Genomic DNA, 115,008 nt, shown 5'->3' on the forward strand with positions numbered 1-115,008 from the left:
CAGACGAAGTGGACTGTGAAGCTCACTTGGTTCCAGAACACGGTTTGTGGAGAGCTAGAGCAGGACGTCACAGAAGAGCGCCTGATGAGGTACACGAGAGGATACATCATGCAATTGATAGGGGTATCCTCTTCCCAGATGCATCGTCTGCCGATATATCATCATATAGACCTGCGTCTGTCCCTCCCGTATATGACATGGTACCTACAATGGGCGCACACAGAGTTATCCGGTCTGGGTGACCAGCACTTAGTCGCTGCTGGGGTGGTGCCAGAGGACCTGCCCATACATCATCCACTTGCTCCAAACCTGCATCATCCAGACGATGGTCACCTGCCGGAGCTCAGGCCAATTGCTGGAGGAAGGAGAGGTAGGGGCGAGGGAGAGCTAGGGGGAGAGGTAAATGTGGCAGCGGGCGTGGGAGGCAGGGTCTCAACGAGGTTTCTCGCAACAGAGACCCTGTCAGCCCGCCCGCTCACGGTCCCGAGGATGCAGGCCAGACGGTGGGGTCTGTGTCAGGACCCGTTCCTAGTGACTAATTGCCTCTGAGGCCCCCTGGGTCACATCATTCGGATGCTGGGACCAGTCATCAGGGATCAAGGCCAGAGACAAGTGTTCATTTTGACATCGGCACCCAGTTTCAGATACATTTTAGCCCATCAGATCTCAGACCCTAGCCCGACTACCAGCCCATATTGGATATGCAGGACATGATTGATGTCACGTTGATGGTGCCGAACTGGATGACGGGTACCCTGCAGGGAGGTGAGGACGAATTTGGAGATATGTTGACGATGCCACAGCAAATTCAGCCATTCTTACAGATGCACACTACACCACCTCAGTCTACATACTTGCCAGGCCACTTCGATACTGATCATTCTAGTGGGTCGTCCTCCACTGTGGATTATGCGACGATGAGGGATCAGATGAGTACTCCAGCGCCTGGCCCGGTCCCTCCACTTGGTCGTGGTCAGCGAGATGTCAAACCACCTGCGTGTGGTACAGGTGGGTGTCTCAATCCTAGGCCCCACGGACGACATGCTAGCCACAATGTGGGAGGCGAGGGCGGGGTTAGTAGCTTCTAGTTCTTTATGATTATTGTATGGAATTAATGTACAAAAGGTCACTTTGTTATAAACCTTTTATATATAGATTATTTATGATGAAAACAGTAATTATTTATAATATTATATATCACTGCGTTATATATCACGGCGGTACATAACTTTTTTAACGACATATAACATTGTAGTTCATGCACAAAAATAATTTATTTAATGACATATAACATTGTAGTTCATGCATACAATAATTTATTTAAAACAACTACAACTATCGTCGACTAGAAAATGCCCCTCCATCACCAAGAGCAGTGCAAGTACTCAGCATGGGCCTGCTTTGGCGACACGTTCTGCACCGCTTCTCCCCGTTATGCTCAACGTCATCTATGTTGTTATGAATCCTGGAGCTCATGGGGCAACCTCTCTTCACTCTCATCATCCTAGGATTGGGCCGGATTCGGGGACTGTCATACGATGGCTAATCATCCTCGTGCCCTATCGGTCGAAACTCTGATCTGTAAATATTGAAGACCGACTCCATGCGATACACAAGGTGAACAAACCGCTTCCAATCAAGTCTTGCATGAGAGCAAGCTACAAGCACGTGACAACAAGGAATATGAAGAGCCTGAAAATACTCACAATCACACTTGCACTCATCAAGCAGCACCTAATAATTCTGTTGCCTGGATCCAGGAACTACCGCTAACTCTTCAATCGTGATGTTTGTCCTCGATCGATCAAACTGGTAAACATTCATAGTGTTCACATACTTTGAGTTGAATTCTATGGCCTTCATCAATGTCTGTGAGAATTCAGCACCGATTTGAAGTTGGGTCAGTGCCTCGGAACCCTTCCTTTCAAAAAGTTTACCCAAACGAAAATAACTTGACTTAACAAGAGCCGTGATTGGCAAATTGCGGGAACCTTTCATAACAGCATTAATGCACTCGGAAAGATTGGTTGTCATGTGATCAAATCGACAACCCTCATTAGCATACTGTGCCCACTGTGACCGTGGCATTTCTTCAAGCCAGTTTGTAATAGCTACGTTTTCACCCCTCAGACGGCCATAATAATGAGTGAACTCACGATGCGACTTTGAGTACGCTGCATTAATAAGAACCTTCTATAAGTCTTTGTTCTTAAAGGGGGTCATGAAGTTGGCTGCAATGTGTCTTGTACAAAACGCTTGGAAGGCATGAGGTGGTTTCCATAAACTCCCTTCGGCATTCAGTGCTCCATCAATGGACTTGTGTCTGTCTGAAATCACTAACACCCCTGGTTGTGGTGTTACATGCTCCCGTAGGTACGAAAGAAAGAACGACCATGCCTCCTTTGTCTCACCCTCAACAACTGCAAATGCAATGGGCAGAATGTTTACATTGCCGTCTTGCGCTATGGCCATCAACAAAGTTCACCGTATTTACCATATAAGTGGGTGCCATCAATGGAGATAAGTGGCTTGCAATGTTTGAAGGCTTCAACACACGGTGGAAACGTCCAAAAGACCTGATGAAACATCACAGTGTCGGTGGAGGTAGGTCAGGGATGTGTCACTAATTGCACCCAGGTACCTAAATAGACAGTGGGCTTCTTGTACACGACTGAATTATTTAATAGCGAATAATTAAACCTGAAATAAATCTTACCTGGCAAGTACATCTGCATAGCGAATAACAAACGAGGAAGCTCGTTGTATGACTCCTCCCAATCGCCATATATTCTAGCGATGACTCTCTGTTTTGCAAGCTAAACCTTTCTGTAGGACGCCTTGTAACCAAAGTGATTCTCCACACCTCCTTGTAAAACCCTAATGTTGATTATTGGATCGGCATTGACCATCATAAAAATGTGTTGCACAATCACCTTCGAATCCAACCTACGATGATCTTGTCCCATCGAAGTTTGCATGCAAGTATGAGGACCAGTGTATCTCCTAACCTCCCACCTTTCTTGCTTTCGATGATATGATATGAGTATATGCTCCAATTACAACCGGGTCCGAACTTGATACATCGTGCATTGTACCTCAAATAGTCACTCTCTACTATTTTTTACTCCGCAGCCCTTCTGATGCTGTACTGCTTAACTGCTAACATGACTTCTTCCTTGTTTCCAAATTGTTGTCCAACCTCAAACTCGTTGCTTGGGTCTTCCTCAGGACCTCCCTGGGTAAACGACCAATCCGAAGTCATTGCACCGAGATTCAATCTTGTGAAATGATTTAGCCGGTCATATGGTCGAGAAATGGCAGGCTGTGTCAGAGCAATCTGTGTGTCACCGTAGTAATTCATCTCCTCTTCCTTGTCACCATCATTAGGGATTTCGGGTGGTTCTTCGTCAATATTGCCTCCATCATCGGGGTTGATTTCATACTGCTCCATCATCGGATCTCTGATAGCAGAACCATCATGACTTCAAGACCATCATCCATTAAGTCAACGTTACGAACTTCAACATTAGACCCCTCCTGACAACCCTCAGATAGCATATTTAGATCCACCATCTTCCTAAAATTCTGTTTCTTTGATTTTATTAAAAATATAACTATTTAAAACTATTTTACTTAATATTATATACAAATTCTATATTCTATTAGAGAATAGAATCCAGCCAATTCAGAGTATTCCAACGTTTGAATAGTTCGTCTAACAACTCCACTCGTCAGACTATTATCAACAATATCTGTAGATGATCATCGACCACCAAAGTCAACAAAAAACACGTATAATTTCAATAGATGAATATTGGTCCATCGGTTGTGCCATGACCTTATAAGTTGTACGTCCTCGTCGTTGCGCAATCGGTACCTAATTCAAAACAATAGAAATATCGCTCACAACCATGGTCTGATAAATATACTAGTAACAGAGACAAAGACAATACAACTGTAATATATCTTTTATAAAATAAATTGCCATCTATTTCGATCCGATATCTGTAGTAAATTTTTTCACCCTTTTATATTCTTGCTGTCCGACGAAATGCAATATCACATTCTTCAAAGCTATTAAACTTTTAACTTCCGGTGTCATATAGGTAATTATCGGTTGTCCCGATCTAAAAATAATTGAACCTTCTTCATCATACACTATTTTACCATCGTAATGAATGGATAACAGTAGATTTTCTGACATCGTAGCGACAATGTTAATAGTGAGAAAGAAAGTAAACAGAGATATTGTGGCTCCTTGATCTTCTCTCCAATAGGCATGCTTTTATTTCTGAACTCATCATAGAGTTCGTCGAGGGGTAAGACGAACTCTATATAAATTATTGAGTTCGTCGGAGGTGCGGTGAACTTGCTGTTATTCCTAAAAAAAAATCGTATCCTTAAAAATAAAGCTGAAAAATCTTTTCTAAAAAAATAATTAATTATTTTATTTTATTTACGAAAAAATCATTTTTTTAATCATTTTATATTACTGTTTTCATTTTATTATTTAATTTTATATTTTTATTCCTTTTATGATGATGTTGATTTTTTTTAACTTATTGGTACACTGTTAAATAATTTTTAATTGTAATAATTTTTTATATAAAATTTAAAGTAAAAGATAAATAGGCCATTAATCTTTTGTCTCGCAAATATTTTTGTTTTTCAGAATTTAAAAGTACTTTTAAGTCCTTAAATTTTTTCATCAACAACGGATAGATAAGTCCTTCTATCTATTTGCTTCTCTCGAAGAACAAACGGACATGGGTGAAGTGATGCCCACATATTCGTTACTGAGCTATGTGTCTATACAGTGCTGTTGTAGCAAATCCTCCAAAAAAACAAAAGACAAATAAATTCTTGAACTACAAAAACAATAGCATTTTGTGATTTTACGATTTTATAGTCTGAAAGAGAGTGAGCTAGAGAGAGATTCGGTGAGTGGCAGAGATGGATCCATGTTCAAGAGGCTGCGGCAAATTGCCCACAAGAGTTTGTAATTCCTTTACTTAATATATGAGTATATATAATAGATGTTTCCATTAATTTTATTAATTGTCCCCATTATTAAAATTATTTTTATTTTAAATTTTAAAATATAATTTCTATAGATAAAATTGAGTGATTTATTTGTTTTTTAATTAGTTAGTTTAACAAAAAAATACAATGATTAATATTTTTTGGTGTCTTAAAAAAATACAATAATTTTATTCTATTTACGTGTTTTTTTAAGAAAAAATTGCATCTTTGAATTAATGATAATAATAATAAAAAAAAAGATGGGAGTTGAATATATTATGTTTAAATCAAATAAGATACAAAAGATTTAATTGTGCGAAAAATTACCATTATTATAATAAAGAAAGTAAATATTTTAAATATTATACTAAAGAAAGTAAATTCAATATATTATTATTGGTATGGTATAAATATTATTAAAATTATTATTTAATAATTTTATAATGTAAATAGTGAAAAATAATTATAAATTTATTTTTTAATCAAATTAAATTAATTATTATATTTTTATATATTAAATGACAAATCTTAGATTAATATATATAATTATGTTATATTATATTTGTGCCATGCATTTATGTATTTATGTGTAAAATTTTTGTCTCCGTTGATTAAAATTTTGAGATCCGTCGCTGATGAGGGCCAAAGGGAGGGGAAGGAGAAGAAGGCAACAAGTGGTGGTTCTGTGATGGCTAGACATATAATCACCAGAGACAAGACAAATGACTAGCGATGATGTTGATGAAGATGGTGGTTGGAGAGTGAGAAGAGTTGTTCTTTTTTTTCCATTTTCGTGAAAGAAAAGAGAGAGAGTGAGAATGTGAGCTAGAATTGAGAGAGGGGAGAAAGAAGTGGAGGGGGCTGCGATGGTGGCGTGGACTGTTGGTGATGAAACAGCAAGAGGCGACAATGCTGTGGGACGACAAAGAGGAGGGGAAGAGAAAGGACCGCGACGGTCCAATGTGACAGTTTCATCACAAATGGTGGAGGCTACAGTGATTTTGGGACGACGAGGGTGGTGATTTCGGTGATGGAAAAGGAAGATGGTGGTTGTTGGGGTCTGAACGGCAACTATAAAGTGGTGGTGATGGTGATTCGGAGATGATGGTGGTAAGAGGAGGACGACGTGCAAATCAGAAGGAAGGAGAAGGGAAGAAGAGAGTTTGAAAATGAGTTTACAGTTTGAGGGTTTACAGTTTTGGGGTTTTTTTAAATGCGGGGGAGCTCGTCGGCGGTCGTGGCTGGAGGTTGATGAAAATAGAGATGGTGATGGTGAAGGGAGGATGAAGCTGCTTGTGGCGAAAAGCAAGAAGGAACTCTAACGTGATTAGAGTTATCTTTGAAATGACGTTGTTTTGCAGCGGAGGACTTAATTGTCCTGTTTTAAAAAAGTTCCATGTGAACAGAAGAACTCTTTTGTCTAATTTTTAAAGAATTTAAAAATTTAAAAGCATTTTTAAATTTTGAGAAATAAAAATATCTACGAAAAAAAATTAAAAATTTATTAATCCTTTATTCTAAAATTTATAATTATATTACATATATATAAAAATTAATTATTAAATCAATCACTTAAATATTAATATATATATATATATATATTAAAAATAAATTGAATACATATATTTATATATAAAAATATAATAACTGATTTTTTTTATATATATAATATTTTTATTTATTGTTAGATTAAAAATTTATTATTAGTATTACTATTAGCAAAAAAAAGTATATAATTAAATGAGCAAATATTTGAATTTGACTGAATTAATAAATTTCCTCTTTTTAATTTGTTTTTCGATGACTGCCTTTTTTACATTTCTTATCTTTGTAAAACCAATATAATTCAATTGCCTTTTATTTTTAAATAATATAATCCAAATCAACCAAGCAAATTATTAAAATTAAACAAAACGCACACACATACATGATACAACACAATTTTTTATTTTGGAATATTATATATGTATAAAAATTAACTATCAAATAAAAAAATTATTATATATTTATATATAAATATATGTATTTAATATATATTATTTTTGAATATATATTTTAATTTAATTATTAATTTTTCATGTAAACATAACATAAATAAACATCAATGTCCTTTTTCAACCTTGAATATTTAGGAATTTCTTATTTAAATAAATAAAATAAATCTAATAATTACCAAAATAAATAATTTAAAAAATATTTACTGATTTAAATATCTTAGTCTTATCTCATTTATATTGTAAACGAGATGATATTGCATGTATCTCGTTTACAATGTAAACGAGATAAGGCACGTCAACTGCACCGTGGCTATCTCGTTTACACTGTAAACGAGATAAGGTCTGATCGCACCTATAAGTATAAGTCATTTACAACGTGTGTCTGGGCCCCATTTTGACTTTGTCAACCTCTTTCTCCCCTCTTTTAACCCTTTCCTACCATATTTGAGACTGATATGGTGATGGCACGCTAGGCAGAGAACGACAGAGACATCAACAGACTGAACGAGACGTCGCATTACGCCTAGGCGGCCGACTTCAAGGTTAGTTGTGTTCTGTTTGGTTAATCTAAGTATGTGGACATTGTTAGGGTAGTCCCGTAGTGACAAGCACTGAGTAAAATGCTTTAGAAATCGGTCTGTAGGATGAATTTAGAACTGTATTTGCTTGTGTAAGATTGTTATAACTTAATTAGAATTTACTTACTGGCATATGTAATTTAGAGACATGTGTAGACTAGAAACATGGAAGTATGTTCTTTAGTAGAAGTAGCTCTATGTTCTTAAGTAGACTACAAAAATTTATGATTATCTTTTTATAAGTTATTTTTTATTTCGCAGAGGCCTCGCCTTCTACTGCCCCGGCGAGTCAGCCATACCTTTTCTCCATCGGATGCCATTGTCCCGTATCTGGCTGAGGCCGAATTCGGCGACACGGTGCCCCTCAGGGACTTTACTTTTAACAATTCCCTAATTTCGGCACTCGTGGAGCGATGGTTTCCGGAGACGCACACGTTTCATCTCCCGTAGGGTGAGGTCACTATCACCCTGCAGGACGTGGCGTACCACCTAGGCCTATGCGTACACAGGAACCCCATTGGGGGTGCCTTCGTGACTTCGGTAGTACCATACGGAGACGTGGGCCATGGTGGAGCAGCTGCTTGGTGCCAGGCCTCCGGTGGCAGCACAGCAAGCTGCGCAGAGGAAGGAGTCCTTCACGCTGAAGTTGGTGTGGTTGTGTGATCGTGTCTGCCAGATGCCCCCGACCGACAACCTGGAGACCCTCTGACAGTACGTCAGGTGCTATATTATGTTACTGATCGGAGGGTATATGTTGACAGACAAGTCCAACAATCTGGTGCACATACGTTGGCTACCGCTTCTTCGGGACTTCGCGGAGTGTAGGGCGTTATCTTGGGGCTCGATTGTGCTGGCCTGGATGTACCAGTCACTCTGTTTGGCGGCACAGTCGAATACTGTAGTTCTTCACACCCTGAAGCACTGCCTCTCGACTTCTAAACTTGTGGTCGACCCGAAACTCTACACCGCCGTCTAGGTTGTAATCCTCTTCACCCGTGTCAGAAAACGAAATCCTCTCATGCATGGCGTCCAGATCCAAACTGTGATAGTGAGTTGGCACTGCCGATAGCGGCGGAATTGGGTGAGGTGGAGGCAACACATGGCGCACCATAGTCTGGACAGGTGTCTCCGGAACACACTCATCCTCATCCCCACCATCGAACGAGTCGCTGTCCACACTGTCCGCCACGTAATCCTCGTCTGACTCCTCCTCGCCCTCCTCTACCTCATCCACTGGAATGGCGACATGAATGGGCGGTGGTGCGAGAGGTCGGTCGTCCTGTTCATAGGTCGAGTGTACGAAACTCCCACCACCACTGTGTCTCACCTCTGCGAAAAGCTCCATTACCTGCTCCACCATGATCCTCCCATGGATGTCGAACATCAGTCGCACATGCTCGTCCCCTTGAAGTCGGAATAGTCGAAATCGGAAGACTCCGTTACCCATGGGTGCCAGCAACCTATACGCCACCCTTCCGATTTTCCTCGCTTGTGTTCCACCGATCTTGCTCAATATCAAAATCTTCAAATCCGACAACATTTCTACACGCTGAGTGCGAAACAATATCGGATCCTCACACCCAAATGTCACCCCGTTGTCGCCATTTCTCATACGACAATTGGGATAAACAAGCACAAAACTATGTATGGACTATTACTGGCCATTAGGTAGCGTTTGGTGGAGAGACAGAGATGGAAAGACTGAGACTGAGAGACAGAGATTGGGGGCTTAGTGACCTCTTTCTTCACAACCTCAAGAATAGTTGGATTAAGTCTCCTTTGAGGTTGTCGGACCGGTTTTGCTCCTTCTTCAAGAAATATGCGATGCTCACATACTTGGGGGCTTATTCCCACTAGATCCGCCAAAGTCCACCCGATTGCCCTTCTGTTTTTCCTTAATACATTTAGCAATTTGTCTTCTTGTTGAGGGGTTAACTCTTTTGCAATTATCACAGGGAGTTCTTGGGCTTCATCAAGATATGAGTATCTTAAATGGGGTGGTAGTGGCTTCAATTCTATCTTCTTTTCATTCTTTGAAGTTTGAGTTTTCGGATGGTTTGTATGGTGTGTGGTGTTCAATTTGCTTGGATCTTCATTTGCTTCTTCAATCATGTACTTCTCATCTAACTTTGCAAGGTGCACTTCGGCAACCATGTTATCAATTGGGTCACACTGGAATAGAGAGTGATTCTCCGGCGGATGTTTCATTGCTTCCTCTAGACTGAAACTTACGACTCTCCCGTCTATTTCAAATGAATAGCTTCCCGAGTAGGCATCTAGCTTAAATCTAGAAGTTCTCAAGAATGGTCTTCCAAGTAGGATAGACGATGCTCTCTCGGTTTCGCTTGATGGCATTTCAAGGACATAGAAGTCAATTGAAAACACCAACCCTTATTCACCAATACGCTTCCGCAACACCCGTTACGGTTATTATGCTTTTATCCGCTAGGACAAATCTTGCCATCGACCTTTTTAGTGGTGGCAACTTCAATACCCGGTAGACGGAGAGCTGCATGATGTTAACACATGCTCCGAGGTCACACATGCAATCTATAAATTGAACTCCGTTAACGGTGCAAGTGACCATACAAGGGCCCGGATCATCACACTTCTCGGGCAATGCTCCCATTAAAGCGGAAATAGAACTCCCCAATGGGATGGTTTCCAATTCAAGAATTCTATCTGTAACACCCTAATTAGCCTAAGCCTTACCTCGCGTCGTAAAGCCAAGGTTAATCAGAGATTACGATAATTCTAAACTCATACATAATATATATATGGAAAGAATAGCATAATCTAGAAGCCCGATGAAGGATATAGCTCAAAAACAGAATTTTGAAGCACAAACGTACTAACGGAGCTACTAGCTTAAGGCATAAGAAACAGAGAAGATATAACAAAAGATAAGTATATAATATCATAGGGAACTAGTCATGACTCGCGGAGTTTAAGCCGGCTAGCCATATACTGATATACACAACCATACAGTGAAAATAGCTTATACAAGTTTTGTTCTCTCAAATACATGCCTCTAGGCAAAACAAAATACAAAAGGAGAGATGTATAAACAAAATAAACCAAAAAGAACTCCAAAATGATCCAAGATTCTCCGCTCCTGTCACCAACCAAAGCAACTCACCGAGGTGGGTTGCGACCTGCATCTGAAAAACACAACAACAATATGGTATGAGAACCGGAGGTTCTCAGTATGGTAACAGTTCTCAGTGATATAGGATATAAGACCCCGGGACGCCAAAGGCAATCCTAAGCTTCATATCCATCACAAGATTCAACTTAAAGCATTATAAAATATTTAAGTATAACATACCAACTTGACTTAAATAAACCAGGTTATCTATCTTAAGGGATTTCTATTCTAACCAAACACCGCTGTCCCACAGCCTTCACCAACCGATCCTCCATGCGATCCCATCGCCATCGCCTTCCGAACCTCCTCAATCCCAGCAGAAAACACAGATAATGTTCAAAGCAAGTAAAGCACAAGTAGTAACATATATGGCAAATAATTCAGATAGCAAGTAAGCATGTTATTCAATTAGGCAAACCATTACAAGTAGACAAAGCATACAAGCAGATAGGAAATGCATATGATGAATGCCTGCCCTACTGGCTGTGATATCACATTGTCGGTTCAACTGCCAACCCGACACATCTCCATGGAGACGTCGCCCTTCGGATTTCTCATATGGGAACCCCCGAGATATAGTGCCCGGATCACTGTCCAGGTACCGGCGCCTGCTCGCCCTATAGATCCGAAGGGATGCGAGCGGGATATTCTTGCCTCAGACCTCACATCTCAACGTAAGCGGGATTAACCACCGTCCTTACGCCGCCGCCGCTACCTCGACAGGCGGGATTAACCACCGTCCCTGCCAGGCGCATAGCGTGTCAAAATATCATGTAAAAATATTATTTCAGTGGTTTTCAAAAGTATTTTCAGCATACATAAATCCATCACATCAATCCGAGTCCCCGACTCATCTCAACCATTGTCCCTTTTATAACTCAGTTTCCAAATACCAAAAGTCCATCATTTCTCATCTCACATACCAATCATCCTTCACCTAACATCAAACCATTCTCAGCACGCCAGAAACTTAGACCTCCGTTTTCTAATTTACCTTAAGATCATGTACTAGAGCCCTTAATTTATATCCCACGTTCTAATACTCAAAACTAGGTTTTTAACATCAACTTTGAATGATCGTAACTTTCTCTACAAAATTCTAATTTTCACAAACCTTATACTGATTCGAAGAATTTTCAAAGATCTTTAATTCTAAACAATTTTCAATCAATTTTGAAAACCGAGGCAAAAGTTATGATCAAACAAAGTTTACCAAAAACTCAATTTTTCCAAACTTCACAATTACCACACTATCTCACCATACCCATACCAAATCATACCAAACCATCCAAAGCTCCATTTTTCATCAAAATGTACCTGTTATAGCATAATACATCAACCTCACCACATTTTTCTTCTCATTTCATTATTCTCAATTCCAACATCAAATATATAACACTTATGATCAAAATCACCATCAAACCCACCATTTCATAAATCATAACACTACAATCATTATAAGAACCAACTCCCAATCCATACAATCATTCAACATCATCATATCATTATAATTCATCACAATCAACTCAACATTCATCAATTCATCAATATTTAGTATACCAACCATCATTTTAATTCAACCTATCCTATTGGTCACTAGCCTATGTGTCCATGAATATTATATACTACATAGAGGAAACCGAAACCATACCTTGGCCGATTCTCTTTATGCACCCAAAACTCAAAATGAGCACCAACAAGCTTCCAACCACAATCCAAGCTTTCAAATCCACTCCAACAAGCACAAATAAGTTCCAAAAGCTCCCAAAGCCACAATAATCAAACTATATACATATAAATCACCACAAATCAACCTAGGGTTCAACATAAGCATAATCTCACAAGAGTTTAAGAGCTTTTACCTTTCCCAACAGATTTGACAACGCAAATCCAAAGCTAAGCAAGGATTAGAGCAAACCTAAACATCCAAAATCACAAAAACCCATTTAACCCAAAACTCTAATAAAATCCGAAATTTTGAAGAGCAGAACTGGAAGGATTTCGTGATTACCTTGAGGGTTTCTTGGGTGGGTTTTGTAGAGCTCTTCACAAGGAACGCGTAGCCGCAAACGGTGCGGCGATCGGAGCTCCGTAGCTCAAGATATGAGCTTGGGAAGTTTGAAGTGAATAGTAACAATGGTGGAAAGCTCTCACCTCTCTCTTCACTTCAGCTGCTGTTGTGTTTAGGTTATGAGGGTGAAAGTGGCTGAAATGGGTTCATTTAAGTGTATTTATATGTTGGGCTTGGGCCCAACTTGGGCCCGGTCCAACCCGTTAGCGTTTTTAGCCCGTTTGGCCTAACTTCGGGCCAAATCTTTAAAATTAAAGCCCGGTTTTCCATTTCTAATGTTTTTCTAAGGTTTTTGATGGTTTTCACTTTTCTCGTGCGGTACCAGGCAGACTTGAACCGGTTCAACCGGTTCAATTGTCGGTTCGCAATTTTTCACGGTTTTTCGTAGAAAGCACATTTTCTGACTCAGAAAGACCCACTGAGTCCAAAAATCACCTTTAAATCCTCAAATTCTCTCTCTAACCTTTCGGAATCTAATTTGGGCAATTAATTCACTTAATTAACCGGTTGATTCGTTGCGGTTCTTACACGCGCCCATGCTGAGATTTCCAAGGCTTAATTCTCTTGCTCCCTTCCTTTGCCCCATCCTCCTTCTCTCTTCCAGTCCATCCCTGCCCTATATTCTGGAACCACTTAACACACGGGTCACGACATCGAATGGCATCAAGAGAAGATTAGAAATGTATCTATTTTAGTGCAAAATAAGTATGTTTTCATCCATGGGGCAAAACTAGGAAAGGAATGCAAATTCTTGTATTTTCATACAGAAAGTGTGTGGAATCATTGATAAAACCCCTGAAATCAGCACAAGATAAACCCTTAAAATGGGGTTTGTCAGTCGACCCGAAACTCTACACCGCCGTCTAGGTTGTAATCCCCTTCACCCGTGTCAGAAAACGAAATCCTCTCATGCATGGCGTCCAGATCCAAACTGTGATAGTGAGTTGGCACTGCCGATAGTGGCGGAATTGGGGGAGGTGGAGGCAACACATGGCGCACCATAGTCTGGACAGGTGTCTCCGGAACACACTCATCCTCATTCCCACCATTGAACGAGTCGCTGTCCACACTGTCCGCCACGTAATCCTCGTCTGACTCCTCCTCGCCCTCCTCTACCTCATCCACTGGAATGGCGACATGAATGGGCGGTGGTGCGAGAGGTCAGTCGTCCTGTTCATAGGTTGAGTGTACGAAACTCCCACCACCACTGTGTCCCACCTCTGCGAAAAGCTCCATTACCTGCTCCACCATGATCCTCCCATGGATGTCAAACATCAGTTGCACATGCTCGTCCCCTTGAAGTCGGAATAGTCGAAATCGGAAGACTCCGTTATCCATGGGTGCCAGCAACCTATACGCCACCCTTCCGATTTTTCTCGCTTGTGTTCCACCGATCTTGCTCAATATCAAAATCTTCAAATCCGACAACATTTCTACACGCTGAGTGCGAAACAATATCGGATCCTCACACTCAAATGTCACCCCGTTGTCGCCATTTCTCATACGACAATTGGGATAAACAAGCACAAAACTATGTATGGACTATTACTGGCCATTAGGTAGCGTTTGGTGGAGAGACAGAGACGGAAAGACTGAGACTGAGAGACAGAGACTAAGAGACAGAGATTGAAATAAATCTCAGTATTCTGTTTTATGCAAAGTGGAGACAGAAATTGAAACAAGAATGAAACTCTAATTTAATTTGTACAAAGGGTAAATTTGGAATTAATTAATTGAAATGAGGATATTTTAAGTATAAAATATTATTAAAGTTTCAGTCTTCATCTCTAAAAATTTTAGTCTCCTGTGTCCCTACTTTTTGGAGGTACTGAAATACTAAAAATTTTAGGAAAAGATACAGAAATTTTAGTACCAGTCTCTGAACCAACAAACATGATACTGAGTCTCAGTCTCTCAGTCTCAGTTTCAGTATCTCAAAACAAATGCTACCTTAATGCCTTGTATTTGTGAAAAATATGAGACACAAAAAAGATAGAAAAAATTTGTGAGGAATATCAAATGTTACACATCCCTTTATAGCTGCTGCAATTGTCTTTTATATATCTCGTTTACAGTATAAACGAGATAAATATTTCATATATCTCGTTTATACTATAAACGAGATAAATTTCTATTTCATTTAAAAATGTAAAACGATAAATATTTTTTAAATTATTTATTTCGATAATTATTAGATTTATTTTATTTATTTAAATAAAAAATTCGGATATTTAGTTATTCATATTTTGACATTTTATCATGAATTATCAATTATGTACTTAAAAAAGTAGAAAAATAAAATTCCATACAAACTGATATCAGTAAGAAGATAAAAGAATGGGAGGAAACTTCCTGCAATTAATGCGGTGACTTCCTTTTTTTTGTGTGACTTATTAAAAAAACTGAATGACTTATTGACTTATCTTTTCTTTAATAATCTTTATTGAGTGGTTTATCCCATTGGAAATCACAACTATTGAATATACCGATAAAGTTAAATTTTAATATATTGACCGTATAAAGTATATATATGTTTAAGCAAAAAAAAATCACAATATTTGAAAATAATAAAGGTTAGAGTTAATTACCGAAAAAAAAAAAGGTTAGAGCTTTCTTCATTCATTTTTGGATGGTGTTAGAAGAAACGAAGAATCAATGTCTTTCATTTTAGAGACGTTACACATGTTTAATAGAGTATTTGACAAAACTAAAATTAGCTATTGAGATAAAATATATATTAAAATATAAATACACATTAAAAATAAATTAATTTACATATATATTTATAATTTTATATATATATATATTTATAATTAATTTTAATAATTAATTTTAGTATATAAATAATATTTTTATGGACCAAAAAATGACCGATTTCTCTAGCACATTTTTAAATTATGTTTTCAAACATGAAAAATCAAAATTTATTATTTTACCAAAAAAAAAAATCAAAATTTATTATACCCTTCATTGAAAAATCTCTATATTTCTTAGTCACCGTTTGGCGTATAGAACTGGATTTTAGCTCCTCAATTCAAGAGAACTCCACAAAGATGCTCTAATAGAAAGTGTATACCCCCTAGAGTTTTTTTTTTTTTTTTGTGGTTAATTTTTCCTTTTATTGAAAAAAGATGGCTTGAAAAAAAATTGAACTTCCTCAAACTACGGCATAAGATATTTATGTTTCCGAGAATTCTAAATGCATAAACTTAAAAAACTTGAAACTTGTGTATTCTTTAGAGCACTCATTAGACAAACCCATATAATAGCAATGTAGACTAAACAAACCTTAAGAAAACGTAGTTTGCTTTTGCAATAGCTTATGAAAATCAAGAGAAAACAAATAAATAATGCACAAAAGGAAAATCACAAGCAATAGATACTTTTCTAAATCAAGTAACAAGCAGTAACATTTGGATAGCTAGTTCTTCAGTTCTTCACAAAACAAACTCTGATACAATACAAAATGACAATGGAATTGTAGAGCTAAACTTTCCCTACATTTCCCTCTCCTTAGTCATATGGTATTTGGATATATGCTGCATCGCATATAAAGGGGATATCGGCATACATACCGGCGAGAGCACACCTTATGGACTCCAAGACGGTGAAGAGATAAGCGAATGATACGCCGGTCCAGAAATGCATTCCAAGTTTACCCCAGTAGACCGATAGCGGCATCCAGCGACTCACAGTTCCTATAACCTGCAATGCAATCTCCAACAGCATTCCCATCACAACATGGAATCTGAAGAAGTGAGGCCATTCTTTTCTCCTCACGATTCCAAGGTAGGCGACGAAGAAGTATGCCATGAGAAACCAGCTAGGCAGCATGCCAATAGCCTCCAGAAAAGGGTATGTCAGGAACTCAAAGTATTCCAAAAAGGGGTTAAGATTGTATGCTGTCTCGGCGTACATCCATGTCTCGTGGAGAGGCATGAGGTAAGGGAGGCACGCTAATGTTCTCCACCACCATCTTGGTTTCTTGGTCATTTGTGGATAACGCCAACTAGTTGGGACGTCCTTTGATGCTTGAACGGTTGTAGTAGACCTGCATCGTTTCGGTAACACAGGGATTGTGCGAAATAGAGGATTATGACCCCTACTTGAGAGTAGGCTCGATGCAACAGACATGTTCGAGAATGTCATTCCTATCAGAGAAATAAACAATTACAAAAGGAAAATACTTCTCAGCCAGAAACTAATTCCAGAATTAACTGAAAAACTATGATTGGAATACTTTAAAATTTTCAACCACTCAGAATGTGCTACATGTAGCATGTTGACGAGTAGCATTACTAATTAGAAAATAAGATCATCATTATACTTATTGTGCAACAATTAGACACAGTATGGCAATGGATCTATACAACAAATTTAACCCTTGTATCGAATAGAGAATACATCCTACAGATGATAGTTTCAGTTATATACTAACTGTTGGTAAACATATATGCAGGACTATTATCGATTGAATCTGTCACCAACACTAGTTAGTTCTAGACTTGTATCTCTCATCAATGTTCTCATATACACAATCAAAACATGCAGCTATATAACATTAATGTTCATTCAGTGAATTGAATCCCAATCCTCATAATTCCAATCCAATGTAGCATATTCATATCCTCGAGAAGATATCACTCAAACTATCCAATTTATGATATATTACACCAAGGACATTGAAGCTATTTTTTTTTTCCTCCTACCACCACATTAAGTAAAAAATATGTGTAGATTATTTTTAAAAACAATGCAACATTTTCCCTATTACAAAGAAGGGGAAAATCAAACTACAGTGCCAGAAGTAATAATCTTGGAAACTTAAACCGCAATTATTTTCTTCTATTCATGAAAAATTGAACATGTCGACGAATAACTAAAGCAAGGAAAGTACCTCTTTGCAACGAGGATTTACACTCAAAACTATGTCCAAAAGAGGAAGAGCTCTGAATGTTGGAAACAGCAATCTTGGCAGGAAACTGAGAAGTACAGCATAAGAAAGAGCTACAAGGCATGACACCTTTCCATGGCCTCGAATTCAAAGGAACACACACTTGTGGAGATGCAACACAACCATTTCGAATCATGGTTGGCCAACTGACTCAACAACAACAATAACATCAGAACATGTAAAACATTAGCATTGAAGTATCATCAAACTATCAAACTGAATTCATAAAGTAAGCTAGTAAACACCAGAGCCTAGAGTATTGTGCTTTGTTTGTACATCTTAGCTTACAACAATTGGTTCCTTATCTACTATCACTTAGATGAAGATTTTAGTAAACATATGAAACTATAGATACAGAATAAAATTTTATTTAAAAAATTACACAATTTTTTAGCTAAATCAAACCATAAGTTTAATTGAACTCAATTAATAAAATGCAACCATTTTGAATCATGGTTGGCAAACTGGTTCAACAACAACACCACTACTAGAATTACAATTACAACAGTAACAATCAATTCAAATTAAAGATCAACTATTAAAAAATTAAGGACAAAATAAAAAATGCAACAGGATAAGATTAAACGAAGAAAAAAGAAAGAGGGAATGAATGCAACATCGTTATAATGACATCACTGCTTGGTTCTTGGTAGTGATGAACACAAATTAAACAAAATAGATAAGAAATATGAAACCTAAAAATCAGACTTTGACCAACTATTTCCACAAAATAAGAAGCTTCGAAATCTAGAAACCAAAATAAGTTGAGGGAAAAAAATTAAAAGAGAAAGGGTAGAGATAACAAGAGATATGTACCTGTGTCTCTGAGAAATGAGTGAAAAGAAAGGAGAAGATTTGAAAGTTGGGGTGCAATAGTAATACTGATTAGTGGGGTTGAGTGTTCATGTGTCTAGGTTTATCTGAACCTCCATCTTCATTTTACAGAAAATACAAAGAACAGTGACGGACACGAGAGAATAGAGATAGAAGCATTATTGTTATAAAACGATGATGAAATTCATGTCTGAATTGGGCCTTCCGGGTCGGGTTCAAGGCTTGGTTTCAGGATTTGATTTTATTGGGTTATGAAGAAGCATACTCCTTCGGTCGTCCCAGTGATTAAAAAAAATTGCTAGGTAAATATGCAGTTTTTGTAACTAAGTTCAAATAATATTTTTTTTCCTTATGCTTCTTCTTCTTCTCCTCTTTCCTCAACTAAAATTTCTGGTTATCAATCCTTAAATTCTATTGAATCAACTTGGTAAATTTGACTACAAAATGACTTGATCATATAACACCAATGAAAAAAATAATAGTTATAAACTGAAATGGTGGACATTCACATCCAAATCAATAAAATAAAGTACATCAAGTTTAACTGTGCACTATGATTTAAAGGTGGTATACTCTTCAGTTTTCACCTTTTAATTCAAACCTAGATTATACTCTACTATGTATTAATTCTAACTAGCTTTTTCATTCAATGTTTACTTCAGGTGCCCATTACGTAAAAGGAAAATTACAGGTTGACAGGTTCAACTATTCGGTCGTAGAAAAATTAGGATTTTCTTCTGTAAATGTTATACAACCAGAAGATCTTCGGTAAAGCCTGACTAAAATTACGAGATTACCGGATGAAATAAGTGGTCAGATCTACTGATATTTTGTTTGAAACATCAACATCCAAAAATTTATTATACTCCTCATTCATAAGCTCTATCCCCTTTAAGAAACTTCTCATATCAAATCGAATTAGTTCTTAAAAATAAGGATAAGAATTAAATATTGGTGGCTACATCAAGAAATCTGATCTTCGATTGAAAAGGAGAACAAAAGTGAAAATATACCCCAAATGATTACTCGAGCAATAAATATTACAAAATCCCAAGCCAAATCGCCGTACAAAATTATGAAGAAATGCGTCATGAGTTGTGAGATTTTAAGACAACAATGTTCCGCTACTGACAATGGAAGTAATATTTAATTTCCTCTCTAATTTCCCAAATATACAGCCTAATTGTAATGAAGTATATGATACACTAAAAAATAGAACCAGAATCGGCAGGACTAGGTGGCATGGCAACATAACAGTAAAAACAGCTAGTTGTCAAAATGGGAGTCAGAAATGGCAACTACAGAAACGATTCATCACCAGAAAGACAAAATTTCGATTTTCATACCGCCCCAAACAATTTAAATTATGTCGATGGGGTTTCATACTCTTCCTTAGCCTCGGTACCATTAACGAGGACTGCACCATCGGTAGAATCTGCATCCACTACAACTTCCTCTTGGCTTCCTTCCTCTGCATTTTGTTCCTCTGTATATTCCTCTTCGTTTTGTTCGGCCAACTGCAACATAAGCACATAGAATAACGTCAACCTATTTTAATTCCGTAGAAGCAAAATAAAATTGAGAGCATTATGATAAACCTACCTCATGGTAGGATTCCCCATTCTCTAGAGGCTGTTCCTCTTCTTCGATCTGCATGTTTCTGAAAGCTTCAACAAGAGGTATGTGTGATTTATCAGCATGGTTGATGTACTCCTCTGCAGGAGGATAAACGCCCCTGAAAAAGAATAATAAAAGTAGTTCAGGGAAAGAGATTCGTTGGGATATTTAACACACGATATAACTATCAAAGCTGCAGGAAAGTATATATTTCCCACTCCGACCTTTTTTCTGCTGCTTTGGATTCAACAGCAAGTGCAACTTGCCAATCGTCAAACAAATTAGGATACTCTTCAGGATCAGCCAATGATTCCGCAGCTTTTGGACTAACCTATTCATATTAACAAATAAACAACGTAATAAATATGACAGTTCCATTATTGAGAAATAAAAGTACACGATATATCTGAAAAAGAAATTACCTTGTTCAGATCTTTTCGCCAAATTGCCACTATCTCTGACACCTTGCTTGGGAGATAAGATCGAGCCATTAAAGCAGCCTCAGGAATCCGGTTGCTGCAAAAAGCATAACTTTGATCATCAATCCACTCTAATAAACAATGAATAAGAGTAGTGTAGAATATTACCTTTCTATCAACAGTTGAAGGCAATCTTCAAGTTTACCCAGTGTAAATAAGCAAAGGAATGCAACATTGTTCTTCCCTTGCTCTTTAGCAAGAGTTGCAAGTTTTGAAATTCCTTCAGCATCTCCTAAAGAAGAATATAGCAGCAATAACCCACTCAAATCCATTGCATGCTTTAGACACTCCTCAGCCATTTCTAACTGCAAGAATGGATGACATAGTGAGATGTAATGGAAATGGATAACATAGTGAGATGTAATGGAACAGAAGGGTGACGAAGAATGATCAACATCAAAGCCCCTAGATCATTACTGACAGTGACTAACAATAAATATTTAAAATCCTACTATGATCAGCATCTATAAAGAAAAACACCTTTCCAGTAGACATGGCTAATTCTCCCAACTGCTTCCATTTAGACTCACTCTGCACTTCCGTGGCAATGCTCTGATCGGAGAGGAGAAAAAAGGATGAGTAGTTCTCATAATTTAAAGTGTGAAACAAGAAAGTAATCAGTAAGTTACATTATAAAACTTTTATAAGTCAAAGGCTATCTCCTTTTTCAGGCACATGAAAATTTTTTAACTTACCTTTGCAACCTCTAATCTCCCAAGCTGCATGGCTAGATCAAACCTATAGTCAGGGTCAGTAGCTACTTCAAGAGCATCCTCTATCATGCCTCGTGATTCCAGGAATCGAGCCACACTACCATAAAAACAAGTGTATAATTTTAACTAGGACCATATATGACATCTTAGAACCAAGCTTTAGAACTGAACTCCTAATTTAGAAAGTAGAACAATACTCCCTCTATATTAAGAAGAGGGGTAAAACCGCAAAATATGAGACTATACACTTGTATCATGAAAGAACATCAAGCAATAACAATAACAATAATTCAGTGTTAAGAATACCATAACAAAGTGGGCAAGAAGTGATGTGCTATTAATGAGCTAGTACCTGTTGTGATGCTCTTTAGGAATGGATGGTAGAACTTCATTGGCCCTATCAAAGTCACCACGCATCACAAGAGTCTTGTACTCAATCAAGCTCAAAAGTAGTGTGTATCCCATTACACTGAAACCATCAAGAACAGAAATATAATCAAGCACTGCACTACATTATTAGCGTAATATGTGATATCAAATGATACAAACACTGCACTTACTTGAACTCTTTGTCTATCAAGTAAACCTTACTTTGGCTGGCAAGATATCCCAACAAGTACATAGGACGGTCCAAATGAGACATTGTAGTCACCTAAATTCATAATGGTATTTATCAAGAAGCCTTAACTGAGCCAAGTAGTAAAATAAATCCTTTTCTCCGCAACGAATAAACTTATCAAGACGTAGAGGTGATAACAAGGAGTTCAATAAACATGAGAATTAGAAGTTTTTTCAAATTGAACCAACTAGGAGAAATTGGCAATACCTCTCCACCAACACAATAGTTAAGCCTCCAAGAAGAATTGTTGTAGATAAAACAATCCCCAACCCAGATCCCTGTTCTCACACGCTCATTCATTTCATGGAGGAGCTCAAAGGCATCTTCAACACCTTGCTCATCAACGGCCGTTTTACTGTCAAGATATGATGCAACAACATCACGCTGCAAAAGTGGAAGTTAAAATTTTTATTGTGTCTCACTAGCAAATCGCAACCCAATAAAATTTCCCCCCTTTTTTGTGTGTTCAGATAAAATCAACTGTAGATAAAAAGGATAAAGTTAATTAGAACCCTCACGTTGTACTTCAAGATGTAGAATGATGTGTCACTTGCAATCACCACTAGATCACCACTATCAGCCCAATAGAGGTTCTGGCACAAAAAATATTTTAAAAGATTAGCGACGACTTAGATAGCAATGAACAGAAAACTACACATCACCTCATGAAAGCACTTACTTTCACATTAACATCAATCCGACGAATCAACCTGCATTCAGCCCAATCATAAAAGCAAATGAAATCATTTGAGCACATTGCCAGTACAGTGCCACCAAATATTCGTTCAGCTGAAAATGTTGGCCGGATACTCTTCTTTTCCTGAAAGAAAACATAATTCTCACTACAATCAAATTCCCCTGGAGAATAATTATTTCACTTCAAAATATAGTGCCCACGTCAAAGCATTGCAAGCACTTAGCTCCTTGTCAAACAAGGATTTTATTGAGGTAAATTTCCATAGGTAGATAATTTTTAGATTTATTAAAATTATATTTCGGATGGAAACAATGTTGTTTTATAATGCTTAAATTAAATTTTACCCAAAAAAAATATTTCTTAACTTATAAATAATTAGATTTTAATATTAATTTGTCTTTAACTTAACCCATAAATAAAAAATACTAAATTTGGTAATTATCCATGCAAAAGTAAATTTTTTCATTCATACTTTCCAAACTACATATATGATATATAATACCAGTTTCCCGGGTTCAAGCCCAATGAATGTGTCGGTTGTCATTATCATTTTCTCTGTTTCTCATTTTATTATTGTAGGATATAGGTTTTCATCATCACTTTTGTCAATGGAAAGAGTATCAAATGAATATAGAAGTTCAAAATGAATTAGAAACCTGGAAATTCTTGCTGAAAATCTTAATTTTTGATGTACTTTCTCTCACAGCATACTCCCCATCCGAAGACCAGACGAATTCCAATGCCGAGCCAAACGATCTATTTCTCCATGCCAAAGCAGTGTATATAATATACTCACCATCTCCACAAACAACAACAAATCGACCATTTGGATTGTGTTTCAAGCTCTGAATACCAAACATAATCAGAGCACTAGTCAATCACCAGGTGCTAATATGCATGAAGAAACATACAAGTTGTAATAATTGAAAACATAATTCTAGTTACAGTTCCCACTTCCGAACGACCTACTAACTAGTTGCCAATGTTTTTTACTTCAAAAACTAGCATAACACAACATATAAATATTCATCTATACTGGGAAGAGATACAGCATATCCAGGGAAGAAAAGCTAGGGAGATCATGACAACACTAACCCAACGGAGAAATAACAAACTTTTTGCATACAAATACTGAAACAAAGTTCAGCCAGGGATCAAGAGAAATATATGAATATAAGGTATCACCAGAGCAATAACGAAGCAAGATCAGGATGAAGACATTCCAAAAAATCTGATTTCCTAACAACAGTAAGTTGTTTTTTTTTTTCTGCTTTGCAAACCAGAAACTTTAGGGCACTAATTAAGGAACCGAAAAAAAAAAAGAGTGAGAGATAAGATTTTAAGTTTAACATACTTTCCATTATTTTTTCCTTAACCAATATTTTTGGGAAACAAATTAGAAAAACAAAAACAAACACAAACGAACAAAGATTATTTTAAAAAAAATCATAATATAAAATATACCTATTTTCCTAAAATGCATCCAAGGTTGCAAGTGAGACTATAAACAATCTAAATTAGAGAATAATACAAGAATGAAACACCATAATAGGAAGTATGTTAACTCACTTGTGGGTAGAGATCACATGTCCCAAGCTCCTTAACAGCCAAAGGTAACCTTTCCCCATCAGCAATCTAAAATACATAGCACCAGTATGTGTCAATAAAGAAAGACAGAATTCTCTTGGTAAAAAGTTAATAAGGACAGCCAGATTTTCACTGCCTGCTTGCTAACTGTAGAGCCAAAAGCCCAAGTGGGCAAAATTCAGCAAATACCTGTGTGTCTGCTCCTACACTTCTTATATTGACAGTCTGAATTTCATTATGCTTAGCCCAGATAATCTTCCCGCTGTTATCCATGCTGGCCACTGGTTCTTCTCGACCAAGTTTGACCATAATAGTACCTTCATCGTATCCAATCACAACCCTGCAGACAAAGATGTACTGGAAATTTATAAAACAAAGAACAAGCAAAGCAAGACCCTCAAAAGCTTCAACAACAACAAAGAAGCCGTGTTCCATTTGGTAGGGTTGGCCGCATGGCCGCATGGATCAAATGACAATATAGTACCTTTCCATAGAACATATCTGTGTTTAAATCATTTACACGTAAATCTCTCTTGAAGGCAATTCTGACGAAATTAAAGAATACGATGATGCATAAGGAGAAAAAACAGTTTTCTCATCAGTATCTACTCAAATGTGAAGACTTGATTCATTAGAGGCAAGAGATGACAATATTGTCCTATTTAACATTATTCAAGGGGATAAGCAATGAGCCTCAACAAGACTTGGAGAAACTATATCTAATGTAAAAAAAAAAAAAAAAAGAACTCACCGACGTGAACCCTTGAGGTATCCAATTGCCCAAACTCTTTCAAGACCATAATTCAATGTATTCTCAAGTCTGAAAGCAGATTAAACCACCATAAAATTGTTAAATGGCCACAATATATTCATAATCGCAACCATACTTCAAACTAGTTTTAGTAAATCTTCAAGTCTAGAAAGGAAAGCTTAATTGATGGGAAAATAGTTAATACAATTAGAAGAATCAGATGAAATCCATTCCACTCTGGTGAATCTCGAATCCAGGCATCATTGTCATGAAAAAGAACTCTCTATAGAGTATAATCTTTTAACAAAAACAGCATGAGTGGAAAGGTTAAGAAGAAACATGAGACAAAATATCATTCTTTCTAGGGGAGAAAAAAGTGTTATAAGCCCTCATTGCCTAAGATCAAAAGTCAAGGTTAGTGAAATTATTCAAGTTCCACAAGCCATTGATGACAATTGGCCGAAAGGGCATAAGAAACTAACCAAATTGAAGATAAGCTTAGAACTTAGTATTCTATGAATCTCCAATTACCTATACGTTGTGGAATGCCATATTCGTACTGTACCATCCTCAGAACCAGTAATAATTATAGGGAGCTCAGGATGAAAGCATACAGCAGATACATTGTGTGTGTGACCCTCCAAAGTCTGGACACAACTTTTAGTCTGATAATCCCATACCTGTTTCATAGGTTTTATCTATGTAATAATTCCAATCGATATATACATAAAAGGCAAACAAATCTTAGCAAAGTGTAAAGAGAATGAAAAACAGAAAGCAAACCTTTGCAGTGTGATCATCAGATCCAGTTATTAGGTAAGGTTTGTCACCACCTGTAAAGTAATCAACACAATTCACTCCTTTCTGATGAGCATCCAATGTAAAATTAGGGTCTGGAGAGCCAAGATTCCAAATCTGCAAGGAAGATTATGGCATTAATGCCCTATATTGGAAATAAACAAAATTATACAGGAAACAACTCATAAAGAACACATATATACCTTTATGGTGCGATCAAGAGAGGCACTTGCGAAGGTGTTGGTATCTTTAGGGTTAAATGTCACTTGCATGACATAATGAGAATGCCCCTCAAATACCTGGGTACAAACCCAGCCCTTGTCCCAATCCCAAAGCTTTATGAGCATATCATCAGATGATGAAAGCACATAAGGAAGGTTAGGATGTACTGCCACACACCTAATGTAATCTGTGTGTGCCTCAAATATTTTAACCTTATCCATTGTGTTGTAATTATATACACGAATATGCATATCATCTGCTCCGGCAACAACCCACTGTTTACGTGCAATAAACTTAGCCGACCTAACTGCAAAATGATGCAGTATATGAGAGCCATGAAAGATATAAAGAAGAAAATGGCTTACAAACAAAATGCATGAAGTGGCTGATATGTAAACAACAATACAAACAGACCAAAGTTCATGTACCTGGTAATTCAGCTACCTCAAAAGACTTAGCCATGGTCTGAAATAGAACCCAGGAAATTAAAGTTAATTGCACAAACAAAGGCATGTGAAGGATTTAAGTAAAGGAACAGGACATTTAAAGGCAGTCAGAACACATAAAACTACACAGAATGCATCAGAAACCTTTGAAATGACATGAAGAAACCACAATGCAATGGAAAAGAAAAAAAGAAAAAATAAACAAAACATATGCATGCTACTTAATAAAGTAGAACTAGCAAATACAATATGCAGTATGTGCTAAACTATGCACAACAGTAAAATTCATCTCAAGTACAAAATCGATGGCACTAATTCAAGCGTTTAAGGAAACAGATGAAATAAGGTAAACTCCTGATCCGGAACAATGTGGCTTGGAGCTCCACTTGAAATTTCAACAGTTCCTTCCAATCTCTCCCTCAGTTATGGATTATCTGAACAAATCTCTAACCAACTTTCTCCAATTCTACATCCCTTATTTATTGCCAATTTCCTGTAGCCATCCAACTGCCTCTTACCTCTTAACAGACTTGAATCACAGATTTGTTTCATTCAGTATATGATACAACTGGGACCCAAGCATCTAATATAATGTCCAAGACCCATCTTTCCTACACTTTGTAATATAGACCTGCTTGAATACAGGTCTCCTATGAGAAAATGTGTCTCCAACATCTCTATTAACAGTGGTATCACATTAAAATATTGCAAAGGATGGATTTTGACATTTCTGTCAAAAAGAAGTGGATAACTAGCCTTTCTTCGACATTTTGACAGGTTATTTGTCAGTTGCAGCATCCAAATAACATGTTAGTAAAACAAATTGTATTGATATCAGTTTTTCCGTTTTGATTGAGAAGGAGGTCATGAGCTCGTGTGGTGAAGCCAATCATAGGATAGAGCGCAGTCAAGTTCAGCTGGTTGGGATTCAATCTCAGGATCAAAGAGGTATACTTGGTGACAAGTGTGTAAAGGCTCTTTGGTATTTGTTAATCCATATAATGGGGTATATATATTTCACACAACTTATATTTCATTCTTTTTCTAGGTACAAAATGCTGTAGTAAGTTCTAACCATTTTTCAACATGAACATCAATAGAAGAGTCGTAATATTCACTTTTTGTTTCTTTGGAAATGGCATGAGGGCTGAGGCAGACTATATACAGTTTCTACAATATTTTCTTTTGAATTTTGATAAAGAAGAGTATCATTAACACAAAGAGAAGAATAATACAATAAGATAGTAACTACAAATTTGTTTGTAGGCCATAATTATCAGTTTGACTATTCTAATGGATTCATTGGAACTGAATCAACTGATGCATGCAAAAACACTGAAGTTATTCCTTACATAAGAAGTTTACCAGGACTATTTTTAATGAAAGCAAAAGTACATCTTTTGCAAATTAAGATATTTAAAGCACAAACATCCTTGAACAATGTCATCTAGTAGCATAGCCACATACTATTGTAATTTTCAAATTTCCCTAGGAGAGAAAGAATAAGAGGCTGCTTGGAATATGAAGAAAGCAATAACAAACACGCTTCATTCTTGAACTAGCTTCTCGTTATACATAGGCACCATGCAAAATGTCGCTTGTTTAAAGATAAATCAATAAAGACCTGTTTCTGACTCAAGTTCCAAGATATAGGAATTCACTAACAAAATATCTTAACTATAAAAAAATAAAATAAAATAAAATAAAAGCTGCCATACCTGAGATTGGTAGTTCCATATGCAGACAGTGCCACTGTATAAACTTGCCAAAATCCTGCATTATTGATGGCAACATCACAAGATTCAGTAAAACGTAAAGTACGTATAAACTGATCTATCTACTCTCCACGTTCCACAGTAATAATATAATATCAACAGGGTTTCGGTTTAAAATAATATCAGCATTTTCCACAGTTAATAAACAACAGCACTCATAAGAGAAACGTTCACAAGCTATCCTCATAGATGCCACACTAGAGAAATACTGAATAAGTTAGTAGTTACATAAATCCATGATAAGCATTAAATTAGAGGCCCTGTTTTAACTTCAGCATCATATCATAAAACAATCATTTAGTAGATGAGAAGGCCTAATTACCATGGTTCTGTAGGATGTAGATCCACAGATTTCACTCTCTCAGATCTTTGAGCAAGCTTTCGCTGATCAAATATTATGGCAAAACGTGAGTTCAAGCATTAACATAAGCTAAACATCCGCACTATGCCTGGTTGCTTAGAAACCTAATTCACTGAAAACCTCACCGCACAGCTAAACCAGAAAACTTACTAAGCAACCAAACATAAACAAACCTCATAATCCAAAACACAAAAGAACAAATCGTACCTTGATTTCGAGTCTGAGAGGCTGCGAACGCAAGTAGAACAACAAACAAGCAAAAAAAAAGTCAATTCACAATTCAATATTAGATCCAATTAGGAGCTAAAACAGATGAACTAACAGTGAAAAAACAAAGCAAAACCAGGAGCGTCACATTTTTCAGGTTCGCATATACATACATAGATAGACAACAGAAACGATTGAAAATCTCAAAATCAGAGACGCGTAACAGGAATAAGGAAACCAAAATGGAAGCGAGTGTTGGTTCCAGATCTAAGAAGCGTTAGTACGAGGAAACGGATCGAAGAGGAAGAAGAAGCTCACCATTTTGGTTGTGGAGATTGAAGGAAGAAGGTGGAATCGACGTAGAACACTCTCCGAAGATCAGAATCGGAGTTCCTGAAGTGGTAGAGAACGAGATCGAGCTCCGAGAGAAAGAGAGAGAAGGTTTTTTGCGTTGGGTTGGGAAAGAGCAGAGTGTAAAAATGTAGATACGATCGATTGAGGGAGGAAGAAAGAAGAGAAGTGTTGTGCTTTGCAGTTAAGGCAGTATTTACGACTATACCACTGCTAGTAAGGGATGCTGGAAATGGTGTTAACACTTAACAATACCTTCTTTCTTCAACTAAACAAAATTAATTATTTACTTATTATATCGTAAAAGTAATTAATTTTTAAATTTATTTTTAAAATATTAAAAAATATATTTTTATTAAATAACTGTGCAAAATATTTAATAATTATAAGAGAAAGTATAGGGAGCCAATTACCTAAGCGTACAATGTGAACAATGAAAGTTTAGAAAGTATTAGAGATATGATTATTAGTGTTACATTGTCCTATCAGGTTATGCTTTTGGGATGAGTGATTTCAGAACATGGTATTAGAGTTCTAGCTCTGGAAGGTTAAGAGTTCGAACCTTAATGAATCCAAAATTAACTTTTCATAACATGAGATGTTGACCAACCCAAATTAGGTTTTTTTTTAATTATATTTTATGAATAGGCAATAACATGCTCTTTTTTCTTCCTTTTTTTTTGGTTAGCAAAATAACGTATACAACATTTAAAAAAATTTGAAAAATTGATGATGGTGTCTCATGTCTGAATTGGGCTATCCTTTGTGGGTTGGGTTATGCTTAAAATTCAGTAAGTAAGTTTTTGGTCTACGGTAAGAAGTCCACTAAAGTAAAGTCCAGAAATAAAATAAAACCAATTTTCTTTTTAATTGGACTTTGTTTTCAACCCACTAATCAAACTGGAGACTGAAGAGTTCAATGTTGATAAACACTAACCACCAAAAAACTGTTAAAAAGCTATTTGACTCAAAAAAAAAAATTTCGACAATGTTTTCTTTTTAAAAAAATAAGCCGGAGAATAAAAATCTTTTCACCAATCTAGACTTATAATGTTTTTTCATATAGAATTTGTGTATCGCTCACTTTTAATTGGGGGTTTTCATTTCAATAAATGAGATTTCAGTACCAAACTACCAATATAAATATTCTATAATTTAAGGCTATTCTATTAATAAGATTAATAGTATACTTATGCTAGAATTTAACTGTAAGCTAAGGATAATGTAATAAATTTTGGTTTATTGAACCTTAGATGTATTTTTTTTTTTAGGAAATGGATTAATCATGGTTATTTCAGTTCATTTTATATGAATTTCGCTATAGTTTTTATTGAAAATTATGATGCTATAGTTTTTTACTGTGTTTCCAAAATTATTCAAAATAATTAGTGAGAGCTAATTTATATCCATGATCAATTTTTTCCCAAATATCTAATCATATATTTTTTTATTAACAAAATTAACGAATTAAATTTTAACACTTACTACTTCAATGGGCATCCCAAAAACAAACACAAAATAAATAAAATTTATAAATTGCAAACATCATATGTCCATGTGCCAAAAGTAAAGCCACCAATTTATCGACTTAAATTCATTAAAGTCCTTATTATATTTTAGCTATCGTTCATTAAGTAATTTTTGCATTATCATTAAAATATTAAATAATTCCCTTGCTTTATCAATTATTCCCATATTTTTGCATTATCATCAAATAATTTTTATTCAAAGTGCTATCTTAAATTGTGAGAATATGTAAAATGACAAATATATTGCAAACCTTCTTTTACTTTGTATTTCCCTTTTCCATTTTCAATCAAGACGTATATTTGAAAAAATAATTAATTTTAGAATAATTATTTAAATTAGTTCTCAAAAATTTTAAAAATAAATATTTTAGTTTTTATGAAAAATTAATATATAGATCAATTCGAAGATTTTATTCTGGCAGATAAATTAGTCTCAGTTTATTTTTTAACAAAGTAATTACCTAAATCAGTCTCCAATAATTTTAAAAGCGAACATTTTAGTCCCTAAAAAAATTAATATGTATCAATTCTTAACGTTTTTTTTTTGTTAGACATAATAGTCTACTTTTAAAATGAACTGAGGATTGATTTGGGTTATTATTCTGCCAAAAAATAAACTGAAAACTTATTTGTCTACCGAAATAAAATCTTAAAAATATTTTTGTGTATCAATTTTTTTAAAAAACTAAAATATCCATTTTAAAATTATAGGAGACTGATTTGAATAATTACTATAACTTTTATCTACCAATTGGTCAAGGAAAAACAAAAAGAAAAAACATTAAAGAAATGAATTGAGTAAATGATTACAAGTCTTGAAATAAAATTAAGACCTAATGGGATATTCGAAGAATAAACTTGTCCACTTTAACAAAGCTGTCATATGCTTTCACGATGAACCGTTAGAAGAAGAAGTAGGAATGACCCTAGCCACCACTGAAATTAAAGCACCATAGATATTAATTGGTTTCCTAATGAAATAGCTGGTGCTACTACATGCTACTACTTCAATTCCCATCGTGCATTCGCCACTTTTATTTCTGTCTTCCTCAGTGACAACATTGTGGATTCCATTCATGTTTCCTTGTAGCCCTAATAAGCAATAAATGAATATATATATAGTAAATAGCTAAATTAGTCCCTAAAAAATTATTCGATCTCCAAATTGATCCTCGAAAAAATAAATTAATCAAAATTATTCCCAAAAAATTTAAAATTGATAACGTTAATCCTTCCGTCTATTATTTGACTAACGACGTTAGTGTTTACTCACCTGGCCGCTTGTGTGATAGTCAACAAAAGTTTGAATGGCGTCGTTTTCTTTGGTCACCACTTACAACGCTTCATTTTCTATCCCTGTTTCTTTACATTTCTCCAATTTCATCCTTCTTCTGAAAACAAAACATCTCTCTAATCCATTCGTCTTCGGTTCTCACCTCCACAAAGACGAAGCATTGAACGGCGACTATCAGCCTAGACCGACGACGACATTGTGTTAGAGTTGAAGGTGACCGGTTTGTGACAATTTTTGTCAAGTGAAGAGGGCACACCATCGCCTTACCTTTTTTTGTTATTTTCTGTGATTGATTGTGGTTTTATCTGCTGATGAATGTGCTTCTATGATCGTTGCAAATTCATTGTTACTGTTTGTAATGTTAGGGTTTGAAAAATATGTTCAGGCTTAGGGCTTGCGTGGTGACCCATGAATGACTCTGTTTTTTGAGATTTGAGAGCAATGTTTGCACTCTATATAGCTGCATGTGTATGTTTTATTTTCATTTTTGTAGTTGATGATGACTCTACTTTGCTTGTTTTTGAAAAAAATTCCAATAGTTCAATGTGTTGCTGCTTTAGTTACAGATAGAAGGTTCCTGATGAGCGGATAATTTGTACGCTTTTTGGCATTATTTTTAGTATGTTTTTAGTATGATCTAGTTAGTTTTTAGTATATTTTTATTAGTTTTTAGTTAAAATTCACTTTTCTGGACTTTACTATGAGTTTGTGTGTTTTTCTGTGATTTCAGGTATTTTCTGGCTGAAATTGAGGGACTTGAGCAAAAATCTGATTCAGAGACTAAAAAGGACTGCAGATGTTGTTGGATTCTGACCTCCCTGCACTCGAAGTGAATTTTCTGGAGCTACAGAAGCCCAATTGGCACGCTTTTAATGGCGTTGGAAAGTAGACATCCTGGGCTTTCCAGCAATATATAATAGTCCATACTTTGCCCGAGATTTGATGGCCCAAACCGGCGTTCCAAATCAGCTCACAACTGCCCGGCGTTAAACGCCGGAACTGGCACAAGAATGGGAGTTAAACGCCCAAACTGGCACAAAAGCTGGCGTTTAACTCCAAGAGAAGTCTCTACACGAAAATGCTTCAATGCTCAGCCCAAGCACACACCAAGTGGGCCCGGAAGTGGATTTTTATGTCATTTACTCATCTTTGTAAACCTTAGGCTACTAGTTCTCTATAAGTAGGACCTTTTGCTATTGTATTTTCATCTTGGTAGCTATCTTTATTCTTATGCTATCTTAGATCATTGGGAGGCTGGCCATTCGACCATGCCTAGACCTTGTTCTTATGTATTTTCAACGATGGAGTTTCTACACACCATAGATTAAGGTGTGGAGCTCTGCTGTACCTCGAGTATTAATGCAATTACTATTGTTCTTCTATTCAATTCCGCTTGTTCTTGTTCTAAGATATCACTTGTTCTTCAACTTGATGAATGTGATGATCCGTGACACTCATCATCATTCTCACCTATGAACGCGTGCCTGACAACCACCTCCGTTCTACCTTAGATTGGGTGGATATCTCTTGGATTCTTTAACCGAAATCTTCGTGGTATAAGCTAGAATTGATGGCGGCATTCAAGAGAATCCGGAAGGTCTAAACCTTGTCTGTGGTATTTTGAGTAGGATTCAATGATTGAATGACTGTGACGAGCTTCAAACTCCTGAAGGCTGGGCGTTAGTGACAGACGCAAAAGAATCACTGGATTCTATTCCAACCTGATTGAGAACCGACAGATGAATAGCCGTGCCGTGACAGGGTGCGTTGAACATTTTCACTGAGAGGATGGGAGGTAGCCACTAACAATGGTGAAACCCTTGCATACAGCTTGCCATGGAAAGGAGTAAGAAGGATTGGATGAAGACAGTAGGAAAGCAGAGAGACGGAAGGGACAAAGCATCTTCATACGCTTATCTGAAATTCCTACCAATGAATTACATAAGTATCTCTATCTTTATCTCTATGTTTTATTCATCATTCATAACCATTTGAGTTTGCCTGACTAAGATTTACAAGGTGACCATAGCTTGCTTCATACCAACAATCTCTATGGGATCGACCCTTACTCGCATAAGGTTTATTACTTGGACGACCCAGTACACTTGCTGGTTAGTTGTGCGAAGTTGTGTTTACGCCATGGTATTGAACACCAAGTTTTTGGGTTCATCACCGGGGATTAATTGAGTTGTGAAAAGTATTGATCACAATTTCGTGCACCAGTCCCCCTATGACCTTTGTATTTCACCATGGTGGAAAGTTCAAAACAGATGAATCAGGATATCTGTTTTACGAACCAGATAATATTGAAGTATTAATGGGTGTAGAAGCAGACACTCTATATGTATTTTTTGTGAAGAAATATTATAAGGAGTTATGATATATTGAGATGAACAATTGTTTGTGGAAGGTTCCTGGAACATGTCTGGACGATGGCTTGGGGAGGCTAGAAAATAATGCTGATCTGTTGGCATTGGTTAAGGATTGCATGAGGAATCATCACCTCATAAACATCTATTTTGAGCATCTAGTTTCTAAGCCACACGTGGTTGACTGCATGGGCGAGGATGATGATGATGTACTACAGTTGCCAACCATTCCTGAACCCCCAAAGAAATTGAATAAGGACCACAATGTTGTCACCGAGGAAGACAGAAATAAAAGGAACATGAATGGCTGAGAGTTGTTCCTTGTTAACACTGAGGAGATTTTAAAGTCTCAACCAGATTGTAAGATGACAAAAATTCTCCTCAGTAAAAAAAGAACAACTCTCAGCCCACCAAGTTACCCTATCCTCAGCCCACACCTAAGTTCATACCTTAACCCATACCTAAGTCCACACCTAGACCCACACCTAAGCCAACTCTTTAGCCCACACCTCAGTCCACACAGAAGCCCACACAAAAGCCCACTCCTCACCCTACACATAAGCCCATCCATTAGCCCAAGCCTTGGACTAAACCCCAGGCTGTTAAAGTTTTTGCCAAGCCTTCACCAGCCAATAACATCAATCAGAAGGTGAAAGATACAACCAAAACAAGATCTGGAAGGCAAGTTAAGGCAACTCCAGTTGATAATGATAGTGACTTTCATGATTCATATGAGAGTGCTGAAGACAGTTTGTACAAGCCTCCAAAAGTTGTAGGAAATTCTGCATATGGTAGTGACAGTGATAGTGGAGTTGATAGAGGACAGTCTTCTAGGGCTAAGAAAGTGGATCTTAGAGAGAAGCATAGGCCTGCTACTGATAGAGCGAAGGACAAAGCTATTGACACTAATGACTCCAGCTATGAGGATATCGAATCTGATGAATGATCTGATGCATGTATTGTTTATTTAATTATCTCTAAGTTATTGCAATTGCATATGTTATAGATATCTGTGAAGTATTTGCTTGTATTAAAATTTTGTAGTGAATTGATGTAATTTCAGATTCAGATGATGATTTATTGTATGAGGAATCGTCAGAGGGAGATGAATGGAAGTTAGAAGATTCTAATCAAGAGTTAGACTCTGAGGACGAAGGTCCAATTCTGCATCCACAGTATAATGACAAGGCCAAATTTGGTGATATGAAATTTGAGGTAAGCATGGTTTTCAAGTCCAAGAAACATTTTATGGCTGCCACTAGAGATTATACTATTTAATGGGGGTAGGAATATAAGATTCATGAAGAATAACAATGTTAGAGTAAGGGCTGTCTGTAAGAGTGAAGACTGTCCTTGGATAGTATACTGTGCACACAACCCAAGTGATGGTTCATGGCAGATAAAAACATTAGTTGACAATCACACTTGTGCAAGAAAGCGAAAAAATAGGGCTGCAACTCAGGAATGGACTATGAATAAGTTATATCCAAAACTTAGGAAGCACCCGAAGATGAAGCACAGGGAGGTGTATGAGTGGTTTGTTAGGAAGTGCAATGTGAAGCTGAATAGTTCATGCATTACCAGAGCTCTTAAGAAAGTTAGGAAGATAGTTGAGGGGGATGAAGCTGCACAATATGGGTTGATATGGAATTATTCACATGAATTACTCACTACCAATCCAGGTTCCACTATCCAAGTGGGAGTCATTCCCATTACTGATAATCCACCTCAATTCGAGAGATTTTATGTCTGTTTTGATGCTTGTAAGAAGGGTTTCAAGGCAGGGTGTAGGCCATTAATAGGGTTAGATGGAGCATTCTTGAAAATCTTACATGGAGGACAGCTTCTCACTGCATGTGGACAAGATGCAAACAATCACATTTTTGTGATTGCATATGCTATTGTGGATATGGAGAATAAAGACAATTGGAAATGGTTTCTAGAGCTGCTCCTCTCAGACCTGGGAGACTACGAAGCAAAGAACTTGTGTTTCATCTCAGATATGAATGGTTGACAATGGAGGCGTACAGAAGAACATACCAATACAATGTGAATACCGTCAAGGGGCAAGAACTATGGAAGAAAACTGGTTCTCCTGCACCAGTTCCACCACCAATAAAACCTAAATTAGGAAGACCGACAACAAAGAGAAGAAAAAACAAGGCTGAAGGACCAACTGGCACAAAGACAAAGATGAAAAGGAAGTATAATCCAATTCGTTGCATGTACTGTGGAGAGGTGGGCCACAACAAAAGAACTTGCAGCAAGAAAAAGCAAGATAATGCTTAAGAGAAGGCAAGGCTAATGCAATTGCAGTTTGCAGTTGTGCCACCACTACAAAGTTCTCCACCACAAGGTGCTCCTGATCCGGAAGCAAACGACGTAGCTGACACTCAGCCCATTTAGACACTCCCTGCAGTCCCACCAGCTGCTCCAAATGAATAGACTGAAATTTCTATTAGTCAAAATGCTCATCTTCTACTAACACAACAATCACATACCTCATCCGACGCTACTCAGGTTATCTTGTATTTAGTTTCAAATTGAATATTAGTCACTTGCATCTGTTGAATATCACCCTTTGTAGTTGACTAAGAATCTGTTTTGTTTGAGACAATAATGAAAATTGTTTGCTGCGACTAAGGTTATAGGAAGGCCTCAAAAACTCCATGTCATCAAGGCCAGGACAAAGAAAAATGCCTCTCCAAAGCCTATTGCTCCAGGATTAGTTGTTGTATCTGTTGAAACCACCATCAAGGAAGCTTGCTAGTTTCATGACATTTGTTCTAACTCCGAGTTTCAAACTTCCCAAAAAAAAAAGACATGGAATGACTTGAAGAGTTGATGACATATCATATAGGGCAGTTAGTATTTGCTATTTTGTTAGGGCCAAAAATTGCCATTTGTAAACAATGTGTTAGTTGTGGTATATTGGATAACTCTGTTTTGTATAGCCCTTTAGGTAAGAATAGCCTTAGTACAAACTGATATTAGGCTTTTTGAGCTTACCCTTTTGACTATCTACACTACTTTTGTTATTATCATCTTAAAACAATGTTATTTGAATTTGAAACAATGGTAACTGGTAGACCATTGGTTATATTATGCTTATTCTAGTTTACTTCATTTTAATTATGTTTCTTCTGATTTGCTAAAATTATGTTATGATAAACAAAAATAGTGCATGTAAAGACTTTTGTAATAGTAAAAAAAGATGAACATGGCATATCAAAAGGTTTATTCAAAAGTTTGTTCATATATAATAACAGCAAACTAAGAAGGTGCACAACATCCACAATTTCACAATAATTGCTTCACTTGGCACTAAAGTACGTACACATAATCTTAACCACCACAATCACAACTATTAATCCAAAACACAGGTACATCCTAAGTGCTCTAACTTTAACTTCTAAGCTCATCATTCTCTATGATAGGTTATGGTTCAAGACAATAAGATCACTCTCCATTTCTACATTAGTTTTAACATCTCCCTTTGCACCATCTAATCCTTCATACTCATCATCCTCAGCCCACCTAAAGTAATTGCAGTGGTTGTCCTTCTGCAAAATATTAGGTTGCAAAAATCTCAAAATCCCACACAAATAACCAAGAGTTTGAAGAAGACTATATTCATAACTCACCCGGTTTTTGGACAAGCATGGAACAATCTATCTGGATTCTTTATTGTCCCAGATTTCTTGATCACTGTCTTCAACCCATAAAAGCACACTTGGTCTATGTTCTTCCTCCGCTAGCGCAGGGAAGAGCTCAAAGCATTGCTTCCGTGTGATTGCAATAATGGCTGACTGCGACCCCCACTTACGCTATCCATGATGCAGTTCAACAATAATTTTGACCTCTGTAGAATCAATTTATTGCTGCAGCAACAATGGCGTTTAACAAGAAGACGAGATTAAAATTTATTCTCTCTAGAACTAGTTTGACACAAATATCTAAACATATCTTATCATCAGTCATCCTGCACCAACCTGTCATGCTGATATGACACACTAACGGCCACATAAGCAAGATTTAACGGCATTACTAACAGAATGAACAGAAAAGAGACGAAAGGACTAACGTTACCAATTTTAAAATTTTTGGGATAATTTTGATTAATTTATTCTTTCGGGGATCAATTTGGAGATCGAGTAATTTTTCTGGGACTAATTTAGCTATTTACTATATATATATATATATATATATATATATATATATATATATATATATATATATATATATATATATGATGAAGAGTTTAATTTTCATTTTTTATTTTTGTGATTAGGCTTCCAATAGTATTTTCAAATAATGTGGATAGTTTATGTTTTTTTATGTGAAGAGCCTCAAATTTGTGACTTTCAATTTTTTTTAAATACTCAAATTTATGTTTTTTATTTTATATTTTTTTAAATATACAAATCTGATTTTCAGATTTATATTTTAATATTAAAAAAATTATAAATGTTTAAATTGGACCTTCCAATTTGTTTCACGGTAAAAAAAAATTATTTTAACACAAATCGAAACTTTCGATTTGTGTATTATGAAATTTGATCCTCAATTTGTGTATTATGAAATTTGATCCTCAAATTTTCCCGTTTTTTTAAATTTGAGGATCCGATTTGTTACTTAAAATTAAAAAAAAAATAATTCATATAAAAAAATACACTAATTATCCACAATAATGAATTACACACTATCTTTTTTCATATAAAAAAAATTAACCTTTAATTTTATGTAATGTCATAGAGTAAATGCTTTTATATCAACATTTAATTTAGGTGTATGTTAATATTGGACGGAAAAAAAAGTGTGTTTTTTTAAAGATATACAGATATGAAGTTAACTATATTTATGTGTAACAATGGCTTATTGAATAGTATATAATATAAGAATAAAGAGTTTTATACTAATTAATCATGCATGAAAATTCAACTCAAATTAGTATACTATAGTGTTTATTTATTTTTAATTATATTAGTGAATTGATAATCACTATAATAATAAATGTGAATAGTAAGTATTTTAGTTTCTCAACTAATAGTTTCTTGATTTATTTTTAGGATAAAAAATAGCATTTTAAGAAGAAAATTCACTAATTCATCAGTAAACAATGCAAGTATGCAACTAACTCCAATCTTATTGCGATAATAATAATAATAATAGATTTCAATATATGATTATATATTCAAATTATTTATAACTGATAACTTACTCAGTTATTTAAATAAATATCGAAAATTCGAATTTCAATTTATTTATACAGTTTAAATCCATGACAAATTATTCTTTTTTATCCCGAATTTTAGTGATAATGTGAAAAAAAAAATTCAAATTATCTATAACACATGTATACTGCTTAATGATAACTTGCATGATTTAATTTCTTCTTGATGCTTGGCATTTTACTTACATCAAAATGAACTAAAAAACTACCACCAATACTAATTAGGTTTTATAAAGTATTATCACTTTTAATTATTAAAATCTTATTAATAAAAAATCCAGCATGTTACAAACCTTGAAATCAAAGTACGACTAAGAATACCGAGTGTACAGCCAAAAACAGATTCTCCGATTAAATTTGAATTTCATTTGAGCTATATAGAAAGGAGTGGCTTTAAAGAAACCTAGCTATGCTACACCATTTGCAAATAAAGAAAGAACCATATTCCTTAGCTTTAATTTCATCTAAAATAAATAATAAAAAATATAATAAAATGGGGATTGATGTATTGACTATTGAGAATGAATTAAGACCTCAACAACTAACGAACGTCAACATTATTCAATCTCCAAGATCATTATTACCTCTTTACAGGTAGCATTTGTTTTAAGGTATTGAGGTAGAGAAAAGACTGAAATTTAGTATCATGTTTGTTGGTTTAAAGATTGTTACTAAAATTTTTATTTCTATTTCCAAAATTTAAGTATTTTAATACCTCTAAAAAGTGAAGATACAGGAGGCTGAAATTTTTAGAGACGGAGACTAAAATTTTAATAACATTTTATACCTAAAATACCTTAATTTCAATTAATTAATTATAATTTTATTTTTTGTACAAATTAAATTAGAACTTCATTCTTATTTCAATTTCTATTTTTTATTTTGTACTAAACAAAATACTAAAATTTATTTCAATCTCTATCTTTAAGTCTCTGTCTTTCATTTAGTATCAGTCTTTTCGTTTCTGTAAATTTATCAAATACTGCCTAATTAATGCATGGCAATTGGCAAAGCCATGTGTTCATCCCATCAAACCTTTTTTTTTATTATTAATTATTTCTTTTATTAATTCCTTCTTTTCAAGATTAATCGGAGAACCTTTCAAAATGGGTTCAAAAAGAATGTGGTCCACCATTGAATTGGCTAACTATATGATCCATCAATTGTGGATACCTTACCTTATTAAAAAATTTAATTTTTTCCCCTTAATTTATATTGTATCAATCCATTTATTTCCTTGGTAGCAATCAAACACTACTACTCCCTCCCGCCGCATATGCACTTCATTCTATCTATTTTTTCTCTTTGGTTATTCTCCAATTGAATAGACACAAGAATAAGAATTATTATTCAAGAGAAATTCTCAATGCAAGTTATCTGAGAATAAAATTAATTATTTGTTTTATTTCATTTATTATCTATGTCTAATGTATCTTTATGCAAAAATATTATATATACACAACAAAATTAATCAATAAATTAAATATTATATATTTGTGTAAATATATATTATTTAACTAATTTTAATATATATTTTGTATTTGATATATATATTTATATTAATAATTAATTTAATAACTAATTTTTAATATAGACATAGTATGGTTGGTCTTTATATTATTTATCATGCATAGTCCAACATCTAGGGCTAAGTCATCTAATAAATATGATATATAGGGTCCTAATAAATTGAGGTTACGGCTATAAAATGTAGTTGCAATTATGATTGTTCCATTGTGATGTGTACTTCTGCAATAATGTTTTCTTTTTCCCATAATTTAATTAAAAATGGTAACGTTAGAAAAAACGGTTAAAATTTATCTTATTTAATATTTATTCATTATATTATAATAATTTATAAATATTAAATAAAATAAATTTAAACAATTTTTAACTAATCTTTTTGTTATTAAACATTTTTAAATTAAAAATCGGTCAATTACAATCTATTATTTTAATTATTATTGTGACCATAATTTTGAGAATTAAGCCCAAGCAATTAGTTGGATGAGGAATAATCATAAATAACGGCTATCAAATTAGTTTGATTTATGGTAAAAAAAAATCATTGAACATATTCAATTTTTTAATAATGATTAACTAATTTAAAATAATAAAATTTTTAATTTTGATTAAATTTTGAAATGGTAGAAATTCACGTGAAATCGACTTTACGTGAAATTGATATTTGAGAGTCATTAAATGATAAATTTAGTCAAATCAGTTAAATCATCTAACAGCTCTCAAGTATTAATTAGTCGACTGCACCTGAATTTTCACCTTTTGAAATATCTATTTTTTTTCCCCTTCAATTAAACTATTTGTTCAGTTTCTGAAAACCTTGACGTGCTTGTCTCTCTCTTCCTTGACTTCAACACACAAGTCTTGACTCCTAATAAGTACACTATAATTTATCGTGTGACTAAAATATCATAACAATATTTCCATCAAAAGATAATGTAAACTGTAAAGTCCACCAGACATTTTTATTAAATAGACAATCCTGGATTATTGGACTCTCCATTGATTTTATTATTATTATATAACAATTAAAATTGAGTATTAGTGTTTTAATTATATTGAGAGGCCTATATAGAGATGGGGCGATTTAGAAAAAGGTGTCTCCTTATCAATGGTTGTTGTTAATTATTAATATATTTTTGTGAGAACAGCATCGGTTGATAGCTTGGAGAAGCTTTTTGACTTTGAATGATTCTATACAATAATTATTACCACTTATAACCTTTTTCTCTCTTATTCAATTTGATGCCATGCATCATTAGCAAGTTCATATATGGGAATTATTACTATTATCTTTGTGAAAAAGAAATTGGCAATCAATAACAAGAAAAAAAGAAGAACAACCAACATGAAAAATTATGGAGGATGGAGAATTTTTGCCTTATATTATATATAAATTAAACTTTTCTTTATAATATAAACTATAAAGAAATGGGAGCAACTTAACAATAGCAAATAGGGAAGAAGGACCAATTATTGTCCATATACTCAATAACCCAAGTTTGATTTGTGCCATGAACTACTCGTAGAGATATAATTATTTATTTTTTTATTAGTTTAAATTTTTTAGAGAAGTGATTTCATAACAATAAAAAAATTTAGATTTTAATCATTAGTAAATTTTAAAAGAAAAAAATAACATAAGGCAAAAAAGAAAAAGAAAAGAAGACATGCAAAAAATCAAACAAATTTAAAAGATACTCTTACTTGAAAGGTCGTATAAAAATATAATCATTCATATTATCTTTTTCTATCGATTTAAATTTTTAGAAAAAAATGATTTCATGGCACTATTGGTTGGTTTCAATCTATCAACTTGTTTCTTTTATTTAAAAAAAAAAGTTGTAAATAATGATCACATGAAACGATTCAAAGTTTATAAATAAGGATTATTCAGTTTCCATATAACATTAATAATTTCAGGTTTCAATATTTCCCACAAGTAGTATATATGTAGTCACTAGCTTAAGGGACCATTACGAAGAATCACTAATTTCCAATTTTCCTAGAAATTAAAGAACTTTGAGATAAGCCCTAGATCATATAGTTCCCATCAATATAAATGAAGTCGTAGTCCTTTCATTTAAGAAAAATAAAATAAAATTAAAGAGTTGTATAATGATCAAGTCTCGCACTTTAGTCTGTCTCGAATTTGATTTTTAAAAGCGATGTGTATGCAACAAATTTTGTAGTCAATCAACTATCTTTGATTAATCATTAATTTTCGATTGACAAATATTTGAAGCCTAAAATCCATAGAAAAAAAATGAAGTGGTATTTGGTATATATGGAATTCGTGGTGGGATCATGGTATCCATAATCAAGATGCCACTAATTAAAATCTATTGCCAAATTATGGGTGCGATCATAATTATGCGGTTTTTTTTTATCTCTTACCTTAGCTTTAATTTATTTATAATTAGCAGCAATCCAGGCGTTAATATTATTCCAAGGGTTTAATCTTCAAATTATTACATAACTATTCACATCTTTCAATTCTGCGGATTCTTCTTCTTTTTTTTTTTTTTAAGGGTATGAGCAGCGTTTATTATATATCCTATAATTATTACTAAATAGCAAACCTATTAAAATAATCATATATATCTACAATTAAAAAATATCATATATATCTTCTATATATAGCTCTTAGTGCGCCCATCAAATTATATTTTTCTCTGTTTGATTTATATATATTGATGTTATAACTTATAAGTTGTATGTTGATTAAAACGAACTTATGAATATTAGAAATATCAATGAAGGAAGTAAATGATACCAAATTTTTGTTTAATTTTCATTTGAATTAGTTTTAGTTATATTGTAGTAAGTTCTTATATTTAATTTGACACAAAATTTAGTTACGTAGTTTAAACATTTATATAATTCCCTGCATATTAATAATTCATTCAATTCAAACAAAAGTTTTTTGTAACAACAAATTGTTGTAAGTACTTGATTACATTAAATAAATAAACAAATAAATAAAAAGATAAAAAAGTCAAATGAAAAGTAAAGACATAATAAAAATTGTCTAAACTGTAATTATCATCACATGGTGTATATAATTAACCCTATAATAATAATAATAATAATAATAATAATAATAATAATAATAATAATAATAATTAAAATTTATCTAAAACTAAAAGAAAGCATATCTAGCATATCTGAGTTAACGGTAGGTCTAAATTTGTTTGTCCCACCATTTTAGATTTTCAGTCAAAAGATGGGCAAAGAAGATTTTTATTTTTTTTGTTGTCTACGATATTTTTCAATTCGAGCTACAGAGTAAGGATTAATTTGTCATGGATTTGAGCTCTATTTAAAAGTTTGTTATTGGTCAATAAATTACTACATGTATAAGACAAAATTTAAACTCCCGACACTTGTTTAAGCCAACAAATCAACTGAATATTCAGTAAGTAAGTTAAAAAAATTTTATTAGGGATAGTTTAAACTGACAGGGCAAGCACTTATTTCCATTAAGGCATTTAGACCTAAAAATCATGAAGTAGTTAACTATATATGTATAGTTTATTAGCTTCTAATTAATTTTGACTGTTATAGTGTTATTTAATTATTATTCTATATTTAATTAAACCACCGAAATTTTTGACATGAATGAAAAGAGGGTGTATATATAAAAATCACATCTATATACTATAGCCGTCTCTTGATTTTTAAATAGCATCCATAGAATTTGGAGAATTTGTTCTTGATGTGGAGAATTGGGTCCTTGAAGCAATCTTAATTGCCACTTCTCACTTCTTTGCCTTTGCCTTATTAGGGTGCCAAAAGGAAAATGGCTTTTGGGAAGGTGTTAGTTGGTTCTTCATAACATGCAAGAGTGTTTGATTAATTTGGTTAAATTATTATGAGGATAACTTATAAAGCCGAATCAACAAAAGAGCACTTTAAATTAGGTGACTCCTTAAATTGTCCGCATAAATGTTGGGGGTTTGAATTTTGCTTTGTGTATATAGTAATTTATTGGCCAGGACAGACATTTAAATAGAGTTCAGATCCACAACGGATTAATTCTTAACTTATCGGATTAGAGAATATCATGGGCAACAAAAAAAAAAAATTAGGTGCCTCCTTTTTCCTTTTCTTTTTGTGCACATTAGGTAATTTCATTTTTACTAATTACATGTGATAAAGATAAATGTGTTATTTTTAAATGTTTCTTATACTAGCTAATAAGAAGTATTACTTTTTGTTAATTAAATCAATTTTAAGTTTTTATTCATTATATTTTATATTAATAGTTCAAATTAAATTGAAAAAATAACTATTAATAAGGTTAATCATTTTTTAAGATTATAAAAAATAAAAGTTTAAAATTCCTAATTTATTTTATACTTTTTAATAATAGATAATTTTTTAAAAAACAATGTACTTTTTAATTTTTTCGGAATGTATTAACATTTATTGAATGAAAAGAAATCTAGCTTTTTACATATAAAAGTATTATTTTACACCCATTAGATATATATAATTTTTTCTTCTCAAAATATATGTGATTTAAATTCCGATTGTGATTATATAACCTTTATTTTTATCATATTATTAGGTATTGTGACTGTCATAATAAATATCATTTCATGGTGTGATTTTTTTCCTTAATACAAGTTGAAATATTTCATTAATTAATAAAGTCTATATAACTTCATATGTGATGCAACAATTTAAAATTATTTTAACACCAGATATATGTGATTGGATCCTGTACAGAAATACTTGAATGGAAGATTATTACTATTGCTTAAGAAAAATAAATAACTACCACTTTAATAATCCAGTTGATGTTATTAAAATTAAAAGATGCATTATTGTTTTAATTTGGGATAAATAACCAAAATAAAATATTTGGGTTTTAAAATTATGGAAATACAACTTTTACAGTTTAGGTACAAAAATATAATTTCTATAAAACTATGTAAATTACTGAAGGAGTTTCACGATTTTTAAATACACATAAATCGTTGGAAGAATTCCACCATTTATGTTTATATTGCATTTGGTCAAAAATTGTAAAACTCTCTAACAATTTATGTGTATTTAGAAACTGTAAAATCCTTTTAGTAATTTATATAATTTTATAAAAAGTTATATTTTTATATCTAAATTACAAAAATTGTATTTCCATAATTTTAGAATCTAAATATTTTATTTTGGTGATTTGCCTTTAATTTGCTTATGGTAAACTGAAAAAGAAACGATACCACTTTAATTTCCACAATGATGCCAAGTTGTTAGTTGCCACATACATCAAATTGTAAGACATAGGTTTCAAGCAACTAAGCATAATTAAATCGGTTTTGTGTAACTTTTAAGTCTGATATGTATTGTCTAACAAGTTAATTAATTAGATACAAGGTGGATTAATGTTGAGACAATAATAATGTTGGTGTGCTGAGTTTATATAAAGAGAACTGATGGTATTATATATTAACGGTGAAAATTCAGGTACAATCGATTTCACGTGAAGTTGATAATTGAGAGTCATTAGATGAAAATTTAGTCAAATAAATTAAATTATCTAACGGCCTTAATTATCAACTTCACGTGAAGTTAACTGTACCTAAGTTTTTACTTATATTAATATATATAATAATATTTTAATATAAGTTTGAAAACTATTTGTATTAATACAATGCAAATACATGGGCAAGAAGATGGAATAAAGGTGAAAAGTGAGGAAGAAAAAAGAAAGGAATGCCATGGATGCAAAAATGGAGAGTTTAGCTTTCGGCATAAAGCTAGCAGGATTTACTACATACATGAATGCCCAAATATGTGGAAACGTTGCTTTTGGAATTTATTTTACTTGATAGAGTAATTATTGATAGCCTTCTTTTTAAATTATTTTCTTAAGAAAAAAAAAGTAAACATCTAAATTTAGATTGGATGCTTTAATTTTCAACAAAGTACCCAAAATGAATTGGTTCACCAATTTGTGATATAATAATATTTTTTATAATCTAATTGTTTTTATAATAAAATTTATTAAAGATTAATTTATTAGAATATTGGAAATTTTATTAAAAATTATATAAAATAACTAATTTGTTTGACGAGAATAATTTTTAAAATTTTTTATAATAATAAAAAAATTTTGAAAATTAAAACTTCTGATTTAAAATTAGTAAAGAAATTGAATGTGCATTTAATTTGTAATTTTATTTTTAATATTTTATGATTTTAGGATTTTATAAAGTAAAAAATAATGAAAATAATAAAATTATATTTTTTCATCTCGTATTTTTTCCTTAAATTTTTTAAAACAACAAAACACAAAATAAAAATAAATAATAAAATACAACCCAATTGAAGTACCCATAAATGTTTATTAATTACTAGAAAAAAACTATCCTTCAAATTCCTAAATAAGTATTGTTATAAAAGCATAAACCTTTTATTTATTTATTTATTTATTGGTTTAGATATTGAAAAAGTAGTTAGGATGATCACTTAAAAGGATATAATTAGACAACAAAAAAGGATATAATTAACAGTTTAATTTTGATAGGTTTAAAAATTTGTTATTTTTGTCTATGTAACAATATACTATTAGTTGTATATGTTAAACTCTTTTACTTTGATAGTACATAAAAAAAGTAATAATGATCATTTTTTCTAAAATCAAACCTACAGATTATAAAAATAACAAGTATAGATAATCAACAACATTTTTGAATAATATGTGAATAATGTAAATTAATAAGGTTAAAAGAATAAATTTAAATTAATAACATTAAATTAGGATATAGTATATTTTTATTTAATTGATAATTGTTCATATTATTCAATATAATTATTGTCTACCTAGCATTTCCCTTATAAAAATCAAACATATAATGATAGGCATTTGTCCACAAAGTTAATGCCAGCATTCACACATTTTCCAATTTTTTGTTTTCCAACCAAAATGTCGATAGTAGTCCTGAAATATTGAAGGAGAGAAAGTACCAAGAAACATTAGTAACTTAAGTTATTACTCACGTTGTTAGCTTCAATGCGAACAATCAACTCTAGGGGTGTTCAGATCCAAACCGGTCCAAAAAAAACCGCGAAACCGGACCGATTCAAACCGAAAACCGAATTAAACCGCTCTATTTTGAATATTTTTTGGATTTTGGATCGGTTTTATTGCGGTTCGGTCCGGTTTGCGGTTCCCCTCTACATAACCGAACCGAACCGAACCGAACCGCATATATTACAAATAATAATAATAATAATAATAATAATAATAATAATAATACCTATTACCTACCGTAGCACACTAGCACTAGCACACTTCACACTTGTGCAGTAGCGCAACGCCGATTCCTAAATTTTGAAAACCCTAAACTAAAGAAGGAAAGTAAGAAACACTTTCTGCTCAGTGCTCTCTCTCTCTCGCTCCTTAGTCCTTACTCCTTAGTCTTCGTTCTTCATCCTTACACAACATCACTCACTCTCACTATCACAGATTCACAGCATCATTCACTCTCAGTCACTCCCACTGACACACGCCGACGTCGTCCGCCGCTCTTCTTCTGAATAATGCCCTTCGCCGCCTCCTCTTCTCAGTGACGCCGCTGGCGGCTCCTCTCCGCGGTGACACCGCTGCCGCCTTCTCCCCTCGGTGGCGCTGCTGCTGCTCTTCTTCAAGGTATATTTTTACTTAGTTTTGTTTATTTTGTTTTGTTCTGTTGTTTTAAGATTTTGTTTAAATTTAATTTTTACTTGTTAATCTGTGTTAAACTATGTTAAACTGTTCATTGTTGAAGGTAGATTTTTACTTGCTTTTGTTTATTTTGTTTTATTCTGTTATTTTAAGATTTTGTTTAATTTTAAAGTTTACTTGTTAATCTGTGTTAAACTGTTCAAGCCTCAAGGTATATTTTTACTTGGTTTTGTTTATTTTGTTTTGTTCTGTTGTGTTAAGATTTTGTTTAATTTTATTTTTTACTTGTTAATCTGTGTTAAACTGTTCATTGTTGAAGGTAGATTTTTACTTGCTTTTGTTTATTTTGTTTTTGTAAATCTGTTAAACTTTCACTGATATCATTGATTCAAAAGACAAAAATTTCTTAGAAGGTAACAAGTTCGACTTTGATATTTTTAACAAACTAATGAATATGCAATTCTATACTACCTTAATGTTTCTTATGAGTAAAACATTAAATCTTATGTAACATTGTTCGCATCAATCATTGATGGTAGCTTTGAGTTAATGTCTTGTACATATATTTACCTGTGCTTAGTACTTATGCTTCATTTCATATTCTTTTACAAGATAATTGCCACAAATTGCTCAATGTATAATTGTTAATATGAACTTCAGTGATATTTGAAAGGGGACAAAGATGATGGATTTCACGCTTTAAGTGTTCTATTTAGGATGTTCTGGTAGATGCATAAGGAAAAGAAATAAAATAAATAAAAAAGTTATGCTACTAGATTTTCATAATAAGTATAATCTGGAAATATAATGGAACACGACTAGGGTATATGAACAATTAAAAGATAGAAAGAAGCTTGTGAGGTATATGTATAAAATCTACCTTTGTTCTTGTTGATTGAAATTGAATTCTATTTTTTTTATTTTTTGCAGATTTTATATTTGTTCCAGTAATTTTAGCTTTTAATTCGAAGGTCAACAATGTCAGCTTCATATCCTGAGGTAATTTTTTATTGTGTAATGTGTATGTTGGTAACAACTCAATATGTTAATTAATTGAGAAAAATATTAAAATAACATAAACTGATTAATTATCTTTGTTATCACAGGATGTTCAAAGTAGCGAGCCAGGATTTACCAGTGCTACTCCATCCACTTTTGAATCAGTCAGATCTTCAGGACAGTTAGAGTCAATGCCGCCTCCACAGCAGCAATCGCAGCCACAAACTCAGACGCAGACGCAACCACCATCGCTGCCGCCACTGCCGCCGCACAGTGATCAGAACAATGAAGGAACTAGATCTAAGAGGAGGAGAGGCAAAGCAAATGTTGCTAATGAGTCACCTAATCCTAGCCAATCTGAGGAACAAGGTACAGGTAACACTAAAAAACCTGTTAGACCTAGATCTTGGACTTGGGAGCATTTTAAAAAAGATGATAGTGGTCCCAAACCTAGGGCTATATGTAAGTGGTGTGGAGCATCTTATGCGGCTGATTCACATAAAAATGGTACTAGCAATCTTAAAAGTCACTTGTTGAGTCAATGTAGAAAATTTCCAAAAGATTCACTTGATCCCACTCAAAAAACACTTGTTATGCAGCAACTTAAAAAAGAAGAAGGAAATGGGCTGGGTAATTGTTTGACTTCTGTATCATTTGATCCTGATTTATGTAGACAAGCTCTTACTAGAATGATAATCATAGATGAGTTGCCTTTTAGATTTGTTGAAGGGGAGGGATTTCGTTATTTCATGAGTGTTTTACAGCCAAAACTCCATATTCCGGGCAGAATTTCAGTTGCTAGGGATTGTTGGAACTTGTTCATGAATGAAAAACATAAATTGAAGAGTGTCTTTGTAAACTCAAATCAAAGTGTGTGTTTGACCACTGATTGTTGGACTTCTGTACAAAATCTAAACTATCTTTGTCTCACTGCACATTTTATTGATCAAGATTGGAAGTTGCAAAAGAGAATTCTTAACTTTTGTCTCATCAAGAATCATAAAGGTGAAACAATTGGTAGGAAGATAGAAAAATGTCTTTTGAATTGGGGAATAAGTAGAGTCTTTAGCATCACGGTTGATAATGCTAGTTCAAATGATGTTGCCATTTGTTACTTGAAAGGTAGAATGGAAGATTGGAATTCACATCCTTTAAAAGGTGAACATTTGCATGTTAGGTGTTGTGCTCATATCTTGAACTTGGTGGTGAATGATGGTTTGAAGGATATGCATTCTTCAATTAGTAAAATTAGAAATGCTGTTAGATATGTCCGTGCTTCTCCTAGTCGTATGGATAGGTTTAAAAGTTGCATTAAAGAGGCTAGGATCCAAGACTGCTCTTGTGTGCAATTAGATGTCCCCACTAGATGGAATTCCACTTACATAATGCTTGATAGTGCTTTAAAATTCCAAAAGGCCTTCAAGAGATTAAGTGAGAGGGATGCTGAGTTTGTAATGATGCAAGGGGGCATTCCAAAGAATGAAGATTGGGATAATGCAAGATGTTTTGTGAGGTTTTTGAAGATTTTTTCTGATGTAACCAAAAAAGTCTCGGGTTCTACATTTGTGACTTCTTCTTCATATTTTCATCACTTTTGTTCAATTCTTAGTTCTTTGAAGACTTGGGCTGATAGTAATGACATACTACTTAAGGGTATGGCTACAAAAATGAAGGCTAAGCATGATAAATATTGGGGTAACTTAAGGAACATGAATATGATGATTTTTGTTGCTGTGGTACTTGACCCTAGATACAAGATTAAGTTTGTTGAGTGGAGTTTTCAAAGGTTGTTTGAGAAGGAGGATGCTGATTTCTTATGTGGTAAGGTGAAGGAAGTATTCAATGACTTGTTTAACAGCTATAGGGTTGCTCTCAATAGTGATCAAGCATACCAATCTGCACAACACAGCCAAGATGTGGATATGGATGATAGTGCCTTTGATGATGTTCGCTTTGCGGCAGCATTTGAAAATGATGTACAAGCAAGTGAGAGTGTCAACACAAATGAAGTGGATTTATATCTCATGGAGTCCTTGGAGAAACCAGTTGATCCAAGTAGTTTTGATATTTTAACTTGGTGGAAAGTGAGCTCTAACAATTACAAATATCCTGTTTTAAGTCAAATTGCGAGGGATATTCTAGCTATGCCGGTGTCAACGGTTGCTTCTGAATCCGCCTTTAGCACGGGAGGTAGAGTGCTTAATCAATATAGGAGCTCTCTTACTCCAAAAACTGTTGAAGCTTTGATTTGTGCACAAAATTGGTTTCGAGCCAATTCATTGCCAATTGACCTTGAGGAGTCTTTTGAAGAATTTGAAAAACTTGAGAAAGGTAATGCTCTTTAATATTATGTTTTATTTTATCTTCACATAGTGATTAACTTTACTATTTGATAATATGTTTAACTTACTAATATTTATTTTATTACATTTTATTGTAGAACTTGAGCCAATTCCTCAACTAATAGATGAAGAAGGCTCTGGTGATGAATCTGATTAGTGATCAGTGCTTCAGCTTTCAGTTTGGAGTTCTTTATGTTATGTTTTTATTAAGACTTTTCTATGTTATTTAATTTTGTGTTGTTGAGACTTGTTTAGTTATTTTGATGCTGAAGAATTATTATTTTATCAATACTTGTTGAATATGTTAGATTGTTGGGCAATTGGACATGTTAGTTTATAATGTTTTATGGAATTTTTGTTTTATTATTACGTTGAATTGTGTTTTATTATTATAATGGATTATTGGACAGGTTATATAACTTTATAAATTAAGTTATTATTTTGTATTTAAAAAACCGCGGATCCAAACCGATCCAAACCGCTTGTAATCGGATCGGATCAGATCGGATTTCCAAAAAATGTTCATCCAATCCAAACCGCACCGCACATAAATTAAGTGTTCGGATCGGATGACTTTTTCCTTCAAAACCGAACCAAACCGCACCGCGAACACCCCATTCAACTCACTAATCTATCTAAATAAATATAAAAAAAATTAAATTTGGTCTTATATATATATTAATTTACTCAAATAATCAATATATTAATTGTATGTGTTGACATTTTAATTAAAGTGATAAATAAATTTTTAGAAACTTACATTTCAAACATATTAATCTCGAAAAAAAATACTAACAAAATTTTTAACGATAACAAATATATATAAGTTTTCAACAAATTATTGATATTTTTTTGTTTGTAGACTAATTTATCAAAATATAAATTATTAAAGATTTATTTGTCACTTGATTCTTTTAATTATTATTTTCTTTGCATTAATAAACATATTTTTGGTACAAGCAGCAATAAAAATTTATCTATAAAATATGCACACTTCACTGAGTTGTCGTATTCACAGACACTTCTTGGATACCATATTCATTAACACTTGTTCAATATTTTTCAGATATATTTAAACATATCTAAATATTATCAGGTACCAACGTGTTTAACCTTATTTTTAATATATATTTTTAAAATAAATTTAAAAATAATATATATAATTATTTATTAAAATAAAAAATATTTTAAATATTTTATATAATTAAAATAAAATATTAAAAATAATTTAAAATTTGATTTATATTTAATATCAATAAAATATTAAAATATTATTATAATTTACTTAAAAATATTTTATATATTTTATATATATGTATTTTTTTATCTTATAAAATTTGAAACCGTATCTAGTGTATGTCAGTGTTGGTATCCATGCATTATTATACAAATTTATACATAATTCAAGGCAACAAAAAATATGATTAAATGAAATGACCATGTTACCCCTACATTAGAGCACAAGACAGACACACGCCAAGTCTTTTCTCTGCAATAGTGTGCATTGCATGCTGAAAATGTTTTCCCTCCCTCTCTCTATAAATACCCAACGCACCTCTCTCTCTTTCTTCAAACCAACCACACCCTCACTCACTGAGTCAGCGAGTCAGAGGCTCAGAGTCCCTATCCACCAATGGGCGTGAATTCCACCACCACCGTCAACAAAATCCAATCGGAATTACCGATGTCAGTGGTATCTTCGCCGTTGGAGATCCACAACGTGCGGTTGCCGCCGCGGCGAAGCACCTCACAGAAGCTGAGGCAGAGGCTCTCAGACATATTCTTCCCAGACGATCCACTTCACCGGTTCAAGAACCAACCGTCATGGCTGGTGAAGCTCATGCTCGGTGTTCAGTGCATGTTCCCTATCTTCCAGTGGGGCCCAACCTATAACCTTTCCCTTTTTCGTTCTGACGTCATCTCTGGCCTCACCATTGCTAGTCTCGCCATTCCTCAGGTTGCTAGTCCTTCAATACTTCTTTTTCTTTTATTAAGAATCATTTTTTTATGGAAAAGTTCAAGTAAATCATTTCACTAGGTGTGCGGATAGTAATTCTAATAGTAAGATTTAGGTGGATAATTTGAAAGTGTAGTGTGTTTTGATTTGATTGTTGGTTGTTTATATTGTTCAAAAAGATTATTAGTTATCTAACATTATCTTTTTTTATGTATTATTAAAAAATTTAAGATAAAAGCTCAAATAGAGTCACGTGAATTTAATAGTTGAGAATGATCAATTTTGTATGAAAATAGCTGCATATAAATTTTCACAAAATTTTTTTTTTCAAATGTATTGATGTTAGTTCTTGTGAGCAGGGAATCAGCTATGCTAAGCTTGCAAACCTGCCACCTATTATTGGATTATGTGAGTATCCTCTGTTTAATTTCTTCATGCATGTATTGAGATCAACAACATTTTTAATGTGAATGTTATGAATATTATTGCTCAATGTTGATGCATGCAGATTCAAGTTTTGTGCCACCATTGATATATTCCCTGCTTGGAAGCTCTAAACATCTTGGTGTTGGTCCAGTCTCAATTGCATCTTTGGTGATGGGATCAATGTTAAGTGAAACAGTTTCTTATACACAAGATCCAATTCTTTATCTCAAATTGGCTTTCACTGCCACTTTCTTTGCTGGTGTCTTCCAATCTTCTTTGGGAATATTAAGGTATGCTTCCTTTTTTTTAAAATAAAATTTATGCACTAATGTATTGTTTAAGATGTATTAATCTCAGTGTCATGAATGGGAAGAAGAAGAATAATTTGAAAGTAAAGTAATGGTTGGTGGAAGTGGAATCAAATATTTTTGTTAATATATTAATAATTAATAATAAGTGACTCATTTTTTCATTGGTTAGAATAATTAACTTTTTAATTAAACAATTTTTTATGGTTGAAAACAGGTTAGGATTTGTGATTGATTTTCTGTCAAAGGCAACACTGGTAGGATTCATGGCTGGTGCAGCCATAATTGTATCTTTGCAGCAGCTGAAAGGGTTGCTTGGAATAGTGCACTTCACCAGCAAGATGCAAATAATTCCAGTATTAGCCTCGGTTTTCAAACAAAAAGAGGAGGTATCTATTTTCATATTTCACATCTTAGTCAATTTGTATTTACTACCGAATTAATTTATTCTCAAAAAAAAAATTTGTTACTAAGGTTTAGGGTTTAATATTAGAGATATAAATATTTAAAATTTAACTGAAATTTAGTCAAAATTAAATTGAATATGATAAAATAATATTTTTTATATCTATATATATATTGGTTGGCGAAAACTTATGCAAAGACGTTTAAATCTTCTTTGAATAAAGAGGTTTTGTCTATTTAATAGATTATTATGTACTAGAATTTTGATATGCGGCATAAATTAAAAGTGTTATTTTATTAAAAGGTGTTGTTATATTTTTAAAATTATTAATTTGACTCTAATATAAATTTTTTACTTTATTTAGAATTTAAATTTTTTAACAAAAATTTTATTAGAAGATTGTTTTATTTCGAAGAAAAAATTTTCCACCACCATGGACTTTTGAAACATTCTGAAAGCACTGGTTTGTGTTTCGGGGTGGTGGTGCACTGATTCTATTTTAAGATAAGAATTAATTAACATTGTCATGAAATTGCTCGCCGAATGCAAGTATTTTTTATTATTATATTATAAAAGATTATAAATATATACTATATAGAATCGGATTCGAAAATTAAAAAACAAAAAAAAACAGAGTATCATTTCCTAATTCAATCATTAGTGGAACAGTAATGCAATCAGAAATCAGTCATCACTTTCAAATGGAACTAAAAAAGAAGGAAAAAGCTCCATTTTATAATAAATAATAATGGAATAGTATGAAATTTAAGAAAATAATAAATAATATAAGTTTTTAAAATATTGAGTAAACTTTGTAGAGTTACCTACTTAAATTTCGACTATGCAACATGTACGCTAAAATCAGCCACTAAAATTAGTTACGAGTATAAAATACATGTTGGAGTACAAATATAAATTGAAAATAAATTAAATCACACATGGTTTTTACACAAATATATTGGTAGGTAGCTGATTTTATTGGCTGATTTTAGTGTACAAATAGTATTTTTACTAAATTTATATGAATCAAAATCAATCAACAAAAAGAAAGTCATTCCAAAATAAAAAGTAATTTTAAAAAAATAGATGAATTTACATATTTGTCCTTGCGATGATTGTGCAGTGGTCATGGCAAACTATTGTACTGGGATTTGGCTTCTTGGCCTTCCTCCTGATAACAAGACACATTGTAAGATTCTCTCTATATTGCATGCTTACATATTATTATATTAATATTATTGTTCTTTAATTGGGAAATTAATCTGCTTCTTAACATCTGAAAATTTTCATTGATTGTGACAGAGCTTAAGGAAGCCAAACTTATTCTGGGTTTCAGCAGCTGCTCCATTGGCATCAGTTATTCTTTCAACAATTTTAGTCTTTCTCCTAAGAAACAAGGCTCATGGAATTGCAATTGTAAGAAAATACACTATACATTGAGATATATTATTTGTACTCATTCTGTTTAGTATATCAGACTAAGAGGTTTTTGTTTTCGACTCAGTATAGGAGACAAAATAAGTACACAACATTTTTTTTTTCTCTTGGTATAATAATTTTTCTTCTTAATAACTCTTTAATGTCTATTTTTATCTTACAGATTGGTGAATTGCCAAAAGGCCTTAATCCACCATCATCAAACATGTTATTCTTTAGTGGCCCTTATTTGGCTCTTGCTATCAAAACTGGAATTGTTACTGGGATCTTGTCTCTAACTGTAAGATTTACTGAACCTAGAAACATTATTATTATTATTCACAGAATATTTTACTAAAATTGCATATTTTACATAGGGTTATTAGGATGATGAACACAGAGATTATTAACTTGTGTAAGTATTAATTCTTTCAGGAAGGAATTGCAGTTGGAAGAACATTTGCTGCACTTAAGAATTACCAGGTGGATGGAAACAAAGAAATGATGGCAATTGGTATCATGAACATAGCTGGCTCTTGTTCTTCATGCTATGTCACAACAGGTAATGATTCTTCTCTCACTTGTCCATGTTTACTAACATTGATTTCTAGACAAAAAGTGATTCTGTTTGATACAGTGACTATTGATTAGCATAAAAATTGAACTACAAAATACACTCTGATTTGCAGGATCCTTTTCGCGATCGGCTGTTAACTATAATGCTGGAGCACAGACAGCAGTCTCAAATATAATCATGGCTTCAGCAGTTCTTGTGACTCTTCTGTTTCTAATGCCACTATTCTATTACACGCCAAACGTCGTCTTAGCAGCGATTATCATCACTGCTGTGATTGGCCTAATAGATTACCAAGCTTCATATAAGCTATGGAAGGTTGACAAGCTTGATTTCTTGGCCTGCATGTGCTCCTTTTTCGGAGTTCTGTTCATCTCAGTGCCTTTAGGCCTTAGTATTGCGGTATGCCAATAATTCATTGACCTGTTAGATATATTCCGTTTGATAAATTCATCCGAATTCTCATAGACACTGCCTTAATACAAATGAAAATGATAGATGTTTGGGAGAATTTGTCAAACATAGTACAATTTTCAACTATCAGCATTGCAATTTTTCAAGCAGTAATGCTATGTGATCAATGGCAATTAACTTTGTCAAAATCTTCATTCAGGTGGCAATATCAGTGTTCAAGATATTGCTTCATGTCTCAAGACCAAACACATTGGTGTTGGGGAATATACCAGGGACAACAATATTCCACAATGTAAACCAGTATAGAGAAGCTCTTAGAATCCCTTCATTCCTCATTTTGGCTGTTGAGTCTCCCATCTACTTTGCCAATTCAACTTACCTTCAAGAAAGGTTAGATAAGGAAATATGTATATTTTCATTGCTATTTTGTGAGTTTATTCTACATGATTCCAAATGATCCAGAACTTTTCTTGCTACAGGATTTTGAGATGGGTTAGAGAAGAGGAAGAGCATATCAAAGCAAACAATGGAAGTAAATTGGAGTGCATAATTTTGGACATGACAGGTAAATATTTCATTTTACTTGCAAAATTTACCTTCAAATTTTGTTGGGTGTTTACTTTTAGATGTTCAAATAACTTCACCTTACAGCATAATTTGTTAATCAAGCTTTTGAATAATTCCACTTAACAATATTTTTATTTATTTTGCAGCTGTGACAGCCATAGACACAAGTGGGATAGACACTTTATGTGAACTTAGAAAGATGCTGGAGAAAAGATCACTTCAGGTATAGATACTAATTTGCAACACATTCAAAGGCCTAAAAGAATTGTCTCAATTTGTTATTATAATTATTTTTCCCAATAACCTTTTAACATTTTATAATTTGTTCAATGCAGCTGGTGTTGGCAAATCCAGTTGGAAGTGTGATGGAAAAGTTGCATCAATCAAACATTTTGGATTCCTTTGGTTTGAAAGGAGTGTATCTCACAGTTGCTGAAGCTGTGGCTGACATTTCATCCTCTTGGAAAGCACAACCTTGATGATTTACCTTAAAAAAATGAATTCATAGGACACAACAAGAAAGAGATGTTATAACTAACACCTTTCTCCAACTTTTGGCCTAACCCTTCGGAAGTTTCATTTTGCCTACTTGAGAGAGAGTTCATGGAACATTTAAGGCCTAGTTTCATTCTAAGAGGGTCCTTTTACCAACTATTTTTGCTTTTTGTCCATTTTTATCTTTTGCTAGAGGCAAAAAGAATCAAAGCGAGATATGTTTTGATGACTTTATTCCTGCGGATATTTTAATGAAAGAACCAACAAAGAATTGGAGACTTGGTCTTTGACTCTTCCACCAAACTTTTTGAGTCACAATATTGTTGCTTGATGTGACTATATTCTTTCTTTTCCCTACCACAACTCAAATTCAAGTTCAAAGTCAGAGCTACTAGACTAGTATTCGTTCGCCGGCAATAATCCTACTCTCGCCACCGTGAACGGACTAGTCGCGAGAGGTTGGAACAATTAGCACGAGATCATAAGTTCAAATCTGATTCCTTTCGATGTACAAATGTCGATGCCAATGTGCATTATAAATCACATGCCAAACATATGAGAAAGTGATTATCAGAAGAGGGAAAGAGGCAACACCATGGAATTCAAACGTGGATACTGGATATGATGTGTTTTGGTTAAAGAATGAACAAACAATAGAAAGAAACTCCTATATCCTCCCATGGTGTAGTTACTCATTTCAACCTAGAAGACCACTAACAACCACTATAATTTCGATATTTGATCTTTGGATGATCGATTATGATATCTCGAGACCCAATACAGGCATGTTTGATTCAGTTGATTTGGATCTTCCAAGGGCGGTTATAAAAGTAAGAAGTGATAGATCAATCACCTGAATAACTATCAAAATCCCATCAAAATCATCCAAGGGTAATAATTCTTCACTTTCTCACTTTAGAGAAACATAATCTCCGCGTGGAGGTTGTTATGAGAACTCGGTCTGTCCACATTCCACAACCGATTTCTGATGAAGTGTTTCATGCAGTGCTAAAAGCAATGAGCTGGGAGATCTTGATGACCTTGACCTGCATATATATTCTTCTCTACACAGTGCTTTTATTATTATTTAGAATCTAGGTGTCAAACACTGTCTCTTTGAACCATTTAAGTATGAGATGTTTAGATTTCTTTCTAAAATCTATTTGGAATGTTATACTGCTATTGTAACCTGGAAGCCACAAAGTAACAATGTTGCAATTGCTCTAATGTTCACCCTCTATTTGACACGATTTCACAATAATCAAGCTTGAAAAAAAAAGAAAAAGAAAAAGAGGACAACATTGTGAGCCTAAAACTTTATCCATCTTGTTCTCGTGGATATTCAAATTTTTCGAATTCCCAGCTATTCCCTCCATTCCTTTGTATCTTGTACTTTTATTTTTTAGTACATCTTTAGATTAATATATCTAAAGAATTGCAAAAGTCTCCAAATAAAGAGGAAAGGAAGGAGCATCACAATTATAAAACTATAACTACTCTAAGAGATTCATTCTGCATTCTCATAGAACAACTCCATTAAAAGTAATGGCACATTTAACATATATTTGCAAGATTGAAACAGGTCTCAGAACTCATAAGCAGGGTGACACGAATAGAAGCCCTATCGACTAAACACATCACCTCACCTTAACTGAAACTAAAAAGGGGGGGAGAAACAAGAACTTACATTACGGATTTCAGAAATTTCTGAAGAATGATGTACCTATACTCATTGGTTATCTAGGTTTGAACTCTCTGTGGCAACTAAAGAATAGAAATGAAATGAAGATCCTTCAGTGGCATGATAGAAATATGAACTTTGCAGGGCTTAGTCTTGCTGATTGCCAGATGTATAGAAACAAAAGCTGTCACGATCATGTGATGTAACTCCTTTCTTAAATTCATTACTCAAGTAACTTCAGCTAATCAAACATCTGCAATGAATGTATGAATAAAATTAAAGGACTAGCCAACCAATTAAAACAAAAAAAAAAAGTATAAGAAAAAAGAAAATTCATAATTAACAAATGGTGTCCACAGATAAACAGATCTTCAAATCGCACATGCTCAGTTAATCAGCAAATAAACATAGTTTAGAGAGGAAGCTTACTTGAACGATATCGTGTTATAGGTATCTCCCGGAGTTCACGCCTGATGCACAGATATTCACCTAGTAAAGCCATCGCTGCAAGTCCCGTACCATTCACAATCCACCATGTTATAGAAGAGGGCCAGCCTCCATATACAATGCATATGAAAAGATGAATGATGTAGAGAGTGGCTGAAAAATCCAAGCACTTTTTTGCTCTTTCAATCAAATAAAGCATATATATGGCCCTGCTTTAAACAATAGTGATGTAACTTGTAAGTAACACATAAATCGACTACTTTATAGCTAACAAATGCCTCCCTTGTTTCCCTCTTACTGCACAAAATAATCACCAAAAAGAAAGCAAGAAATTCACCTACGTGTTTTCTGTTTCTTTCAAAATACTCAAATAAATCACAACCAACCTAAGGATATGAGAACAAACATTTTCAAAAATCCAGCTTTAATTATGCTGTATTTCTGACTCAGCAATAATTTGAATAAAGATAAAAGATATATATAAAATTGAATCCAACCTTGATATTTGCAAATGAGTAAACTACAATCCAAATATTTGGAGCTACAAGCAGAGAGTGATAAATCATAACACAACCATAAATGAACATGATGTGCTATCAATAACGGCTAATTACAAATTCGAGCATCAAAATATATATAAACTGTTTAGTGCCATTATGATGGAGCAGAACAATTACCCTGCAACTGAGCTGATCAGAATCGCAGCAATAACACACCAACCGGTAACCGTGGAGGTAGTGATGGTAGCATAGTCAAAGAAATACACTAGGCTCAGCCGAGACACGCGAGTTCCAACAAGCAAGGACAATAAGATTCCCAGAGTTATATAGTACAAGCATTGCAGACACACAATCTGAGCAACAATGAGCCAAGGATCCCATACCACCGCACCATAGAACATGGTGCTTGTTTGAATAAGCTTATTTTGTTTCAAAACAATTAACAATAAGAAGAATAATAACAACAATTACTACTACTCAGAAAACTTTTCAAAAAAAATCCTCCAAAAAAAATGCCAAAAATTCCTTAAGCAAATCAAAACCCCAAAATTCTCAAACTTTCTCTGCTTAAGCCATCACCCAGACATACACAATTGCTCAAAACTCAACAATTGAACCCAAACCAGTCGTCATTCGTCAGAACTTATCATACACCATTTCTCCGAAATCAGCTTAGAACCCTCAAATCAAGGTTGCCACGTTGAAATGGTGCTCCCGTTCGCACTCAGATCTGGATGCTGAAAACTGTTACAACGAAAAAATAAAAGATAAAAAGACAAAACCAAAAAGAGAAACCCTAATTTAAAACAGTTCGGGATCAACGAGAATTGCACGGAACTGAAAACACGAATGGGATGAAGATTCATACTTTGTTGCAGGAATCGAATGAAGAAGGAGATATGTAGATTCGGACTTTTGCGAGGATTCACCGGAAAAATTCGGTTCTTTTGTAATATGAAAATGGAGGAGAGAGAATTGTGAGTGGCTTTTGGTTTCTCCGGCGATGGCGAGAGATCAGAATTTTGGAGGAGAAGAAACTGCAGATATGAGGGAATAAGCGTAACGTGAAGTTCTGAAACAATGTGTCGTTTTGGTTCGATAATTCGTCGTTTTGGGGGTTGTTACTTGTGTTTTCTAATTATGCTAAATTCCATTTAACCATGAAAGAAAAAGAAAAATAAAAAAAGGAAGCTGAATTCTCTGTTAATTGTTTAGTAAAAGGTATTTCAAGCTAAACTCTTTGTTAATTTAATCTAATTACTAGGTTATCAACTATTTTACTCTAAGTTATAAGTTATTTAAAAATGAAATAAATATTTTCTTTTTAATAACAGTGTGTATTTTCTTAAGTTGAATTTCTTTAAAAAAAAAAAGAAAGAAAATCGACCCCTTTGAAGTTTGAATAGAATTTTCCCAGCCTTGAGATTTCTCTTTCAAAATTTAACACAACTATCTATTTGGAGTTTAAAATTAAATTCAAGATTCTTAATTAAGCTAACAGAGACCAAATAATATGTATCAATCTGAATTTTATAAGTAAATAAAACACAGAAACCTTGCATCCAAATGACCGCATAGCGCAGTGGATTAGCGCGTTTGACTTCGGATCAAAAGGTCGTGGGTTCGACTCCCACTGTGGTCGCTTCTTTTATATTGTTGCTCTTCTTTTTTAACAGTTCCTATTCCTATTCCTATTATTTCTCTAAGTGTGATCCTATCCTCTTTTATATTGTTGCTCTTCTTTTTTAACAGTTACTATTCGTCTATTCCTATTCCTATTATTTCTCTCTGTGTGATCCTATCCACCCTTTCTTTCGTTGTCTCTAGTTACTTCTACAAATACATTCAATAATACTCAGTAAGAAATAAAGAATGCAACTCAGTTTCCACTTTCCCGCATTCAACTCAACTAATAACTACACTCCAAAAACAACACTACACAAGATTTGTCTAATATGAAAAGCAATCTTCCTAAACAGCCAAAAGAATCATCAGAAGCATCCATACCATACACCATTCTCACAAAAACTGACTGTTTAGAAATCTCCTTAATATGGTAAAAAAAGTTTGGAGGTGTTCAGGTAATCAGGTTCTCTATCTGATCATTGGGAATTAGTCTTTCTTTTTCTGCTACTCTTTCTAGCACTAACAGTGACCTTCTTTTCACCTTCATCCTTTGGCACTTGCTCATCTCCAGTAGCAACGTTACTTTCCTTTTCAGCCTTTGACGTTCGCTTATTCACAGTAGGGACCTTGCTTTCACCTTCATCTTTCGACGGTTGCTTATTCAGAGTGGCAACCCTGCTCTTCAACAGCAATATCTGACCTTTGCTTAAAGCCAATTGCTCCTGAAATTTCTTCCCTTTGTTCTCCAGGTTATCTCTTTCTATGCCAAGTTTCTTGATGAGGGATTGGGCGTCTTTCATGTTCTCTTCGGCCACTTTGGATGCATTTCTTTGCTCCTGAAGGGACTTGATAAGCGTCTCTTTCTCGTTTTCAAGGCTAGAAATGATGGAATTAGCCCTCTCTAGTTGCTTGTTGAGGACCATTGCCTTTTGGTTGACTTCCTCTAATGAAGTTGTTACCTGCACCAGGTCCACCTCAAGAAATCTTCGTGCCTCTTTTTCATTTGAGGCTTGCTTCTCCAAAGCCTCTATTTCTTTGTTCAAAGAAGCAACTAGCTTTTTCTCTTCTTTCAAATCCTCGATGGTGGTCTCAGCCCTCTTGTAGATTTCAGTCACTTGTCGTTCTAGGCTTTCACGGTTTTCAAGAGCAGATGCCAGTTCCTGGGACTTACTTTGCAGCTCTGCTTGTGTTTTCTTCAAATGTTCCATCGTCTTTCTAAGCTCATTGGTTAGCATTTGGATCTCTTGTGTTGCTTTCTCGAGGTTCCTCTGTAGTGACTCGTCAACTTCAGTGAGTTCAGATGAAAGGTTTGACACCTCAGCCTCAAGTCTTTTTTGCAATTTGTTTGACTCATTCAGTTGTTTCTCCAATACTGAAGCCTCTTCTCTCGATTTTTCAAGATCCGCTTGCGTGGTTTGTAGTTCAGACTGCAGACTGTTAACTTTCTCAGATTCTTTCTCCAAAGACTCCTTTAAATGTTGTCTTTCTAGAGATAAATTGGCAATGTCAAGCTGGTTTGCGGTTGCTGTATCGGACACAAGTTGAAGCTGTTCCTTTAGCTGATGAAGCTCCTCCTCTCTTTCTCTTAAAAGCTTCGCAGCCTTATTTTCGGAAGTATCAGAAGTAAACTTTAGGTCGTTATATGCCTTCTCCATGTCAACATACTTCCTCCTTGAATCATCATTCTCATGAGTTAAGGCACTAACTTTTGAATTAAGTTCATTTGCCAAAGAATCCTTAGCTTCTAGTTCCTTTCGGCTTTTCAGCAGTTCATCATTCAACTCTTGAATCTGCAGTTGAGCATTGGATAAGTCATCCTTAGTTTTCGCGTAGGTCGAAGTCAAATTCATCAATTCTGACTCCTTTTCTGCAAGGGTCAACACAAGATTCTGAAGACCAGCTTCTTTTTCCTTGAGGTCTGAATTCAGCATATTAATTCTCTGCTCTAAAGTTTCAGTAGAGTCCACCTTTTCTTTCAACTTCTCTTCTAGGTCCTTTTTCTCTGCACTAGTCTTCGAAAGTATAGTTTCAAGGCTGTCAATTTGAAGCTTCAGCTCCTCAACCAATTTTTTCTCACCCTTTACCTCTTGTCCCAACAGGATGATGGTACTTTCTGCAGAACTAAGTTTACTTATCAAAGCTTGCTCCTCCTTCTTTGCTTTCCCAAGTTGCTTGGTTCGTTCCTCCTCTTCCTCCAGTAACTTGAATTCGTAGGTATTCTTCAAAGACACAATCAGTTCTTCCTTCTCCTTCAGTTTGCTGTTCATCTGTGCATATTAACAAGCAAAATATATGGCTTAGAAACTCATAAACTGAACTAAAACACATCCTAATAGCGATTTAACCGAAATATAAGCAAATTAGTTGAAAAAAAAAACTAACAATGTTTCTTCCATTAATAAGAAAAAGAAGGAAATGAAATCTTGGGGAAAATGCCACATCCTCTTATTTACATGTTTGCAGCATAAATACGAAAGCTTAGATAATACAAATATAGAAATTAGGCAAATTAAAAAATGGTTCAGCCATCTACATCCATGTATGAGAAAGAGGTTAATTCTATCATGAACTGCATACAACATCATAATTCACAATACAACTTTTGATTTAAAAAAAAAAAAAAAGCAGAACACTACACTTCAAGTTTTGCATTGACAAAGCTGCATACTCTATCATGTTACAACTTTTAAGGACAATGTTGCAAACCCATCCTCAGAAACATACTCACAATTTCATCCCTCTCACTCGTGTCAAACAATTCCCTGAGGTAATTACAACTCAATAATTTTATACATCCCAATTAACTATTTTGACACTACCCCAATATCAATCCTTATCCACCAGGGGAATTCCCCATGTCCTATTATAGAAACATATATCTCACATATCTTCCATATCATGGTATTAGTTACATTCAAAATTCAAATCTATCACAAAGTAAAGGTTTAAAGAAGCTCACCAGATGTATTATTTCAAAAGCAGTTGTCTTTTCTTTCTTCGCCGCAGCATAGAGAGCAGCGAGAACACCCGAAGAAAGTATTCCGATTACATTCAAGAAAGCCACAACTGAATAGGATAGTGGTTTGTCGTTGCCAGGTGCTGTCTGTTGATAGAAGCTACGCAGTTTAGAAAATCTTGAACTATCCCAATGACAAAAAACCATAGCTAACAATTTACTATTCTCAATTTGTATCAAGAGCTTAAGTCACCTCTTCCTTCTGGATGTTCTCTAGTGTATTCCCCTCATCGTTTTCTTCTAAAATGTGAAACAACAAATATGCAAAATATAAGAATCCAACACGTTATGAAAAGATTAAAATGTAAAAATGATATATCCGCAATTGACATAAAAATAACTCAAGTCCTTGCAAGGAATCTACATCTACATACAATACACACTTTGAAGCAAGGACCAAAATTGTGCTTGATAATGCACGCTAGGGTTCCATAAAAGAAAGATGGAAAATGCTTTACATGGACACATAAACTCAAATTAACAAATCTATCTGCTAATACAGCACAAATCACAAGCATAAACGATGAAATCAATGAACAAATCAGCTATGGTCTACGGTGTGTGCTAAAAGCTGAAATGTGAAAAGCCAACTTTACATTACTTCCTCAAGTTAAAAAAAGAACGTAAAAATTATATTCAACAAGATCTTCTTCTCCTAAGCCAAGAACATTTCACCTTATCCAAGAACTGCAAATTTTCCTTCAGTACATAAGGTAAATGTTAAATAAAATATAAATAAATATATCAAGATTCCTCGCAATTGGCGTTATTAGATGACAATGATGAATGATGATTATCTACGAAGCTCGAAAGATGATACGAATGGTGAATGAAAGGATAAAGAAAAAGTAAGTTACCAAGAGCTGTGGCCTTGAAACGAAGAAGGGGAAGAACCGAGATTCCCATGAAGAAAAGCGTCCTCCTATTGGTGCATGAAACGACACCGTTTTGGTCTTGGTTTTGGCGCAAGCAGCACGATGCTCTGAACTTTGACTTGGAAGTGTGTGAATTTCTTGCCGAAGAAGAAGAAGAAGAGCGTAACGGCAAGGGTGGTAGTGGAGAATGCAAGAAGCTCCCCGCCACAAACCCCATGGCTGGTTTCTTGGATGCGTCTTTCTTCTAGAAGCTAACTAACTCAGAACTCAGAACTCAGAACTCGGAAGAAAGAAGCAAGAAGCGATCACGTTTTCTCTCAAGTATGAATCAGAATCGGTTATTTAGTTACCATGCTTCTTAATCAGTTCTCTAATCTTATATATATACACACTTTAATAAATAAATATCTTACCAATTTAGTTTTTTTTTTTAATTTTTTTTTTACAAAGAGGTATTTAGCTGAAGACTCCTCTCTCTATAAAATCTTCGTCTAGTCGGATAAGATTTATTCAAATTATTCTGTGAGTAAAAGAAATTAATATAAGAATATTTCATAAAAATATTTAATTATATAATATTTTTAATTACGATACAATAAAAATATTTTTAAACATCTATAATTGTGTGCTACTATCTCTTAAGTGGAATCAATAGATATTGAAGATCAGTCTTTTTAAGTAGTAAAAATAGAATCTACAATATAAAAATGGTCATAATTTACTTAACAAATTCTTGTTAAATTCAATTATATCTGTTTAGTATAAAAAATAGTCTTATTTTTTATTTTGGTAGGTTGGTTGAGATTTATAATTGACTTATTAAATGCATTAAAAAAAATAGTTTATTAGTTTCTCTAGTCAATAAAAGTTCTTTCTATTTGTACACGTTGCAACTGTTCCTTCTTTATTCTCTATTCTTCTTTCTTACTTCTCTCAAGCAATTTATTTTGAGTTTCTATAATAAAATAGAAGGCACTAATTTCCACACATGATAAATAACACAATAATTCTTATTTAAGTGAAACAAAAATGCTGAAAAAAAAATATTACATATATACAAAAAATTAATTATTAACTTAATTTATTTTTAAATATATAATTTATATAAATAACTAATTTACTAACTAATTCATACTTATGTGTAGCATAATCGTAATTGAAATTAATAATGCTCATAGTTCTGTGTTTTGGTACATTTTTAGTGTGTGTCCAAAGATTTAGATGCTTCAAATCAAATGGTACTTTTTACGGTATAAAGAGGAAGCCAAAAATCAAATCCTAAGGTCAATATTTTACCGCAAAGTATATATAATTTCTCATCACTACTTGTATGAAATTGGATTTTGTTACAAACTTTCAATTTTGAATTTTTCACGTGCCCTAATTGGGATCATCATTCTTTTTATATATAGTTTTGGCCATTGAAAACAGGACAAGTAAGCACATTGGCTTGGATAGCTTTATCCTTAATCCGTGAAGGTTGTGATGCCACCTCATATGCCAAAATGTTTTATGTAATACCACAGCATTATAAATACATTAAAAAAAATAATAGTTCATATAAAATATGAGGCATACTCTCACGTGTAATTATGTTTATGTAAAATTGATAGTTAAAAATTATTAGATAATTTAATAGATTTAATTAAATTATTATTTAATAATTATCGACTATCAATTTTCATAAAAATAACTAGATGCCAGTTTCTACTAAAATATAATCACTTTGTTTTCAACATATTTTTCCTTCACATACTGTTCTTTAATCGTTTTCTCATATATAAACAGTATATTAAAAGAAGCTTAACCTTGCTCTAATCTAAATACTAAGATTTAGAGTTTGTTAACTTCATGAAGAAATGTAATGATAAGATAAAACGTTATAGCAGTGAAGCAACATCTTTATAGTTTTTCTTCGTGTTTAATTTATTTTTTTCCCGTAGAAAGCTATATTTCATTATGATAAGAAAGATTCTATAGAAGATGTTGAAGGTCAAAACAACTAATAGACGAGATTCTCTAACAAAACAAAAACAAAAAAAAAGAGAATAAATAAACTTTGTCTGCAAGAGAAAAGGCAAAAGTTTAAAGAACGAATAAAAAATCTTGTAGTATCTCATTGATAAAACTAGTAATAATGTTTTAATTTTCCTAGATTCTAATATTGCTCTAGGTTGATTTTGGTGTTTCTAGTATATAAAACTTGATGAAATGATTGAGGAAACTCAAGTTTTAAAGACATAGGATTAAAAATAAAATAATCAATAAATTCTTGAAAATTTAAAATTTGGACAAATTAATTTGAAAAAATATTAATAAAATATTTTAGTATAACAGATATAAATATATTATTTTTAAATTAATTTTTATGATTAGAATAAAAAATTTTAATTCAAATACATTTATCTATATTTATTATTATAAAAAAATTATTAATATATTTTTTTAAAATTAATCTATTCAAAAACATGAATTTTTAGAAGTTTATTTGTCATAAAAATAATGACTGTGGTGCTGATCATGAACCATGAAGTTTGTGTTGAAGAATCGACATCAGGTGTATTACGACTGAAAATTTTGAATATTGAACATTAAATGGTAGAATGCCCCAAATTGAGATTTAGATCCTCTAAAGTTTAAATTTTACTTTAGATAGTAAAATGTAATCTTTCACCATTAATTTTATAGGTAGAATCAAGAATAAATATAAAAGAAAAATTATTTAAAGATAGCAAATCACATTTTACTCTCTAAAATAAAATTCAAACTTTAGACTATCTAAACCCCCAAAGTGGGACTAGGTGGAGTTATGCAGGAATATGGGCTACAGTTGGGCCAGAAGCCTGCACTTGGCCACATCAAGATTATATATATAAGGTTTATAATAAATAATGTAAGATAAATCAATTAGGATTGGTCGAGTGGTTAGCTTATTTGTCCGCTTAAATAAATATTAGAGGTTTAAATTTTGCTTTGTGTATACTGTAATTCATTGACCAGTGATAAACTTTTAAATAGAACTCAGATCCGTTGGGTTGAGAGATATCGTAAAAAAACCAAATAAAAAAATAGAATAAAATATAAATTTAATTTTTATTAAATTTATTATATATGTATAATAATTTTTAATTACATACTATAATATTTAATGATGCGAGTTGATCAAATTAGATTTAGCTTAAATCCATAACTATTAACATGATTCGTTGCAAATTGAATTATCAACTATATCCAAATGGATTAAATCATATTAAATATCTGCAAATAAAATTAATATTAAGTGTGGTGTATTTCGCATCCCACATTTCTTGCAATAATTAGAAAAAGACAAATATTAGAGGTTTGAATCCTGCTTTGTGTATATTGTAATTCATTGATCAGTGATAAACTTTTAAATAGAACTCAGATCCGTTGGGTTGAGAGATATCGTAAAAAAACCAAATAAAAAAATAGAATAAAATATAAATTTAATTTTTATTAAATTTATTATATATGTATAATAATTTTTAATTACATACTATAATATTTAATGATGCGAGTTGATCAAATTAGATTTAGTTTAAATCCATAACTATTAACATAATTCGTTGCAAATTGAATTATCAACTATATCCAAATGGATTAAATCATATTAAATATCTGCAAATAAAATTAATATTAAGTGTGGTGTATTTCGCATCCCACATTTCTTGCAATAATTAGAAAAAGACATGACTAATTTTGAGTGTGAGTAGTATTTTGCTAAAAAAATAAAGAAGAGTTTGATTTATAATCTATATTTTATTTTTAATACTTTTATTCATAAAATTTCACAAACAAAATGTAAAAAATAATAAATTCTGTTTAGTGTGTATTAAATTTTCATCCTCTCTATTCACCGAAAAAAAAATTCACCTTCTGTATTCACTTCTTTTGCATAAAATTTAAAAAACAAAAATTACTAGAAATGAAAAAAAAAAAAAAACTAAACGCTCAAAATCCCATTTTCTTTTCACTGTTCACCTCTCCACTCCCATTTCGTCTCTTCCTTCTTACAATCGACGACAGAAGCGGACGACGGAACCACTTCTCCGGTGACCTTCGACGGCGATAAGGTGATTCCTTAACTTTCTTTCGTTCGTTCATTTGTTTTTTAAAGTATTCATATAACGATAAAATGCAAGTGAATACACGTAGATGCAACACAGTGAAATTTTTTTATGGAAATTCAATCAATTACAGATTAAGAGTGGTACGTAACGCAATCGTTGGCGAAATTTGGAGTACGAAATCCACATTCTGTGCAATCATAGGGTTAGAATTCTGAATTTGCATAAATCTCCATGTATTTTTGTTTTTCATGTTGCTTTGGTTATATGTGTATATAGGTTTAGAATTTAGAATGCTTTGTAATTGTTTTTGGATGATAATTTCTTAGTTTGGGATGTAATGTTGAACAATTTAAGCTAATATGTTAAAGTTAATGCGTTTTCTCGTCTGAAATTTGAGATTATGCTTTTTGGTATTTTTTTTCACAGCATGGATGATCAAACTTTGCGAAACAAGAAGGAGAAAATTATTGCACTGTTCATTGTGCAGTTGCATATGCTGAATTGTCTTACCATGAAGGTCCTAATAACTTGTCTAGAATTGGTTGTAGAGCATTTCAAGAAGAAAAAGAAGAGAAGAAAGTTGAATCGTAGTAGTCAAATAGCAATGGCTTGGGATTCGGATTCGGATTCGGATTCAGATTCAAGTGTTGGTGAAGTAGAAGCTGAACATGAAGCTGATTCTCAGGTATATATATATATAATCAAATTGATTGAGAGAATCTCTGATTCTGTGGTTCAGATCCCTGTTTTTTTCCGGCTATCTTCTATCAAGTTGAATTTATTCTTTCTTGAACTTCTAGGTGCCTGAAATTGAGCATACATCTCAGGATGATACAGCTTCTTCTGCCTTTACAATCCAAGCAAACAAGAAAAGAAAAAGAGCTAACAATGGTGATGTAAATGTGCTCAACACAGTAAATGAAACAATCAACATGATCCATAGCTCTCAGGAGCAATTAACAAACGCTGTAAGTGAATTCATTTCTTGCTTCAAGCTTGAGAAAGAGCGATCCGAACGAGCACAGAATCTAAATTCACTCCTGAAAGGCATTGATGGTTTGAATGTTGAACAAAGGATGAGGGCTGCCGTTACCATTGTGATGAACAAGAACTTGCTTGACAGCATTTTCACAGTTGCACCAGAAGACAGATCTGAATTTGTCTCTGTGATTCTTAACCAGTCTTCTTAACTCCATGTTTTGGGCACAAAAGTGACTTGAATCAATGCTTTTTTTCATGAATTCATAGCTAGCCCTTACAGCGGGTTTGATTAGGTATTAGATTTGACATATCATACCTATGAAGTTTGTTTTTACTCCCCCAATATGTGGAAAGAACCCAAACATGAGTAAATGTTACAACAAATGAAAAAATGATTCAACTTAAATTAGGAAGCACAATTTTGTTGATAATAATGCACAAAGTACAATTTTCTATAGTATAAGGATCATGTTTTAATTGAAAATTTGATGAAATTTTATAGACTTAAATGCTTATATGTAGAACATGTTTGATTGGTTGTTGAATAATTTTCTGAGTTGAAATCATTGGAGGCATTTTAGAATAGTTATAATCTTATACTATATTCTTAAAAATATAAATGCCAACACGAAAATAACTTATTCCTAAATATATTGTTTAGAAATTATTTGAGCAAGAAACAGTAAAAGAGCTACAAAAGTTGAATTCTTCTTTTTGGTATATTGTGGCCAATGTACGTATCTTACTTGCAAATCACTGAAATGGGCCACTTTAGATGTGGGACACCCATTTAGAATGATTCGTTCTAAACATTGATATTAAAATATTAATCCATGACTAATAAAGAAAAATAATAATGACAATAATAAAAAAAAAATCCAAAACCAATTGATTGATGAATCGCCGCCGACCTAATAATTAATCAAATGTGTTGACTCCAATTAAGAAAATTGTTGATCCAAACAGTGTTAAATTAAAAATTAGATATAATATATTGGAATATGATATTATTCATGTATATTAAAATTTTTTATATAGTAATGTTAAAATTATTTTTATAAGTAATGTAAATTTTCAGATATTATTTTATTAATAAGTAATAACTGAAAAAATAATAAAATGAAATATAGCAAGTGTGAACACATGAGGCGTACATTAGCAGCAACTATTTTCTATCTATATAGTATCTGTAGTTCTATACTCTGCACCTGCTTCTGCTTTTTCCAGTTCACCTATTCTCTCTCTACCCATTTTCTTGTCATTTCTTTTCTTCAATATTCGATTTTTCTCTTCATTCTCTTTGAAATTTACGAACTTTGCATCCTTTGCAATCACTTCAGAGGGTAAAGTTTGTGAATTTGAATTCTGTTTTCCTTGTTTTCTTTTCCGTTTATGGAAAAATTGCCCTTCTTTTAGGTAAGAGTCATGTCTCCTCATTTTCTTTTAATTTGATTTGAGCTTCTGAATTATTTGTCTCTTTAAAATATTTCTACTTTCCTTTTCAGTTCAATCAATTTTTTTTTCCTCTCTGGGTATCATCCCTATTTATTTCTATGATGATTTAAGTTGTGAAATGAAAGATGAAAAATAATTGGGAATTGAGAGGTTGAAGCATTTTTCTTTTTCTCCCTGCATTACTGATTTGTGCCAATTAAGCTTCACAGATTCCATATTAGAAACAAAGGATAAGTTTATTTCATGGTAGATTTTTTTTTCTTTTTCAATAAATTATTGAACCTTAGTTGAATCTGGAATAAGAATCTATTTACCTGGAGGGATTGGATTTTGGGAATAAAACCTGGGATATGTAACATATGTTCAAATGTTGTGTCCAAATATGAGTTGTTAATTGACAATTTTATTGTTCAAAGTTTGGAATTTTTTCCTTTAAAAGAAAAAAGTAATAATTGAGGGAAATATTTTGTTCTCTTGTTTTTATTTCCTTGCAATTGGAGGTTATTGTTTTCTAAATGGATGGAACTGAGGATGATGATCTAAGGTATCCCTCTAACCCATATGGTGTTAATCACCAGGGTTATGGCTATCTGAGTCATAGGAGACTTCCGGTTCGGACTTCTCAGTATCTTCAGCCAGTTGCAAATGATTTTGTGGAACATAATAACAATGCCAATGATAATGAGGAGGAGAAGGAGGATGAAGAAGATGAAGATGAAGAACAGATAATAGAAGAAGATCATGATGATGGTGATGATGTTGATTCCCAAAGGAATGCTGTCCCCAACAATGTTGAGGAAGGTGATGATGAAGACAGGGATGGGGATGAAATTGGTGGTAACAATGATGATGGCGAGGAGGAGGATGATGAGGAGGATGAGGAAGATGATGATGATGCTAAGCCGAAAATATATAGCATGAAGGTTGATGATGATATGGAGTGGCACCCGAAAAAGCGAAAGCTGAAGAGTTTGATTTCAGCTTATGAATTTGCACCCCGGGTACCAGCGCCATCGGCTGCGGCTCCTTCAACCCCTAAACCATCTTCTGGTGGTAGGAACTCCCTTACTGATTGGACCGAGCGCGAAACTTTCGTTCTTCTTGATGCCTGGGGTGATAAGTTTCTTCAACATGGGAGGAAGAGTCTTCGGTCTGAGGAATGGCAAGAAGTTGCAGAGAAGGTATCAAAAGTTTCCAAGATTGAAAGGAAAGATGCTCAGTGTCGAAACCGGTTAGATACCTTGAAGAAGAAGTACAAGAAGGAGAAGGCTAAATCAGAGAAAATGGGTAGTGGAACTTGCAAGTGGGTTTATTTTCAGAGGATGGATAAGCTGATGTCCTCTCCAGTGCAGCAACCAGGTCTCATGCGGTTTGGACTCCGGAGAATATGTGTTTACGAATCCTCGAGTCTATTTGAACCGCGCAAATGGGTTTGATCAGATGAGGGATAGTCCTGGGAATTCTGAATCCTTTGGTGAACAAGGTTCAAATGGACATAAACATAAGAAAAGAAGGTATGCAAGGTACAGCAACGATGATGCATCCTCCTTCAGATTGCTTGCTAATTCCATTCAGAAATTCGGCGAGATATATGAGAAGATTGAGAACAGTAGAAGGCAGCAGATGGTGGAACTGGAAAAGATGAGGATGGAGTTCCATAAGGATCTTGAAACACAAAAGAGGCAGATCCTAGAGAGAGTTCAGAGTGAAATTTCAAAACTACATCAGAGAGATGATGAGGAGGAGGAGAATGATGACTAGTGTAAGGGTGGCATTTGATGTTCTGTAACATTGTTATGTGACATACTCTGCTACATTAACATTATATTTGAAACATTTTTCCCCTTCCAATTTTTCTTGTGATTATGATCCATGTTTTTTGCCATTATTGTTGCAATATCTTTGAAACTAGAACAGGATGGATGGATGTTCCGTTGTGTTCAATAGCTGTCTAATCTATATCAACTACTTATTTGTTCTTTTAATTATGCATTTTTATGTGTTTGGATCAAAGAACACCTAATTCATGTATTATTGCTTTTTTATATAAACTTGTGTGTCAATTTTATGCAACTAGTGTATGACTCGCGCATACGCGCGGGCTACTTTATAACAAAGGTCATACCTCCGTGGTAATGAACTTCCTGGTATTATAACTCTTAGAGCCCGTTTGGGAAACTTTAGAAGTAACTTTTTTTTAACTTTTGACTTATGAAAAGTAGTAGTATTAATGTCTGATGCAATTTTCAAAACCAAATTGCAACTGTGGAAATTATTTGGTTCAATAATTACAACTAACGGGTTTGACAACGAGATAAGGCTTTAGCTTATTAGTTTCCATCTTCATAGCTAGGCATAAACATATAAACTGAAATACACATAACTGCATTAACTACCTATCTTTGACATGTAAACTTCTTTCATACTACTTTTCATATATCTGGCAAGGGTAGTCGGTCAATCCAAGCAAGCCTCAGCAATGCAACCGATAGCAATGCTGCATTATATTTTCTGAATGTTCTTATCCAATTCCTGAATCATGTCTTACACAACTCTTTAATGGAGCATTTAAGGCACACTCAATCTTCAAGGAGAATTGGCCTCTGTTAATATTGAATCTCAGCAAAAATCAGTTCATAAGTATGAAACTAACAATGATAGGCCATCCAGAAATTGAAAATAAGACATCATTGAATAATATATTACCAGAGAAGAAGATCCACGTCCATGCCATGACACCAACATATGCCTGAAAATATAAAATGTTGAAAACAAAGAAATCCTTTTAATACTAACAAAACAAATGATACCTGAACATCAACATATAATTTCCCAATACATGAGACATTCCTAACAGAATAAGCACTTGCTCTTGCAACCTCAGGTGCTTCCTGCAGTCAATTCAAGGGTTACTAAAAGTTGTTTAAATGGAAGATTTTATTTGAACTTAAAAACGAATGCCACAGCATCCAAACAATTTCTATAAAACAAACCTCTAACAAAGAAGCCCCCCACATAAATGGTCCCAAGTTCATGCAATCTTTTGCTAAACAAAGGAGCCCCAAAAGCAAGTTCATATTGTGCAAGCACACATTGTGATGAAATATCCGAAGCTTGTCGAAATTGTTCAACTCCCTTACATATAGAAAGCCCCGAAGACAATTTCACAGATAGTTATAGAATATAAACAATTGGATGTGGTCGAACAGCCTCCAAAAATTCATGAAAGGATTTACAAGAAAATAGATTCATTATTAACGAAGAGTACCTTCCTAAATGAAGGTTGGTTTATGAGATACTTCCACTTTCAACCAAATCAAAGACCATCTTATCATCCAACTGGATGGCACGGACATAAGACTCATGGAGAATTCAAAAGTAAGTTGGTAGTTGAGGAATTAATCATCAATACTTGATGGCACGACCACAAGACTAATGTTCTATTTTTTGTTCTAATTGAAAATAAAAGTCAAGAAAATTGGGTCAAACTAATTAGTATTGGTTATCAAACATGCAGTGATATGAAACACCAATACTACACACAAAATTCATGAGTGCTATGGATTTGGTGCAAGGTCTTTTATTCTTCTTCAAGAAGTGACTCAATTTTACACATTAATGGGCAAAATTCTTCACCTGGTATTCACATAAGAGGGGGATATTAAAAAGGAAATTGCAAAAATCTTTTATTAGCATGTAAGATATAAAATCAATAATGAAAGATAGAAAATGAAACCAAATACCAATTCTGCCCTAAAGTACTGAAAATGAAAAAAAAAAAAAAGAGGGGGGACCAAGTAGATCTCATTGGTTCACATGAATTACTTTTGAAGAGTATGTAACATGCAAATTGAATATCGTTATACGTAACATGACAATAATTTTTCTTTGTTCTTGTTCGCCATAAAAAACTACCCTCTCTACCCTTTTTTCATGTTGAGCCTTTCCTCTTCTAGTTAGTCATGTGAAAAGGGGGTCAACTTTGTTAATTTGAATGCTACAAGGTGTACTTGCAAGTTAGGATTTGGAAATTTGGAGTGCCAAAGAAATTAGTTTTGTTCTGTACAATTTTTTTTTCAATGTATGAAAGATTTCTTGCGCCATTTGCATTTTGGTCCCATATTGTAGTGCCATTATAAGAATCTAACAATGATGAAGTTAGTTCAGAGACTGAAGAGCAGTATTAAAAAAATGTAAAAAATATGTTTATTGAATAAGATATTAGTCAACATGATTCAAGAACCTGAATTAAATACAGGGATGAGAGGCTCATTCAAGAGCTTCTCTCCTTTTTCTCCTCAAAACTCACCAAAACCCCGCTAGTTTCTCAACTGATTTTCTCTCACCTTATATACAAGTAACTAACTAATGACATTCTATCACATAATCAATGATTTAGTGCACATGTTATCAATGCATTTAGATGGGAAATGCAGGCAAAGAATGCTGCCGGCAAAAGCTTCCACCTTCCACGAAACTTGATTCTGTATAATACAATAAATATGATGCAGCAAAACCTGCAGCAGTGGTGACAAATAGGTTGCTGGTCGCCACAACTATCGACATTCTAATCTTGTAAAGTTACTAACCAAGGTTCCAGTACCTAAAGAGATGTAACCAAGACTCATGTTACATGAATTGCCTAGGTTGAACATGAAATATTAGATCCTGAATTTAACCATCCCAACCCAGTCAATTAATAATAGTTCCTGGTATCAACAAACAGTTAAGTTCACTAACAACGCAACAACCAGGCATGGCTATACTTCCATACATATACAAGCTTTGACCTTTGTCAATTTTGAAGGTGCAATACCTGGCGAAAAACAGAGTCAGCTGCCAATAAGGGTTTGGAACTTCACTCTCTTTTTAACACTACGCATCCGGTCATACCCAATACCAATCTTGCTATGCATCAGCCTTATAGCCAAATCTGCATTACCAGCCTTCCTCAACGCATTGATCATCAATGTTCTAACTTTTCCAGGAATTTCTCTACCTCTGTCCACAATCCCGTCGGCTAACTTGCAGGCTTCCTTCACCCGGCCGGCTTTGCACAACACGTTAATCATGTCTTCATAAGCTGTTTCAAGAACAATCCCCATGGGTGCCAGCTCATCCAAGATCTTACAAGCTCTCGCTACCTTGCCCGAAAGACAGAGTCCAATTGAAAGAGCCCTAAAGCAAGCAACATTTGGTGTTATGCCCTTATCTATCATCTTGTCCCATAATTTCAATGCCTCTTCATTCCTGTGCACTTTAAAAAGCTCACTGATAAGTATGGTATACGTATACACAGTCTGCTCGCAACCTTCCTCCTCCATCCGTTGAAACAGTGCCAATGCTTCATCAATCCTCCCACCTTTACACCATCCATCGATAAGTGCATTATAGCAATAAGAATCCGGGGGGCACCCCTTATCAACCATCTCATAAAACAACTTCTCGGCTTCATCAACTCTCCCAGCCTTCCCAAGGCCATCAATCAAACTCGAGTAAAATACCGCATTCACCATAACACCATTCTCTTTACAAAACTCTAAATAACCCAAAGCTTCCTCCACTCTCCCACCCTTACACAAACCATTAACAATCGCCCCATAAGTAACTTCATCCGGTTTAATCCCCTCCTGTCTCATCCTCTCAAACAACCTCATCGCCCCGTCAACATTCCCAGTCTTCGCATAACCATCGATCAACGCCGTGTACACCGCCTTATTGGCTCCGCAACTATCCCTTCTCATCTCTTCAAACACATTGAGACCCTCAACAACCTTCCCTTGCCTGCAAAGTCCACACACCACCAAACTATAAGCATGTGGAGGAACCACCAACCCCTTCTCCTTCATCTCATGATAAAGCCTCACACAACAATCCACATCCCCTTCGCCATAACACGCCTGCATAACTGTCATGTAACTAACCTTATCCGGCCCCACATTACCATCATCATCCCCAGCCTCCATCTCCCTAATCATCTCCAAGGCCTTCCTAGTTTTCCCAACCTTACAATACCCTTTAATAACCGTATTGTAACTAACCGAATCCGGCCTCACATTAACCTCCCTCATCGCCTCGAAAACCCTAACCGCCGATTCCACCATACCGGCATTAACCAATCCGTTCATCAACGAATTGAAATTATACAAACTCGGCTCAAGGCCATCCTCCTTCATGTTCCGCCACATCCACAACAGCTCCTCCACCATGCCAACCGCGGCAAAGCTCCTGAGCAAGGAGTTAACGGCGGCGGCAGTTAATTTAAACTTCCGGCACTTGAATTCTTGTAGAATGTTCTGGAACACAGTGGAATCGAAGGATGAAGAAAAGGAGAGGGTTTCGATGAGAGAGACGTAGGAATGGAGGGAGTGGGAATAGCTAGGTTGAGAGTGAGCCCAGTGGAAGAAGCGCGTGGCGAGGAGGGGTTGGTTGGTGAGGGAGCGGAGGGTGTGGGAGACGAAGTTGGGGGAGAGAGTGATAAGGAATTTGTTGCAGAAGGAGGTGAGGTTGGATTCCATGGAAGGGGAACCGTCGAGGAGGGAGAGGATTTGGGGGAGCCATGGGGATGGGGAAGGAGGGTCACGGGAGGCTGAAACGACGACGTCTGAGAGGTCGTAGAAGGGTTCGACGACTTCGTGGGGAGGGGGAGTGGAGAATCGTGATGATGACGTGGCAGTGTGTGAATGTCGTTTGAGGAGCTTTACAAGTATCCTGCTGCTGCTTCTCATCTGGGGATTCAAAGAAGAAACGCAGGGTTGGCTAGTTAGAGTTGGTGTTTCTCAACTCTCAACGGCGTCTGGCATCTGTACTGTAGTCTCTCTCTTGTTTAGGGAATTCTATTTTGTTTGGACCGCAAGGTTCTGAAAATCAAACCGGTCATTGAACCGCTCCAGTCACTGGTTCACTGATTCACAGATCCAACCGGTCTAACTGTGGTTCAATCGAAAAAACCGTTTCAGAATAAAATAATAAATAAATTATAAATAAACTTCCTAGAATATAGAAGCAGCTTGTGAGGGACTATTGAAAGAAATGCCAATTCAAATAGTACAAAGTGTGAAGATATCAGATAATACCATGATATATTGAAAGAAACCCAATAAACAACACTATAATCGCTGTTCCAAGAAGTCCTGAGAGAATGCAAAGCTAAATTAAAAACAGTAAATACAGAAAGTAACATTTCAAAGAGAGAGAACAAGTATATTAGTACTCGATACTCTTAATTGTTATTATCCTATTCCGCAACATATGCAAGCTATAATGTACAAATACTTTGTTTCTACTCAAATATCTGTATCATAGGCATATCTGCATCATATACTATTAAATTAAACTTCTTAATTGTGACTATAGTTTTGATAAAATGGCCCTATTTACATATTCCTATTTGTGCAAAATGGAAGGCAAGACTAGCTAGCTTTAATTCTCTTACAAGAAACTAGTATAACTTGGAAAACAATAATGATAAAGCCATGAAGAGATTCTATTAGTTCCTACTAAACAAAACAATTAGATCAAAACTAAGGGTAAATTTTAAGTATTAAGAAATTAACTGTGTCTCTTGAATCTCCAATTCAATTATAACAGTAATCCAAAGAGTTGACTTACTATACAATGAAGGAGTGCAGAAATAGAAGGAAAGATGAAGAGGTACCAGAGGGCAGAAAAAGAGTTAGTTTTCTTGTTCCTGCTAGTGCGAGCACATTTTGATTGCCATTTTCCTTCTCAGTTCTGATAAAGAACATTGACAATTGAGAAAGATGATCAACACAACGCAAGTGAAGAGTGGAGAGTGAACATTGACAATTGAGAAAGATGATCAACACAGCAGAGCCACAAAACACACCACAGCACACCAGAACCCAGAACCCACAGCAGCAGAAGCACAGCCAGAAAATTAATAGCAGCAGAAAATTAATACTACCAACAGCATTCAGCATTCAGTATTCAGCATTCAGCATTCAGCAACAAAAATTATCATTCAGCAACAAACAGCATTTGATTTAATTTCCATTTTTAACATTCAGCAACAAACATTACAAAACAGCAACAAATAATCCCTAATCACACTAAACCTGAAATCAATAAAGCTAAACAAAAAATTTCAATAATGATTTGATTTCCATTTTTAGCAGCAACAAGAAAATTTCAACAAAGATTTCAGGAATTATAAAAAAGAGCAGCAGCACAAAATCAATTATTTGATTTCCATTAATCCATTCACAATTTCACATTCAAAAATCAGCAAACAGAGCATAAAAGGAAGAGAAGAACCGAAGAAGTGAAAGCAGTGCCACTAACCTTCGGTGGAGACACGAACGGCGAGCGGAGACACAGCGGCGAGCTACTCCAAACTCGAACAGAGAAGCCAGGGAGGACGGGGACAGCGGGAAGGAGGACGCCGAGCTACAAGAGAGGGCCTGGGCTACAAGAGAGGAGCGGAGGCGCCGACAGCACGGACGGCGGCGGCACTGTCTCAGAACCGTTGCAGGGAGAACGTAGGGTTTTGGTTGGGTGATTTTGAACTCTGCTTGAGTTCAGAGATAGTGATTCACGAACAGGGGGTGTTGGGGGAAGGGGGTGAGTGAGGGCGGAACGCTGGGGTTTTTTTTTTTTTTTTCTTTAAAACCAAAACGGTGCCGTTTAATTTAATATCTTTAGCATTTCTCTTGATAAAATATACCAAATATGATTTGATTGGTTATAAAAGTTAATTTCACATATGAAATTAGAAATTTAACTTTACTATAATGTAAAAAAATTGTACAAATATCAAATTACATATCACGTTGCCACACCAATAAAAATATTTACTTTTCTTTTACATTCCTTGCATAAAAGATTATCCAAAACAAAATTAGATATACATCAAAATTAAACTCTTAAATTAAATCACCGAAAAGAAGTTTGAAAAAACCAATTTGAGTCGACTTTCAAATTAAGTAACTTGAGCCTTTACTTTACATCAAAGAACATCATAATATTGAGTTTTTACTCGACTTACTCTTGGTCTTGTCTACTTCAGATCATAGCCCATCAACAAATACAAATCGATTACCTAAAAATTCTACCATTTGTTTTAACAACAAATATTGCACTAACTTCTAACAATTCATTCTTTATTTGTAAGACTAAAACACAAGGAAAATCGTGGTGATATAAAAGGTTACATTGTCACTAAAAATGAAAATTAATTATAAAATGGGAAACAAACATTATAATTCAACCTCTAGAAATCAACATCGTACATAAAATTGGCCTATTCCCCTTGGGCGTGGGAATCCAGACCGCACATTATCCTCTTCAAAACCCTTTGATAAAAAAATCCGGATTTCAAAGATCACCATAATATTAAGTACTTAAAAACCTGACCAATCAACCAACCAACCAAGCGAGAGTGCAAAACCCAAACCTCCCAGCGCAGCCACTCAATCACAAGGCACAAAACCCACCTTTCTCTTCCCAAGTCCCATCAGCATGCTTATATAGAAGGTATTAATAGAATAATTGGTCTTTGACTCAATGAACTTGATCGCAATAAACAAGCAATAATTATGAAGACCCTGTGTTCTATGGCTTATTCTCGGTCTCCATCGATTCTTGTGGGATATCACTACCATTGTTCCGTGCATTCTCATTAGTGTTGGCACTTGCACCACCCTGAGGTTGCTGCTGCTCACCACCCTGTGGTGGGGTTGTTGCTTGTGCTGGGGGAGTAGCTGGCTTGGCTGGTTTTGGCTTCGTCATAATTGGCTTGCAGAACCTGTCACACAAATAATTATTAAAATGAATAATTTAAAAAGGAATAATGACCAAACAGTCCAAGATGTTTGTTTTACAAACTGGAAGACAGCAAAGCATAACAAGAAATAAACCAAATCCAGAAATACCTGTCAACAGCTTCCGCTTTCCTTCTTATTTCAGCAGACAAGAGCACAGGGTTGGCATATTTTGGGAGTGGTTCCTGCTGTTGCTTTTTCTCCCTAAGCCAGTTTTCAGCCTCAACACACTCATTTAGGACCTACAAACATTGATGTCATTGATGTCAAGTTGTTAACCATAGAAGAATCACGGGAAGGAAGAAAATTAGCAAGCAACTACCTTCTGCTTTTCATTGATGTCAATGTGATCAAATTTGGGATCACTTGACATTGCAGCTTCTCTGTAACTATTTATACAATACTCGAGCTGGTCAATTACTGTGCCCCTCTCTGTGTGTTCTTTATAACGAGCTTCAATAGGATCACCTTGCTGCAATATTGCAAAACTCCACTAAGATTGTAAAATTTAAAAAAAGAAAAAAAAAAACACAGAAATAGTTCCTGCTGCTCATGTGAATGTGTGACAACCAAGTCTAACAACAAAGAAAGTAGCAGCAACAAGGAATTTCTGGTCCCCATTTTTTTAATTAAGTTCTACAGTTTCAATGGGGGACGAGCAGGTTTCTCTAGCCTTCAAACTTCTTGGTTCCTACCTTTTTAAGTTCTTCAAGTTTCGCAATATATACGCCTTTAGTTTCGTCTTCACCATCATCATATAGCCAGTCTTCCACCTGCTGAAGTCTAGCAGTAAAATCTTCCCTCTCTGGAGCAGTGACAAAATCGTGATATTTGTCATTAAGCTGAAATGGTAACAAAAAAGTCACTTCAGTAAACATCAAATAATGGGCATTTGTACTTGAAATTGGGCAAGAAAAGAGAAAAGATAAGCCTCACCTTGTTCCGCATTTCATAAACATAAGCCTCAACGGCATTTTTCTTGTCTTTTGTTTCTTCCATCACGCGATCTTGCAAAGCCATTTCAAACTCCTTTTCTACAGCTTTCTGGAGATCCACTTGTTCCATAGCTCCATAAACCACCTCTGCTACAGGAATATTTGCTTTCTTAACCTTTTTCTTCGGAGCCTGTACCAACAACATTCATGGCACACTTATAAATACCGATTTGACCATGCTAGACAACAACAATATTTTATGATTAATTATGCATGATAGTATAGCAAATTATCAATATAAGGTGTAAGATTCACTTTAAACCGAAGTGACTTCATGCAGGTTGATTCCAATATTATGTGAACAGATGGAAATACCACCAAAAAAAAAAAAAGAATCACATACACTCAAGGTCATATCTGCAAAACTATCATGTATATTATGTTCTCTCAGATTGTTGAACAGAAAAATATGGTAACAACATCCTACTAAATTAAACAATGCCAAAGTAACCCCTAAAAAACCTATCGCACATCCTCTTCTTGATGTAGATACCAATATAAATAAGCAGCTAGTTCTACAATGTCAATGCTCCATTGCTGGAAGCCACAGAAACCCACAATTATAAAATTTTAAGAATAAATAAATAACTCAGTGTCACAAAATTTAACGAATGCAAAATTAATTGAAAACAGAAAGCTTCTCGCATATGCTTGTGTATTCCTTTCACCAGGACAAACCTTGGTATCAGTGTCAATTTGCACAGGCTTTTCTCCAGTCTCAGGGCTACCATTTTCAGGCCCAGTGGTATCAGTATTAGCCTTTGCATCTTGCATGTTAACATCAGTGTCATTGGAGGTTGGAGGAGCAGCACCATCAGCAGGGGATTCATCGGTATCCATCTTGGTGTTTTCTGCAGCTGATTCTTTGGAAATCGGAATGTCAACTTCTTCCTCTTCCAATAGCTAAAACAGGAAAGCAGAAGTTATTAGATCACAGGAGCAGATGCTCTCTGAAGTAATGTCAAACGAGAAAAATAAACCACTAAAGCTTTTACACTTACAGTTGCTGAATCAATAGCTACGATTCCATGCAAATTCAAACGAACTCTCACTTTAACTTTTGCTCTTTCAGTTTTTGTAGTTTGGAACGGACCAATCTGCATGCACTTGAGAGTCAGAGGACCAGTAAAAGGGGGAAAATGTTACAGAAACAAGAAAAAAACTTCAAATACAACTTACAGTATATGTACTGATCTTGGCAGGTGTTTGCAGTTCACTCACATCACTATACTGTACATCAATAGAGAATGTTCCTGGCCTGTAGAATGTCAATGCCTTAATACTAGGAATGGGATTGCCCTTGGGGAAAACAAGGCTACTTTGCTGATTATCTGATCCACTAATTCCCTGTGCATCTGGTCCAGAACCTTTCCATGAAAGGGAAATTGCAAAAGGAAAACTTTCATTGACCTACACAGTTCAACATAAGACAATGTTATACCGGATGGAGAAGGGAATCTTAGTCTTGGTGTATGAACAGTTTACTGCAGAGACATAGCAAATATAATTGCAAAAGTTCCTTTTTATGAAAGAAGAATAAGAAGATAAAACTCATGATTCCTAAAGGCCTGCAGAGTTTTACCGTGAGTAAGCACTTCAGAGAATAACAAATAAATTTCCCCAACAAATTGTTTACATGAGTGCCTCTGGAGTGAAAATAGAGAAAGTTCAAAGAAGGAAATATTACCTGAAACTCTCGTACTTTAAAAGTTGGACTAAGAATTGCACATTGCAAGGCACAACCCTTAGCAACACACTCACTAGCATTCATTGTTCGTCTAGGCTCCTTTTTGAAGAAATCTGTCAATATTTTATTGATAGCTGGTACACGAGATCCTGAACCAACCACCTCAACCATGTGAACATTTTCAATTGTAAGAGCTGCTTCAGCTAGTGCCTTCTCCAAAGGTCCCTTCACACGTTCCAAAATCGGGAGACTTAGTTGCTCAAACTCATCGCGCTTGATGAAGCCTCTGACATCCTTCTCATCCATTAAGCATTCAATATTCAGAGGTGCCTCAGGATTTGCACTAAGCACCTTCTTCAGCTTCTCACAAGCAGCCCTAAGCCTCAAACAAGCCCGGGCATTCTGGAGAACGTCAATTTTGTACTCCGTCTTAAATTTTTCAGCAAAGTGATGGAACAGAACCTCATCAAAATCCCTACCACCCAGAGACCTGTCATAGGAGTGAGCCAATACTTTCAGCTGTCCCTTTTTGAAGCCAGCAATGCACACTTGCATGCTAGCATGTCCAATGTCGACAAAGGCAACATTCAGCTGATCATTCTCAGGAAGATCGGTCTTGTAAATCCCATAAGCCAAGGCAGTTGCAGTTGTTTCATGGAACAGGCGAAGCGGATGCAGACCAGCAATAGTGGCTGCATCCAAGACAGCCCTCCTCTGAATATCAGTAAAATAAACCGGGATTCCAATACAACAATCAACAACAGCAGCATTGAGATTTTTCTGGGCTATTTCCTTAAGATTTGACAGCATCATTCCAAATACTTGAGTAGGTGTAAATGTTTTAACTTCACCCATGTAGCGTGCATGAATTAATGGGAATCCATCAGGGCCTTCTGTGACATTAAAAGGCAAAGACTTGATATCCCGCTGCAATTCAGGATCAGAGAATTTTTTGCCAATGAGTCTCTTCATCTGTGAGACAGAATTCTTGGGGTTCATCATAGTTGATGCAGCCCCAGCAGTCCCAATAAAGCGTTGCTTGTCACCAAAGCACACAATGGCAGGTGTTTCACGCTTCGACTCATCATTAAGTACAACATCAATTCCCCTCTGCCTTGCAACTGCAACAATGCAGCTCTCATTGCCAAAATCAAAACCCACCACGCTCATTTTTGCTAACAAAAATTTGATCCGCCAGCCAAGAAGAAAATCTGCCAAAAAAAAATACAAATATCAGCATTTACAACTGGGAAGCATGGTGAAGACAAAAACAGAAATCTCACTTGCATAAATGGAAATAGTTGCACCAAAAATGTAAAAAGAAATGATAAATCAAATTCCTTAGACAACAGCTAACAGCTCAAAAGAATCAACTAATGCTCTATATATTCAAATCATGTGCCTCTTTATATATCTTTACCTGTTGATATCTTTTCGTTATACTTTGATAAAAGACTACAATTAGCACATTATTAAAGGCATATTTATCATATAATTTAATCACACTTGATTATTTATGATTTCATAGTTGTACATAAAATGTGTTCTTCTGTTCCCTTCCCTATTCTTCTGTACGTGTGCAACATATTTGGTAGGTCACATATATTATTGAACCCTGATTAGACAAAGACTGAACTGATAATCAGTTCAATACTAAACTATTTCAACTGAGTGATCTGATCCAATTTTCTAAACATTGATGTGCATAACAGAACGCATAAAATAACAAGGAGAATCAAATGGTCAAACCATAATTTAATAAAATGAAGAAAAATGATTTAATTTCCTGATCAATCCTCCTAAACACTAACTGGAGAAAGAATTGATTATGCTTTAAGATTACAAGACAGTAACTGTATCTATTTCTTTCCCTTATTTAGTATATAGGAGGATCATTAGAATTATACAGCATACCATTACTAAGACAAACAACTAAATTCAGCAAAGCAAATCCCCACTCACACGTATTATCAACGATTAATGGAAGAAGAACACTGATAAATACAAAAATAGACTATTGCATCAAAATTGAACTACACGAAATTGAAATCGAGAAATTGCGAATGAACAGGAACAACAATTACCGATTCATCAAGATGAAGCATAAGGAACAGATCTAGAAAATAAAAGTACGGTACGTGAATCTGAAAATGAAGGAATAGGGTTTGATACCTGGCGATGGCGTAGCAAGTAGCGATCCACGAAGGAACAGAAAGAAGAGGTTTGTGAGGTTCTGTTATTTTGTTCAGGAATAATCTGTGTTATAAATACCACTTCAATTGGCAGCTCCCAAAGGCGTAAAGAGAAGACTGAAGATTCAGTGGGGACTCCACATTAGAATTAAGAATTTTCTAGTTTAGGTTTTTAAGATTTTTTAATAGAATATTATTTGATTATTAATTAATTAAAGAAAGAATTAACAATAAAAATATAGAATAAATTGGTAATTAGATCTTTTAAGATGTTGATTTTGGACTAATTAGTCCTTAAATAAAAAAGTACCAATGAGATCCTTCAATAACATGTATATCATTTTATCAATAGTATAAAATAAAATAGAATTATTCATATATTTCGTTATTTACAGTTGTGGATGTTTTATTATTGTCACATGAGCAGGAAAATAATATAATTTTGGATAGTAAAATATTTATTATTTTTTGAGTTTTCATATACTTTCTATCAACTGCTCTTTATTTATCACAAATTTTATTAAAACAAATGATGTTTCACTCCAAACGTAGTTATCTACATGACTATCTTTCATAGATAAATACGTTAGAGTAATTAACCATACATATAAATATTACCGTTGCGTTTTAGATAATAAATTGATAGAAGGACATCATGTGTCCACCGTTTATTATCGAAGGATCAACGTGATACTTTTTTTTCTTTTAAAGAATAATTAATTCGAAGTCGAAATTTTCGAAAACTTAATTGTCATTTTACTCTAAAATATATTACCTATCAAATAATAATAAGAGTAATGTGACTAATTAGATCCCTGAGAATTCTGTGTTCGGATAAGTTAGATCTTGAGAAAAAAAAAGTAACAATTAGATCTCATAGGAGATGAGACGTTGGACACATTACATCCTTCCATTAGCCCATGTAACAAAACGGAACAGAGTTGCTTTGCTGTCCCATTACATAAACTGACGTGTCTGTTTCTGCCACATCTGCAGTGAACGCCGTCGTTTTGAATTCTCTTCCTTCATATTTGTTTCACTTTGCCCTTAACCTCTTTAGTTACCTTCTGTTTTTACCCATTAACCCTAAGGGAGAAGTTGAAGTTAAAGAATCTTGGCTCTATAGTAACAAAAGTCACGATTCTTCCTTCGAAGTACCAGCAAGAAAGAAGACATCATTAAAAAAATTGGTGTTAGCAGACACATTCTCGACTCAAATAAAAAATGTTGATGCTTTTATCAGTTAGTGTATCCCTTTGTCAGTTCCTTTCATGGTGGTTCCATTGTTTAGAACAAATTATTTAATCTTCTACAAAGCATAGTTTTAACTTATTTTATTGAGTATGACGCATTTTACCACATTTAAAATTATTTATGCATTTGTTGTTACTTTTTGGAATTTCTGCTTATTTGTTTATGATTATTAAAACTAATTATTAGCAGAAAGACCAGTATCATTTTATGTCATAATAAAAAAAAGACAAACATATTCTTGATTCTTTAGTTAATTGTTATTCCAGTATATTCAAATGATAATTGTGTTTCTATTTAGCAAAGGGAGGAATTTTCTATTTCTGTGTTTAACCATGGGAGAAAATTTGTGAGGAACAAATAAGGAGAGTTGAGTTACGGGAATGAGTTAGTTGAGAGATTTTCAGAGATGAATTTGGATCGTATGAACTTCTTTGGTTTGAAGGAATTATTCAAGAGTTTGGGATACGATGATTACAAAATAATGATATGGTTTGATCCGAATAAATGCTACTAATTTTGAAGCTGGTTTGCATCCTATTTTTAGAGATTCAGATATTAATACTTTAAGGGAGCTCAAAATTCAAAACAAAGAGTGTGAGGAGTTCTATATATATTTTGAGCATCATATTCTTGGTGATGAAGATGCTATAGGGTGTGATGAAGCTGGTGATCCTCATACTTCTAATGATAACAGTGATGATGATGACTACGAGAGTGCTGAAGATGAGCTGTACAAGCCCCCACCTCCTAGTGTTGACCAATCCGACACTGATATCGAAGAGGAGCATGCAAGAGTAATGAAAAAGAAGAAGGTTGCAGTAACTGTTCTCTAAACGAAAAAAAAGTTACTAATGAAGATATTTATGTACTTAGCAATTCTCCTAAATGTCAAAAGAAGAAGGAATATAAGAAAGTGAGGAGGAGTTAAAGACTGCAAGAACGGGCTACACAGTCAAACCCACCACAACAATCAACAACAAGTTCAATTGATGGTATTTCTGCAGAAATTTTGGCCGCAACAAGTAATGAAACAGCTTCAAGAATGTTTCAATTCACTCCCACCCTTAGATTTAAGTCTTAATTGAAGTCTTAAATTGATGAATATAATTGTTTAGTATTTTGAATATATGATTGTTTAGTATTTTGTGCATATTTTCTTTGGACTTAATTCCTATTTTGAATTAAACAATATATTATGCAATTATACTAATGTTTCTATGTAGGTTTTCTTTTGATTTAGTAACACAGACTTCAAGTGTTCAGTCTCTTTTTAGATTTACCTCTGTAATTAGAAACAATCTTTTAGAAGCTTAGATATTATAACAATGCTCTTATGGCTATTATGGTTATGTGATTTCTTTCTTTTATTTTATGATTGTGAATATTATATTCATTAACACCAACATCCATGATAAATCATATAATGATTCAAAAATATTTATTCATAACTGCATTTATAATAATACAATTATAAATACTACTACATTCATGCATCGGCTATCTAATTTGATTCACTCGAAACTCTTGCTCCACACATTCACAATAATTTTAATTAAAATACCAACCATAAAATACATGACATTTCTAAATCTACTATTAAAAATTTTGCTTAGAGTTTTGTGATTTCTACAATCCATTTTCAATTTCACAATTATCACCTCCAAATCAATTAATTTATCTTTCACTTTCTGCTTAGAACTTTCTGATTTCTCCACATCTAAAGAACTTACAGTATGACAAATTGTCCTGTAATAAGAACCAAAAAACATACCATAAATGAGAGATATGAATTTTAATTTAATGGAACACTCAAAACTCAAAAAATAAAAATAAATTGAATTAACAATTACCTTATAATTTAGACACCCTAAAAATAATCTATTTGGATTCTCCACTTTTCTAGACTTGTATATTGTTGCATATAGTTGACAGTTACATTTGAAAACGATTTTATTGCTGAAACCTCTTCCATGTGTTGAGTCATCCCTATAATTTTAACCGCTGCCTTCATTCCTTTATCTTTGGCACCTTGTGCTTCTAGAGCTTTCGGTGCTATTCATTATGCGTTGTGCTAAGGTTTTGTTTCAGGGTGAATAATTGAGGATTATGGACAATTAGGATTTGAGGTATGTTAAAGTTAAACAACATTCAAGGATCAATTTCTTCTCATCATTTAGAGTAATTCCAATGTAGTATTTAAGTGACACCTCAATCACATTAACAGTCTGCATCAAAAGCGCCGTTAGTCTTATTAACAGAAAGATGTAACGTGTCCATGTTTTATTTTTTGAAAAATTTAATTGTTACTTTTTTTTCACGATATAAATTATCGAATGCGAAATCCTCAGGAACTTATTTGTCACTTTACACTAATAATAATCATCATTGCTCCATAATTAATATTGTCACTATTTTTTAAATTTTTTAAATTATTCTTTATATATTAATGACTAAATAATTAAATATTTTTTCAAAAAATTATATATAAAATATTTTAACCTCCAAGATATTTATTTTTAAAAAATTATTTTTAATAGATCTATTTAAATTATGAAAATGATTAATTTTTAGTATAGTAATATTTTTTGTCTTAATTATCTTATAATAAAATGTGTTACAATTTTGTTTCCAAAAATAATAGGTTATATTTCATTAATTATTGAAAAATAAAATACAAAGATGTGAAAAAACATGACAGCATAATAAAAGGTGGGAATTTCCAAAAATACTACACTGAAGGTATTCATCCAACGGTACGTGGTCGAAAAACGAAGAAAAAATCTTAAAGAAGAAAGAATGATAAATAAAATTGAATGCAACTAAGAGCTTGCCTCATGGAAATGACGACCTAAATTGGGAGTTCTTTGGATTTCACGGAGTAACTTGACAGAGCTTGCTAGAATGGCAGACGGCATAGAAGTAGAACCTTCAAAAATCAACTGGTTGCGAGCTTTCCAGCAGTTCCAGTAAATGATGGCAAGCAATTGAAGATTACGGTCAGTATTCTTCAACGGGTTAAGTATCTCTGTTGATGCAATCCACCATGTCCAAAAGTCTGAGGGGGAAGACAATCATGAAGATAACTCTGAGACCATACGTCTTTAATTCTAGAGTAATCGATTAAACAATGAGTGACTGTTTCCGTTGTTTCATGACAGCAGGAGAATATTGGTGATATAGATGGGAAGCGGTGATGAATCTGAGCAAGCACCGGAAGCCGGCCATGGAGAGCTTTTCAGATAAATAATATAATTTTGTGAGGCAAGTTCAACTTCCATAAATCAATCCACGACTTTTTCTATTGCATATAATTAGGGCAAAGCTCCAGAGGCAGATGGTAAAATAAATAGCCAATTCTGTAACCTGAAGCTGTATCATATTGCTTGGATTTGTTCAAATCCCATTGTAATTTGTCCCTACTTTGCTGAATTTTAACTGACAAAATCCTGTTTGCAACGTTTTGGAAAAATAATTATTGAATAAAACTTTGATTCCAATTTCTGTCTTCACTAATTAGATCTTTAACTCTTGAAACCAATTCAGAAATAGCCTGTCTATTTGGCATGTCAGAAATTATTAAAGGATACGGAGGAGACAGCTAAGGATCCTCAAATGTTCGGATATTCTTACCAGTACCCACAGTCCAATTAAGATCCTTTTCAACAATCTTTCGTCCTTCCAGTATGCTTCTCCATCCCCAAGAAGGTAAGACTCCATTTTTTGCTGTTATAGCATTACCATTGCTAAAGTATTTACCTCTTAGGATTTTGAATAATAAGGAAGTAGGCTGTGTTATGAGTCGCCAAAACTGTTTGCCTAAAAGTGCCAGATTTTGGATTCTGAGATCTTTAAATCCAAGGCCTCCTTCTTTTCGTGGGCGAGTCATAGTGTCCCACCTAATCCAAGCCATCCGCCTTTCAGAACATTTTTGTCCCCACCAGAACTGAGAAAGTAGAGAGTGAATTTCCGAAATTAAGCCATCAGGCAACTTGAAGCAAGACAATGTATAAATAGGAATAGCTTCTCCCACTGCCTTAAACAATACGTGTCTACCACCTGACGAAAGAAGATTGCGTTTCCATGCTTGGATTTTTTTTCGAACCTTTTCTTTGATCATATTAAAAGAAGCATTTTTCGATTTAGAGACTGTAGAAGGCAAACTAAGGTATTTATCATGAGCCCCAATATGATTAATATTCATAGAGTTAGCCAGTAGTGTACGAGTATTGGAGGAAGTGTTGTGGCTAAAAAATACAGCAGATTTATTAAGATTTACCCTCTGGCCACTGATGCTTTCATAAGAATTTAGTAAATACAGTATATTTGAACATGCTTCAGGATTAGCCTTATAGAATAAGATGGAATCATCAGCAAATAGGAGGTAGTTGACCTTGGGACATCGCCTATGTATCTGAAGACGCTGAATTAGTCTGTTTTGTTCTGCCTTATGTAGCAAGAAGGAGAGACCTTATGCACATAAAAGAAAAAGATCGGGAGATAGAAGATCTCCTTGTCGAATACCTCTATTTGGTTTGAAGAAATCATAAGGTTGTCCTTCCACAATAATAGAATAAGAAACAGTTGTCACTAATTCTCGAATCCACATGATCAATCGGGAGTTAAAACCAAACTTCTCCAATATAAACTAAAGAAAGTGTCATTCCACCTTATTATATGCCTTACTCATATCTAATTTTAGCGTCATTTCATTTTCGAGTCCCCTTTTTTTGTTCTTCAAGTAATGCATATACTTGTGAGCAATTAGGATATTATCAGAGATTAATCTGCCTTTAATAAAAGCGCATTGTGTAGAGCTAATTAGTCTATTCATCATACCATGAAGTCTATGTACAAATACTTTGGAGATAATCTTGTAAAAGACTGAAGATATGTTTATTAGTCTTATCTGAGTCATATTTTTAGCATAAAAAATATTGGGGATAAGACATATCTGAATGTGATTAAAACTCTTCAAAATTCTGTCCCCAAGAAAGAAATTCTTAATTGCTCAAAACACATCACCACTAAGTATGTTTCAGAAACTTTAAAAAAATTTTGTTATCTAACATATATATTAAAAATTTGATTAAAATTAATCAAAACATCAATTTATACGACGAGAATAATTTTCGAATATATAATTAAAAATAATAAGAATACAAAATTGCTTAATATAAAATTTTTTAAACTAGCTCGGGAGTATATTTTACTTTCATATAGAAAAAATCGAAGAAAAAACTTTTTATTATAAAAATAATTTGAAAATGATATACAACAAAAAAAATTATAAATGAAGAATAATAATATCCACCCATAAAAATTAGCAATAATGTTTTAGACTATTATAGTAATTTAGTATTCAATTTGTAATTTTAGTTGTAGGTTTTATAGAAGTAAAAAAAAAATATATGCTAATATAAATATGAAATTAAGAGGATTAGGGCTCAAACTTCAAACAGACGGCCTCTGCCCTCAGAAGTTCTGACTCAGACTCACCCTCACTCCAGCGGCGCCGGCGACATTCATTCGCAGCACAGGCAGCACCGGCCACTGGCGTCTCTAGCTCTCTCTCCCTCACGTCTCGAACGCACCGGAATCAGATATCATCCCTTCCTCTCTCATAGCTCTCTCTCTCTCGTAGCTCAGCCCAGAGCAAAGAGAGCACCGGCGGCGACGACGACTCGGCTCTCTCCCTCCCACCGGCTTCCCTGGCTCTCTCTCCCTCACAGCTGCGAAGGCGCTCTCTCTCTCTCTGTCTCAGCTCTGCGGCGGACGCGGTGACGTGGTCTTGTTCTCCGCCGGCGACGTCCTCTTCGTTCTTTATTTAGCTTGTAAGCAACTGATGCTTTGGTTTGTATATATTTTTATAGCTGCGTGCTTTACATTCGTTTACATTTCTTTTATTTTATATTAGATGTTGATATAGATATATTAGTTACATTAATAGAAGTCTTTAAAAAATGCAGTTAGTTATCCTCAGACTTAGATTGGGTTCGTGCACACACAAACCCTTAGCAGCTCAAACCCGCGGGTTCGGGAACTGCGATTTACTCCCTCCGGCCACCGCGTTCACAGGTTGTTATTCCTTTTCTTTCTTTCTGTCGTTTGTTGGTTCGAATCTGCTTCTCTTTCTCATTTACTATTAGTATGCTCAGTTAGTATGCTATTTCTCTCTCTTCTTTTGTTTTGGAACTGTTGTGTTGTTCTGGAAGTTTTATTTGGGTTTCAGTTTGATTGTTAAATTGTTCTATTTGTGTTCTAGTTTTTGTTGTTGCTAAATACTGTATTTTATTTTTATTGTATGTTGAGATGTAATGTCGACTATTTAGACTAGTTTAATGTTGAGTTTGATATATTTCTATATTTTTAGGTGAAATCTTACTTCTCACATGAACTTTTCATAATTTTGACTGAACTGCAGAAAAAAAAACAATTAGTGATTGACTTTTTTAGTTTAAAACCAATCCAAACACATCAGAAATCTATACTTGGTTTAGTTGAAAGAAAAATTGTGCTCAGCTCTTAACAGATGAGTGCAGTGTTGGTTATGCCATTTGAATTTGTCTTAAAAGGTTTGATTGTGTTTTGTTGTTTTATTTTGTCTGATAAATCAGATATACCTTCTGCTCAGTAAGAGAGCTTGATTTAGGTAACATTTACCGAAGTCATATTGGACCGTCTCTCTGCAGGTTTGTCCTGCAGCCCTGGGTTTCATAACGTGGCACTGGCATTTCCATTGGGAATGATGAATAATCCAATATTTAGGCCTTTGATACCATTATGTCACACTACTTGTTCCTTGACCCCAGCTTATCGTCTCTTTTCGCAATACAATTACTTTTTTTCTCAACCTACCTTTCTATCCAATGCACTGCAGAATTATATCAATTCTGATAACCCTTACCATGGCCAAAAGATCCATTCCCAGATTCTGAAATCTGGCTTTGTTCCAAACACTAACATCTCCATAAAGTTACTGATATTGTATCTTAAATGCAATTGTTTAAGGTATGCACGCCAGATGTTTGATGGTTTACATGACAAAACTTTAACTGCATATAACTATATGATCAGTGGCTATCTCAAACAAGGGCAAGTAGAAGAGTCACTTGGCTTGGTGCATAGGCTTTTAGTGTCTGGTGAAAGGCTTGATGGGTTTACTTTTTCAATGGTGTTAAAGGCATCTACTTTGGGTTGTGGTGTTGCTATGATTAGTGATCTAGGCAGAATGGTACATGCCCATATAATCAAATCTGATGCTGAGAAAGATGAAGTTCTTTATACATCACTAATTGATTCTTATGTTAAGAATGGGAGAGTTGCTTTTGCTAGGACTGTGTTCGATGTGATGTCTGAGAAGAATGTGATATGTTCTACGTCCCTCATCTCTGGTTACATGGATCAAGGCTCCACCAAGGATGCAGAATGTATATTTCACAGGACATTGAACAAGGATGTAGTGGTGTTTAATGCAATGATTGAAGGCTACAGTCGAACAGCTGAATTTGCCATGAAATCTCTTGATGTTTACATTGACATGCAGAGAATGAACTTCAGGCCAAATATGTCTACATTTGCTAGCATAATTGGTGCTTGCTCAATGCTTGCATCATTTGAAATTGGTCAACAAGTACAAAGTCAGCTGATGAAGACTCCATTTTTTATGAACATTAAATTAGGAAGTGCTCTTATAGACATGTATTGCAAATGTGGAAGAATTGTAGATGCCCGAAGAGTTTTTGACCACATGCTTGAGAGGAATGTATTTACATGGACATCCATGATTGATGGATATGGTAAGAATGGGTTTCCTGATGAAGCACTTGAGCTGTTCAAAACGATGCAGAAGGATGACTTTATTGTACCCAATTTTGTAACATTCCTCAGTGCTCTCTCAGCTTGTGCACATGCTGGGCTTGTAGAAAAGGGTTGGGAGATCTTTGAGAGAATGAACAATGAGTACATGGTAAAACCAGGGATGGAGCACTATGCTTGCATGGTTGATATGTTAGGACGTGCAGGGAGGCTGAATCAGGCATGGGAATTTGTCATGAGGATGCCTGAGAAGCCCAATTCCGATGTGTGGGCTGCTCTACTTAGTTCATGCAGACTCCATGGTAACGTAGAGATGGCAAAATTAGCTGCAGATGAGCTTTTTAAGCTAAATTCTGATGGAAGGCCGGGGGCATATGTTGCACTATCCAATACTTTGGCTGATGCTGGGAAATGGGATAGTGTTAGTGAGCTTAGGGAAATAATGAAAGAGAGGGGAATATCAAAAAACACTGCTCGCAGTTGGGTTGGAGCTGACAGTGTTTATTAATCCACACATGCAGGTGCAAAGTTGCACAAGAAGGAATATATCTTACTTTTGTGATGCTCAATACATTTGATTACTTATTTATTTAAGCATCAGATGTTCATATAAGGCTAACCAACCATGGATTCTTATGGTAGTGATGCTGCAGTAAAATTTTACAGTTTTGATTGAACTTCTTATAAATGTCTGATAGAACAACTGAAAGAACTGCAGTGTTCAGTATGAAATTAGAAGTTAATTGTTACCTGAGGTCTTCCCTGAACCTTTTTGTCAAAAAATACTTCTCAAACTTGAGTGATGACATATGGTATTTTTGTTTGTTGGCTGTCAGTTTTGAAGGGGGGGGGGGGGGGGGAGGCGGCTTATGGTAAGCTCTAGTCTAGTGATAAAGGCTTGTGGTTGACTATTGTAAGATTAGTTTGTCAGTTGTTATTGTTTATCGAAGACAATAAACAATATCAGTAAGTTGAGTCCATCATGCAATGCTTTACTATGATTTTCTGTTTCTATTGATGTACTCAGTTGACAGAATTATTAAGGATTTACAATGCTTGTTCTAAGATTGTGCAAGTGTTTGCTCAAGGCCACAAATGAGATGCAAAGTTCCATGTTAAATAAAATTGCGATGATTTTGATCATTTCCAAGGATGTTTTGTCCCCTCTTGCATAAGTACCTCTAATACTGCAAAAATGAGTTATAGCTTCTTTTCACGAGCCAATTCTTAATTAACATTAATAGCTATCCGGTTTGTTATTTTTGTGATTAGAGGTCTGCAATTATCCTTTCCTGAAGTGGTATTGTCAATTGATTTAATGTTTTCATTATGTTTTGGGTTGTTTTCTGGCCATTGCAAGGAAGTAAATAAATCCTGGCCTTTTGTTGTTGTTTTCAGTTTCAAATTTGTCACGATGAAATTAAAAAGCAAAACTGAAAAGTGCGCCATGGAAAAGAAGAGGAAAAGGAAGCTGGAAAAAATTGTTGACGTTGAGACAGATAGTACATTGAATGCTGAAGGTATAATATTTTGATAGATGTTTTTTCTTCCCCTTTTTGAAATGTTATCATGTAGCATTTATTTATTAATGAAACAACTGGCTTACTGTACTGTTTCAGTGGATAATGGAATGCAAGTTGGAAAGGAGAAAAAGGAGAAATCTTCTATCAATAGAAAGAGGAAGAATAAAGATAAAAATCGTCGCAAGGGTGAAGTTGATTTAGAGGAGAATAGTGGTGAGCTAGTGTCAATAAGCATTGAATTTCATTTTAATGGTTCATCAAAGTGCCATATGTTGATATTAAATTTGTTTCCACTTCTATTAGATGGGATTGTTCATGACCATCCTTCTGAAGCTCAAGAAATCAAAGATACTGAGGAGCATGGAGATGCTGATACTGGAGCAGCCATCAAATCCCGTAATTAACAATTTGGTTTTATTTATTGGAAATAAAATGTCCCTTCTGAACTTCCATTTATTTTTCGTTACTCATGGAATTTGTCTTTCTCTTGTAGGTAAAAAGAAATCTAAAAAGAAGAGGAAAAAGGAAGCTAGTTTTGTAAATGAGGTGGAAAATCCTCCAAAAAAAGGAGGGGACCCTGATCAGGATCAAATTTATGTTATTTCTTCTGGGGATGAGGACTTCTCAAAAGGAATGAGAAGTATGAATTTTCAAATGGATTGGGATTAGTTTGCATTTCTTTAGAAAAATTGTGCCCATTGATCTTATATTTGCATGATTCATGCATGGATAATGGACTTATATCGTAAGCATTTATAGTCGTAACATGATTAATATTTATCTACCCAACTTTACTGATCCTGAAGCAAGTTGGATTCAAATTCATCATTTTTATTTTTCTGCATTGATGTCTGCTGTGCCTATTATTTCTGACGTGGTTACTTAAAACTGCAGAGTGGATCACGGAATACCATCAAAGTAGACCAGGGCTGAATATATTGCAGGAGCAAATTGATGAATTCATAACTGCTCATGAGGAAAAACTGGAGCAGGTAAAATGTTTAATAACCCTCTTGCATTTATTTCCCAGCTTTGAAAAATAACAATTGGAGCAGTGGTAGACTTTAACATTTTCCTATTGTTAATCCCTTCTGTTCAAAACTACACATTTGAAATGTATATCTGTTCTCCATAATCTGGCTGAATCCTAAGCCGTTTTATATATTGTTAAATCATATGAAGTTATTCTCTTCCAATGATATTTTGATATTTAACAATCCATTGCCAAATGTAAGATCTTAACATTAATTTACTCCATATCTTTGGTTTCCAATGTTATGCACAATACAGGAAAGGATAGAGAGAGAAGAACGTGCAGCAGAAGGGGGTTGGACTGTTGTTGTACATCATAAGGGTAGGAAGAAAACTACCGACGCCGAAAGCGGGGTAGCTGTGGGATCTGTTGCACAAGCTGCAGTGGAGAACAAAATGGCAAAAAAGAAGAATAAAGAAGTGAAGGGAGATTTCTACCGGTTTCAAAAGAAAGAAGCCCAGAGGAATGGTATGAGCTGCATTGAATTTATCATTTCAATTTCAAAAACAAATAGTCTAATCAATTGGTGTATGCAGAAGCTTCCTTACTTTTATTTTGAATTTCTAAGTCATAACTTTGTACAGGATTTGTTGAATTTGCACCTTATTTTTATTGAGATAAATCATTTTTGCTTTTCTTGCAGAGATCATGATGCTGCAGAGCAAATTTGAAGACGACAAAAAGAGACTGCAGCAATTAAGAGCTGCCAGAAAATTTAGACCTTATTAACAGTTTTCTAGAGCACAGGGATCCAATTCTTTTTTCTTTCACCCTTTGGGATCATGGGAAAATACCCTAGGGTTGGAATGGATCATAGAGATGGAAAATCTTAAATAGAACGGTTTAAAAGTCCCAATTTTGTAGCTGCTGTCAATTTATTTATTATTACTATAGGTGAATTCTTAATGTAATTTTGAGTAGTTGTTTTACAACGTTGGCGAAACTTCTTAGGTCCTATTTCCCTTGACATAGTAGCTTTGTTAAATTATTATTATTATTTAGGTATTTTGTGGTTTAATCTCTGAGATCAACACAATATTAGCGAAATTGAAGAAATATTTCAGTCAAACCACTAAAACTTGGTTAATAGTTAATTTATCTGGTGATCTCAAAAGAGAGACAAAGGAGATATAGATGCTAGTCTCCCTAAAAAAATTCTGAATGATGAATTATCATTGTTGATATTGAAATATGTCCATTCGCGTTTACTAATTGAAATGACAAATACAAATTCCCACTGTCATATAAATGGCAATACACCTAAATATGAATTGGTCAATTCTGTTAGTATTTAAATTTTGATTAATTTATTTTTTGTAATAAAATTTGATTTTTTAAAAATAATTTATTTTTATTTTTTATAAATTAAATATTAATTTTTAACTTTTTTTTAGTAATTTAATACCATTTTTTAGACATCAAACAAATTTGCAATGCTAGCTGAATCTCTTTAATTAAGTGATTGCCATAAAAATTTAAACCATCTTATTTGCATATGATTACGATAAATTACATAAAAACTTAAGAAATGAAAAATACCCAACACTTTTTTCTTTGAATTCAATCTTCTCATGTAATCTTGTACCTTTTGCTGTTTTGTCATTTTTTTTTTTGGTATGAATTTTGTCATTTTTTTTACCATGACAATTTTACCTTAATAAGACCCAAATTCCACCATGACCTCTTTGGTCTTCTTCCCTACCTCCCATCCAAATTTCCACTTCTCACCGTTCGAACGCTCCGTGGCTTCCCAGCCGTTGCCGGAGGATTATTCTCCGGCTGCTGGCGCAAGGCAGTGACCAACTCCACAAAAGCACTTAGTATGAACTTGTGCAACTTCTTGTCATTCAAATTTATATGACAAAACAAGAGCTCTTCCATGAAATCCCAATCCACCCTTTGGTTGTTCCTTACCCTTGCATCCACCATTCCTTGCATGGAATTCTTGAAATCCTCATAAGGGCTCTCCGAAGATGCCAACACGGCCACACAGTTATCCACAAGCCTATGATCACGTTCACTATAATCACGATCGTGATGATTATGACCTTGGACATAAGTTTTTGCACTATGATATAATTGTGAAGATGGTGATGAATTATTATGTGTTGATACTGAAGTTGAATTTGATATAATTTCATCGTCGTCACCTCTCAGAGTCGTATTCCTAAACGAATATGACTCTCTCAGAGTCGTATTCCTAAACGAATATGACTCTGAGAGTGCACGTGGCATAAAGAATCTATTAGATCCACGTAGATGAATTATGTCATCATAAAAAATAGGAGAAGATCCTACTTTTATACCTTTGTGTTCATCATCATAGCTTTTTTCTTCCGCTACCTTTTTAGATTTATTACACTCCTTATTTTTTGTGGCGGTTGTGGTGGCAGTGATAGTGGCAGTGGTAGCTTCTTCATCGTCGTCTTTTAGATAAAGCGACTTGAAATTCTCGAAGAGGAAGCGATCCACATCGGCTAGGGTCGCTTCTTCATCTTTGTTGGTGTCTTTTTTCTTGTTTTCCAAGGCAAAAGAAGGTGTCCTTGGATGCTTGCAACTTGAGAGAACCCATTTCTTAGAGGGTACTAAATGAATTTGTGGGTGAGAAGTGTTTTTGATCTTGGATATGTAATGTTTAAGAGATTTTTTAATCTTCTTGGGCATGATTTGGTTATGATTTTAGTGAAGGTTTTGGAGAGTGTAGTGGTTTATAAAAGAAATAAAATTGACGTTTCTATGGTGCATAATTATTATAGCAATTTAATTTAATTTGACGGAATTAGGAATTTGGTGAAAAGCATGGTTGAGAATTCAAACTTTTTACCGAATCTCTTTTAAAAAAAAAAATATTTGATTCTATAAAAAGATGGGTATTCTTGCTTAGCAAGATCTTTAATATTTTAGTATCATTTTTTGACAAATTTGGAGAATACTTGGGAGATTGTTTCTGCTTTTCAGAAAACAAATCTTTATGCTTAGAAAAACAGTCAAAGGTGTTGATATTATTTCCCAACATTACCGAGATTTTATTTTTATCTTTCTTTTTTTTCTTTTCTTTTTTTTGGTAAAATGCAATTTTCTTGATGTGGAAATCAATATTTTTCTTTTTCTTATCTCTTCTTTTCTCTTTCCTATTTTATGAAATTCTTTTAAATAAATAGATGATGATATTATTTCGTGGGGCACAAAAATTTATTTCATGAAAATATGAAATTAAAGAATGTCTCTATTTAGATGCCAATTTAAGTGCACTAACAATTATGCTTTGAAACTCCGGGAGAACATTGAATTGGAAAAACATAAACTTCCGCGTAAGTATTAACGGTTAATTGACTTAATTCAGAGCTAACAATAACATACAACCGTATCACGAATTTATTAATGCAAGTTATTTAGTAATATATTTAGTAAAATAAAGGTTATTTATTAGACACGTTAATATTTAAGGTTTAGGGGAAAAAATAAGTGTGTTGATTCTAATGTTCAATTATTTTATAAAAGTACAAAAAAAAAACAGCTACTAAATTAATTATTGTATATTTATGTATAAATAAATATATGTATTGTTTAATTTATTTTTAATATATATTTAATATTTTATATAAATAACTAATTTTATGACTATTTTTTGTGTGTCAAAAAACGTAGTTATTATTTTATTTTTATACAGAAATATTTTTAAGTTTTTGTTATATTTTTCCCCTTTTCTAATTAAATGTTTTTCTAATGATATAATATTCAATTGATTCCTAATGCACTAAGTAAAGCAAATAATACGATACCAATGAATTATATCTAAAATGACATAATTTTTCTATATTCACCTAAAAAATTGTGGATTTAAGTCTCTTTAGTTTTAGTAAAAAAAAAGGAGATGTTTTTATAAAGATGCGTAAAATATCTTTTTGTAAAAACGTTTATATGTCATATTATTATTGGACGTATTAATGAACCGGTTATTTTTAAATTTCTTAACAAATTAAAATAAAACCATTTTTTTTATAATAATGATAATAAACCCCATTTTTTTAGGGATCTAATTGTATTTTTAAATTTTTAGGAATTTAAATGTCTGCAAAATAAAAAGTCAGAGATATATTTATTTTTTTATCAAAAAAATTTAAAGATATTTGATTTAGATGTTGTAATTCGATCGAATCAAACCGGGTCAAATAATTATAATGCAAACAAATGAGTTTATTATTGTTGTTATAATAAATCGATTTTGTTCTGATTTATAAAAAAATAAATTATTAATCAATTTAATAAAAATATTTAATAATAACATAATAATATAAACATCTTAAAAAAAATATTTTTAATATTTTTATTAAAGTAGTCTAAAAAAACAAATAATACGATAAATGTGGTGTATTCGTTAATCAAATTGGCATTCGGTGCGCCTTATTGTTGTTATTATTTTTAGTTTAGCAACGTGTGTATTTTAAATTTGGATATATATATTATTTAATTATAATATATATCAATTGATTTTTTTTCGTCTTACACATATAAAATCTAACTACTTGCGATATACAGAGATATCATACAGATAAAGTAATGAGATCATTAACTCCTATAAATGAATAGAATTTTAAAAGTATATATTATATACAGAGAAAAGAATGTGCCACGTATAGAATATATTTGATCATATTTTAAAATTTGCCAAATTAGAAATAAATGATAATGTATTACATATGTTATTGTGCATAAATACACCCTATTGCTCACCATTGGTTCAATTAAGATATTTTAAACCAAGTTGAACTTGATTCGTAATAAATGCTGCTAACCTCTGGCCTCTAATCTCAGCGAGGATGTTGGACTGTTGGTAAAATAAAAAAAAGTCTAATTATTTTTAATTGAGATAATAAAAATCACACATAATAAAAGTTATAATTATGGTGAATAATGCTTTATTTTTTTCATTTTAACAATTTTCTATATTAGAGTTTTTTTCCCTAATGATATATATTTACCTAATAGAATTAGAGCTGACAATAACTAGACTAAGATAGGTTTTGGACCCTGATGAATCCAACAAATTTTAGTAGTAGGGACAAAATTTATATAACATAGTAATAATTTTTACAATAAAAATAATATGTGTATACAAAAATTAAATATTAAATTATATATTAATCACTATATATTTGTGTATAAATATATATATTGTTTAACTTATTTTTATTGTGTACTTATATTTTAATAGATAATTATTTTTTATGTATATATAGCATAATTATTGTTATGATTATATTTTATTATTGTAAAATGTGATTAGCCTTCAAAATATCTAATATACAAATTAAAACACTAAAATAGTAATTTAAATAATAATATATAATTTAAAATTCTATTGTTTTAGGTTTTATATTTTTTAAAAATTAAGTAATTTTTCTCTTAACACTACCGTCAAAATTTCTCTCTTTCCATATATATTACTAAACAATTATTTAGAAATTCACTTCCCAACACAATTAGAAGCCGACTCTTATTGATATTCATAGTTAAAAAAGTTCTTCCAATTAATACAGTTGCTACACAAAAATTAAAGCTAATTTGAAAAGAAGATAAATAATATTTCTTTGAGTTAATTTTTAAAAAAGAACACTAATTTCATCTAAATCTGAGAATTGATCATTCTAACGAATATCTAAAATAAAATTTTTAAATTGACAATTAAATACCAAAAGTTGAATAAAAAATTATTGTGGGGTCAAATTTAATAATTTAATGAGGGCAAATAAATATTATTATTATATACTACTCAAAAAAATTTCAAATTGTAGTGAGGGCGCTTGCCCCCACACCTCTATACTTGGATCCGTCCCTGCCGATCATAATCCTACCCGCGGGTTGAAAATTTTATTAAAACTCTACTCTATTTTATCCTACCTGTGGGTTGAGAATTTCTCAACCCTAATGCTACCCACACCCTAAAATTTTAAACTCTATTTTATCCTATCCTACCTGCAAAAATATCAAATTTTTTCAAAATAAACATAAAATTCAATCATTTTAAATTTTATACATATTAATAACATAACAAATAAAAAATTAATACTCTAAATTACTAAATTAATTAATTAATTTTAATAATTATTTATTTATTATAAGTTATTACATAATAAAAATTATGAATTTTACTCTTATTTTTTTCACTATTTAAATGGATTGGACCGAATTGAGCATCCGCAAATATGAACTGCCAAAAATGCTAAAATTTCCTTTTGGATGAATATTTCATTTCACTAAGAAGAGGCATCATTCGCATCATATTTGTTGGATGATGAGTTAAATGTGGTTTGCTCTTCTTTTTTGTTTTCTTATGTTTAATTTATTAATCTTACGTGGCGCGCGTTACACTTTTCAATATTCGTTAGTGAAAAATAATGTTAAGTGGATAAGTTATTTTTATAATCATGTTTAATTATTATTTTTTCTTCTTTTTATACATCTCTTTTATCTTCAATTGATTTTTATTGTTCTGCTAATAAACTATTGGAGTGAATTAGTTAAATTTAGAGTAAGCAATTAAAATGGTATTAAAAAATTTATATTACTAATAATTTTTTTTAAAAACTGTTAACGATAAATAAATATTTAAAAAATTAAAAATTAGACACCAAAAATTAAATATATATTATAAAATAAATTTTAAAGATAAAATTTTGATATAAATTTTTGTAATTATTATTATAAAAATAAAATTTTTTATTCTTAAAATTTAATAATTTTCTATTAGGTGAATTTTTTTTATTTTTTTATGTGAATGACTATATTTTTTTAGAAAATAAAAACTATAGATATCAAATTTTGTTTTAAACTTTTTTGTGTACTTTTTAAATATTTATTTTAATGTTGTTACAAAAATTCAAATTAAATAAATAAATAATTTGATAAATATAATTTTTTTGTTATTTACAAAAAATATAATATTTATTAATTTTTTTGTATTTTTAAATTATTAAGAAATTATTTTATCGATAATATTTTTTAAGAACATTTGTGTCAGCAATTGAATCTTTAAAATACCAAATAAATAATTAATGTGTTTAACTTATTATCAAAATAATTTGATTATGTAACATTACCGTTAGTTGTTATTATTATTTGGTATTTTGCCCTATGTTTAAACAAAAAACATCTGTAAATAAAAGAAATTATCTTAAGATCTATTTTTTATTGATAATGATATAGAACTAAGTCTAATTAAATAGAAAGATGTAAGGTAATCTATTCTTATATATATATTTATCTTATTATGAAACAAAAGAATGACCCTAATAAACATTATACAGAAACTAATTTGTAATAAAAATACAAACTTAAAACATGTTGTAAATAATAATAATAATAATAATAATAATAATAATAATAATAATAATAATAATAATAATAATAATAATGTGAATTATTTTGGTCAAGCTACTAATAAGTTATCTATGTAGTAAATGTTAATTAGAATTGAGAGGTGGATAGTCATTGGTGTGAGGAAAATAGAAAATGTCTTATCAAATGGCATTGGTGAAAACATGCGTACTTCAATGCTAAAGATTCTCATAACAGAAATACCAGAAAGACTTTTTCACAAACACAAACAAAGAAAACAAAACAAAGAGAAAAAAAAAGAGAGAGGGAGAGGGAGAGGGGAGAGAGATGGCTACTAGCAACAATGGAACAGCGGCAGCAAAGGAAAGGGAAAAGGAAGAGAGGAGGAGGAGGATCGCAGAGAGAGGTAGCGACAGGATGGCATTGATCACTGGTAAGATCAATACCCTTCCTCCGCAACCTCCCTCTGGAACCTCTTCCCCAAGACAATCCTACCATCACCAAACGCAATCATTAGGAAATTTCGATAAGCATTTGGATAATGCTGATGATCTTCCTCGTCATTTGCGTCCTCAATCTTTGTCCCCTGCATTTGCTTCTGAATATGAAGAAGAGTTCATGGGTAATATTCACATTTAATGTTTTTATTCGCAAAAACAATTAGTTTGATTCAATTTTTAGCTGCTAAGGTTAAAACGAAATGAATGAAAGGAACTAATTATATTTATGGTTACAAAATTTATATATCAATTAATCAATCTTCTTGTTAATATATTGGATAAAATGATGATCACGATTATATTTGCAATCCAATTAATAAAATTTTTGAAGAACTAAATTCCCTTGGAATAATCATCACCCGATACAATAATAAAATCGTCATTGCAATAGTAAAAATTTTGAAATTCATCTCCATAGTTCTTGGCTATGGCCGATTGGAAATGCATGATCTTATGCATGCAGCAATAAAAAATAAAATAAAAATTGCAATTATGTAATGACCCTTAGAAAATAGTGACTAGTTAGTGTGAGAGGAATCTGATAGTGTAGGTGATGACACCAGATTAGAAATGCATGATCTTATGCATGCTTCAGTTATATTTCATATAATTTGATTTTTAATATTTGAATGAAAAAGGGAAAATAATAAGTTAAAATGCAAAGAAATTTCATAATATTTACAACGAATACATACATGTTATATTTTTAGGTCATGCAAATTTATAATTTATATTGAGTTTAATATTGATATGATATTTATTTAGATGATATTTAATTGTATTTAATAATATAATTTAGATATATCCATAATTTTTTTGAGAATATTGTTGTATTTTTTTAGGTGGTTCTGAGAATGAACAAGATTCCTCTACAGCTTTGTCAAGGTTAAAACATCAGGGTGGATTTAGGTACTCAAATTTTAAAGATTATGATATTCAGAAACAATTAGAGCAACAAGATTCTGAAGAAGATAATATGTCAAAGAATATTGATGGCTATGAAGGCAATAGTGGCAAAATAAAACTGCCGCTGGCTTCAAAGGCTGCTCAGATGAAAGCAGCCCTTGAAGCAAAGCGGTCAATGAGAACCGGACCGCCTAAGCCGGCACCATTCTTCTCCTCAAGAGAGCTCAACGCATGCATCATAGCTTCTGAGACAAAAAGAGCACTCAGCTCTTTGATGATAGCAATGATAGTTGTGTTCTGTTACATGATCTCGGCTAGGGTGGAAGCCATGAGACCACTTTACATACTCTTGATAACCAATGTCACAATCGTGCTGAGTCGCTTGTATAGCGAAAAAGCGAAGCTTCTAGAAGAAACCAATGGCGTAAACGAAGACCCTGTGGATCTACAAAGCTGGGGAGATGCAGTGAAACTCTTGGAGAGAGGTTTGGTTGCATATCAAGCCATTAGAGGGATTTTCATAGATTGCAGTATTTACTTAGTGATTGTTGTATGCGGTGTTTCAATGGTTTAATGTTTTTGTTACGGTAATGTTAAAAAGACAAGAAAACAGTCAGAATTTGTTTTATTTAGTATTTATTAATTGCTGTAGTAATTAATGAATACTAAATAAAATAAGTTCTGATTGATTTTAACTAAATTTTTTGTTATCAAATATTTTTGTTCTGCTATTAGGGTTTGTTTGTTTCGAATTTTGTTTTCTGAGTGAGACTTCTTCATTTGAGTGTTTGTTTGGTTTAAATTCTTATTGTGGAATGGAAAATGATATAGTTTCTAAAACAATTTTGATGGAACTAAATAAAGAGTTTATTTTTCATTTAGAAAAGAATTTGAAGCAAACTACTCTTGAGGAGGAAGCTAACTTTTGTTCTTGTTAAGTAGCAAGAATGTGAAGTTTATAGAAGTTTTTTCTTTTGTAAATTTAATTTAAAGGAAGATTATGGTTTAATTTGAATTCAATGTTGTAACAGATAAAAATGTGCCAAAAAATTATGTTAATAAATCGATAAAAATATGGTGATAAAACAATTGATACCGTTGTAAATATGACTCGATTGATACGGTTGTAAATATGACTCTTTTAAAAGCGTGTCCATAATTTAAAAACGTGATTTTTTTATATTTATTTTTCATTTTTTGACATACTTTTAAAGTATTATAATAAATTATTTTTTTATAGTGATATTATTAGAGGGTAAAATCTCTATAAATTCCATACATGTGAAAACACTTATGTGTCGTATTATTATTGGGCGTATTAATGAATCAATTATTTTTAAATTTTTTAACAAATTAAAATAAAACCAATTTTTTTATAACAATAACAATAAACTCAATTGTTATCATATTCAGTCAAACCGACCAATTTACAAAATTTATTGGACCATATTTTTTTATTTTTTTAAAATAAAAATCAGGAATATATTTATTTTTTTATCAAAAAATTTAAACATAATTCGATTCAAATTGTGTAAATCGATCAAATCAAATTATATCTAATAATTATAATATGAACAACTAAATTTATTATTATTACTATAATAAATCAATTTTATTTTAATTATTAAAAAATAAATTATTAACCAATTTAATAAAAATATCTAATAATATCATAACATATCTAAACGTCTTTTTTTTAGTGTCTTTCTCCACATTCTAAATATCCAAACTTTCTAGACACCATCGTATATATTTGATTTGTTTTATTAGGTATTATTCAATTGTACTCTTTATTTTAGCCATGTGCATCACTGAATCTCATTACACCTTCTTGATCGAGTGTTATTTCATATTTACTAATAGAACTTGTTTGATTGCATGTGACTTAATAAAAGTTACGGTTTCCATCCATATTAATAATTACTGAGGCCTACCACCAACCAATTTTTCTTTGCATGATATGTAGCAATCATGCCTATCTGCTATATATTGACACTCACGCGCACACACATATATATAGATTGTGTGGTTCCAATTCCATTTGTAAATAAAGGATGGGGCTACTGTTCCAAGTTTATTTTTTCTCCAAAATCTTTTAAATACATCGAGAAAAAAGTTTTTTTTTGTTTATATATTAATATGTATATATATAATTTACAGCGAAAATTCACATACAATTATCTACATATAAAATTTATAGTTAAAAATTATTAAATAATAATTTAGTTAAAGTTTTAAAATCATCTAACAAATTTCAAATATCAACTTCATATGAAAGATAATTATATATAATTTTTATCAGAATTTATTAATGTAAAAAATAAGAGGTTTATTAAAATATATTAATATATATATATATAATAATGGTGCTACAGTGTACATGATTAAATCCTTTTGGTAGTTAAGTTTAATTAAGTTATCCTAATAGTTTATGGGCACAATAAAAATTATTAAAATTGTGTAAATTGACACTTTAAATAAGGTGAGAATTGATGAGGTATATTGAGATATTCATTAAAATATAATAAGACTTAATTGTAGACTTGGTTACAAATATATATTTGTTTATCTAGCATTTTTCTAAAATATAAAGTCATTTATATACTTCTAATTTACCAACTATTAAAAACAACTATACACAACACATTTTATAAAATTATACGCCCTCCGGTTAGACTGCCTAGTATTTAAATCACAGTCCTAGTATTTAAATTATACTAATTTACTATTAAATTTCAACATCAATTTATTAATAAGAGATAAGTCCTTTTCAATGATTCAATCTCTTTTGTTTTTCCTGTGACTAAATTAAACCGCCATTTATTTGGTTAATGTTATGATGACATATGAGCTATCGAAAGCATGAGGTTATTTGTTGCATTTATTATTAGAGCAAAGATTTGTTAGAATATTTTCTTTCTTTTTTGAACCTTATATTATACTTGTGTAACTTAGAAGCCATAGCACATATGTGTAGGACCAAAAATGTTTGAAAAACAATAAAAAATGGTCTAAATTAACTTAAAGTTGTTTTATTTTATATTTATTAATTATTTTTAAAATAATATATAATATTAAATTTAATAAGTATATAATTTTAGATATTATATACATAAAATTATAAATGTCAACTTAAATAAAATAATTCTAAATTTTGTTTCCTTATATTACTGATGTATATAAAATATATAAAATTAGACATTTAATTATTATTTGCATATCAATACCATTGATTGGAATGATATAAATATATTTTGTTTTTATTCAAAAATTATTTTTAATATGAAAATGAAGATGGTGATTTAGTTAAATATTAATAGTTGAAGTGTATTATAGTATTATAGATGTGTAAAAAAGTGTCTAACACACTTACACACATCTTGTGTGTTAGGCCAGAATGTTGACACGGGTCCAACATGCATCTTGCGTGTTGCCAGGATGATGAAATACACACCTTGCATATTGTCAGAATGGTAATATGTGTTCAACACACATCTTATGTGTTGACTATTCACCTGCAAAATCTACCCACCTATCATTACGCCAAATAATTCTATTCAACAAAAATACCAATATTTTTTTCATAGAAAAAAAATTAACCAAAGTTTTTAACTTTAAATTTTATATATGGATTTAAAATTTTAAATCTTAAATTATTTTTTTTCTGGATCACTGTATAAAAGCTTGTGTCACAATTCAACAACCAATCCGATAATAAAATGCAATAAAATCTAATGATAAAAAAATTAAGAGCTTTTTTTTGAAAAAAGTGGTAATTTTTAAATTTTATATATAATTTAGTGATTAGTCTTGAATATTCAAAATTAAAAAAGCAAAAACTATACTAAAATAAAAAAAATTATAAAATAAATATCCTCATAAAATACAAAATAATTTTGATGTTCCAAAAATGTTTTTTCCTTAATTGGGTAGTGAATTTATGGAGGTCCCAAGTGAGTCCTTGTCTCTAATTTTGTAAGGACATTGTTGGCATGGTTAGACAGCATGGTCCAATGTATAATGAGAAGGTATGGTAGGGTTATAATGGTAGCTTACTTATAAGGACAAGCATTAAATTCCATGAGCCACCAATGCAACTGTCTCAAAGATTCTGTAGGCTGAACCCCTTCAGTGATAGGTAGGTAATAAAGATGAACCAATAAGGATCCAAGAAAAAAAAGTTCCCTATTGCTTTTGCTATATTTATTTTATTTTAGTTCATATTTGATAGTAAAAATGTTACTGTGCTTTTGAATTTCATGGTTAGAAGTGGGTAAGAATTAATATACTCAAATTCAACAATGATTCAATGTTCAATTCTAGTTGTAGTATGTGATGATTATTTTAGTTAGTTATTTGTAAGTACTTTTATAATTAATGTTGACAAAACTTGAAGAGCTACTTTAATTAAGGTGATTTCTATAAAATTTACTTAAATATTTAGGAATATGAACAAATAGGTTATAATTAATCTTAAAAATTTTAGGAATTTTTATATTAAAGTGGGACTAATGTGAAAAATAAAGATAATAATTATTTGTATATGAACACAATGCAATATTCTCTTGTTTAGTTGATAAATTTTACTAGTTAAAAGGTAAAATGTGACACTGAATCACGTATTTAAAAAAGAAAAAAAATTCTGAATGAATTAGATAATTAAATTTAGACACACTAAATTTCTTATTTACTTGTTTATAATTTATTTATTAGTGTGATTTCTCTTTAATTTTCTATTGATATTAACTAGAGATATCGTTTTTAAAATAGTTTTTGTAGTTTTATTTTCTTAACTTTCGTTCTGTTGATTATATATAAAATAGAAAATTGACAATTTAGTTCACAATTCAGTGATTGATAATTTAGTTCTGTTGATTGTCCTATGAATTACTATTTTAGTAATTAAAATTAATTGTAATTTTACTACTTTTGTTTAAAAGAATAAAATAGACTACAGTATCATTTAATTAGGTGCTCTATTTGTACAACTTCGAGTAATAATAAAATATAAATAAATATTTGTACAGTATTATAATATATATATTAGATCTTCATTAAAAAAATTGCCATGGGAACCGTTAAAACAAATTATACCCTGTCTACTTTTTTCCCCTGCTTTTTTCTGCATGGATTACTTTCTACTTTTTAGCATTAAATAGCTGAATCAGGTCCTGTAGAAAAAGAAGCTAGCTAAAAAACATAATAAAAATAAATATTAAAAAAAAAGATTTGTGGATAGAAAAGGAGAAATAAATTCCCAAGTGATAAAGAATTGAAGGAGAGTTGGATAGCACTTACACTTACACATCATGTTCACACACACATAGCACATGGCTTGCTGCAGTTAACTCCTTTTTCTGGTTAAGCAGATGATGTGGTCCATAAATATCAGCAGTTTCTTATGTATATATATAGGACCACACCATGATTAAAATATACAACTTCTTTAATTATTAATCGTTTTGTTGGTTGGTATAATAATAATATTAGTAGTAGACAAATTCCTTGTTAAAACTCTTACCATACAATGTCTTTAATTCCTTATTAGGAATAGTTAGGATGAAATAAAATATCTTAGGTGCGATTTGGGACTAATTTTTTTATAAGAAAAAAATATTAGTATTTTTGTTGAAAATAGAATTATTTGATATAATTTTAAGTGAATAGATTTTGTAGGTGAGGAATCAACACATAAGGAGCGTATTGTTCACGTGGCAACATCTTAATCAAATTTTAAATGTCATTATTCAAACAAAATCATCTTTATTTTCATATTTAAAATAATTTCTGACAATTTAGTTTGTATTTTTTAGTTTTTTTAATTTGTGAAAAATATAAAAATAATAAAATTATATTTCTATTTTTACATACTATTTTTTCATAAAATTGTAAAAAAAAAAGCAAAAAATAAAAACATAAACTAAACACACTTTTAGTCTCGGAATAATAATATCAAATCCAATTTTGTGGTAAAAAATTGTGATTTTTAATTATTATTACTATTTTTGGTAATGATTTTGCAGTGTAATCAAGCTATGAAGATTTTAAGGTTGTAGGCACCAAGGCATGCATATTGGTTCTTTAATGATATTGTGAATGCTGTTTTTTTTTTTTATTATATGAAATTGATGTTAGATTGAGACTCTAAAATGACTCAAAAGTTGTGTGTAATGAGTCATAGGGCCCATTGAAATACCAAATTGGATGAAATTCTGTCATCAACTACATCACTTGTTGGGAGAAAAAGATGAAAAAGAACAAAAGGAGAAGACAGAATAAACAAGAAAATAGAAGCATCAGCACCATGATGATGATGATAATAATGAGAACACTCACTTTTTTGAACCCCTTAAAATAGTCAAATAGATTTACATACAAGTTGGGTAATATTAAGTATGACGAAAATATTTGAGAACTAAATAAAATTAGTCAAAACAGTCATAATTTATTTTATTTAATATTTATTAATTATTACGATAATTAATAAATATTAATAATCAGAAAAAAATTAACAACTTGACTAACTAGAACACTCACTTTTTTAGCATCTAATAGTCAGAAA

General features: G+C 33.1%; 12 protein-coding genes, 2 long non-coding RNA genes, 1 other non-coding gene and 1 pseudogene across 28 annotated transcripts; 8 read left to right on the forward strand and 8 right to left on the reverse strand.

Annotated features, from left to right (window-relative positions):
• Positions 1-10,491: 10,491 nt before the first annotated feature.
• LOC112709842 (uncharacterized) lies at positions 10,492-12,950 on the reverse strand. Its single transcript, XR_003156542.3, has 4 exons — positions 12,757-12,950; positions 12,608-12,663; positions 12,397-12,529; positions 10,492-10,758 (listed from the first exon to the last, which is right to left on the reverse strand). It is a non-coding gene; the product is annotated as an uncharacterized lncRNA (long non-coding RNA).
• A 3,232-nt stretch (positions 12,951-16,182) lies between these two features.
• Positions 16,183-18,983, reverse strand: LOC112709845 (protein TIC 20-I, chloroplastic). The gene is made up of 3 exons (XM_025761827.3): positions 18,587-18,983; positions 17,714-17,916; positions 16,183-16,967 (listed from the first exon to the last, which is right to left on the reverse strand). The coding sequence occupies exons 2-3, from the start codon at positions 17,904-17,906 to the stop codon at positions 16,330-16,332; spliced, it is 831 nt and encodes a 276-aa protein (XP_025617612.1). The 5' UTR covers positions 17,907-17,916; positions 18,587-18,983; the 3' UTR covers positions 16,183-16,329.
• Positions 18,984-19,606: 623 nt separating this feature from the next.
• On the reverse strand, positions 19,607-29,493 carry LOC112709843 (coatomer subunit beta'-2). Its single transcript, XM_025761824.3, has 24 exons — positions 29,195-29,493; positions 28,877-28,897; positions 28,631-28,692; positions 28,252-28,306; positions 26,516-26,552; positions 26,069-26,394; positions 25,851-25,982; positions 25,599-25,747; positions 25,068-25,136; positions 24,506-24,656; positions 24,299-24,364; positions 23,386-23,574; positions 22,712-22,852; positions 22,551-22,625; positions 22,240-22,416; positions 21,974-22,065; positions 21,766-21,882; positions 21,396-21,510; positions 21,181-21,252; positions 20,809-21,005; positions 20,644-20,737; positions 20,446-20,552; positions 20,207-20,339; positions 19,607-20,121 (listed from the first exon to the last, which is right to left on the reverse strand). Exons 1-24 carry the CDS (start codon positions 29,195-29,197, stop codon positions 19,969-19,971), a joined length of 2,733 nt encoding a protein of 910 aa, XP_025617609.1. The 5' UTR covers positions 29,198-29,493; the 3' UTR covers positions 19,607-19,968.
• Positions 29,494-49,823: 20,330 nt separating this feature from the next.
• On the forward strand, positions 49,824-52,343 carry LOC140175408 (zinc finger BED domain-containing protein RICESLEEPER 2-like). Its single transcript, XM_072203754.1, has 3 exons — positions 49,824-49,844; positions 49,952-52,175; positions 52,285-52,343. Exons 1-3 carry the CDS (start codon positions 49,824-49,826, stop codon positions 52,341-52,343), a joined length of 2,304 nt encoding a protein of 767 aa, XP_072059855.1.
• Positions 52,344-53,727: 1,384 nt separating this feature from the next.
• LOC112709844 (probable sulfate transporter 3.4) lies at positions 53,728-59,029 on the forward strand. Its single transcript, XM_025761826.3, has 13 exons — positions 53,728-54,143; positions 54,503-54,551; positions 54,652-54,859; positions 55,095-55,266; positions 56,407-56,472; positions 56,586-56,699; positions 56,884-57,000; positions 57,135-57,261; positions 57,389-57,675; positions 57,887-58,077; positions 58,167-58,252; positions 58,401-58,477; positions 58,590-59,029. Exons 1-13 carry the CDS (start codon positions 53,820-53,822, stop codon positions 58,731-58,733), a joined length of 1,962 nt encoding a protein of 653 aa, XP_025617611.1. The 5' UTR covers positions 53,728-53,819; the 3' UTR covers positions 58,734-59,029.
• Positions 59,030-60,228: 1,199 nt separating this feature from the next.
• LOC112709846 (uncharacterized) lies at positions 60,229-62,529 on the reverse strand. Its single transcript, XM_025761828.2, has 4 exons — positions 62,246-62,529; positions 61,555-62,121; positions 60,860-61,086; positions 60,229-60,683 (listed from the first exon to the last, which is right to left on the reverse strand). The coding sequence occupies exons 2-4, from the start codon at positions 61,776-61,778 to the stop codon at positions 60,676-60,678; spliced, it is 459 nt and encodes a 152-aa protein (XP_025617613.1). The 5' UTR covers positions 61,779-62,121; positions 62,246-62,529; the 3' UTR covers positions 60,229-60,675.
• Positions 62,530-62,945: 416 nt separating this feature from the next.
• On the forward strand, positions 62,946-63,019 carry TRNAR-UCG (transfer RNA arginine (anticodon UCG)). Its single transcript has one exon. It is a non-coding gene; the product is annotated as a tRNA-Arg (tRNA).
• A 224-nt stretch (positions 63,020-63,243) lies between these two features.
• LOC112709847 (MAR-binding filament-like protein 1) lies at positions 63,244-67,250 on the reverse strand. Of its 2 annotated transcripts, none has more exons than XM_025761829.3 (4): positions 66,877-67,250; positions 66,213-66,259; positions 65,963-66,106; positions 63,244-65,270 (listed from the first exon to the last, which is right to left on the reverse strand). In XM_025761829.3, exons 1-4 carry the CDS (start codon positions 67,109-67,111, stop codon positions 63,480-63,482), a joined length of 2,217 nt encoding a protein of 738 aa, XP_025617614.1. In that variant the 5' UTR covers positions 67,112-67,250; the 3' UTR covers positions 63,244-63,479. The 2 variants fall into 2 exon arrangements, with proteins under 2 accessions (XP_025617614.1, XP_025617615.1); XM_025761830.3 differs by having other exon boundaries at positions 66,213-66,256; positions 66,877-67,247.
• LOC140175255 (uncharacterized) lies at positions 64,780-67,314 on the forward strand. The gene is made up of 2 exons (XR_011865221.1): positions 64,780-64,919; positions 65,103-67,314. It is a non-coding gene; the product is annotated as an uncharacterized lncRNA (long non-coding RNA).
• A 3,306-nt stretch (positions 67,315-70,620) lies between these two features.
• LOC112709848 (uncharacterized) lies at positions 70,621-72,372 on the forward strand. 4 transcript variants are annotated; one of them, XM_025761831.3, is made up of 4 exons: positions 70,846-70,988; positions 71,116-71,187; positions 71,412-71,670; positions 71,786-72,372. In XM_025761831.3, the coding sequence occupies exons 3-4, from the start codon at positions 71,413-71,415 to the stop codon at positions 72,173-72,175; spliced, it is 648 nt and encodes a 215-aa protein (XP_025617616.1). In that variant the 5' UTR covers positions 70,846-70,988; positions 71,116-71,187; position 71,412; the 3' UTR covers positions 72,176-72,372. The 4 variants fall into 4 exon arrangements, with proteins under 4 accessions (XP_025617617.1, XP_025617620.1, XP_025617616.1 ...); XM_072202236.1 differs by having other exon boundaries at positions 70,848-70,988; positions 71,534-71,670; XM_025761832.3 differs by lacking the exon at positions 71,116-71,187 and having other exon boundaries at positions 70,621-70,988.
• Positions 72,373-73,178: 806 nt separating this feature from the next.
• On the forward strand, positions 73,179-75,406 carry LOC112709851 (uncharacterized; annotated as a pseudogene).
• Positions 75,407-75,600: 194 nt separating this feature from the next.
• Positions 75,601-82,083, reverse strand: LOC112709850 (uncharacterized). 8 transcript variants are annotated; one of them, XM_072202244.1, is made up of 6 exons: positions 81,726-82,083; positions 81,079-81,155; positions 80,498-80,554; positions 78,238-80,351; positions 76,128-76,170; positions 75,601-76,024 (listed from the first exon to the last, which is right to left on the reverse strand). In XM_072202244.1, exon 4 carries the CDS (start codon positions 80,147-80,149, stop codon positions 78,254-78,256), a length of 1,896 nt encoding a protein of 631 aa, XP_072058345.1. In that variant the 5' UTR covers positions 80,150-80,351; positions 80,498-80,554; positions 81,079-81,155; positions 81,726-82,083; the 3' UTR covers positions 75,601-76,024; positions 76,128-76,170; positions 78,238-78,253. The 8 variants fall into 8 exon arrangements, with proteins under 8 accessions (XP_072058345.1, XP_072058344.1, XP_072058340.1 ...); XM_072202243.1 differs by having other exon boundaries at positions 76,128-76,312; XM_072202239.1 differs by having other exon boundaries at positions 76,128-76,312; positions 76,415-80,351.
• Positions 82,084-82,516: 433 nt separating this feature from the next.
• LOC112709849 (heat shock 70 kDa protein 15) lies at positions 82,517-88,233 on the reverse strand. Its single transcript, XM_025761836.3, has 10 exons — positions 88,058-88,233; positions 85,886-87,096; positions 85,378-85,608; positions 85,200-85,295; positions 84,877-85,101; positions 84,140-84,328; positions 83,899-84,045; positions 83,526-83,675; positions 83,315-83,445; positions 82,517-83,187 (listed from the first exon to the last, which is right to left on the reverse strand). Exons 2-10 carry the CDS (start codon positions 87,053-87,055, stop codon positions 82,995-82,997), a joined length of 2,532 nt encoding a protein of 843 aa, XP_025617621.1. The 5' UTR covers positions 87,056-87,096; positions 88,058-88,233; the 3' UTR covers positions 82,517-82,994.
• A 6,441-nt stretch (positions 88,234-94,674) lies between these two features.
• LOC112709852 (uncharacterized) lies at positions 94,675-100,720 on the forward strand. Of its 3 annotated transcripts, none has more exons than XR_011865220.1 (10): positions 94,778-95,162; positions 95,298-95,406; positions 95,946-97,667; positions 98,545-98,666; positions 98,766-98,882; positions 98,973-99,065; positions 99,163-99,309; positions 99,564-99,661; positions 99,960-100,170; positions 100,346-100,720. XR_011865220.1 is itself a non-coding variant. In XM_025761838.3 (9 exons), exons 3-9 carry the CDS (start codon positions 98,561-98,563, stop codon positions 100,429-100,431), a joined length of 858 nt encoding a protein of 285 aa, XP_025617623.1. In that variant the 5' UTR covers positions 94,675-95,162; positions 95,298-95,406; positions 98,545-98,560; the 3' UTR covers positions 100,432-100,720. The 3 variants fall into 3 exon arrangements, 1 of the variants encoding a protein (XP_025617623.1); XR_011865219.1 differs by having other exon boundaries at positions 96,021-97,667; XM_025761838.3 differs by lacking the exon at positions 95,946-97,667 and having other exon boundaries at positions 94,675-95,162.
• Positions 100,721-101,164: 444 nt separating this feature from the next.
• Positions 101,165-102,434, reverse strand: LOC112709854 (transcription repressor OFP14-like). Its single transcript, XM_025761840.3, has one exon. It carries the CDS (start codon positions 102,364-102,366, stop codon positions 101,401-101,403), a length of 966 nt encoding a protein of 321 aa, XP_025617625.1. The 5' UTR covers positions 102,367-102,434; the 3' UTR covers positions 101,165-101,400.
• A 4,774-nt stretch (positions 102,435-107,208) lies between these two features.
• LOC112712767 (uncharacterized) lies at positions 107,209-109,168 on the forward strand. Its single transcript, XM_025765688.3, has 2 exons — positions 107,209-107,662; positions 108,383-109,168. Exons 1-2 carry the CDS (start codon positions 107,368-107,370, stop codon positions 109,018-109,020), a joined length of 933 nt encoding a protein of 310 aa, XP_025621473.1. The 5' UTR covers positions 107,209-107,367; the 3' UTR covers positions 109,021-109,168.
• The last annotated feature ends 5,840 nt before the right edge of the window (positions 109,169-115,008 follow it).

This window comes from Arachis hypogaea, chromosome 9, assembly GCF_003086295.3.
Source record: "Arachis hypogaea cultivar Tifrunner chromosome 9, arahy.Tifrunner.gnm2.J5K5, whole genome shotgun sequence".
Taxonomy (NCBI): Eukaryota; Viridiplantae; Streptophyta; class Magnoliopsida; order Fabales; family Fabaceae; genus Arachis; species Arachis hypogaea.

Excerpts from the sequence above, each read along its gene's own strand:
- LOC112709845 (XM_025761827.3), bottom strand. The coding sequence starts at position 17,906 with ATGATTCGAAATGGTTGTGTTGCATCTCCACAAGTGTGTGTTCCTTTG. Across the intron at positions 16,968-17,713 it reads TAAATCCTCGTTGCAAAGAG|GAATGACATTCTCGAACATG; the intron begins GTACTTTCCTTG and ends TTTCTCTGATAG.
- LOC140175408 (XM_072203754.1), top strand. The coding sequence starts at position 49,824 with ATGTCAGCTTCATATCCTGAG. Across the intron at positions 49,845-49,951 it reads TGTCAGCTTCATATCCTGAG|GATGTTCAAAGTAGCGAGCC; the intron begins GTAATTTTTTAT and ends TTGTTATCACAG. Across the intron at positions 52,176-52,284 it reads ATTTGAAAAACTTGAGAAAG|AACTTGAGCCAATTCCTCAA; the intron begins GTAATGCTCTTT and ends ATTTTATTGTAG.
- LOC112709846 (XM_025761828.2), bottom strand. The coding sequence starts at position 61,778 with ATGTTCTATGGTGCGGTGGTATGGGATCCTTGGCTCATTGTTGCTCAG. Across the intron at positions 61,087-61,554 it reads CTGATCAGCTCAGTTGCAGG|GGCCATATATATGCTTTATT; the intron begins GTAATTGTTCTG and ends TGTTTAAAGCAG.
- LOC112709848 (XM_025761832.3), top strand. The coding sequence starts at position 71,413 with ATGGATGATCAAACTTTGCGAAACAAGAAGGAGAAAATTATTGCACTG. Across the intron at positions 71,671-71,785 it reads AACATGAAGCTGATTCTCAG|GTGCCTGAAATTGAGCATAC; the intron begins GTATATATATAT and ends TTGAACTTCTAG.
- LOC112709843 (XM_025761824.3), bottom strand. Across the intron at positions 22,417-22,550 it reads TCTACATCTTGAAGTACAAC|CGTGATGTTGTTGCATCATA; the intron begins GTGAGGGTTCTA and ends CCACTTTTGCAG. Across the intron at positions 20,340-20,445 it reads TCCAAAGCAGCAGAAAAAAG|GGGCGTTTATCCTCCTGCAG; the intron begins GTCGGAGTGGGA and ends ATTCTTTTTCAG.
- LOC112709852 (XM_025761838.3), top strand. The coding sequence starts at position 98,561 with ATGAAATTAAAAAGCAAAACTGAAAAGTGCGCCATGGAAAAGAAGAGG. Across the intron at positions 98,667-98,765 it reads TAGTACATTGAATGCTGAAG|TGGATAATGGAATGCAAGTT; the intron begins GTATAATATTTT and ends GTACTGTTTCAG. Across the intron at positions 99,066-99,162 it reads TGGAGCAGCCATCAAATCCC|GTAAAAAGAAATCTAAAAAG; the intron begins GTAATTAACAAT and ends TTTCTCTTGTAG.
- LOC112709849 (XM_025761836.3), bottom strand. The coding sequence starts at position 87,055 with ATGAGCGTGGTGGGTTTTGATTTTGGCAATGAGAGCTGCATTGTTGCA. Across the intron at positions 83,676-83,898 it reads AACTTGAAGAACTTAAAAAG|CAAGGTGATCCTATTGAAGC; the intron begins GTAGGAACCAAG and ends GCAATATTGCAG. Across the intron at positions 83,188-83,314 it reads AAAGCGGAAGCTGTTGACAG|GTTCTGCAAGCCAATTATGA; the intron begins GTATTTCTGGAT and ends TTTGTGTGACAG.
- LOC112709854 (XM_025761840.3), bottom strand. The coding sequence starts at position 102,366 with ATGCCCAAGAAGATTAAAAAATCTCTTAAACATTACATATCCAAGATC.
- LOC112709850 (XM_072202246.1), bottom strand. The coding sequence starts at position 80,149 with ATGAGAAGCAGCAGCAGGATACTTGTAAAGCTCCTCAAACGACATTCA.
- LOC112712767 (XM_025765688.3), top strand. The coding sequence starts at position 107,368 with ATGGCTACTAGCAACAATGGAACAGCGGCAGCAAAGGAAAGGGAAAAG. Across the intron at positions 107,663-108,382 it reads ATATGAAGAAGAGTTCATGG|GTGGTTCTGAGAATGAACAA; the intron begins GTAATATTCACA and ends GTATTTTTTTAG.
- LOC112709847 (XM_025761829.3), bottom strand. The coding sequence starts at position 67,111 with ATGGGGTTTGTGGCGGGGAGCTTCTTGCATTCTCCACTACCACCCTTG. Across the intron at positions 66,107-66,212 it reads AGAACATCCAGAAGGAAGAG|ACAGCACCTGGCAACGACAA; the intron begins GTGACTTAAGCT and ends TTCTATCAACAG. Across the intron at positions 65,271-65,962 it reads CTTTTGAAATAATACATCTG|ATGAACAGCAAACTGAAGGA; the intron begins GTGAGCTTCTTT and ends TAATATGCACAG.
- LOC112709844 (XM_025761826.3), top strand. The coding sequence starts at position 53,820 with ATGGGCGTGAATTCCACCACCACCGTCAACAAAATCCAATCGGAATTA. Across the intron at positions 54,552-54,651 it reads GCCACCTATTATTGGATTAT|ATTCAAGTTTTGTGCCACCA; the intron begins GTGAGTATCCTC and ends TGATGCATGCAG. Across the intron at positions 56,473-56,585 it reads TCCTGATAACAAGACACATT|AGCTTAAGGAAGCCAAACTT; the intron begins GTAAGATTCTCT and ends TGATTGTGACAG.